At 44.9% G+C, this 144,179-nt stretch overlaps 1 protein-coding gene across 1 annotated transcript; it reads right to left on the bottom strand.

Moving 5' to 3' along the window:
* Positions 1–54,009: 54,009 nt before the first annotated feature.
* Positions 54,010–132,621, bottom strand: LOC124606009 (forkhead box protein L2-like). The gene is made up of 3 exons (XM_047137972.1): positions 132,571–132,621; positions 131,045–131,152; positions 54,010–54,576 (listed from the first exon to the last, which is right to left on the bottom strand). Exons 1-3 carry the CDS (start codon positions 132,619–132,621, stop codon positions 54,010–54,012), a joined length of 726 nt encoding a protein of 241 aa, XP_046993928.1.
* Between the last annotated feature and the right edge of the window lie 11,558 nt (positions 132,622–144,179).

The raw sequence follows: 144,179 nt of genomic DNA, 5'->3' as shown, positions 1-144,179 counted from the left end.
TGTACAAATAAAAAAAATGTAGTGCAGGATCCGGACGGGAATGTAGTTTGGCTGGAGGTTTGTGCAAGCGTAGGGTTTTAATCAATCTTTGTTTTATTAAACAGCAATTCACAATACAGCGCACGTACAAATACAGCAAACCACTGCACTCAACGTCTTACAATGAATAAGTTCAAATAACAAATGAGGTAGAAAGACAAAATAATTATGCGCCCCCACTTAACAAAATAATCTGATCTCCAAAGTGGACAACAATTAGACACACTAAAACTTATCCTAAGATGTATGTACACATTAAATAGATAAAACAATATTCCTCCTGCCCGTAAATAACGTTACAAGAGGGCACCAAAACAAAATAATAATTAAAAAAAGCATGCAAACTGGCTCACTACTATGATCTCCTTTCCACTGCTACCTGAACTCCACCATATTCCAGACAGACAACAGACACGACACTACAATATGCACGGATACAATCTAAATGTAATACAGAATCAACAACGAAAATATCTAAACAAGCAAAAGGTAAAGCGACTTATGGCTAAGACACAATGATCTGACAACGTCCTCGCAGTGATTTTAAATTCAAAATAATAATAGCACACTCAGATATCACTACCGCCACTCCATGCAAACACACTTCAATTTGGTTTTGCACAATGAAATTCATGACGCGTAGCCGTGCTCCGCCACAATAACAAACTATACCAGGCTGGTTTCACCGATCGTGACACACATCGCCGTAGCACTTACGCGTTGTTGGAACCTACCGGTAGCAAACCTATCATCGTGCCTTCCTTCAATCCGACCTGGCACGGATCCCAAACACTCGAGCAGTACTCAAGAATAGGTCGCACCAGCGTCCTTTATAGGTGAACCAACTTTTCCCTAAAATTCTCTCAATAAACCTTGTCGACCGTTCGTCTTCCCTAGATATTGGAATCTCACACGCTCGTTCCATCTCATATCGCTTTGCAACGTTCCGCCCAGATATTGAAACGACTTTACTGTGTCAAACAGGACACTAGTATTACTGTATCCAAACATTACAGGTTTGATGTTGCTACTCATACGCATTAAGTTACATTTTTCCACATTTAGGGCTAGCTGCCATTCGTCACAACAATTGGAAATTTTGTCTAAGTCGTCTTGTATCTTCCTACAGCCACTCAACTTCGACACCTTACTGTACACTGCAGCACCATCAGCAAAAAACTGCAGATTGCTGACCACCCTGTCCGTCATATCATTTATATAGGGAACAACTACGGTCCTATCACACTTATCTATGGCACATCTGACGATATCCTTGTCTCTGATGAACACTTGGCGTCGAGGACAATATACTTGGTTCTATTATTTAAATGGTTCAAATGGCTCTGAGCACTATGGGACTTAACATCTGTGGTCATCAGTCCCCTAGAACTTAGAACTACTTAAGCCTAACTAACCTAAGGACATCACACATATCCATGCCCGAGGCAGGATTCGAACCTGCGACCGTAGCGGCACGCGGTTCCAGACTGAAGCGCCTAGAACCGCACGGCCACACCGGCCGGCGGTTCTATTACTTAAGAAATCTTCGAACCTTACATATCTGCGAACGTATTCCGTATGCTCGTATCTTCGTTAACGACCTGCAATGCTTTCCGGAAATCTAGAAATATGGAATCTGCCCGTTGCCCTTCATCCATTGTTCGCAGTATATCTTGTGAGGAAAGGGCAAGCTGAGTTTCGCAAGAGCGATGCTTTCTAAAACCATGCTGATTCTTGGCCATAAGCTTCTCAGTCTCAAGAAAGTTATACGGTTATAAAATATTTTATCAGCATTTAAATCTTTCATTATACGTCATAAATCCAGAGCCTTCAAAAAAAGATAAAACTAAAAAGGACTCCTATCGAACTGTTGCATTATATTTGCCTTCGAAGCCCCCATTTACGATTCATGTCACCCACTTAGCAGCATAAATATACACAAAGGGATAATACGCTAAATGAATATAGGATTTTGTGTGTATATGGGACACAAGGGGCTTGAAACAATAAGTAGGTTCCGCACAAGATGTTTTCTACAGTCAGCTGGAGTGTTTTTTCTCCTTCAGGTCATCAGTCCATCGACTACTTTAATGTCGTCATCTTTCATCCCTACGTAACTACTACATTTAACATCCTCTGTAATGTATCCTGCTTACTCTAGTCATTCCCTACACTTACTATTACTTCCGTCAATTGCTCTTTCCATCGCCAACCTTTTCTTCTAGTACGATTCTACCTTGTTGTACCTTAGATTCTTTTTCTCGCGTATCCTTTTTAGTATTTCTTCGATTAATTCTCTCTCCATCCACTCACTTTTAATTTCGTTATTCATCGAAGCTAAAACCACGAGAGAGGATCGGAAAGTAACGCACAATAATTTCTTCCTGCCCTGATATTGCAGCTGGAAGGGCATAAACGGAGTGAAATTCAAAGGGACATGCGTGGCGTGTATGGGGACGACTATATGGACCGTAGCAATGTCTCCAAGCGGTGTGGACCCCCGCCAAGAGGGCCGTGTGATCCCCAGTAATTCGCCAACCTCCGGGCGGCCGGTAACAGCAGCAATCCCGCGGAATGCCGGAGCCGTCGATGTAGCCATTTTAAACTATCGGGCTGTACAAGTGCGAACCTTACCGTAGCAGTTCAACATTTCCTACGGTGCGGTGTACGATATTGTTCATATCGTACACGGTGCTCGTTGGGTGCCTAAGAACCTGACAAGACAGCCACATGGGCTAGCGAATGATGAAAAGCCCGGATCACTTAACGCGTGACGCCGCAGAAGGGCACGACTTCCTGAAAGGAATCGTCACTGGTGATGGAGCGTGGGCTTACCACTTGACGCCCGATACCAAGTGGGCCCCTATGCAGTGGAAACGTGCTGGTTCCCCAGTACGAAAAACATTCAGAATGACTCAGTCTCCTACGAAACTCCTTTTGACAGTGTTCTGGGGTATGCATTGTTTGTTATTGGTGAACTTTGCTGAAGACGGGACCACTGTGAATGGTGCAGCCTACACTAAAACTTTGGTTAAGTTGCGTCGTGCCCTTCGTGACAAACGCCACAACATTAGTGTTGACGGTGTCTACTTCATGACAGTGCTCGCCCCCATTTTGCTGCTCCCGTTCGTGAGAAAATCGCCAAATTTGAGTGGGAGCTATTTCAGCATCCACCCTAAAGCCCGGATTTTGCATCGTCGGACTTTCACTCCGTTTGGTCCCGTGAAGAAATTCCTGGCCGGACAACGCTTTGCGCCAGAGGCGCTAGCGAGATCATCAGTCCGTAGATGACTGTACACCACCCAAACGGACATTTACGATCTGGGCATATTAAAACAGGTACCACCATGGGAGAAATGTATTGAGAACGTTGGAGACTATGTAGAAAAGTAGGTAAAAGATCTAAGGTCATTTGCATTTTATATTACTTTTATTTACTTTTATTACTTTTTGGTAACAAAATTATTGTGCGTTACTTTCCGATCTTACTTGGTATTTCACGCCTACGCGTAGTTGTTACTGTTGACAAAGAAAGTAATATTTGATTTTCGTTTGATATAATGACACAAATGACACAGACAGTTTCATAATCTAAAAGGGTTGTATTTCATAATTAGGTGCAGCTTCGTCATGTTTCGCATCCAACGGCTGTATTTCCACCATTTCATGCACAGTATATGCCCCGCAGCTTGGAACAAATTGTGGCACAAATGTTGATTAAGTTCTCCGTGCCAAAGCAAAACAAATAAACAGAAACTATTCGAGATGCAATGTAACAAAAACCTGATGAAATGCATCCATTTATAAGAGCAGTTTTTCAGCAAGTAAATTAATTACAGCGGTCGTGCTATCTGGTTTCCCAAAAACACAGGATGCCACGCTCGGTATTTTCCACTACGTTCCTCTGTTATTTCCGCCAGCGCTCGCATATTTTCTCTGCATTATAAAATTATTCATAGTCGAATTTTATAATAATTTTGTTTTACATAAGAAAAAAATTGATGACTAACTAAACGAATGATGAAACATGAAAAAGCTTCTGCGTGAGAACGAGAGAAAATAGTGTTGGGGTTGCCAACAAGAATCCGAAAATTCGAACGATCCTGTCATAACTAAGGAAATGCACATAGTACAGAATATCGTTCAATTCATTTCTTCCTACTTTTTTAAATCCAGATTATAGATAATCACAAACACGGCAATAAACTGATTCAGTACATACACGGCAGTCTGAGAGGAACTGCGAATACGAGGTATACTGGTGTGGTTACAGATAACAAAGAAGATTTTGACATGAAGTGTAGCTTCTGAAAAGAAGAGGAAGACACCCCGAAGACTTGCTTCCTTCATTTAGTACTAAATCCAAGGGTTTATTCGCAACAGACTGATTGCGACCTGTCTCCAGCCCTCACGTCTTATTGACTTGTTCTTCATTTCTGTGTAGGAGTTACAGGCGATATCTTTTATAATTTGAACCATGTACTTCAGCTGTTTTCCCGTTATTGCTTTTAGATCAATAATCTGAACACTTTTATTTTTACAATATTGTTCCATAAACTCAGCTTTTCTCCCCTCCGATAATCTGAACACTTTTATATTTAAAATATTGTTCCATAAACTCGGCTTTTCTCCTCTCCTTTGAAGAACTTGCTCATTCGTGATCTTACGGGTCCCTTTCATTTTGAAGAGGCGTCTGTAACACCACATCTTCGGTCTCCAGAGTGCAGAACTCATAGTCATACAGTGCCACACTTTAGACGTAGGCTCTCAGAAAACTTTTTCTTATTTTTATACTTTTTGAGTTAATATCTGCTTCTTTTTATTGAGGCCACTTTATGTTTTATTAATTCTGCTTCTTACTACTTCTTTGTTGTAGACTGCACGGATATATTTAGGGACACGGACAGAACAAGGGTGCAGGAAGATAAACAGGTAAATGGAGTAGCTTTATACAACGTAACTGAAACATTTGTTAAGAAATTTTCAGATTAAGTTGCCTGAAATTTATCTGATTATCAATGGCTGTAACAATTTCTTTGTGTGTTCAAGTATTCACATTTAAATATACTGTGATCTCTCACAAGATGGTGGTAAAACAATGAAAGATTATAATAACTTATACTGAAGGAAATGAAGCGCTTGTGGTTAAAATTAGGTCAAAAAATTTCGTAATTAATCAATTTCCATACTTGCATATCAGTTTCATGTATGATGTGAGAACGGTGGAGAGAGGGTAAGTAGCTAATGACAGAACATAGGTACACATATCTTTATCCCCGATTTTTGTGAATCGATACCTATTTACAGCAAAAAGTGACTAATAGCTGTCAAGATGAAACCAGTTTCCGTGGTTTCCCTAAATCGCTTCAGGCAAATGGCTTCAAATGGCTCTGCGCACTATGGGACTTAACATCTGAGGTCATCAGTCCACTAGAACTCAGAACTACTTAAACCTAACTAACCTAAGGACATCACACACGTCCATGCCCGAGGCAGGATTCGAACCTGCGAACGTAGCGGTCACGTGGTTCCAGACTGAAGCGCCTAGAACCGCTCGGCCACACCGGCTGGCTCAGGCAAATGCCATGATGATTCCTTTGAATGGGTACGACTGATTTCCTTCCCCATCCTGGACACCATCCAAGCTTGTACTCAGTCTTTAAGGACTCCGATGTCGACGGAACGATGAACCCAACCTTCCTTTCTTATAATGGTGTGGGTGGCGGCTAAAACCAAGATTTTGTATGAGCTTGAAAACTTTAAAATGCAGAATGAAGTTGTCCGTTAGGGGACGTCAGTGCATGGCGTCTCAGCGTTCCAAAGGGGTTCTTCCAGAACTGAAGAAAAAGAATTAGTTAGGTTGGTAGCGCTACTTTGCTTTGTCTGTTGTTTTCTTTGAGAGCAGAGGTTTGACACAGCATACAAGACGAGCGTTATGTTTCACTATTTGGTCCATCTTAAAAAAGTCAACAGAAACTTCAACGATAGCTACTTTCAGCATCCGGACCATATGAACCAATAGCTTAGTCGCCTTGTTATAGCAGTGTTTCTGAGCGCTGAACCCATAGAAGTTTAAGCTATGCTGCCGAATTTCAGGATTCTGTTGCTTACTAGCCACGACAACCGGGATAAATATTCCAATGATAAGTTAAAAGCAAAAGAGCAACCGAACAATGAAGGCATCAAATGGTTCAAATGGCTCTGAGCACTATGGGACTTAGCATCTATGGTCATCGGTCCCCTAGAACTTAGAACTACTTAAACCTAACTAACCTAAGGACAGCACACAACACCCAGTCATCACGAGGCAGAGAAAATCCCTGACCCCGCCGGGAATCGAACCCGGGAACCCGGGCGCGGGAAGCGAGAACGCTACCGCACGACCACGAGCTGCGGACAATGAAGGCATCCATGCTGCTGCTCAGGTAACGTTAAATTTCTGCTGTTGTCGTGTAATAATTTCACGGAATCTCTCTCTTGCTCGCCTTTATTTTCTCGTGTATTCAAATAATTCTCGCGCCTAATTTTCTTCACTTGACCAACCAGCGACTGCTGGTCCAGTAATCTGTCCAAGTGGATCACTGAGAGAACACTTTGGCGCTAATTTCAATGCTGTCACATTAACTGATGAAGTGAGCTTCTTAGAGCAGAGGCTTTGCTCAGTATACCTGTTTATCTTAGTCTTTCTATGATTTAATTATGTAGCGTTGTAATCTCCCCAAGCGTCCTAAACTTGTACAAGTGAACATGGACCAGTATGTTTATTTGAACGTTCTCGCTGAACACATGTTGCTCTTTCTTCTACATCTTCGTTACGAGTAGCTTCCGAAACTCCCGTTTTCCAAGATGGAAATAGTCGTGTTCATGGAGTTGCACGCATCCTTTCCTAGTTCAGCTAAAACCCAGGTACACTATCGCAGCTCAATCGGGACGCCAAATCATCCAAACTTAACACAATCAACATGGTTGCCGTTTCATAGCTGTAAGGGATTTAATCATCAGGAAGTGGCTCTGCTGTATAGCGCAAACCTGAGGAAACTCGTGAAGAGACACTTCCTCGTCGAACTGCGGTCATTATCAAGGTTAGAGGTGGTGCTACATTGTATTAGCAAGATGTCTTCTCCAAGTGACTATATTTTTTTATCCAGTGTTTATATTTTACGTCAGCAGCTCGTGGTCTTGCGGTAGCGTTCTCTCAGGGGGTCCCGGGTTTTCACGGTGGGGGTCAGGGATTTTCTCTGCCTCGAGATGACTGGGTATTGTTGTGCCGTCTTCAAAAATAGTTCAAATGGCTCTGAGCACTGTGGACTTAACATCTGAGGTCATCAGTCCCCTAGAACTTAGAACTACTTAAACCTAACTAACCTAAGGACATCACACACATCTGTGCCCGAGGCAGGATTCGCGCGGTTCCAGACTGAAGCGCCTAGAACTGCTCGGCCACACCGGCCGGCTGTGTCGTCTTCGTCATCATCATTCATCCCCATTGCGGTCGGAGGAAGGCAATGGAAAACCACCTCCGCTACGACCTTGCCTAGTCGGCGGTGCGGCTCTCCCGCATCGTCCCCTACGCTCCTCGGAGTATGGGACCTTATCATCATCATCATCATATTTTACCCATTCTACCTATTTTAATCTAACCCCACTTAAATCGCAAGGCGAATTGAGATGAAACGTACCATAAAAGTTATATTCCCACCCACAACGCCTGTGCCAAATGAGAGGTGTTAAAGAACTGCTGCGATCTGGCCCTAGATGGGCCAATCGGACCCAACCGACCGTCATGTCATCCTCTGCCAATTACGTCGTTAGATGTGGTATGAAGATGCATATGGTCAGGAAACCGCTCTGCCAATCGTTGTTGGGTTTCTTGGTCTTGGTACCGCTACTAATCAGTCGGGTAGGTCCTCAGTTGGGCTCACGAGGCTGAGTGCACCCCGTACCAGTCATCTCACTAAGGAAAACCCATGGCAGGCACCGGGAATCGACCTCAGGCCCTCCACAAGGCAGTCAGTTACGCTGACCGCACAGCTACAAAGCTGGACCGAGAGGTATTATAAGCAGCGGCAATTCGGGTAGCTCTCAACAGACAGTAATGTTGGAGACTGATGGATGGTACCATAATATGGAAACAACGGCGCTGCTGCTGATAGTAGCAGAGCATGCACACACGCAAGCGCGCGCGCACACACACACACACACACACACACACACACACACGTATAGAGAATTCCATCAGGCCGCGCCTACCGTATAGGGCCTCGCCAAGCCTATACGGCCGCGGTTGCCTGTGTCTGCGCCTGTGTCTCGCCCATTTAGATGCAAACTAAAGGGAGTCTCACAGAGGAGGGTCCCGACCGCATGCGTGTTAGCGCTGCCAGAAGTGGGTCAATGCGGAGTACGGCCCATGTCAGATAGCCCGCTGCCAACTTGAAATTACTACACAGCTTCACAAACAAGTTACCTAACGGTGTTTCCGAGTTATCTCGTGTAATGCTATTCACCTGATGACTCTTCGTCGCACACATTTGACACATTGTAAATGAAACACTCAAAAACAATACAAAAGTGTGTGTATGTCCGTGTGTGTGTTTGTTTCAGACAAGGTTGAAGATTTCGTAACAAAATTTTCGGCAAGTAATATGGCACAAAGGTGAACACATTTTACTGTATCCTAAGGTTTTAAGGGTTCATTACATCGTCTATAACGGGTGGTCATAAACTTTCAGTTTTCATCTCATCTGCATCTACATGAGTGCTAAGCAATTCACATTTAAGTGTTTGGAAGAGGGTTCATGGAACCACTGTCACCCTGCTACTCTACAGTTCCACTCCCGAACAGCGCGCGAGAAAAGTCAAGATTTAAATCTTTCCGTGCTAGCTTCAATTTATCTTATATTATTACAACGATCATTTCTTCGTATGTAGGTGGGTATAAAAAAATTATTTTCGCATTCGGAGGAGAACGTCGTCGATCGAAATTTCGAGAAAAGATGTCGCTGCAATGAAAAACGCCTTTGTTTTAATGGCTGCCACCCCAAATCGCAGCCGTTCGGGGTAGACGCGCGGTCTAGGGCGCCTTGCACGGTCCGTGTGGCTCCCCACGTCGGAGGCTCGAGTCCTCCGTTGCGCATGAGTGTGTGTGTTGTCCATAGCGTAAGTTACTTTAAGATAGATTAAGCAGTGTGTAGGCTTAGAGACCGATGACCTCAGCAGTTTGGTCCCATAAGACCTTGCCACAAATTTCTAATTTTCCCCAAAACGCGCGTATCAAATCAGTGATACACTTTGCCCTATTCCGTGGTAATACGAAACGAGGTGCCCTTCTTTGAAATTTTTCGATGTTCTCCATCAGTCAAATCTAGTAAGGATCCCATGCCACACAGCTACGCTAGCAGAGAACGGGCAGTCTCTTTAATAGACATGTTGTATCTTTTATGTTTTCTGCCAATAAAACGAAGTCTTTGGTTCGTCTTCCCGCGTAACATTATACATGGGATTATTCCAGTTCAAGTTATTCATAACTGTAATTCTTAGGTAGTTAGTTGAATTAACAGTCTTTAGAGATGGGTGAGTTTTCGTGTGACCGAAACTGAACGGATTCCTTTTAGTACTCATGCGGATTACCTCACACTTTTCATTATTTGCAGCCAACTGCCACTGTTTGCAACGTACAGATATCTTGTCTAAATCATTTCGCCATTGACTTTGATCTTCTGGTGACTACTAGACAGTAAATGACAGCACCATCTCCAAACGAGCTAAGGCAGTTCCTCAGATTGCATCCTCCTTCATTTATACTGATTGATTAGGAACAGTCTGGAAAGCTTGTAAGAGTGCTGCAAAGGAGGCTGTGCTGAGAAATAATTTTTAATAAAAAATTAAATACGTAGCGCCGTTTCCGAGTTACTTAGCACTAAAGTTAGCCAGCAAGTCCGTTGAACGCGCAAATTCAAGCGGCCCGCCAGAGACAGTACCGCCGAGAGTGTTCTTCGTTTGGTATCCTAAAACCGACGAAGAGAGCGTTACGAAAATTGGACATGGGACGGTAGTAAGAGTCGAACCCGAGCCAAAGGCTGAGTGGTCCGAGTATTATCATCTACGCTATGACAACAGCTAACACTAATTGCATTTTGTAGGCTGCTTGAATTGGCGCGGGCGACGACCTGACGCCAACTTCAATGCTCATTGACTCGGTAACGGCAAAATGTACCTGACTTTTTTTCTTAACAATTATTTCTCAGCACAGCCTAGTTTACAACACTCTTCAGAGCTTTTCAGACTGTATAGATTAGAAACAGCAGAGCAGTGCAGCTTGAATTAATGTAATAGAATGTCTTATTGTAAAAATAAAGTAACCTGGAAAATATTGCTGCCTTCCCACTCTCAAAATGGAGAATGTGACCAATAATTACGAAAAACACTCTTTTCCAAAGGTTGTACACACACTGTTGTTCACAACTTGAGGACGAAAGTAATTTTCGCATGATGTGTCGCTGTCAAGCAACATAGCTCGATGAAACTTGGACCATACAAAGGACGAATTGCTGCAGTGTAGTGTAGAGCCGGCCGTTGTGGCCGAGCAGTTCTAGGCGCTACAGTCTGGAATCGCGTGACCGCTACGGTCGCAGGTTCGAATCCTGCCTCGGGCATGGATGTGTGTGATGTCCTTAGCTTAGTTTCAGCTTAGCCTGGCGCGAGTAATGAGTGAATGGGGAAATATCTATTAGGAAAACTACGAATGTAGGTTGTGGACAGTTGGGAATGTGGGTCTCACGGGAAGCGTGCAAGGTATAAATCCCTGCAGTCGCACTGTCCTCTGTGCCCTCGGTGTCTCAGATGGATAGAGCGTCTGCCATGTAAGCAGGAGATCCCGGGTTCGAGTCCCGATGGCGGCACAAATTTTCAGCTATCCCCATTGATGTATATCGATACTTCAATGATACTTCAGCAGTTTCAGGAAATAACATGTTAAGTTTGAAACAGATTGTGTACGGGAAAGTTTTACACCTTTCAAACAACATAACTGGTCCTAATTAAAATCGAGAGTAGACGTTTCAGATGCTTAATGAAATCAGGCTGGTTTTAGTCAGATTCCAGTACATCATACTATTCCCCACTCTTTTGGCTACAAAACTCTATTTTTCAACATAATCTCCGTTAATGCGACGGCTTTATGCTATCCTACTGGAAAGGTCTGTATGCTTGTATGGTACCGCTCTACCGGTCGACGTTGGAGGCACCGTTTTGGTGCGTCAGTAACCACTCCGTTATCCACGTACTGCTTCCCGCGAAGTGCATGCTTCATTGGGCCAAAAGGACGGAAGTAGGAGGGTGCTAGATCCGGGTTCTACGGTGGATGAGGAAGAACAGTCCAATGAAGTGTTGTGAGCTCCTCTAGATGCGCAGATTTGTGTGAGGCCTTGCATTGTCATGGAGAAAGAGAAGTTTGTTTGCAATTTTGTGGTGACAAAAACGCTGAAATCGTTTCTCCAATTTCCTGAGGGTAGCACAACAGACTTTGGAGCCGATCGTTGCAATATGAGGGAGAACATCAAATAGAATAACCTTTCAGAGGCCTAGAAGACCGTCGCAACGACTTTACCGCCTGAGGACGCAGCTTCGAAGTTTTTCTTCGGAAGAGAGGTGGTGTAGCGCCACTTCATGGACTGCCATTTTGTTTCCCGTTCGAAGGGATGAAACTACCCAGAGTGAAATTTTAACTCTGCACCGGAGTGTGCACCGGTGTGAAATTTCCTGGGAGATTAAAACTGTGTGCCGGACCGAGACTCGAACTCGGGACCTCTGCCTTTCGCGGGCAAGTGCTCTACCAACCGAACTACCCAAGCACGTCTCAAGACCCGTGCTCACAGTCTTACTTCAGCCAGTACCTCGTCTCCTAAACTACGCAGAAGCTCTCCTGCGAAAGTAGCAGGACTCGCACTCTTGGAAGAAAGGACGGGTCGAGAGTCATGCTTGGGTAGCTCAGTTGGTAGAGCGAAAGGCAAAGGTCCCGAGCCGGAGTTACGGTTCGGCACACAGTTTTAATCTGCCAGGAAGTTAGAAGAACCCCTGTTTTATCCCCTGTGACGATGTTCGACAAAAGATTGTCAGGATCAGACTATAACGGCATGCTCTTCCGCACAGATGGTCCTTCATTGCTGTTTCGATCTTCTGTTAGGTGGCGAAGAATCCAGTAGGCACACACCTTTGAGTGCGCCCCAACTGCTGTTAGAACCACCAACAACAACGTCCAGTCGTGCAGCGAGGTGTCTGATGGTGATCCGTCCATCATCTCGAATGAGAGTGTCCGCACGTTCCAGCACTACTGGAGTCACAGCTTCGTGCGGCCGGCCGGCACGCGGGAGACCGGACACGTTTCGCGACGTTGTTGAGATGGTGACAGATGCGCCGCCCAACGACTCACTGTGCTTTTGTTCACTCTCAGGCCTCTGTAGACATTCTGCGAACGCCTACGAGTATCTGCAATGCTCTGATTTTCCACCAAAAGAACCTCAATAACAGCTCTCTGCTTGGAACGCACCTTCGTTACAAACTCGTTTGAAGGCTACTTGTAGTGCCGCCACTTCTCGGAATTCATGAAATTGTAGGGGAGAAGTGGGAATAGACCACGATATTTCATAACAAATGCGCATTTTTTTTCAGCCAAAATTGGCCGAAAAGATAAAGTGTTGCATTACTTATTGAACGCCCCCACTGTAGCGGTTGCAGAGTAAGTAAAATTGGTGTTTTCATTTTAGCACTCGACGCCATGATAGCTTGCAGTCTGTGTGTGCACCACTGATGCGTGTTTTGTGTCGCGTGTAACAACACGGCAATTTCTCCGTTCACTTTAGCGCGCGCTTTGTTGCGCGGTTTAAAGAGTGTGTAAATGGGCACTAGAGGTGACACACAGACCTTCCGGTCACAGGACTCACAGCGAGCCAGCGCTGGAAGAGCGACGAGACAAGAAGAGGCGACAGCGGCAGGTGACACCTGCGTTCGCCAGCAGCGGGCCCCCCACGGCGCCGCGCGCCGCATCCAATATCGGCGCCGCCTCCGCCTCCGCCTGCAGTCCGTGTGGCACGCAATTTGCGGGGCGTCCGGTGCGCATGCAGAGGTGCCGAGGTGGGCCTGCGCGCGACGCGCGTCCAGATTGGGCCATCACTCACACTCTCTCTCCTCCGGCTGCCCTCCCCCCACCTTCTCCACACGGCGCGACACGGCCACTTGTTTCAACCTTCCTGGCGCTGCTAAATCGCCCTAATTCTGACCACTTTCTGACTGATGTGCGACGTCTGCGGCGCCGGAGAGGTTTGCGGTGCAGGAGGCGGAGCGAGCTGAGCTGGCAGGAGAACTGCGCGAGTGGAAGAGGAATGTGAGGGATGGAAGCAAGGAGAACAGGGTCAGATAAGTGACGTGAGGGATGTCACTTTGCTGATACTCGAAATCGAGGTTGTTGTCAGAAGGGTAGACGTAGGAAGGATTGCAGTTGCGGTCTCCGTACTGCAACGCGTCTCCGCTTAGAGAGCATGGAGCCTGAACGCAGCCAAAATAACCACCATATGTTGTTGTCGTTTATTATTATTATTATTATTATTATTATTTGATGCTGTTGATGATTATCTGGCCATGACAACGATGACAGGTGTGATGATCAAGATGTATGATAACGATGATGGCGGTGATAAGAATAACAATGGTAACATCTATAATGACGAAGGTGATGATTATGATGATGATGATGATGATGATGATGATGACGACGACGACGACGACGGTGGTGGTGGTGGTGGTGGTGGTGGTGGTGTTGGTGATGGTGTTTACCGTGATGAGGTATGATGATGACACTTTCATGGTGGTGATGATGATGATGATGATGATGATGACGACGATGATGATGGTGGTGGTGGTGGTGGTGGTGGTGCTTACAGTGATAAGGTATGATGACACTTTCATGGTGATGATCATGATAATGGTGACTATGATTATGATAATGGTCTTGATTACTACGATCACCACTACTATCATCAATGCACACGTAGGCACCACGTGATTTAAGGAGTTGGCGCAGGCTTCAAGTCCTCGACTGGCCATGCATGTTTAGATTTTCCATGGTGCCTCTAAACCATTTAAGACGAGCGCCAGATGCCACCTTTATAACGATGCAGTTTGCAGCATGACATTCTACAATCTGAATGCGTGCCCCATCTCTAATGGTGTCATTGCAGACTGGACGTTAAAGCCCGATCTTACTTCCTCTCCAGTCAGGATTCAGTCTCTCTCGCCTGTTCTTGCCCGCCTGTTCAGTGTTTCCTAACACCTCCCACGACTCTTCTTTCCTCTCATTCGTATACTCGATGATTAAGATCATGATGACGACGACGATTTTAAGTCCACGGCTAGGTCGTGAGCGCCTTTACTAAAAGGACTACTATTGTTCAAAGCTCGTAAAAAGCATTTGAAAATTTAAATAACTGCCTAAATTCTCCATACACAAAACGGGCATTCCCATGAGCCATTCTTACTCTTATATTTACCGGAAGACAATTGCTGCTGCAATTCACAATCATTTTCAGATCAGTTCACTAAACATTTGTGTAGTGTGGACGATGCGGCCTATTCTACACCTTATTTTAGATCTATATGACGATGCTACGCTGATCATATTGATATGTTTTGACGAAGCCATTATGGCCTTATAGCTTTAGGACATGGTGAAAAAAGATCTGAGGATGGTCATTACGGACTGAAACCGGTCATCGTCTAAAGAACTCGTATTGTGATCAAAGACTGGAATAAAAAACATTTGACAGTATTGGATCACTGTTTGTGTGTCGCAGTTGGTGAAAGAATAATTTATTTACTGGAGTCTCGTTCCTCGCCTTATCACGAGAAGCATACGGCCTTACTATGCTTCTTTTTAACAGCATTGTAATTACACATTGCAAATATTTTATTTATTCGCATTAAATTTTGTTTTCTACTTTAGTCGTAACAGTTCATTATTGTCGTAAATCGTAGTCATTTATTACATAAGCAGATGATACGTTGTCCTATTAACGAATAATAAAATAATGGGTACGTCAGTGGAGCACTGGAAACTGCAATGATTTTTTATTCCAGGATGAACTTCACGTTTTATTCACAAAACTATCGGCAGTGGCCTGAAATTACGTTATATGTGCAAATATTTTAATTTCAGTTAAATGATAGTATGTCTGTTTATAAATCTGAATCTGATCTGACGCAAGAATAAATCACAGTTTTCATCTGCGCTATTGACAATGAATTATTTTAAACACTCAATCGAGCACCGAACAAATCATAACCATCCAAACAATAAAAAGTGTGGTCTAAGTAAGGATATGAACTTTTTCTTCGTTTTAGTCAATTTATTATGTACAAATTCACAAATGTATTCGCTTAAAACGTGACGGTTGTTTTTAATTTGTTTTTGGTACAGTAAATAGATGGTGCACGAAGTGTCAAATAAGGGAATATCCTATCGAAAATTCTGCTGGAAAGCTTCCACGTAGAAAGCAGCCTTGAGAAAATCAAGTACGTTACAGAACAGACACTGATTTGTATTCAAAGACACACTTCTTATTACGAGGTCGGTTTCCAAAATTGCATAACAGAAGAAGAAATTTACATTAAACTGTCCGCCAGCTTATCTGGGTCGTTATGTGCTTGCCTCCCATGCAGCGGGCCCGGGTTCGATTCCCGGCCGGATTGGGGATTTTCTCCTCTTGTGGACTCGGTGTTGTGTTGTCCTCCTCATTATTTCACCCTCATCATCGGCACTCAAGTCGCCGAATGCGGCGTCGACTGAAATTAGACTTGCACTCGGCGGCCGAACTTCCCCAAATGGGGTCTTCCGGCCAACAATGCCACACGCTCATTTCAATTATTATTATTTATTTTTTTTTTACATTAAGACCTCACAAAACATCCTCAATAAAGACGTCGGAACGGAACAGAGTATACCGTGGGACCTGGTCATCGTCGGATTAAAATTAGTGCGTCGGCTACACGACGTAAATGTTGCCTTATGTAGCATGAATTGAGCATTGGTGACGTCACAGCCGGCAGGACAAAATTCTCTATGGCACGCCATTCCTCGTGGGTTTGCGCCAGACATTATGGTGGAGCTGAGCAACAGGGCTGCACGGTCAAGTAGCTATGTGTAATCTCGATAACCACTAAAATTCCACACCAACGTAACGAATAAGTGAAGATCATAGTGATGCGAAGAGTCTGCCAGCACTACTCGCTGCTAAACACAATGTCCACACTCCCGCATGTATTTGGAGTTGTTCCGTACGAGATGCTGCGTCCAGTTTTGGAGTATGTGGCAGTAGTTTAGGGACACCAGCTCATTATATACATTGATTGCCTATACAGCATGCAAAATAGAGCTGCCAGACTTCTATTCCACTCGTGTATTGAGGGATGGGAAAATGATAGGATGTATTTCTATGACGTGACCTTCTCTCTCTTACCTAGTTCTGATGGCTCCTACGCAAGATACACGGTGATGATAGCATGCTGGCCGCACAGTTTTGCAATACAGGTTCTTTAAGTTTAACCAGCAGTTTCGCGAGATTCGTCGATCCCTTCTGTCACACTTCTGTATGTGCCATACTGACCTTTCTCGATCATAGTAGAAGTCTTTCATTCGCGGTCCGTAATACCGATATTACATGAGCATCCCATTTCATGTCGCGTGTTAGTATTACCTCAAAGTACTTATTTGAGCCGTCCGCTGTGGCCGAGCTGTTCTAGGTGCTCCGCCCGGAACCGCGCTGCTGCTGCAGTCGCAGGTTCGAATCCTGCCTGGGGCATGGATGTGTGTGATGTCCTTCGGTTAGTCAGGTTTAAGTTGTTCTAAGTCTAGGGGACTGATGACCTCAGATGTTAAGTCCCACAGTGCTCAGAGCCATTTGAACCATTTTTTAAAAGCAAAACCCTTACACAACCGTAAAGGATACGCCAGCTGACAGACCAGTAGTCACTCGATCATAAGGATCGGTGGCGTTCACCTTGTTCGCACTCGATCCTCTGTTTACTGTTACGTAACAGTTTGTGCAAGGTTGTTCTAGATCTCTGGTACATCTTCACTACACCGTCAGCTGAGGATGACTCCGTCTTTATAGCCTGCCAGGAGCCATCTACGACACCAGAATGACAACTGCTGCTGATGAGCCACTCAGGACCCTATCATCTAGACACCGATTTGGGGCACGAGCTGCTCTAACGTTCCAGCCTCTGATCCACCACGAGCTTGCTGAAGGGCGGATCAGGTTTGGTCAACAGCATGACATGAAGACAACGCAGTCACCTAATGGACGGTAGCGTCAGTCATCACGACAACCGATAAAACGGCAACATGCAGTGCCTGGTAGGACAGTAGCATCGGGCATCAAGGCATCTGACACCTCCACAAGGTGGTGTGAGGAGGCGAAAGGAGCCACAGGAGGGACCGAGCACTCCTGCATCCTCTCAGCGGCACAGCAGCTGATGAATGTGAGTCAGCCGCTAGGATCTAGCAGAGAACACGAGACGCCGTCTGAATTGTAAAACTACTGAATAAACCTGTCTTACAATTGATTCTTCTGTTAATGCGTATACCGACACTTCCAGAAACCTACCACTACCATCCTGAAGACAGTAGGGGCACCAGCCGGGCCTGTTGGCCCTTATGTCTGCGATGCCTCTTGAAACACCAAACATTTCATAGTGATTAAGATTCTTCTGGGTATTACGCCGCGTCATTGTTAAAAACTAACAATAATAACACACTAAAACTGACGTTTCGGCCGAATTGCAACGGCCTTCCTCAGGGTACGACTGGTTCTGCGTGGGGATAGGTGCTTCAATTTATTACAGACTATCGATGTCTGACGTCACTGTTGTAAAACTTTCAATTGGCCCTCTAATATGATTTGCTCGTCATGACGTAAGGGAAAATGGAAGGAAAGAGGCTATTCGTGTATGTCCATGTCGTCAACGATTGGTAGCTGTCCGCCAATCAGCGTTCGGCTTCTGGTCGGCACGTTTTCCTCCTGGTGTGCGCGGAAGTGGACTGACAGTTGCTCTACAGCTGTTTGTGCAGCTTCTGCCCCGCGACCGCTAGCGGCCCGTTGGACTGGGATGGGCGGCAGCCAGGACGCCGGGGGTTTGTAGCCATCTTCTCTGTTGACGTTGTCAGGCTGCTTAATAATTTCGATCGCCTCCCGATAGTCTGTAATAAATAGAAGCACCTATCCCCATGCAAAACCAGTCGTGTCCTGAGGAAGGCCGTTGCAGTTCGACCAAAACGTCGGTTTTAGTTTATTATTGTTGTTAGTTTTTTAGCAATGACGCGGCATAATACTTACAAGAATCTTAATCACTATGACACCGGCTGCGGAAGCCTACGTTCTTATACCAAACATTTCAGTTATCTTGGTTACGGAAGCACCTACTAGATGAGCGCCAACAACTTGCCTACGTTCCAATTCACTTAGCATCGACATAATTGTCTCAGAGCTACACAGAACGTTCTTCTCACCACAACTTTCATTTGCAAAGCATTGAGGACATTGCACAAGTGCCGTTCGTGGTCCGATACAACAGCGCGACCTACAAGCTTGGTATTTTTGCACAACCCTGCACGCTAGTTCAGCTGCCGTAGCTTGATTTTATTCTCGGTAGTAATACACTGAAGAGCCAAAGAAACTGGTACACCTGCTAATATCGTGTAGAGCCCTCGGCAGCACGCAGAAGTGCCGAAACACGACGTGGCATGTACTCGGACTAATATCTGAAGTAGTGCTGGAGGGAATTGACACCATGAATCCTGCAAGGCTATCCATAAATTCGTAAGAGTACGAACGGGTGGAGATCTCTTCCGAACACCATATTGCCAGGCATCCCAGATATGTTCAATAATGTTCATGTCTGGAGAGTTGGGTGTTTAAACTCACAACAGTGTTCCCGGAGCCACTCTGTAGCTATTCTGGACGTGTGGGTGTAGCGTTGTCCTGATGGAATTGCCCAAGTCCGTTGGAATGCACAATGGACATGAATGGATGCAAGTGATCAGACAGGATACTTACGTACGTATCTAGAAGTATCAGGAGTCCCATATCACTCCAACTGCACACACCCCACACCATTACAGAGCCTCCACCAGCTTAAACAGCTCCCTGCTGACATGCAGGGTCAATGGATTCATGAGGTTGTCTCCGTAACCGCACACGTCCATCCACTCGATACAATTCGAAACGAGACTCGTCTGACAAGGCAACATGTTTCTAGTCATCTACTGTCCAATGTCGGTGGTGAAGGGCCCATGCGAGGCGTATAGCTTTGTGTCGTGCAGTCATCAAGGGTACACAAGTGGACCTTCGGCTCCGAAAGCCCATATCGAAGATGTTTCGATCGCAACGCCGTATCCTGCCTGTTTCCATATCTCTGTATTTGAATACGCATGCCTATACCAGTTTCTTTGGCGCTGCAGTGTAAATACATTACGCCTAGCCCTGGTACGCGGCCTGTAACAAAGGCGGTACCCGCTGCGACAGTACCGCAGCGCCTGCTGGCAGCGGTCTCCTTGCCGTCCAGACGGTGGCCTGGGCTGGCGCAGCTGACGACGCCGGCTGCATTATGGATGGGCGCACTTTGGGCGGCGCGGGTCTGTCACGGCACGCCACACTCCATCAAGTGATTCCTATCGCTCCCCCGGGAGCTCCCGGCGCCCGCCCGTTTCCATTTCTGTTGCGCATACCCTTATAAATTCCCGGATACACCCTCGTCAGAGCGCATCCATCACCTCCGCGAGATACCGCCAGGCATCTCCGCCACGTCTTCCCGGACCCAGCCAGCGCTCGTCATGGGCGGCCTTTGCCGTGGGCAATAGGGCTCTTATATGTCAATAGTTTATCCTACTCCTTCCTGACTTGGTCGCAAGTCATGATGTCTTGTCGCACTTCACGAAATCACAAGCTTTGTTACATAGAGCCCAGAGCACGCCTTCGTCGCATGCCCTCTGCTATTGCGGAAGAACCAACAATATTTTACTGCTTTACCATGGACTCAGTAGTTATTCCAGGATGTTTAGAAAATATTGAACTACTGAGTCGGTGTTGCATTGACATTAGATCAGACATTATATTCTACCGGGCGTTAGCTTGTTGGCCGGCCGGAGTGGCCAAGCGGTTCTAGGCGCTACAGTCTGGAACCGCGCCACCGCTAAAGTCGCAGGTTCGAATCCTGCCTCGGGCATGGATATGTATGATGTCTTCAGGTTAGTTACGTTTAAGTAGTTCTAAGTTCTAGGGGACTGATGACCCCAGACGTTGTCCCATAGCGCTCAGAGCCATTTGAGCCTTTTTTGTTAGCTTGTTGATGAAGACTGATAATTTCTCCAGTAAGCGGAACAGCCCCTCATCGTCCCCAGTAAGACTTTTATCGTATACAACAATAAACAGTGTTTCAAAAAGATTCATCCGATTTCACAAGATTATATTTTCTACGTCAATCAAGATAGAAGCTTAGGGTGATTTTTAATTTACGTGTACGATTACAAACACTTTATTTTCAACAGAGCGATCTGAATTTACAAGAGTATATACTTTAGGTTAATGCACATTTTGATGTAATCAAGCCTAATACATATTAGAAAGCCTGCGATACATGGGGCTACCGATCACTTCATTTAGAAAAATAATAAATTTGTTAGAATCAGTTTCCATGTATGCGATATACTTTGTGAAGTGCTACATTCATTTGATACGATATTAACAATTTTGTGGTTATTCGACAAAAGAAATATAAAAAAGGTTCATTTTCTAATTTTTTTCAGTATTTTTCACTGAATTCGGTGATATTTACGTAAAACCTTTTGTACAATAAATTTAAATATTTTCGTTGCCAGTCATGTAAACGCACTGACTCTTTGCTTGCAGATGTAGTATCTTTCCTATTCTACCTGACACTTGGCTGGAAGTGATCATGTATTAGTGACTCATGAGGATTCGGTTTAATAAAGAGATATGTTTGTGCAGTCACTGGCAGTTGTACTTCTATGAAAATCGATTTGTCATTGTGACAAAGTTTGCTTGTTTACAACGGAAAACAAGAACTCAGCCATTCAGGAGAAGATCTCCTCCAAGTTTCAAAGCTGCACATATAATAGGTTTGGGAGATTCAGAAAATTACCTAAAACCCATCAAACCGACATTCAGGATGAAAAATTCAGTTAGGAACGATTACAGTTTGTCTGTTGTTACCATTTGAAATCATTCACAGAGTTCTCAATGTATCAAATCAATTAGTTTGGATTTTTATTTTCAAAACTTTAATTATTCTTCATTTCGTAGTATAAAAATTCAGAAAAAGTTAGTATGTGTTTATTACGTTGTTGTGTGAATAAATGAGAATGAGTGAGAGTGTGTATGTGAGGCATACGAAAAAATTGAATATTATATTACGTTCAACATTACGTAGTTGGAACGTGGGAAAGATGTAATTTACCCACATTGCTGATGACGTATGTCTAGGGGTGATTGCTTTTGTAAGAAGGCAGCCAGAATATTAATTTGAAGTGCAATCGTTTCCTAAGTTATTTTCAAGATTAGTTTTATTTCGTTTTGATTTATTAAACATTGTGTTAGTATTTTCATTTTGGGATGACATAAATCACTTTCTGAACAGTGATTGGCTTAGGCGAGTTTCGCTGCAAGAATGATCTCCAAGGATCATTTGATTGGTCCGTCAGCCTTATCAACCAATCAGAATTAAGTAGCTCCAGTGCACAGCTAGTTAGATATGCTGTGAGTGAGACAGTATCAACAGGGTCGCTCGCCAGCTTCGGACGCGGAAGGACATGTTAAATGTGATGCCTCTCATTAGACTATGTGTAAAATGAAGGAATATTGAGTTCCTCGAGTTTAATACATGTCGTGACTAAGGCTGATGTAATTACAAACAATTTGATGGAAGTTTGAAGTTTCGGGAGTGTTTTGTTGGAAAGTTACTCGCGTGTGAACTTTCGGACCTTATGAAAATTCCGTGTGGCGTATTCTGTATTCAGTTATGTAGTACTTGGCGACCAGTTTCTTTTAAAGAAACCCACAGAACAGGACCGAATGTGAAACTCATTTATAATAGCGGATGTGTGACTGTGAGATCGCGTCATCAACTGGGTCGGACTTGAGTAAATTTCTGGCTGCTTTGAGTGTGAAATTGGTTGTATGAACTGTGAACGGAGAACTATAGATACTCTTAATTAGGTAAATGGGGACCTGACAGCCCATTTACATGTGTGCTATAAGCAATAAAAAGGCTTATCTACAAAATCTTGCTATATGTGAGATTGGAGGAACTGAAAGACTACTAGAGTTTACGAGGACTTTGCAGGATAGATATTAGGCGGCGTTTTCTTCAACGCTGCTTTTGTGCCGTCTAGTATCTACACTTGCAGAGTGAAGGGACGTCGAGCGGAAGCCGTACTGAGGTAGGTGGAAGATTATTTTGAACAGTACAACGATTTTTTTTTACCCGAACCACCGCAAAGGGTATCGTCCGGAGCGTCCCAGAGAAGTGTGATGGCACCGCTATTATTCTCAACATACATCTGGCGGACAGCGGGAGCAGCAGTCTGCGGTTGTTTGCTGATGATGCTTTGGTGTACGGGAAGGTGTCCGACATTAGTGACTGTAAGATGATACAAGATGACTTACACAAAATTTATAGTTGGTGCGATGAACGGCATCTGGCACTAAATGTGGAAAAATGTAAGTTAATATGGATGAGTAGGAAAAACAAATCCTTAATCTTCGGACGCAGCATTAGTAGTGTCCTGCTTGATACAGTGACGTCATTAAATATCTGGCTGTAACGCAGCAAAGCGATACAGAATGGAACGAGAGTGTGAGGATTGTGGTACGGAGGGCGAATGGTCGACTTCGGTTTACTGGGAGAATTTTAGGAAAGTGTGGTGCATCTGTGAAGGAAACCGCGTATAGGATCCTCGTGCGACCTATTCTTGAGTGCCGGCCGTTGTGGCCGAGCGGTTCTAGGCACTTCAGTTTGGAACCGCGAGACCGCTACGGTCCCAGGTTCGAATCCTGCCTCGGGCATGGATGTGTGTGATGTCCTTAGGTTAGTTAGGTTGAAGTAGTTCTAAGTTCTAAGGGACTGATGACCTCAGATGTTATGTCCCATAGTGCTCAGAGCCATTTGAACCATTTTTTATTCTTGAGTACCGCTCGAGGGTTTGGAATCAGCACCAGGTCGGATTAAAGGAAGACATGGAAGCAATTCAGAGGCGGGCTGCTAGATTTGCTACCTGTAGGTTCGAACCACGAAAGTGTTACGGAGATAGTTCAGGAACTCGAACGGGAATCGCTTTAGGGAAGGTGACGTGGTTTTTCGACGAACGCTATTGAGAAAATTGAGAGAATCTGTAATTGAAGCTGACTGCAGAACGATCCTACTGCTGCCAGCGTAGACTTCGCGTAAGGAGCACAAAGACAAGATACAAGAAATTTGGCCTCATACGAGGTGCGACGATAAAATAATAAGACTGAATTTCTTTGCAAGATGTGGCAACCCTGAAGGCTTGCTTAGGCACAATATCTTTGACCTTGGTCTATAAGCTGCTTCTAGACAAGCAGCACATCGATGTAACTGCTCAGTCGAGAGTTGTGCTGTAGTAAGTTAACACGTGTTTGTGTCTCTCGTCATCGCAAAATATTGCGCAACAGTATGCCATTTCTTTTTGTGTTAAATTGGGTAAAAACGTGACGACAACTTACGGAAAGCTTCAGAAAGCTTTTGGAGAGGAGGTTATGTCAAGAGCTCAAGTTTTTCGTTGGCAGAACGAATGTTGAAGATGAAGACCGCAGTGAACTACCATCAACCTCACGGACGGATGTCAACTTGGCCAGGGTGCGTGAACTCGTACGATCTGATCGAAGATTATCCGTGAAAATGATTGCAGAAGAACTGAACATCAATCGAGAAAAGGTTCGTCCAGTAATATCTGCAGATCTTGGTATGTGAAATCGTCCCCAAAAATCTCACACCGCAACAGTGCGAAACGCGGAAAAATGTGGCAGCCGATCTGTTAGAGCAAACGGAAATCAATCCAGAATTGTTGAGCCGTGTTATCACTGGTGATGAAAGTTCGCTTTTTCATTACGACCCAGAGCCAAAATGCCAAAGTTCGCAATGATGCTCAAAGGGATCACCCAGACCAAAAAACCTCACATGTCAAAGTCAAAAGTGAAATGAATGCTTGTGTGCTTCTTTGATTCCAAGGGAATTGTTCATAAAGAGTGGGTGTCTCCTGGACAAACAGTTAACCAATATAACTACAAAGAAATTTTAGAAAGACTTCGTAGAAGAGTTCTTCGTGTCCGTGCCAACATTGCTGATAATTGGGTTCTGCATCACGATATTGCACCATCCCATACTGCTCTGTCAGTACAGCAATTTTTAACCTCAAAACAAATTTCAGTACTACCACAGCCACCTTATTCACCAGATATCGCTCCGTGCGACTTTTTTTCTATTTACAACAGTCAAAACGGCGGTTTAGGGACACCATTCTCAAACACAAGATGTCCAAAAAGCTGTTATGAGAGGAAAGAAAACCATTAATAGTGGAACATAGTACCCTCCGTCACGCACCGTACGGTAGTTTGCCGAGTATGTATGTACACTACTGGCCATCAAAATTGCTACACCAAGAAGAAATGCAAATGATAATCGGGTATTCATTGGACAAATATATTATACTAGAACTGAGATGTGATTACATTTTCACGCAATATGGCTGCATAGATCCTGAGAAATCAGTACCCAGAACAACCAACTCTGGCCGTAATAACGGCCTTGATACGCCTGGGCATTGAGTCAAACAGAGCTTGGATGGCGTGTACAGGTACAGCTGCCCATGCAGCTTCAACACGATACCACAGTTCATCAAGAGTAGTGACAGGCGTATTGTGACGAGCCAGTTGTTCGGCCACCAGTGACCAGACGTTTTCAATTGGTGAGAGATCTGGAGAACGTGCTGGCCAGGGCAGCAGTCGAACATTTACTGAATCCAGAAAGGCCCCTACAAGACCAGCAGCATGCGGTCGTGCAATATCCTGCTGAACTGTAGGGTTTCACAGGGATCGAATGAAGGGCAGTGCCACTGGTCGTAACACATCTGAAATGTAACGTCCACTATAGAAAGTGCCGTCAATGCGAACAAGAGGTGGCCGAGACGTGTAACCAATGGCACCCCATACCATCGCGCCGGGTGATACGTCAGTATGGTGATGACGACTACACGCTTACAATGTACGTTCACCGCGATGTCGCCAAACACGGATCCGATCATCATGATGCTGTAAACAGAACCTGGATTCATCCGAAAAAATGACGTTTTGCCATTCGTGCACCCAGGTTCGTGGTTGAGTACACCATCATAGGCGCTCCTGTCTGTGATGCGGCGTCGTGGGTAACCGCAGCCATGGTCTCCGAGCTGATAGTTCATGCTGCTGCCAACGTCGTGGAACTGTTCGTGCAGATGGTTGTTGCCTTGCAAAGGTCCCCATCTGTTGACTCAGAGATCGAGACGTGGCTGCACGATACGATACAGCCACACGGATAAGATGCCTGTCATCTCGACTGCTGGTGCTACGAGGCCGTTGGGATCCGGCACGGCGTTCTGTATTACCATCCTGAACCCACCGATTCCATATTCTGCTAACAGTCATTGGATCTCGACCAACGCGAGCAGCTATGTCGCGATACGATAAACCACAATCGCGATAGGCTACAATCCGACCTTCATCAAAGTCGGAAACGTGATGATACGCATTTCTCCTCCTTACACGAGGCATCACAACAACGTTTTACCAGGCAACACCGGTCAACTGCTGTATGTGTATGAGCAATCGGTTGGAAACTTTCCTCATGTCAGCACGTTGTAGGTGTCGCCACCGGCACCAGCCTTGTGTGAATGCTCTGAAAAGCTAATTATTTGCATATCACAGCATCTTCTTCCTGTCGGTTAAATTTCGCGTCTGTCGCACGTCATCTTCGTGGTGTAGCAATTTTAATGGCCACTAGTGTAGATATAGAAGCTGTGGAGTGATTCCTCTGTATTGCAGCAACTGTTTTTCGCACTGTATATACTGCACATATGAGCTTCAAAAGAAGCCATAATGAATATAGTGTGAGGCGTGTAATTGGAAAACATCGTCATCACGCGTTGTGTCTGTATAGTACGCTGCGCCGTTCCAGATTTTCTACAGCGGTTCGAAACGTCCCTTCGTGGCCTTCGACAGTCGTTTTTACAAAGATTCTAGATTATTAAACCACTATCGTTCCCATTTTCCACTAATTTAGTTCTCGTATCAGCTTTTCAAAGTGACCAAAAATTGCAAAATATGCAACAACAGAAGTTTCGATTGCTCCCTCCCTTTAATTGGAATGCCGTCATATCCGCTGCGCTATACTTGAATCTGGAATACATTCTGGCAGAAATTAACGAGCTGCTTCCTACTTCGCCCCGTTCGAAAGTGTTGGCTTGTTAGCACTGGCGACGCAGTATTGGGAGGCCCTGCTGCGAGTCGCAAAGAAAGTTACGGGACAGACGTCAAAAGTCTATTCATTCTCAGCGGGCGTAACTTCAGCTTCAAAAATATTTGGCTCCTGTGCAGAACCAGTGATTGAGAATGTTCGTCGCAGCGATGTAACTGAATGAACAAGAAATCGTTTGCATCGTAGTCGCCGCGTACTTCCTAATAAAGCACCTTAGTCCCCGAAAATTGCAGCTGTAGTCAGTCGACAGAGCGTCATTCGCTTCGGATCTACGTACCTTCATCTTACTGTACCAAATATTAAAGGAATCATATATGTAACAAACAGTAAACCACGTACCGTACGGCCGGCCGAAGTGGCCGTGCGGTTAAAGGCGCTGCAGTCTGGAACCGCAAGACCGCTACGGTCGCAGGTTCGAATCCTGCCTCGGGCATGGATGTTTGTGATGTCCTTAGGTTAGTTAGGTTTAACTAGTTCTAAGTTCTAGGGGACTAATGACCTCAGCAGTTGAGTCCCATAGTGCTCAGAGCCATTTGAACGTACCGTAGTGTATCATATATTAAAGTTCTATCCTCCGTAGGCGAGATTACTGACACAGAATACTTGTCTATAGTAACTGGTGGGGATCCCAGAGGTGGACAATTTTTTGGCAGTGCACTGCCTGCAAAAAGGGAAGATTCGGGTTACGTCCCGCACAGGCAAAAAATTTCTTTTCGTGGCTGTTAATCGCAGTTTATTCTCCATTAAATTGTAGCAAACGGCGTTAATGTTACGTTTGTGGGGCAGGGGCTTTGAACTGTGCGAACTCTTTGGTGCTATTCTAAGGGAGTAGACTGTGTGTATACTTCGTGTTTAATGGTTTCCATTCTCCCATCACTATTACAAACGCAGCTTATTTTGCCCTCCCCAATGACAGACATTCATAGTAAATAGACACATATAAGACATAGCACACGTAGCGAAGGAAATGTATGTGTGATGGATATTCCTTCTGTTCAGACGAGCAGCATCGCACGGTATTGCAGCGACCCTTGTCTCACTGTACGAATTATTCTTTAACATACTAGCGTGAAAAAACGTAGACTTTGCAACTTGGCAGGTCTACTGTATTTGTCATGCTCCAAAACTGAAGTCACTGCCTCCAAAAAATGTCTTTTGTGGTATTTTCAGTTGAATGTAATGAACACTCAATGCGTGGTGCGTTATTATCTATCATCTGACCATCCCGCACGTGTTATGTTACTACTGAATGCTCGACAGCATTAACCCAGAACTCCTGATACACTGCGGTAAATACACAAAACTCTGGCTGGCGAGATTCTTCACCGACATCATCCAAACCGGTAATGTGCCTAGTGACCTCAAAAGATCGAAAATAATAGCCATCTTAAAAACAGGGAAACCAACAAACTCACCGAAGAGCTACAGGCCCATAGCACTACTGTCAGTAATATATAAATTGTTAGAAAGGCTCATCTACAATAGAATCTGCCAGAAAATACTCAATGCTATACCAATCGAACAAGCAGGTTTCAGACCGAACCGCAGCTGTGTCGATCAAGTTCTCTCACTCACGACGTACATTGAAGCTGGGTTCCAAAGAAAGCTTAAAACCTCTGCAGCATTCATAGACCTGTCAGCTGCCTACGACACAGTCTGGAGAGAAGGCATGATTTATAAGTTCCTCCGCATAATCCCATGTAAACTAACAGCTCGCCTACTAAACAACATGCTGAATGACAGAACGATCCAAGTCACCATGGGTTCAGATATTAGTTCACCGAGGAAATTAAAAAATGGCCTACCTCAAGGATCGGTGCTTGCACCACTCCTCTTCAATCTCTACATTGCAGACATACCGGAAACAAGATCAAAGAAGTTTGGCTACGTCGATGACTGGGTCCTTGCAACGAGAAGTCAGTCATTTGAAGGGGCAGAGGAGACCCTAACAGCTGACTTGGAGAAGATGGGAGAATATTTCCGAAAATGGCACCTGCAACCTAACGCCAACAAAACAGAAGTATCATGTTTTCACCTAAACAATAAAGTGGCTAAGAGGGAGCTCAGAATAAAATTCGAGACCACATGGCTTACCCACAATAAAACCCCAAAGTACCTAGGTGTGACCCTCGATAGAACACTCTCTTTCAAAGGTCACCTAATGAAAACAGCAGAGAAACTAAAAACAAGGAATAACATTATACAGAAGCTCTGTGGAACGACATGGGGAGCGGCAGCTACTACGTTACGGACATCAGCCTTAAGTCTCGTCTTCTCAGCTGCCGAATATTGTGCGCCGGTATGGCTAAACAGCCCCCACACCCCATAGAATCGATGCACAGCTCCATAACACAATGAGAATGATCGCTGGTGTAATAAAGACTACACCCGTGGAATGGCTCCCAGTACTAAGCCACATACCACCCCCTAACCTACGCCGCACAAACGCTCTTATAAGAGAGTACAAAAAGATAATGAGCAATCGGAATCTACCCATCCATGAGAATTTTGAAGATGCCACCCAAAGCCGCCTCCGCTCCAGAAGGTCACCCATCAGAACCGCAATAGCCACATCTGCAACAGAGGAAGAATTCAACATAACCAGCGCCTGGCACCAAGAATGGTCCTTAAAGAACATCAGCAAACTTCCATGTATCTCCAAGAAGCCTCCAGGTTTTGACTTATCACGCAAAACCTGGGCAACTTTAAACAGAATTAGAACTAAACATGGCAGATGCGCCTATTCCCTCTACCAGTGGGGCATGACAGAATCGCCGCTATGTCAATGTGGAGAAAATCAAACTATCCAGCACATAATAGAAGACTGCCCCAGGACAGCCTATGATGGGACTCCAGAAGATTTCCTGATGGCGACTCCAGAATCAATTGCATATATTTACTCATTAGATGTTTGTTTGTAATTACTTCCAAACTACTATAACTTTGTATAACTACTGTAACATGTGTATTATGTGCAATTTTGTATAATTTTGTATAATTCTGTATAACTATTGTAATAACTGTAAGAATATCTAATGCCAAATTATTACAATTTTGCATATTGATTGTAATAACAATTGTGTCTAAATGCCATACGCTAAATAAATAAACTACTGAATGATATACATAGCTGGACGTTTTGCGGGAGACGCCTCTAGAATCGCAAAATGTGCCCCTACCAGTTTCCTGCGTAATATAAAGAATGATTCTCACTAACGTTTAAAAATACCCAAAGCGATGCAGATGACGCCGAGACAGGTAATTTAACGTAAGACAAATGGGGCTCCAAATGTCGAGAAATACCCCAGAAGTGGAGAACAAAATGTTGAAAATGTGAAGGTCACCGGATGACGCACCTCGCTGCACGTGCAGGGGTAGAGCTTATTGGTCTGTCACACCTGACCATCCCAACGTCCCATCATTCACGTCGGTGTGGCTCCAGTCCTACGTTCGCGACATTAGCGCTTGGAGTGCAGGGTTCGAGTCTTGTGGCTGACAGCTAACTTTTATTTTCACAGTATTAGCGCGTTGTGTCTTCAGTTTGAGCAAGATTTATTATCTTGAATGAGATTTTCACTCTACAGCGGAGTGTGCGCTGATATGAAACTTCCTGGCAGATTAAAACTGTGTGCCCGACCGAGACTCTAACAGGAGAGCTTCTGTAAAGTTTGGAAGGTAGGAGACGAGATACTGGCAGAAGTAAAGCTGTGAGTACCGGTCGTGAGTCGTGCTTCGGTAGCTCAGATGGTAGAGCACTTGCCCGCTAAAGGCAAAGATCCCGAGTTCGAGTCTCGTTCGGGCACACAGTTTTAATCTGCCAGGAAGTTTCATTTATTATCTTATTTGCCGGTCTCGTGGTCTCCGCTGGTTGACTGCAAAATACAGTATAGCAAAAACCTTCCGAATTGCACCACAAGCAAGCCAGTATAATCTTCCGAATTGCACCGCTACCAATAAATGGCCCATGCGTTCGTCACTAAATAAAGTCTGTAACCAAAAAAGAAGGGACAAAAGGAAAGAAACAGAAAATAATAACAGTTTTTTTTTCGTTACAGCGAGGACAATAATTTTGTAACTTCTACGTTTAAACAGATCACATTTGCAAAAGGTGCGGAGCGATGTGCAGCACTACCCTCTAACAGGGAGGATAGGATTGACAAGCCCAATTGCTGCACGTGTCGTGCTCAACATTTCTCACCACTTCTGAATTGTTACCCGACATATGCGCCCCCGTATGTCTTATATTAAAGTACTTGTCTCAGCGCCATCTACGTCGCTTCAGGGGTTTCTCAAAGTTGATAAGAATCACCCTGTAGATCGTGCATGGCAGGAGCTGCCGTGCATTTAAGCTTAGAATCTGGTGTCAGGACGCGACCTTCCCAAGACGGTGGATCGCGTACCGAGGACAGCGTTTCATCCTGCTCAATCTCCGTACCTTAATCCAGTACAGTGTTGGTGATGCACACACATGAAGCGATACGTGTACAGAACTCCAGTTAACGCCATCAACGGCCATGAACACCGGACCTGCAACACTAATGCAGCTGTTTGACTGCATCCGTACCCGTGTGTATTGAAGTGGCTTCGCTAGCGCTTCTGAGGCACTGTCAGCCATGTATCGCGGATACATTGAGCCCGTACCGAGCTACTGAGCGTCTCTCTTGCAGAGTCCTCCACTGGAGTTTATCTATCATATCCGTAACGCTTTCGCGATTACTAAATGATCCTGTAACGAAGCGCGCTGCTCTCCGTTGGATATTCTCTCTCTCTTCTATCAATCTTATCTGGTACGGATCCCACACCGGTGAGCAGTATTCAAGCAGTGGGCAAACAAGTGTACTGTAACGTACTTCCTTCGTTTTCGGACTGCATTTCCTTAGGATTCTTCCAATGAATCTCAGTCTAGCACCTGCTTTACCGACGATTAATTTTATGTGGTCATTCCATTTTAAATCACTCATAATGCCTACTCCCAGATAATTTACGGAATTAACTGCTTCCATTTGCTGACCTGCTATATTGTAGCTAAATGATAAAGAATCTTTCTTTCTTTCTATGTATTAGCAGCACATTACACTTGTCTACATAGAAATTCAATTGCCATTCCCTGCACCATGAATCAATTCGTTGCAGATCCTCCTGCATTCCAGTACAATTTTCCATTGTTACAACCTCTCGATATACTACAGCATCATCCGCAAAAAGCCTCAGTGAACTTCCGATGTTATCCACAAGGTCGCTTATATATATTGTGAATAGCAACGGTCCTACGACACTCCCCTGCGGCACACCTGAAATCACTCTTACTTCGGAAGACTTCTCTCCATCCCAGAAATCATCACCCAAACGACAGATAGAATCGTTCGTAAATTCCCTGCGTAACCTGCTAGCCATTAATATCGCAATACAAATGGAATGCAACAAACGTGTAGTGTGCTAAATGCTTGTGTATGCAAATTATTAGCATTTAAGTTTATTCACACAAATTAGGTAGGAGTAACACAATCAATACTTTGTATACAGGGTGGTCCATGGATCGTCACCGGGCCAAATATCTCACGAAATAAGTTTCAATCAAAAAAAGTGCAAAGAACGAAACTTGTCTAGCTTGAAGGGGGAAACCAGATGGCGCTATAGTTGGCCCGCTAGATGCCGCTGCCATAGGTCAAAAGGATATCAACTGCGTTTTTTTAAATAGGAACCCCCATTTTTTAATATATATTTGTGTAGTACGTAAAGAAATATGAATGTTTTAGTTGGACCACTTTTTTCGCTTTGTGATAGATGGCGCTGTAATAGTCACGAACGTATAAGTACTTGGTATCACGTAACATTCCGCCAGTGCGGACGGTATTTGCTTTGTGATACATTACCCGTGTTAAAATGGTCCGTTTACCAATTGTGGAAAAGGTCGATATCGTGTTGATGTGTGGCTATTGTGATCAAAATGCCCAAAGGGCGTGTGCTATGTATGCTCCTCGGTATCGTGGACGATATCATCCAAGTGTCCGGACCATTCGCCGGATAGTTACGTTATTTAAGGAAACAGGAAGTGTTCAGCCACATGTGAAACGTCAACCACGACCTGCAACAAATGATGATGATGCGCAGGTCGCCAAATGTGGCGTCGAATGGAATAATACCTGCACTAAGGCGGCCAGACCTGACCCGTAAGGCCTCCCTGCCAATGACAGCAAACGCTCATTTCCATTTCCACTTCGTGGTGCGTCGGTCTCTCTCTCTCTCTCTCTCTCTCTCTCTCTCTCTCTTGTCATAGAGTGTATCTGGGAACCGTTGATGGTAAGATTAAGAAGCTGAACGACTGTACCGCGTGTGTACTCTGCGACAGGCGCCAGAGGGCCGACCGTAGTCTCGGGGGAGCGTGCACCAGACGGGCGGAAAGCGGAGCGCTGTCTGCGTTTTACCTGTCGCTGTCACTCAGGCAGTCAGGCGACGCTTGTCACCTGCAGCTCCCCAACCGCACACACGAGCGAGTGCTTCTTCTCGCCTAAAACGCTTCTCAGCAAAAAAGGCAACAGCCTAGTGAGTAACGGAGGGTGCCACCCATTCCAATCGCCCGAAGTGACAGAAATGTCTGGCTGGTGCCGTCACGGTGAATGCGCAGCTCGAGGCAGGCCTGCATCAGCTGTAAGCAGGGTGGTTAAAAATGTCTACCATATTCTTACGGGAATTAGTACTGGTAACAAGTAGGAAAAATAAGTCTCATCAGCAAAAACCGTAAAGGAATAAGTCTTGAGCTATAAGACATTTCATATGAGTCGAAAATATTCAGTATTCTGTTTTGAAGGCTGGTCTTCCTGTTGAAGGTCGTTGTTCATTTCTTGTTGGTGACTTTTGCTTCTGTACTCAGTTCAACATAAATAAATGTCGTGTGACTGGGGCCTCCCGTCGGGTAGACCGTTCGCCGCGTGCAAGTCTTTCGATTTGACGCCACTTTGGTGACTTGCGCGTCGATGGGCATGAAATGATGATGATTAGGACAACACAACACCCAGTCACTGAGCGAAGAAAATCCCCGACCCAGCCTGGAATCACCCCGGGCCCTTAGGATTGACAGTCTGTCACGCTGACAACTTTTTATTTTTTTATTTTTATTTTGTTCGTCACTGATCGTTGTGTTTGGTCGTAGCGGACGTCGCAAGACATCCTGTTCAAGTTCGGTGGTTGATCCTTCCACTCAGTTTTTTTATTACAGAGGCCAACCGGCCCTCTGACCGAACACGCTGAGCTACCGTGCCGGCTACCCTTTTCACTCGAGGGAAGACTTGAACCAAGGACCTCTCGTTCCGCAGCTGCTCTCGCTAACGACGGGACCACGGCGCTCCTGCCACTCAGCTACCGGGGGCGGACAATCAGTTCACTGACTACGGTCATTGTATCACTTATAGCAGTCAAACATTAGGTAGGGAAAATAAAAGTGGCCGGGAAAAGTGGATACGATTGGACGTGAATGTATGCGGTAAGTCTGGAAGGCTTACAGTGGCTATTGTTCGTTGTGGAGACAGTGTGTGTTGGTGGCCTTGAAGTTTTAATAACCGTGACCTCATTACCTATCGTACGTTTAGTGTTGGTGAGGTCTTCAATAACGATATTGGCACACCATATTCCTACTCTTCAATTACTTTGTCCTAAGGACTCATGGACGTCGTTAGGTGGATCAAGATGAAGCTATTTACGTGTAGCGCAAAGAATCTAGTGTTTGTGAAGCTGTAAAAGTTGTCGGTGATTTGACTGTATATTATCATCAGTAAAGAACCCTGATTCTCAAAAAAGGACACATTGATCCTGCCAAAAGCTGAGAAGCGATTCTTGGTGTTGTAGCTCTCAGGGGCATTCTGGGATGGTCTCTGTGTGAGGCACTCCTCTGCAGTTCGAGGAGTCGCAGTTCGATTGCGCCAGTTGTAACACGAAGCGCGGTTGTGCGGGTTGCCTATGCGATTCTCCGGGCAACTTTTACTTGCCTCATGCTGTATGTACTTTAACCCCTTTATGCCGAGTGTTGCGAATTCGCATCATACCTGTGCTGCGCTAATAACTGGAAGGTTAGCTGTCTCTGAATTCCGGTGACGGTAGATGCTGATTTTTTATGGAGGTACTACCAACGCTTCTGAGAAGTGTTGCATCCTCCTCGGTGTTTCGGACATCTCTAAAGCACCACGACTTTTGATGTTTATCTTTCATCTAGAAATTTATTGAGGCATTATGGACTTAATATCAAGATAAATGACAACATTTCGAATGTTAACTGTGCGGAAAAATACTCGATCCTTCACCTTGCGTACAAATCTTATCATCTAATGAAACAGGCGTTTCGAAATCTGCAGCGGTACGGGAGTATCGCCGTCAGGTTCTAAGCTAACACCTTGAGCTTTCTATTAATTCACGAAGAACTTTGAGTTTTCTGTGTTCTACACACACCTAAAGTAGTAGCCCCAACATGTCACATGAGAGGTCTAGCAGAAAATACATTAAACTGAATACGCTTTAGCGACAGTCAAATGCTATAAAAGCGGTTGATGGTTTGGCAATGTGTTACTCGGGCTTCCATCATTAGTTTGATCGGTAGTAAAATGTCTTCAAATACTTAATAAAACGTTTTGGTCAACAGAATGCAACTCATTTATCAAAGCGACAACGTAAACCACACCTATTATTGGCCGGATGAATCAGAGCTTTGATTGTATGTTAGATTAATTCGACCAAGAACTGCGCAACAGTAACTCGTTATGATTCATGTAGAATAGAAACGAAACAACTCCCGCCCTAGAGAATATCGGAACTAGAGCTACATTACAAATAATTAAAAGCCATAATGTTACGACAGTCCTAATGATAACAGTAGTTTTGCGGGGCACTGGGCACCATTTTTAATCTCATGTCATCGTGATATGTTATCGATATAAAGCTGCAAGCACGTAAGAACAACAACAAAATACACATGGTATGAAAATGTCAGTGTACGTGATCTACTCCTCTCTGAAACACACATGAACAAATACGCACACGCGCATTAGGCTCTCAGATGTCAGGGATGTATTGACCCAGAATTAAATTAAAAACAGCTCCCATCCCGGGGCTATGACCAAGGTTTTCTGCATGTTTTTCTTGCTCCTTGGTTACAAAACAAGTGCTGGAACTAGAAATTACTAAATGGCTCTGAGCACTATGGGACTTAACATCTGAGGTCATCAGTCCCCTAGAACTAGAACTAGAACTACTTAAACCCTTCCAACCTAAGGACGTTACACACATCCACGCCCGAGAGAGGATTCGAACCTGTGACCGTAGCGGTCGCGCGGTTCCCGACTGAAGCGCCTAGAACCGCTCGGCCACTCCGACAGGCGAAATTACTAAACATTGCCAACAGGGCTCACCTAGTATTTGGCTGAAAGGAACTGCGATTTACAGTTGTTCAGAACTCAACAGCCTGCATTAAAAGAATTACAGATAATAAATTAAAACAAAGTACAGTGTAAATCCGAACATGACTGACAAAGTTTCGGAGCTTGTTCAGGAATATTTTCTGAATATTTTGGTATTTCGAACGCGTGTTTTCCTTTGGCTCACTACAGGTTCATTGCAGTTAATTTGATTTCTTACCTTGCTTTATCTTTTAATTTGTGTTGCACTGGAAATATCAACACGACACAGCAAATATCCACGGTATCCGCTGTGTGTGTTGTTTGCGAAAAAACTTGTCCCAGTCGCTCACAGTAATCGCTGTAGACAACGGAAAAGCTCACAAGCTCGCGCTCAGTACTACTCTGTTCTGTTTAGGGTTTGTTTCTCCGGCAATATTAGTTGTACGTCAACACTGACACACAGCAGTATGGATAAATTTACTGATGAAGAGTTGACCGATAGCTACCTCGTGTACAGGTTCAGCGCACAATGGCAGCCACGCCACAATATTTTATTTCATCTGAGGATTACTGCATTGCCAACGGCCTTGTCGCAGTGGTAGCACTTCCCGCCAGATCACCAAAGTTAAGCGCTGTTGCGCATGGCTTGCACTTGGGTGGATCACCGTCTGGGACTGCCGAGTGTTGTTGGCAAGCAGGGTGCACTCAGCCCTTGTAATGTCAGTTGAGGAACTACTTGATCGAGAAGTAGCGACACCGATCCCAAAAACTGACAACGACCGGCAGAACGGTGTGTTGACCACATGCCGCTCCTTATCCACATCCGGTGACACCTAAAGGCTGAGGATCGCACGGCGACCGGTCGGTACCGTTGGGCCTTCAAGGCCTGTTCGGACGGTGTTAACTGGATTAATAAACCGAATAAATTATAATCACACAATTATTCTGCAATGGGCAAATGGAGACGACTGCTCGTTTATATCAAAATACTAAAAAAACATCCATCGTCAACCTCCAACAGGATTTTTGTTCACTTTGTGTAATAAAATGGAGGAGCCAACGAGCCCTATTTGAGCCTGAAGAAAAAAAGAAATGTAGAAACACTGAATAATAATGAAACTTCCTGGCAGATTAAAACTGTGTACCGGACCGAGACTCGAACTCGGGACCTTTGCCTTTCGCGGGCAAGTGCTCTACCATCTGAGCTACCCAAGCACGACTCACGCCCCGTCCTCACAGCTTTACTTCTGCCAGTATCTCGTCTCCTACCTTCCGGCTAGGCCTTGTCTCCGCAGTAACCTTTCTTTCAGGAGTGCTAGTTCTGCAAGGTTCGCAGGAGAGCTTCTGTAAAGTTCGGAAGGTAGGAGACGAGATACTGGCAGAAGTAAAGCTGTGAGGACGGGGCGTGAGTCGTGCTTGGGTAGCTCAGATGCTAGAGCACTTGCCCGAGATAGGCAAAGGTCCCGACTTCGAGTCTCGGTCCGGCACACAGTATTAATCTGCCAGGAAGTTTCATATCATCGCACACTCCGCTGCAGAGTGAAAATCTCATTCTGGACTGAATAATAATGCTAGGTGAAATGTAATGACATTGTCCGGCGTACATACCGTTGACGAATACTGTCTGATTACTGCTGGAAATATTCAGCATATCAAAATTTATCAGTCTTTTTCCAAACTGGTCTTCCGGTAAATGTTTCAGTATTCCGATAAATGGAAAAGCAGCCTTAGAAAGACTGCCAAACTGAAAGCGTACTGTTCCAGCCAAAGCTGGCACCGTGGGCTGGAAGCGACGGGCAGCTATTGCACCGCACTGCGTCATCGAAGCTCTAGACGAGATGCACACTGGTTATTTCCCCAGGGAAGCGGCGTGACCGGGCCCGCTGAATTACGGAGGGCACTGATTTTCCTAACTCTGCAACTGGGTCGCCGTCTCGTCCCGTACGCAGTGGACTTGGCTGTGCCCTCGGAACACGCTCGGCGACACTCTGACGATACTCGAGTTATGCTGCTGTGCCGGGGACCGCGGAATGAAATAAACAGCGCGGGCGCCCAGCCTCTCCCTGTTCTCATTGTCGCTGCGGGCGTAGGAATGTATTTACCCGCCAGACTGAGTCAGCAGCACTCGCCTCAGAATGCGAGAGGGAAGGAGAAGACAGTCTTAAACAACGCCAAGTTTGCCCTGCAAGAGAGAGAGAGAGAGGGCAGAGAGGCAGCCATCCGGTCACCTCTTTTGTGAGAACGCGATTTATTCTTCTCTCGCTGCAACAATATTCCGAATATTCTCCTCTGGCGAGACCACACCTTGTACCGCCGACTGCAGAATCCACTTCCACTTCCTGGTAAGAACTTCGGTTACCTACTTTTACAGAAAGTTACGGCGACGGAATTCCTGCCCTTTATAAACGCACAGTAGCTTATCAACTTAAGATATTATTGCCGTTTCAGTCAACCAAATTAACATTGTAAGGCAATTTCCTCCACTTCAATCTACTCCTGCAACTACTACTATATCTATTCTCTGCGAATCACTGTGAAGTGAGTGGATGTGGGTACTTCGTACTTTTCCATACATTAAGAGAAGAATGACAGCATGTTCCCTCTACGGGATAGACTTGTAGGAGGCTGTAGGATATTAACAGTTTCGGATTTTAAAGAATAATCTTGACATTTTACACCCATATTCTCGCGGGGTGTATGGCGCCTTTTATCCAGTCTCTGCCGTTTAAGATATTTCAACAATTCAATTTCACTCTCCCACCAAGTAGAGAAGCGTGTGACCATTCACACTACACTACACTATGTGATCAAAAGTATGTGATCAAAAGTACGTGATCAAAAGTACGTGATCAAAAGTACGTGATCAAAAGTACGTGATCAAAAGTATGTGATCAAAAGAATGTGATCAAAAGAATGTGATCAAAAGTATCCGGACGCTCAAAAAACATACGTATTTCATATTATGTATATTGTGCTGCTACCTACTGTCAGGTATTCCGTATCAGCGATCTCAGTAGTCATTAGACTTCGTGAGAGAGCAGGATGTGGTGCTCCGGGGAAATCATGGACTTCGGACGTGGTCTGGTGATAGGGTGACACTTGTGTCATGCGTCTGTACGCGAGATTTCCACACTCCTTAACATTTCTAGGTCCACTGTTTCCGATATGACAGTGAAGTGGTAACTTGAAGGGACGCGTACACCACAAAATCGTATAGGCCGACGTCGTCTGTTGACTGACAGAGACCGTCGACAATTGAAGAGGGTCGTTATGTGTAATAGACAGACATCTATCCAGACCATCGCACAGGAATTGAAAACTGCATCAGGATCCACTACACGTACTATGACAGTTAGACGGGAGGTGAGAAAACTTGGATTTCGTGGTCGAGCAGTTGCTCATAAGCCACACATCAAGCCGGTAAATGCCAAATGAGGCTTCAGTTGGTGTAAGGAGCGTAAACATTGAACGATTGAACAGTGGAAAAACGTTGTGTGGAGTGACGAATCGCGGTACACAATGTGGCGATCCGATAGCAGGGTGTGGGTATGGTGAATGCCTGGTGAACGTCATCTGCAAGCGTATCTAGTGCTAACAGTAAAATTCGGAGGCCGTGGTGTTGTGGTGTGATCGTGTTTTCCATGGAGGGGCTTGCTCCCCTTCTTGTTTTGCGTGGTACTATCACAGCACAGGCCTACAATGATGTTTTAAGCACCTTCTCGCTTCCCACTGTTGAAGAGCAATTCGGAGGTGGCTATTGTATCTTTCAACACGATCGAGCACCTATTGATAAAGCACGGCCTGTGGCGGAGTGGTTACACGACAATAACATCCCTGACCTGAATCCAAACCTCACCGAGCGACATCGATACCTCTCCTCAGTGCAGCACTCCGTGAAGAATGGGCTGCCATTCCTCAAGAAACGTTCCAGCACGTGATTTAACGTATTCCTGCGAGAGTGGAAGCTGTCATCAAGGCTAAGGGTGGGCCAACACCATATTGAATTCCAGCATTACCGATGGAGGGAGCCACGAACTTGGAAGTCGTTTTCAGCCATGTTTCTGAATACTTTTGATCACATAGTGTATATGCAAACCATAAAAAGAATCCGGACGCCGCCGGCCGCGGTGGTCTCGCGGTTCTGGGCGCGCAGTCCGGAACCGCACGACTGCTACGGTCGCAGGTTCGAATCCTGCCTCGGGCATGGATGTGTGTGATGTCTTTAGGTTAGTTAGGTTTAAGTAGTTCTAAGTTCTAGGGGACTGATGACCACAGCTGTTAAGTCCCATAGTGCTCAGAGCCATTTGAACCATTTGAACAACCACAGCTCAACCAAGACTAGGCAGAATCCCATGTACTGACGGACAGTAAACGTCGATCATTCCGGAGGGTGGTTGTAAACAATCACACGAAATCATCGGAAGGAATGACTCTTGAGTTTAAAAGTGCTACCAGCCGTCCAGCTACCACAGTGACTGAGCGTAGGGAGCTAAGAAGAATGCAGTACAATGTTAGAGCAGGTCCTCATAAAATACACATTTCTGTAGTCTGTGCAAAGTGATGAAACTGGACTGCGGATGGCCGGAAAAGACTAAGTTGGAGCAAAGGCTGATGCTACACCGGTGGAAAACCGATGCATGGATTTGGGTTTGGTGAGTGCCTGAAGGAAGTTACCTGCCATTATGTGTTGTGCTAACAATGAAGTACAGAGGACGTGATGTTGTGGTATACGGATTTTTTGTAGTTGGGGTATGTATGTATGTATGTATGTTGGGACCTAGAAACGACGGAGAGCCTCCGTCCCACCGCAGCCCTCAGTGGTTCACAACCTCACAACATGCCACAGCAGTCCTCCCATCTCACTGCCGCCCCACAACGAATCCAGGGTTATTGTGAAGTTCGGTCCCCAGTGCCTCCCCCCCCCCCCCCCCCCCCCCTCCGGGAACGTCTCATACCAGATGAGTGTCACCGCAAATTTTGTGTTGTAGAATAATTATGGTGTACGCGTACGTGGAAATGGTGTTTGAGCAGCTGTCGCCGACACAGCGTAATTGAGGCGGAATAATGGGAATTAGATCGCATTCGCCGAGGTAGATATAAAACCGTCTTAAAAACCATCCACAGGCTGGCCAGCACACCGGACCTCGACACTAATCCGCTGGGCGGATTCATGCCGGGGACCGGCAAGCCTTCCCGCTCGGGAAGCTCCGCGGTAGACCGCGCGTCTAGCTGGAGAGCTGTGGTTAGGGTGTTATCCCCTCATTGCGCTTAAGAAAACGCGAAAAGCAGAAGGATATGAACACATTTTACAGCACTTTCTGTGTACAGAAGAGGAACAGTTCGGAGACGATGATTGATTGAATCAGCATGACAATGCAACCTGTCGTACTGCACCATCTGTGAGGCAAAAGCTTGTGGACAATAACATTCCTGAAATGGACTAGCCTGCCAGAGACACGACCTGAAACGAATGGCGCACTTATGGGATGTGTTACAATGTCGACTAAGCTTCAGACCCCAGCTTCCAATACCTTCCCTGGTATTGGCTCTTGAGCAAGAAGTCAGTTCTGTTTCTCTACAACCATTCAAACACTTCATTGAAACGGTCCCCAGTGGAGTTCGGGCCACCATACACGGAAGGGTGGACTCAAACCATATTAATGACCACTAAGAAACACACACACACACACACACACACACACACACACACACACACACACATACACACACACACAATTCTTGCACTTGTAATGATCGTGTCGATCACTTTTCCATATCCTCATAGCTCAACCCATCTTACTTCGCTCCCTTCCTATACACCATAACAGGTAGGCAGACGAAAAACTACACACTTCGAAAAAAGTTTAGCATCGCCCGGTTCCTAGAACTCCTGAAGATAGACGTTGACTGCGGACATTGTATCACAGACACAGTCCCTTTGACTGTTCGGAGACGTCACTAAACCCGCCCAAAGATGTAAACAACCATGAATGAGCAGCGCCTATTAGACGGAGGGGGTCCGACAGCCGATCAGTTCCAGTCATTCCACCAGGAAGAAGTTACACGGCTCATGTTGTCTGTAGTTCAAACCCTGCCTAGACGGCCAATACCGCGGTTCGATCGCATCCGCATTGTTACTTTGTGCCAGGAAGGGCTCCCAACTAGGAAAGTGTCCAGGCGTCTCGGAGTGAACCAAAGCGATGTTGTTCGTACACGAAGGAGATACAGAGAGACAGGAACTGTCGATGACATGCCTCGCGCAGGCCGCCCAAGGGCTACTACTGCAGTGGATGACCGCTACCTATAGATTACGGCTCGTAGGAACCCTGATAGCAACGCCACCATGTTGAATAATGCTTTTCGTGCAGCCACAGGACGTGGTGTTGCGACTCAAACTGTGCGCAGTAGGCTGCATGATGCGCAACTTCACTCCTGACGTCCATGGCGAGGTCGATCTTTGAACCACGACGCCATGCAGCACGGTACATATGGGCCCAACAACATGCCCAATGGACCGCTCAGGATTGGCATCACGTTCTCTTCACCGATGAGTGTCGCAAATACCTTCAACCAGACAATCGTCGGAGACGTGTTTGGAGGCAACATGGCCAGGCTGAACGCCTTAGACGCACTGTCCAGCGAGTGCAGGAGGTTCCCTGCTGTTTCGGTGTGGCATTATGTGGGGCCGACGTACGCCGCTGATGGTCGTCAGGGAAGGCGCCGTAACTGCTGTACGATATGTAAATGCCATCCGACCGAAAGGGCAACCACATCGACAGAATATTGGCGAGGCATTCGTATTCATGGACGATAGTTGACACCCCCATCGTACACATCTTGTGACTTCCTTCAGGATAACGACATCGCTCGATTAGGGTAGCCAGCATATTCTCCGGACATGAAACCTATCGAACATGCTCGGGGTAGATTGAAAAGGGCTGTTTATGGAAGACGTGACCCTCCAATCACTCTGAGGGATCTACGTCAAATCGCCGTTGAGGAGTAAGACGATCTGGACCAATAGTGCCTTGATGAACTTTTGGATAGTATGCTATGACGAATACAGATATGCATCATTGCTAGAGGACGTGCTACTGGGTATTAGAGGTACCAGTGTGTACAGCAATCTGGACTACCACCTCTGAAGGGCTCACTGTATGCCGGTACGACATAGAATGTGTGGTTTTCTTGAGCAATAAAAAGGGCGGAAATGATGTTCATGTTGATCTCCATTCCAATATTCTGTACAGGTTCCGCAACTCTCGGAACCGATGTGATGCATAACTTTTTTTGATGTGTGTATAAAAACATCAGCCTGCCGCTTATATTTGTCTATGTCCGTGTTACACCGCCCATGAAAATGGCACCTCATCGTAAATACAGTAATATGCTATGGGTCAAGTGACTGTCCATTTCTTGTAACAGGATAACTGATAAAATGCATGCGCAAATGTGGGAAATTCAGGAAAATCTTGAGTACAATCGCAAGTTTCTAACAAACAACGAGACCAATATTTCATGTTGGTATAATTTAGGCCACCAAAGGTACTTTTGAGCATATAAAGCAAGAATCATCGGTAATAAATAGCTATCATAATGAGAGATTCATTGTGCAGAAATTCCCTTCTTTTTTTACATCATTCGCCAAAAATAGGAATCGCATAGGTGGTTGTATCCCGATGCTACAAGAGTGCCCCTGTAAAGCCTTGGTCAGTATTCTCAGTCACAGTTTTCACACAGAAGTCATCTATTGATGCTTTCAGGCTAAATATTAGATCATCTTTCACGCTTACATGACACCTGTAAACGATTAACCTACAAGAAACTGTACCACACCGCATCTTCATTTAAAGTATTGTGGATGTCTTTTGGGATTTTTACCACACAAAGTACCGATCATGGATGAGAAACAGCATTCGTTTTTTCGTTACCCTATGTTATTTCCACTGTTTCCTATAGCACTCAGTTCCTAAGTCTTGGTAATCGGTGCATTATTCATGAAATGACAATCTTAAAATTACTGCCTCTGTTTGTTAAAAGAGGGAAAGATGTGGCTCACAATATGGTGAAGCAAACAAGTGGGGAACGCAACATTACGTGTTTGCAATGCACTCCCAGCTTATATAGTTCAATGCTATTCTTTCTTTTCATATACAAAGCAAGTGATATACGTAGGACCTACTAGCAAGTACTCTTTGTTCTAATTGGTAACACCTGATAGGACGATCTGCACAAACGGGTTTGGAGAGGTTGTGTACCCGATACTTTGGATGAAGAAGAATAAGAATATAGCCAGAGGAAAAAGAACCTGCCACAAAAGCAGATCGACGCAATAATAATAGTGGTGGTATAAAAGAGGAACGAGGAGCTTTTATCGGCAGCCATGTTGTCTGATAATGCTGAAAGATGTTTATCTGCCCCAAAGAAAATCCTCTTTTGGTTCGTTAGTACTACCCCAGTAATACTTCTTCCTTGGAAGTCGTTAAGCGGATAAAATGTGCGACTGTAGAAGAACTTCTTTTTTCGTGATTACAATGCATTCGACGCTCTTTAAGTCCGGGCCAAGCAAGGTAACTAGTTCCAGTGCTGTTACTTTTTTTTCCTCCATCTGTGACAAACGTTTTCTTTCACAAAAAGTGAAGAAGTATGCTCATGCAGATAAAGTTCTCTGTCGAAGGGGGGAGAAAAGATCTTTATGACTGAACTAAGGGACTGGTTGACAGGAGACTTTCCGAAGCACCAAGGAATAGGTCGTTTGGTAACGCAGACCAATGCTTTACTGTTGCAAGTAGGTTCAAATGGATGTAGGTCGCAGAATTTAAGCAGAAACGAATAGGCTTACACAGAATAGACTAGCGTGGAAAACTACATTGAAGTAGTCTTCGGACTGAAGAACACAACAACAGCACACGTTCATGCTGAATAACTCATGAAGTCTTCATCGGCTTGTGAGAAGATTACCTGTGAACACTTACCAGATGAAACTCCCACAGTTATCGAAGTTCTTAAGCTAGATTCAGAACTCACAACTGTAACTCTTGATGTTGGTTTCTCTCTGCTACATTATTTCCTACTGGCCCGTTCTATTCTTTAACCCAGCAACTCTGTCGATGCTCATGTGTATTACTAGTATTTTTTAGGACTCATATAGGTACGTCGCAAATGTTTCACTGGTTCATAATAATGTGTTACCATTTTACATTATGTTACAAACAAACTGGAAGGCCCGCGGCACTGCTCAGGTACACAACTAGAGAAAATAGAAACTGCCGGAAAAAAATTGCAACACCAAAAAATTTACTTACGTACAGTACTGAAATTTCAGGAATACATTTTTCCGGGTAACATATTTAATTGATTAACATTGCTTCCAAGATGCTACTCCAGGCGGGTGTAAAATGAATGTGCGCAACGGAAAATAATAAACGCTGAAATGAAGATTTGGCCCTGTCTGACTACCCCCTGAAGCAGATCTTAGGATCTCTTAATGGACTTTAACATATAAATTACAACCAAAACATAAATGAATGATTAAGGCAACTAATAGTACTAAATGATAAACGTTGTTCCTACTTATATATTTATTGTAGACTAAAAAAAACTTTATATTACAAAATTTACATTTCCTAAGTAAAATTACTAATCAATTGCTCAACTCTCCCCCTTATTATGACTGTGCGATCTAATATCAATAACGCGAAACGACTGATATCATCTACGTACCAAACACTAGAAGACACTACTTTCAAAGATGATCTACGGTAGTGTGGAACCTCAGTGGAAATGAACTAACGTGATCACAAATGATTAGCTTTTATAGCCCTTATAAGCCGAAGCAATTTGTGACATCACCGTATGTACTGCGTCCGGTGCGTCGAAGTGATGGTTCTCGTTCTCGTCTGCGGCGATGGAAGAACTCCAGTCACAAATAAACTCTTTCAAACACTAGGACGGCAGAAGGCGGTCCTCTGACTAATACACTGTAATACTGTCTTCTCCTCTTGTGTTCTACAGACGAGAAACGCGAACTCCCAGCCACGAGGACGGAATCAGATAACGTCTCAACGTAAGTAGAGGCAGAGGGAGTGCTCTCAATTACTGAACGCTGCGTACTCAACGACGACTTCCAACCCGGAGGTGAAGTCCAGAATCGTACAGGTTCGCAACAGTACAGTGCCTAACTGTTCTAACTATAAACTCTCCTGAGAGCAAAGACAGCAAGTCCGTCTGTAACAACAAAGCTGATATCGAGCGACCGTCACACACGGGCACTCACAACGAAAGACCTCCTCTCTCCACCGCTGGCCTCCCAGCAAGGCTCGGCTCCCCACCCTCGTAATTCCTAAAACGAATCATATTCCCGAAACCACGGAATATTCTCCCTCTCTACGGATTCTTCCGAAAGCCGACCAACCATATTTTAGTCTTTTGTCGTCCAGCGCGTAAAGTTTGCGAGGAAAAACCTATACTAGCACAATGGTACGCTTCTGAGTAAAAATACTTGGCAATAACCCAGCCTGCATGGTTTCCGAGATGACGCTCCCTAGTTCCTCTCAGCTGCGTCCAATATTTTCGTAGTTAAAAGTATAATCCTTCCCGTGTGGCTACAGCCAGCCGGTTGCTACAATGTTGTGCCCCAGCGCTCAGGTGTCCCAACGTCCGTCTTGCTACTTCCTGTGTTTAAGCAGGATCAACACACCTGTGTGGGCCTTCCACCCACGGCTGGAGTGTCGCCTGCCGTTTCATAGCTTCGATAGCTGCTGGCACATCTTGTACGAGGCCACAAGGGAGACATACCAAGTGGACACTGTACTTCTTCCCAGTCATGGACGCTATTTCTGTAAGCAGTTAGATAATGCGCCTAACATTGGATCCCCCGATAACTAGCGAACTCCTCTTCATGTGTGCCTGCTCCAACCTCGCTGAAGGAGCGGCCACTTGTCCACTCGTATGGTGGACGGGCGAAGCCTGACGGCCAGTCCCCACGCTCGGTCTGCATCTCGGGCGACGCGAACAGGTTGCAACAGGGCACTCGTCCGGAAGTGCGAGCAATCCTCCCACAACCTCGAAGGTACCTCGGCAGCTGAGTCATTAGGCGAAACAAGAGATACCTGCGGTATGGTATGCGACTCGCCACTTTCCCGCTACACCCATCCTGAGACAGCAGTTGCAGACGGCTGACCATGGCCAGACAATCTTCAGCTGTTCTTGTACTGTGGCCATCTCACAGCACACAGTAAGCACACTATCTGTCCATCTTAATGCAAAATTAGCATGAAAACAATAAGCAAAAAATAAATACATAATTGGAGCTCTGTTGCCTTTCAGACTAGGATTTGCATTACCAAACTTAACAATTCGAACAGAAGCTACCAGAAAGCACTGAACCTGTCGCTGACATTAGTTCACTGCACTCTGGCAGACAATCAGTGTATGTGAGGCTGCTCAGCTGTTTCCTCACAAAAGATAGGCAAGTCATCCGACTTCTGCTGCTATTTACAGTCGCGTTACTGAGTCAGGGTCCGTAGCGTCACAAACGGTAGAGAAAATTAGATCAACATTAAATCAAACGAGTGAAGAATGATAACATATTCTGCAGGCTGGCGTAAAAGATCAAATTGTCAGCACAAAATCAGTCGGCCTAGTACGTAATACAGAACGTGGCGGCGCATGGATGGTACTTCACAGACACTTCACATTTCCATATAACGTTCAATATGTGCAAGGTCTTTCACCAGACGCTCATCTGCAAGCCAGGACGTTTTTCCCGTGGTTTGTTGCAGAAAGTACAAGGAATGTCCTGAAATTTTTTTTAGAAACTAACTGGTCACTGACGACTTTTAAAGAAGAAACTAGCAGTGAAAAATCTCTTTTGCCATACCATTACATTATGAGAATTTGAAGTAAGCAATCGTCAGGGCAACGATGGTTAACGACCTAGACCGTTATAAAAAAATTATGTAAGTTTTTTTGTCGTTTGAACCAAAAGGAAACAATATTTAAGGCCATAAAAATGTTGCAACGAATTGCAGCGGTAGCTGCTATTCCTCGACGGATGTTCCGTAATTTTACAATAAAAAAGAACTCTTATACGAGTATTATATGATTACTTGTACTTTTGCACGTGCTAATGCTCCAAACCACGGGAACTTCCAGATTCCTAGAATCAACCTTCAAGATAGAGCAAAGTGATATTGACATTCATAGTTTAACGGAGGTGATACAGACAGGCCGATATCACCTACTTTCTTCTTTCGGCCCGTTATTCCTTACCTTTTACGGCAAAAGTACCGAAGATGCTCAAGACAGAAGCTTCATTTTAAAATTGTCTCCCAATGTCCTTATTAAAGGAACTGATCGCTCAGATGAAAAAGACTCGTCTGTGTGATAATTAAAGACCTGCCGTCTCTTCTAATTAGTGTTAGACGAATTCATTACGTGAAGATAATTTCGACGCACAAACAACGCTCGTACTGTAGCCGTTTTGGCTATGAAAGATGTCTCTTCCTCTTTGTGTTTCCAAAGTGACAGATATACAGGACATAAAATCCCGTCTGAGGCCTGCGATCATTTTTACATTAATAATTGGCAACCCAAGCCGTACAATCGTAATAAAGTCATGAGGTGTTCAATTGACTCTTTTATTAGAACATGATACGTGTTCCGGGATAACATCCATCTTCAGACATCTGTTACAAAAAAGTACAAAACATAAATGTACAGCACACTCAACACGTCTCAACGTTACAGAAAATGAGATAGCGTCATACGAGTTTGTGGTATGTAGCTCATATGACCAGATCTCATTTTCTGTAACGTTGAGACGTGTTGAGTATGCTGTACACTTATGTTTGTAACAGATGTCTGAAGATGGGTGTTATCCCGAAACGCGTAACATGTTCTAATAAAAGAGTCAATTGAACATCTCATGACTTTATTGCGATTGTACAGCATTGGTTGCCAATTATTTCCAAAGTGACAGTTTCTCTCAGTACGAGGCAGTTCCATGTTCTCACCTTTCGCCAAGTTTCTCTCACCGTATGATCCACATCACTGTGCCGTAAAACAGCTTCAACATTTGTGCCTTCATTCACACTATGCAACGCATTAATCTGGCTGACAGGTAAACGCATTACTTTCAATGTTATCTGCAAGTAGCCAACACTTGCTTTGGGACCCTCGGTCTGTAACACAGGAATTAAATAAAGACAATATTCTAATATGAACACGATTTTGTAGCCTTGTTAATATTGTTGTCAGTATGTGATACGAGGGTTAGAACTGTAATAGTGGAAACTGTTTATTTACAACCTATAAAAGATATATGCAAGTTCTACTGTCCTTCAAAGGTGTCACCAGCATTGTGCATAACCCATTGCCAGCGATGCAGAAGTCGTAGAATACCCCTAGCAGCGGCAGTTACGCTGAAAGTTGGAGTGGAGCGGCCTCAGCTCATTGTATCTTCAGTTGGTACATTCACTGCAATTTTGGAAGCTCTTGCTGCCTTTCCTTTATTTGGAAGTAAGCAACCGCCAACAGAATACTCACTATTTACGTATGTATTACAGATAGTGCTTAGCAATACGCTCCCTCTGTGGTACAAGTGTGCAATTTGTATGACGTAAGATCTGAATCTATGGGAAAAATTACAATTCACTGGGAGAAAATTAGACTTCTTCCTTTGCACTTGAAGATAACAAATCACGAGAAGAAACAGCAGCAGGAACATTCCTGTCCCAGTACCAGAATACATTTCTTCTACGTAGGTGCTATAATTGAAGATGTCCTTGTTTGGAAAATAAGTCTCCTCAAAATAATTAGCTTGTAAATTTTCTCTTGTGCTTTATAGACGCCTGAGACTAAGTCTCCTTTCAATTAGTTTTCAAATGTATTAATCTTTTGTTTTACCATACCATCAAAGAATTTTGAATATTTACCAGTACTTTTTTCATGCTTAATTCGTAAATAATGACAACGACAAACCGCTCCTGTTAGAGAGTGCTCGTATATGTACATAAAATCGAATAACACAGAACATACATTCATTACATTAATAACGAAGTCTCAGAATCCTTAAGAAAACCAAGGTTAAAAAAATATTGGAAGCAGCAGATTGCAAACCAGTTACTTCTGATGGCGTTACTTTACGCCTTTGACCACTACACCACGATGAATACATATGACTTATAACTGTGTCCTTTGACCTGACCGCCAATATGTCATTACCATACATTTAATTATAATAAACTGTACCATTACCGTCACGGTTTTGAGTTATCCTTAATATGCTGGTGTTCTGAGGCAGTGTATAATTATAGGACAAAAGTTATAACGTGAAACCTTTCAAATGCGCTCTTCAACTAAAGCGATTTAATATTTTTTGTGGGATCTGAAATTTAAAAACCTCTCTCACACCGGCCTGATTTAGCTTCACTGATCAGGATAGTAAAAAACATTCGTATATTAAGGGAATTTTCATTCACAAAGCAGGCTTATCACATTCACACAGTTCAGTACTGTTCTATCCTGATTAAATTGAGTTTAACTTAAATTCCATAATGCAGTGAAGCAATTCCGAAGTCTCGGTGCGGCGAAAATTGTCAGTCGATCTCCTGAAAACATTTGTAATAATTATTAACTTTCGGTGATCACATGGGAAGACCGGAGATCTGCTGGTAAGACCGTGTTAGCCTATTTAATGGAAGTAATAAGCTGGATATCTTGAGCATACAAAACGGCAGGTTCGTCCAGTGTGAATCAGACGTTCCCCACTGATCCTGTGCAACACAGCGTAGTAAGGAGACACTGTCAATAATAATCAGTTAAATAATACGCGAACACACTTACTTTAGTTTAGTTCATGTATTAAATTCCTTCTCATACAGAATTTCATCAAGATGGCGACTAGCTCAACAATACATACATATACATCTTCGTTCTTTTACGGCTAATCGGCAAGCACTCCTTCATTCTTTTCATAAGAGAAAACATAGATAGCAGAGAAGCTATTCCATGGATTAAATCGACGCTCCAAGGAATAATAGGGCTTGAAACTACTTTGCATTGATAATCATCGTATATTAAAGTTTAGGAATCGGTAAGATAAGAAGAGATATTTCGAGTTACGTACTGAGTTATATAATTTATAAAATTACTGAAAATATCGCGGAGAGACGGCTGCAAGAGACATTACAGCGACAAAACCAATACGGCGTCTCCCACTTTTCGGTACTCGATAAAACCACAAAAGTCGATGGACATCCCAACCATTTGAAAGTAGACACGTACGCGTCACAGTGACGTCACGGAGAAGTATGGCTGTGGTGAGCCTCAGGTCTCCCGTTATACTAGGGTTTGGATTAAAAGAAGTGGCAACACTGCCATAACATGATGTACATCCAGTTTCACGTGTGCTGCCTGTAGCTGATAGCAGAAGGTTAGTTGAAGTATAGCAGTGAGTGGCAACAGCTGTCTTTGTGGCAGTTGCAGTGTTTACTGTCTGAAAGGGCAGGAGGCCAGTTCAAGCGCCCAAACAGTATGCTTAGGAAACACGAACAACATGCACGGATCAAGACTGAAGCGGCACGTTGTCGGAGCTCGCAATAATGTTTTCAGGGATTGCATGAGCCGTGTGATAATGTAGCATTGCCATTTCGTACAGTGGCAAGGTGGGTGCAAGTGTTTCGCGATCGCAGGTACGTCATTCAAGACCGGCCTCGGTTGGGACGTCCTCTCTTGAACAACATGACAATTGAGCTTCTTGCCTCCCTGCCGTATGTGGATCGCCGATGTACTGCATCCCATCATGTTTCATGACAATGCACAATGCCACCCAGCAAACGCCGTGCAGAAGCTCCTGCGTGTGTGAAGGTGAGAGATACTAGGTCATCCACCGTATTCATCCGATAAGAGTCCGCGCCGTTACAGCCTATTCACCAATTTTAGTGAAACCCTTCGTGGCATGCGCTACAACACAATAGGCGAAATCGCCTGCGACCCAGGGCAGTCCTTGAGAGATATCGATAGAGATGGACGCGCTGACGGTGTACGAGACCTTCCACCTGTTTGCGGGAAGGTGACCGAGTTATGGGGCGATCGTGCTGAGGGCATGTAGTATGGTTGTAAGCTTATTTGTCCGTCACTGGCATAGAAGACTGCAAACCTTCTTTCCGTCCAGTCTGGGTAAGCTGTGCAGTGGTTAGAGTACATGTAAAGCTTACTGGGACAGGGTAAATGCTAGCTACAATGAAGTCGATAATTCGATTGTAAAACTGGCATTTTAACTTGATATCCCCCACAACTGACAAAATTTACAAAAAAAAATGTGAATTTCTTTGTACACCCACACACTCCTCAAAATGGCACATTAATTTGCAATTACGCGCCCCTATTACCGGCAGCTATGATGATAAATACTCGGCACCTCGCAAGGATAACTACCAGATCAAGAATATTAGGTAAGTTGTTGGAAGTGGTTAAGCGTGGGTGGAAATCTCGCTTCTGAGCACACAAAGAGCTCTAACACTGCACGGAACACGCGTTGGTGCAATGCTGCGATACAGACCGTATATCGAAGACGATGGCCAAGACGCCGTCTCCAAGTTCGTACCGCTCGATGGCTGAAGGCGAAGTCCTTCCACAATACTCTCGTCTCCCTCGCGTACGAAAACGCTGCGGAAGAATACTCAGTTTCGCCCAATGTCGAACGCTCTATCATCGCCGAAATCCCTGCACTGAGATCTATCCAGTGATCGAGTAGGTCATAACGCCCCTAAGCAAACGAAATTCCCGTCTTCGCCACGTGTTGCCCAGCACAGGTGGCTCCGGATGCCGGGCTATCCCCAAAAGCGCTGTATTGTCCCATTTCCGGTGACCGCTACCTGCCGCCCACGGCGGCCCGGCGAGCTGCAGCCATCTGCAGACTTTATATTCCACAATTCTCAACTTCCAACCCTTTTCACCAACGCTTCAATTTAGTGGCTCAATCATGCAGACATGCAGGGAATACTGCTCGAGAGTGCGTCATATTTATCATAATTCAATAGAGTCATGATCTGATGTCCTTACCAGTCCCTTTATTATTAATACTAATGGTTCCAGAATGAGATATTCACTCTGCAGCGGAGTATGCGCTGATATGAAACTTCCTGGCAGATTAAAACTGTGTGCCCGACCGAGACCCGAACTCGGGACCTTTGCCTTTCGCGGGCAAGTGCTCTACCATCTGAGCTACTGAAGCACGGCTCACGGCCGGTCCTCACAGCTTTACTTCTGCCATTTTCTCGTCTCCTACCTTCCAAACTTTACAGAAGCTCTCCTGCGAACCTTGCAGAACTAGCACTCCTGAAAGAAAGGACACTGTGGAGACATGGCTTAGCCACAGCCTGGGGGATGTTTCCAGAATGAGATTTTCACTCTGCAGCGGAGTGTGCGCTGATATGAAACTTCCTGGCTGATTAAAACTGGAAACATCCCCCACGCTGTGGCTAAGCCATGTCTCCACAGTATCCTTTCTTTCAGGAGTGCTAGTTCTGCAAGGTCCGCAGGAGAGCTTCTGTAAAGTTTGGAAGGTAGGAGACGAGATACTGGCAGAAGTGAAGCTGTGAGGACCGGCCGTGAGGTGTGCTTCGGTAGCTCAGATGGTAGAGGACTTGCCCGCGAAAGGCAAAGGTCCCGAGTTCGAGTCTCGGTCGGCCAGGAAGTTTCAATACTAATGTTGATAAGCTAACGTGTAAGTGCCCATGGCCTTGGCACCTTACACGGTGAACGCCTGTCAATAAAATCCGGTATGGAATATAACAGTGTTGCCACTACTTTTTATCCAACCCACGGAAATGGCTTCAGCTGGATATGAAGTACTGTATCTGAAAAAAACTTGTGGACTCACTCCCTCGCTGAACGTAGGCTGTTATCAAGTCTAGGGGTAGCTTTAAGCGATATTAAGACAATGTCTTCTAGTAGGACTAATTTTTGGGTCCAGTATTCTTATCTGATGCTATGAGAAGACGGAGAGCATTTCATTGGCGCTTTTGGATAGCTTCCGATTGTCAGTTTCTGTGCTGGGCGCGTGCAGAATACAATCTTTCTCGGCGAGAAGCGGACTTCCGCGGGTGTGGTCGGCGTCGGTTCTACTCCGTTTTGGGAAACAGTGCGGGAGGTTGGCAGCAGTGTCGGCGCGCCGGGCTCCCGGAAGGCCGGCCTCCACTTGTGGCGAAGCTGGCGGCTCGCAGCTCGCGGGCCGCTTTGACGGCGGCAGAGTGGCTGCGGCGGGGACTCCCCGGCCCCAGGCCGCCGGCCCGCTAGAGTGGCGAGCTGGCCCTGCCGGCCGGCGGGGGTGGGCGGTGCGCCTTTCAAAGCGGCACACGGGGTGTGGCGGAGGCGGGGGCGGAGGCGAGGCTGGCGGCGCCTGGCGGCTGGCGCACGGCGCTGAGCCGGGATGAGCTCCGGGTCCCTCGCTTTCGACCGCGGGCGTCCGTTTTATAGCGGGCCCGGCAAATCCTGGCTGACTGCCTCTGTGCTCCGCGCGGACTCCTGTAAGGCGCTCGGAATTTAGGCCGCGCGCCTATTCATCCGCGCGTTTTCCTCCGTATTTGAGCGCGAACCTCTGCCAGACGAGTATTGTCTCCTTGCGAAGCGCTCAATTCCCGTTTCGAATACCAGGCCTCTTTCCATCTCCATCCCCAGTACGTTACAGCGCCCTATCTCCCTGTCTGAAGTATTCAGCACTATAAATTCAGGCGCGGTTTCTACAGAACGGATACCACGACCGGTGCGACATGGAAACGACGCTCCTATTTGAATCGATAAACATGGGAAATGTAGCAACATGTCACTGAGCATTATCGCTGTCGCATCGCCTGCACTACCAGTGAGTATCAGTACCAAATTTTAGATGTGGCGAAAAACGGATTGATTTATAACGTCACCAGAGGTTTGCGTTAGGTTGAATGTTAAAAATACGATTATTTTATCCATATTCTGTTGTTACTCAGTCGCAACATCAAACATTGCTACCTTGTTACGATATAAATTCCGTCTCCGCGACGAAACGAACACCGCACGGACTGTTCTCTGAGCACTTGTCGTGTTAACTGATTATGAGAACTGGAGCTATCGATAATAAATACCGCGGTTTCGCCAGGAAAGCAATTGATAATAGTGATCGTTGTCAGAAGTTCGAACTTTTGTGGTCAGTTAATGTGACAAATGCATTGAGAACAGTTTATACTACAAATGCATAGAGGAAGACATCGTGTTTATAAACAAAAAGCTGTTTCTTAGGTCACCAGACATGTCTCATTTCTCTTATTTTCGAACCATCTTCAGTAGGAACTTAGTGTGATCCTTCTCACCTGTTGTAGTTTTGGATGTTCTAGGCAGGGTGATTCAGCTGTCCCCAGCGATTGGTTTTATGCAACCTGCAACGCCTTCAAAAACCACACATGACATTTTCATATTCTCCTGGTCGCTACACACCAGTTATTAGTCCTACAGAAAAGATGACCAGCACCTTTTAGTAGGAATTTTAATTTGTTTACCTTTATACTGGAATATATTTTCGCTGGAGGCCATGGTTTCGAGTTATTCAAGGAAAACGTACAAAAGTGTCTTTCAAACGTATCTCCCCCCTCCCCCCATATTCATCCCTCACCAGTTAGGATTTCTAGTATTTTGCTAGTGGAACTATCTCGTATCACAGTACAAAATTTCCGACTACATGAATTATTCCCGATATTCGAGCTTTTTGGTCTCTCTTGGTTGGGCTATTACGCCTCCATAACATCTGCCTATTCGTAAATATTATCAATTTAAACGTGCTCATGAGAGGAATCAAAGAGAAACGACTTTTGTAAACATTACGCTAAAACCAATTACGTTGACAATTCGACCCATAGTTAACCCACACAATCACAGTAGTTACGTAATCCGAAAGCGAGACGAATACAGTGAAGTAATTGTTTACTTTATGCTGTTAAAAGTCATAAAATTGTTGTGTAAAATTTACATAAGCGTCTGTTTTACAATTTGTAACTGCTCGACTAAGCCAGTGGTGTAATACGGCCAGTAAATGGAGACTCAAAAATTTCGAATGTCGGAAATAATCCGTGCAGTCGCACATTTTTGTACAGTAGTAGGAAGGAGAGCCGTGAAAAACATACTAGAAGTCCTGGCTGGTGAGTGTTGAGTGTAGGAGTGAGGGGTGGCATTGAAGGTCACTTTTCTACGTTTCTTTAATGAATGGAAAACTGTGGCCTCTAGTGAAAACGTATCCCAGCATAAAATTTAACTAAATTAAATTTCCTACAAAAAGGTTCGTTTAATTTTTTCTCTAAGACTAACAGTCTTCCCGTAGAGAGCAAGAAAATATAAAATATAACCTATGGTATTTGAATACACTGAGCGTTGTATAAAACCCAACTGAATCACCCTGTGTAGTTCAGGATATCCTTTTCTCGACCTTTCGGTGCGTATTTGACTGTTATACTTCGTGATTTTCACCAGTATGATTTTTTATAACGCTTGCTTGTTGAGTGTGTTCGATAACAGGCTATCTTCTCAAATGTATGTGCTAGAACTCGGAACAAAGATTTGCTTTTTGCTGAAGACTCGCAGATCTAGACAAAATGTCAGCTTGTCGAAGATGCCTCACCATTCATAATAATTAAATATAGCTGCGACACATGCCCTCATTACGCCATTTCCTATGAAACATATGATAGGACTAACAGCTTTGTAATTTGCTCTTCTCCTCTGTGCATTTTTGTAAACATTCTAGATGGTAGGTTCTCGTTAGGGTGCAATTTATCGTTCTAGGATCTTCTACATTCCACAGCCCACAGCGGCTCTCAAACACTCCAGAAGACCAACAGCTTCTGCAGAATCAGTGTTGCATTATCGTAATTTTACTGGGAACCAGTGTGAAGGAACGATTTTTTACCATCAGCTCCGAAGCTTTAGCGATTACCAGTAATTCATCTGCCGACCACCTGAGTATCTGACGAAGGCAGTATTGGCGTAGAACAGAGAGATTCCTGATTTCCTCACTCATGTTTTCCATATTTCCCACTTCAACGTCAAGCATTATTTGAAACACAACGTGCACCAGCGCCGTTCGATAAAATGATCATAACTTACAACCAGGTTCTTAGTATTTTAGACTGTGCACGCACACACACATGCGCACAGAGATTATATATGAGCGAATTCATTTTAAGATGGTCCCCACTGCGCGTTGCAAATTACAAACATCTCTAACATTTTACACTGAGGAGATGATGTTGAGTTGTTGGGAAAAGGCAACTACTGCCACATGCACAGAACTAAAAAAGATACAGTAAATTAACTGTGATTTCTTCATGGTGATTATGTAATACACTCACGTTTTGCCAACCATGATGAAATGCAGCAGCATCTTACCTGCAAGGAAAAAAAGGAAACAGGATTTACTATGAGAGGAAATAGATCTAAATCACTTCAGCATTTTGCGAAACTAATTTTTTTTCTAGTAAGCCATTTAGTATTGATGTAGTAGTAACAAGCGACTCATATATGAATCAGAAAGTAAGTTTAAAATATAATTAACACATTTAATCTACATGTGTCCAAAGCCAATAATAAATTATGTTATTACAATCCAGTCCAATGTGCGGAATAATTAGTTAAACTGTCAGAGACACTGCGTGAATATGAGCTTCAGCAACTACTGATAGGCTTCATACCAAAAGCTCTGTGTAATAGCACTGTCCATCATATTCGTAATTATTGTTATTATACGAACAATGATGGACGATGTCATTACATAGCCCTTACATGTATAGTGTGGTACTTCTGAACTAATGTTATTTCCTACTAACTGTCTAATTTTGGACAAACGATAAAATATGGTAGAGTATTATTCAGACACATTACATATTTGGCTTACACACCGGTGCGTCAGCCACAGGCAATAGCATATGCAAGGAGTTTTCGATGCATCATGTCACCCTCTGTCTATTGAAAACTGTTGCTTAATTTCACATCACCACTTCCAATTTACAAACTGGTTGTGCAGCATAGTAATTTTATTCTACATGTTTAAATGTTTTAAAAGTTCTACCAACTCAGAGAAGAGAAGGTTAGTGCTGGTCCAAAGTGCCATTTGGAATGTCAACAAGCCGGACCGCCAATGTAACAAATGCCAGGGCACGAGTTGAGTGTTGCCACAGAACCTGAGAGCGAGGCAGACAGAGATTGCAAACATTGCTGTGCCACTTAACAGGCCACTTTGAGGAAACACTACGTAACTTCGCCACCCGATCGCCACTGCAAACATAGGCAGAAAAAAATCGAGATCGGTGAACCAGAATAATTACTGTATTACCACAGTGAGGTAAGAAGCATTGACCGGTGTGATAAAACAGTGCAAATGCGCTCGTACACCCAAAGTCATCACGTAAAAAGGTGGGCACTCGGCCTTTTAAATAATGAGGCTTTCAGAGCTCGAAGACATTCAGTTGTGTTGCTATTATGTCCGTCTCGCTGCAAACTGCCATATCCACGCGGACCAGGCGTGGCCAATCGTGCAGCCTCGTGGCCGACTCATTAGGATCTGCTGTAGTCTTGGTCGATCCAGGCCCTTAGTCTTTACGACAACTGACATCCTGGACCGTAGTCGGCAGTATCCACTTGAGCACGCGGGGCACTGAGGTGGAAGGCGCACTTGGTTGTGGAGTGTCTAAGCAGGTGACACCTTTCTCGCACATCCGTCGCCACCACAGCTCAAAGCGTTGGTACTGACCTACGGCAGTGACGTCATGACTGGCTCACAAGGCAAAAGCAATTCTTCGTAGCACGCACGTTTACGCTTGGCTGCCGATAACAGTTCTGAAGACACTTACTACTATGTGGAGGCCGCGCAAGATACGGTGCTTGACGCGCAGTGACAAATTTTCATCCGTAAAAGGTGGGCGAGTTCATTCGTTTGTTCGGAAGGGGAGGCCGACAGTATTTACTAGCCTTTGCCCGGTCAGCGATAACAGAATCGAGGCGCACGCTCTGCAAACTTTCTCAAACGATTTTACACAAACTATTCGGTAAAAAAAAATCATTTTTGATTCACTTATAGCTTTACATGCCAGATTGGCGAAGATGTGCCCACCTTTCGTTAATGGTCATATTTATTGTGATATTTACGTGGAAGTAGACACTGAGCGAAATTCGAAACAGTCTGCAATGAAGAATAGAGGTGCTTTATTTTGCGTTTGGTCCATGTTACATAATATGTTGGTATGTATGGAATTTAGCTGACATTGAATTTTTCTTCTGACTTGGGTTGAGGTCTCTATTTGTCACCAATCTAGAGAAAATTGATCTGACGTAGCACACTCATTTGCGATCGCGCTGCGCCAGCGATAAAGCCACAGTGAAATACCCACAGCATTCCTCATATTTCACAAATTGTTTCAGATATCGAAATGAAATTCAGGCTAATGATAGCATCGAAGGAGGAGAGCACTTTGCCACATAGTTGTTATGCAAAACATCATTATCTACCATGTTATTCTACTAACTACTGACTTTTATAATACAATAATGTAATTTTTAAGGGCAATTAATAGCTGCTGAAACGAGAAATGCTATGGGATTTGGAACAACAGAAGTGAAGACATTACACGCTTATTTTGTAAAGAAGATGTGCTTTTTCATAAGCTACTGACATTACTCTTCTTCAGTTCCTGATTTGGTAAACTTAATAGCCTACTGTTTCAGAATTCTCCCACAGTTGCGTCTCCACAACATGTTAGTGAGGTAAGGCTGTGTAAGCCGACCGGTGTGGCCGAGCGGTTCTAGGCGCTTCAGTCTGGAACCGTGCGACCGCCACGGTCGCAGGTTCAAATCCTGCCTCGGGCATGGATGTGTGTGATGTCCTTAGGACAGTTAGGTTTAAGTAGTTCTAAGTTCTAGGGGACTTATGACCTCAGCTGTTGAGTTCCATAGTGCGCAGAGCTATTTTCTAGCCGAGAGGAACGAACAAAAAAATGTGTGTGAAATCTTATGGGACTAAACTGCTTAGGTCATCAGTCCCTAAGCTTACACACTACTTAACCTAAATCATCCTAAGGACAAACACACACACCCATGCCCAAGGGAGGACTCGAACCTTCGCCGGGACCAGCCGCACAGTCCATGACTGCAGCGCCCTAAGCCGCTCGGCTAATTCCGAGGTACGTACAGGCAAGCTTTGTAAGTTCTTGTTAGAGCACAAAATTAATTGAGTCTGACTGCTCACTTACATAGTATATGCTGTAGGCTCATTCATCCGACGCTGAAGTCGTTCGCTGGAACTTTCGAACTCTGCCGAACTCTAACTCGCTTGGCGTTTGAGTGGCTCTGTATACGACTTTTTGGGCTGTCTGCTTATAGGTGACACGTGACTGCGTCAATTTTTACCTCTAATTCGCAATCAGTGAACGTGAAACCGGCAACTTTCCAATGCACGTGAGGCCGAGCGGTTCTAGGCGCTACAGTCTGGAACCGTGCGACCGCTACGGTCGCAGGTTCGAATCCTGCCTCGGGCATGGATGTGTGTGATGTCCTTGGGTTAGTTAGGTTTAAGTAGTTCTCAGTTCTAGGGGACTGCTGACCTCAGAAGTTAAGTCCCATAGTGCTCAGAGCGATTTGAACCATTTGAACCAATGCATCTGACCTTTTAATGAGCTACCTCATACCAAGCTTATAGTTAATATTCATACTTCGATGATCTTCCTATTTCTTTCTGGCAACCTATCATGATAAAGTTATTACATGGCCAAATATAAAAATGTTGCAATAAGATATTAAAAGCGTCTAACAATCCTTGTAGAAAAGGTACGAAGCACATCGAAGTATGACAGTTGACAAATTGCAAGACTTTTCCTCAATCTCATGTTTTTTTTCTATCCGATATAATAATTTAGGCACAATTTTCCTGTGCCATTGTCAAGATACAATTGTTTTGCTTTTGGCACTTATTACAAATAGGTGACAAATGGCTCGACGGAGAATATACAAAATCAGATTCAAAGGTAAGTCACATAAGGCATAAATAAAAATGTTTTAAATTCGACAATTTCTACCGTTATATGTTCAGAGGAAGTAAACGCACTCTGACGATGCTACAGCCGTAGAGAAACATAACTGAATAAACGCCAACACATACCCATGTTTTGCTACGATCCAGGCCCTATTATTAATGTTCAGTATCTTTATACTACAGTTAAGTAATGTACATCTACATCTACATCTCCGTAAGCCACCCAACGGTGTGTGGCGGAGGGCACTTTACGTACCACTGTCATTACCTCCCTTTCCTGTTCCAGTCGCGTATGGTTCGCGGGAAGAACGACTGTCTGAAAGCCTCCATGCGCGCTCTAATCTCTCTAATTTTACATTCGTGATCTCCTCGGGAGGTATAAGTAGGGGGAAGCAATATATTCGATACCTCATCCAGAAACGCACCCTCTCGAAACCTGGACAGCAAGTTACACCGTGATGCAGAGCGCCTCTCTTTCAGAGTCTATCACCCTTACCAAACAACCCTGTGACGAAACGCGCTGCTCTTCTTTGGATATTCTCTATCTCCTCTGTCAACCCGACCTGGTACAGATCCCACACTGATGAGCAATACTCAAGTATAGGTCGAACGAGTGTTTTGCAAGCCACCTCCATTGTTGATGGACTACATTTTCTAAGGACTCTCCCAATGAATCTCAACCTGGCACCCGCCTTACCAACAATTAATTTTATATGATCATTCCACTTCAAATCGTTCCGTACACATACTCCTAGATATTTTACAGAAGTAACTGCCACCAGTGTTTGTTCCACTATCATACGAGGGCTATCCACAAAGAACATTACGTTTTCGTTTGTGTCCGTTAGGGGCGGGGCTAGCGCGGCCATCTTGGTGTCATGGCATTCCGCCGCTCAGTCGGCATCCTGCCGTGCTAGTGAGAGGTTCGTGCTGTACTCCGTTGAGTTACTGTGACAGTTTGAAATGTCAGTGTTAATTGAAAATGCCGCGAAGTGTGAAGTGCGTGCTGTAATAAGGTTTCTGACTGCAAAAAACTGTACATCGATAGAAATCTATCGGCAGCTTTGTGAAGTGTATGGGGACAACATAACCACTGAAGGTGGAGTGCGTCAATGGGTCATAAAATTTAAAAATGGCCGAACTAACGTTCACGACGAAGAGCGAAGTGAAAGACCCAACATAGTGACTGTCGAACTTGTCGAAAAAGTCGATGCCGCAGTCCGTGAAAACCGTAATTTCACAATAACGGAACTCCCTATGAGTTTTCCATAAATTTCACGAAGTTTGTTGCACGAAATCATTACCGAAAAGCTCGGTTACCACAAGTTTTGTGCAAGATTGATACCAAAAATCTTGACAGAGATTCACAAAAATCAGCGTTAACGTTTTTGGACGCTTACGAGAAAGATGGCGACTCATTACTCGATCGCATCGTTATTGGTGACGAAACATGGGTTAAGCATGTGAACTGCGAGACAAAATTGCAGTCAATGCAGTGGGGGCACACAAATTCCCCCCAAAAACCCAAGAAATGCATGCAGACAATGTCGGCAAGGAAGGTGATGGCGACTGTCTTTTGGGACAGAAAATGTGTGATTTTTGTGGATTTCCTGGAAAGAGGCACTACAATAAACTCTCAAAGGTATTGCCAAACTCTGCACAACCTCAGAAGAGCAATACAAAACAAGCGCAGGGGAAAGTTGGGCTCAAAGATCTTGCTGATTCACGACAACGCCCGGGCCCACACGGCAAATGCCACTCGTGAAGTTCTCGAATCTTTTAAGTGGGAGTTGTTTCCTCATCCGCCGTACAGTCCCGACCTGACACCGAGCGACTTCCACTTATTCCCAGCAATGAAGAAGTGGTTGGCTATGCAGCGTTTTGATGACGACGCACAGCTTCAAGAAGAGGTAACCATGTGGTTGAAGCCGCAGGCGGCCGAATTTTACGACGAAGGAATTTCCAAGCTCGTCCATCGCTACGATAAGTGCCTTAATTTAAATGGCAACTATGTAGAAAAGTGGTATTTAAGTGTGGCTTTCATCTGTATACAATAAAAAAAAATTCCAATACTTTATTTATTTTTAATACCAAAACGTAAAGTACTTTGTGGATAGCCCTAGTATAATCATACAATAAAGGAGCCTTCATTCTATGTATTCGCAATACATTACATTTGTCTATGTTAAAGGTTAGTTGCCACTCCATGCACCAACTGCCTATCCGCTGCAGATCTTCCTGCATTTCGCTGCAATTTTCTAATGCTGCAACTTATCTGTATAGTACAGCATCATCGGCGAAAAGCCGCATGGAACTTCCGACACTATCTACTAGGTCATTTATATATATTGTGAAAAGCAATGGTCCCATAACACTGCCCTGTGGCACGCCAGAGGTTACTTTAACGTCTGTAGACGTCTCTCCATTGAGAACAGCATGCTGTGTTCTGTTTGCTAAAAACTCTTCAATCCAGCCACACAGCTGGTCTGATATTCCGTAGGCTCTTACTTTGTGTATCAGGCGACAGTGCGGAACTGTATCGAACGCCCTCCGGAAGTCAAGGAAAATAGCATCCACCTGGGAGCCTGTATCTAATATATTCTGGGTCCCATGAACAAATAAAGCGAGTTGGGTCTCACACGATCGCTGTTTCCGGAATCCATGTTGATTCCTGCAGAGTAGATTTTGGGTTTCCAGAAATGACATGATACGCGAGCAAAAAACATGTTCTAAAGTTCTACAACAAATCGATGTCAGAGATATAGGCCTATAGTTTTGCGCGTCTGCTCGACGACCCTTCTTGAAAACTGGAACTACCTGTGCTCTTTTCCAAAAGGTTAAAGGGTAAAGTACGTAAGTTGCTGCTAATCTCTGTCGCCACGTAATTCAGCCATAGCTGTCGCGTAACCCTATTTAGCCCTTCAACGACGTTCTATAGTTGCTGCGTGCAACAAGGCACCTGGTAACAGCAACTACTTTCGGTGGGAAGGTGTTCCCTTCCCGTAACATTTTATATCTTTGACGCAAAGTGTACTTGGAAAATACGATAGTCTCCATGTATAAAAATACTCAGTATAAGCTCTTCTACAGTCAGTATAATGTTCACCCTAAAGGCTTGGGAAACTGCAGTGAGAGAATGTGATACAGTCTGGCAGCAATGTTTTGATGTCTGGGTAATCCTGACATTTCTCATTTCTCGTACAGTGCTATGATAAGCGTATGAGGGGGCAAGTCACAGGACACACAGCACTGTTTTTCCGCAGACGAGAGCCGCTTCCAGATAGTCGCTCTTCCACGTCCGCTCAAGCCGAATTTCCCTCTCTTTGTCTTTCTCTCTATCGCTCTCTCACTCGACGTTACTTGCCCAAATTTTATTGCCGCTCTTCACTTTATGGAGAGATGAAAGCGGAAGGATTGTGTCTGCGCCCCGCTCTTTCTTTTGCCTGTTAAATACGGCCGGAATGGATGAAGGCGGGCTGCCCGCGGCGGGGCACTTAACCGCGCCACTGTCGGACGAATTGCTCTTACATTTTTATCGGCCAGAGCCGCGCTGCCTGTGTAATACGCCAGATTTCAACCTCGACCTAAAAGCCGACCCGCGTTCCTCGCAAACTACAACGGGAGAGAAATGTTGAACTGGTCAGGCCGAGAAAGGTGGGTGCATTACAGCGCTCGTATACCGTAGCGGGTCCCGGGGCAGCGCCGGGAGAACAAGGACTTGATACGGCGGAACGATTCGGCTCCAGTGCCTCATTACGCTGCCGGAAGAAACGGCTTGCAGCGTTTTCTGAATAACTCTGCCGATATCCGACGAGCTGATGGCACAACTGTCAAACAATCAGCAGTGCTTATGTATTCTTCAGACTTCCGGTTACGATGGGGCATTTGACAGACGATAACGGATGTTGCGGATTAGTCAGTTATCAGAAACACGCATTTCTTTCTGTGAAAGAGATTTCTTTTTTTTTTATGTTTGGGAAGACATTATCACACATACAGAGACGCAACGCCTTGAGATTTGTGATCACAGATAAGTTTACCGGTACTGAAATAATTCCACCAAAATCACTATTGCTTTTTATTTCATATACAGTTTCAACCTGACACGCAGAAGTTCATCAGAAAAAAGTCTGAATACTACTTTTCTTTCGACATGCAGCACAGCCGTACAAAATTTCGTAAATGACAACATTTCCTTCCACTGTCGTTATTATTTATTTACACAATTGGCTACTTTCTACCATTACGACATTTTAAAGCGGTAGCTACGAAGATCGAAATGTATTTGCACATAGCAGTGAGAAAGGAAGAAAAAATGACAAAACTACAAGAACTGACTTTTACGTCAAACACTGAATCATTAAAAACACACCTGACGATCAGGGACACAAGACACCATGCTGTCCAGCCTCCAGCATATGGTGGACAAGCATTAAATTTACAAACAGACGTGAGCAGAGTTAGTGTAAGCGTAGCTGAAATACAAACCGCAATTCGCGTCCAATTCGCGCGAAAATATCAAACTCAAATGATCGAGCTTTCGAACTGCTGGCGATTGTTTAATACTTGTAAGGAGTGTGTCAGAACTCTTCATCACATTAAGCACTCAGATATCGATACACTAGACTCTTGCTAAACCGGCCATTCCTCGCATATATAGCAGAACTGCCGGATTGTTGAGAGTGTCTAAAATTTAGTACACATAGGGATTGTACTTTATCACATCAAAAGATACATTCATTTTTATAGAAAACTTAGTCCTTGACAGTGTACATGCATATTAGTATCACTCGTCATTCACTATGAAACATGTCCCAAAGATTTCGAGGTCACCATGATTATATGCGACGGTAGTACTCGTATGCTTTATCACACAACGGCTTTACAAGCATTTCATATGTCCTGCCATGTTTCAGACTGTTGCATAATATACTCTAGGAAGATGCCTCTAGTTTCAGCCCCAGCAGTTTGAGAATCCTCATCCTCATCCTCCTATGTCTTCTTATCAGTTTCATAGTAACTTTCCTGTGAGCTTATGGCCCGTTTCACGCTGGGGCAACTGGTGACGGTCACCGGTAATTGTGGTGAACACTCCTTGGTGACCGGTGTCCGACACCGCAGGTATTGCCAACTGATTTGTTAGTGAAATGGACTCGAGCGAGGAGGAATTTTTGTTAGTTCTTCTAAGAAAGAGGAGGAGGATGAGAAGCTGAAGACAAAACGTTCATTACACTTACATCCACTGTTACGAGGTTGGCTGGAGAAAATACTGTTTTATACTCTTTATGTCGACCTGAGACAAGATGAGAAGCCATTTTTTCAGTATTTTCGAATGTCGAAAATATCATTTGATGAACTGCTAGGAGAAGTGAAAGAAGAAATTACAGGAATGGAGCGCCTAAGACGACGATACGACGCACACTTAATTTTTTTTTATGAAAATTTTGAAATATATGTATTTTTTTAGATTTCTTCTTCATTCGCCCTGTAGGGATGAGTTCATGGTTTCCACGCTCATCCGTTTTGTCCCTTCTCATCGCATTAAGACGGCTTGAAGATACACTTATTACTGGTAAATGCAAAAGGAAAGGAGTGAGGGATGCAAATGTGCTTGAAGGTTACTCAAATGGCTCTGAGAACTAAATAATTACAAAAAAAAAAAAAAACTATAACACTACATTGAAAGAAACCGAAATCTGTAAACAGATATCTGCGGCCGAAATTTTCGGAGAAATTTGTTCAGAATGGCGCCGGCTGTTAAAAAGATTCAAGTTTAAACGGAGCGTCTTCTTGCTCTTGAAGGCACGTACGAACACAGGACATCCCGCCATCCAACGGCCGAGGCTGCGCCAGGTTAGGAAACTTCTGCGGCAAAAAGACAGCGCCGAGTTCTCTTGCCCAGCAGGCGACATCTAGCCGCCTAACTACCCAGCAAGTTGGCACCGGAATTACTTTTTCCAGCCGTAGAGACACTCGTGTGAGATGCCGACCACATCACAAAAGCCGTGAGCACTGCCGCTCCGGCTCGTTCAGGAACGTCTTCTTGGTAGGTCCGCCAGCTGCCGTCTCGCTTGCGACAGCCTCTTGTCGATAGTTACGTACTGCCATGCGACGGCAAAGCTAAAGGTTTCGTGACCTCGGGTGCAGTCTAATAAAGGTGTTCGGAATTGATCGCCGTTTGACGATTGCGAGTGTTTCGCGATACTGCGGGAGAGCAGCAGTCCCCGCCATGCGATAAGCTTCACCGCATTTCGCCCCCCCTCCCCCCCCCCCCACCCCTTTTGTTGCCATGACCTAGTTCTCATGGTTCAGGACTCCCATTGCGGAGTGTCCTCAGTTCGGCTTACGTAACTATAGGTCAATGCTATCTCTATAAGTCGTTCTGTGGATGTGTCTATGTCAGTGGAGGCTGCCCTCAGTTAAGAAAATGCTGTTCTGCGCTGATCTCTAAAAATGTCACTTTGTAATACACTACTGGCCATTAAAATTGCTACACCACGAAGATGACGTGCAACAGACGCGAAATTTAACCGACAGGAAGAAAATGCTATTATATGCAAAAGATTAGCTTTTCAGAGCATTCACACTAGGTTGGCGCCGGTGGCGACACCTACAACGTGCTGACATGAGGAAAGTTTCCAACCGATTTCTCATACACAAAAAGCAGTGAAACGTTGTTGTGATGCCTCGTGTAAGGAGAAGAAATGTGTACCATCACGTTTCCGACTTTGATAGAGGTCGGATTGTAGCCTATCGCGATTGCGGTTTATCGTATGGCGACATGGCTGCTCGCGTTGGTCGAGACCCAATGACTGTTAGCAGAACATGGAATCGATGGGTTCAGGACGGAAATACGGAACACCGTGGTGGATCCAACGGCCTCGTATCACTAGCAGTCGAAATGACAGGCATCTTATCCGCATGGCTGTAACGGATCGTGCAATCACGTCTCGATCCCTGAGTCAACAGATGGGGACGTTTGCCAGACAACAACCATCTGCAGGAACAGTTCGACGACGTTTGCAGCAGCATGGACTATCAGCCCGGAGACCATAGCTGCAGTTACCCTTGACGCTGCATCACAGACACGAGCGCCTGCGATGGTGTACTCAACGACAAACCTGGGTGCACGAATGGCACAACGTCATTTTTAGGATGAATCCAAGTTCTGTTCAGAGCATCATAATGGCCGCATCCGTGTTTGGCGACATCGCAGTGGACGCACATTGGAAGCGTGTATTCGTCATCGCCATACTGGCGTATCACCCAGTGTGATGGTATGGGGTGCCATTGATTACACGTCACTGTCACCTCTTATTCGCATTGACGGCACTTTGAACAGTGGACGTTACATTTCAGATGAGTTACGACCCGTGGCTCTGCCCTTCATTCGATCCCTGCGAAACCCTACATTTCAACAGGGTAATGCACGACCGCATGTTGCAGGTCCTGTACGGGCCTTTCTGGATAGAGAAAATGTTCGACTGCTGCCCTGGCCAGCACATTCTCCAGATCTATCACCAACTGAAAACGTTTGGTCAATGGTGGCCGAGCAACTGGCTCGTCACAATACGCCAGTCACTACTCTTGATGAACTGTGGTATCATGTTGAAGCTGCATGGGCATCTGTACCTGTACACGCCATCCAAGCTCTGTTTGACTCAATGCCCGGGCGTATCAAGGCCGTTATTACGGCCAGAGGTGGTTGTTCTGGGTACCGATTTCTCAGGATCTATGCACCCAAATTGCGTGAAAATGTAATCACATGTCAGTTCTAGTATAATATATTTGTCCAATGAATACCCGTTTATCATCTGCATTTCTTCTTTTTGTAGCAATTTTAATGGCTAGTAGGGTAGATTCGTAGTCCATGCCTTCCCGTGGTCTGATACTGGGTATAGTAGTAACGTGAGACTTTGATGGCGTAGCAATATTTGTCTCACCCGGTAACTGGGGCAAGCCCTTCTCATTCGGGCCGCGTGGGATACGTAAACAGTGGCAGTCAGTCTAGATGTGGCAGAGTAATGTGTATCGACAAATGAAGTTTTTGGACAGACAGCAGGAACAGTGCTGGTTAACATCCGACCGCTGCGTGAGATGTGAGGACTTCTGAGACATGGCAGAAGGAATTGAACGACAGAAGAAGTCGCGGGCGGGTCTTTACACAGTTCGGCGGAGAGGCGCCGGTTGGATAGGCCTATTCATCAAGACGCGACACTTGTCAGCGAGTGAAGCTGATTTCGCTGGCAATAGATCATTTCCGAAAGCACTTTCCACTTGCTCTCTGCGTCTGGCTGTCTCCTCGGCGTGATCCACGTCGGGCCGCCTGACCCGGCTCCTCCCCCCTCCCCCCGCCCCCCACCCAACACTGCCTTCCCCTTCCGTCCCCCCCCAACCCTCCCCTCCCCGCCGCCAGCCTCCTCCTTGCCTACCCGTCCCACGCTCCACGGCTTTCCAATTTCTCATTATTCCTTGTGGCAGCAACATCCGTTACAAAAGGAGAGGGTTGCGGGCGCCGGATAGAGAGGCCGCTGATTTCGCCCGCATTTCCAGGGGGGGAGCGAACAATGGCCGATGGTTTATTACTGCGGCCCGCCGCCAGCCAGCTCCATCCCACGGCGCCTGGCGCCTCCGCTGCTGGCGAGATGTGTGCAGCGCGACACCGCGCCTCGCACACCGTCATGATGATCCTGCATTAACGCTCTGTGCCGTCCTCGGGGAGGGGCACAATCCCAAATCTCTCAGTTAATTGTAGGCAGCACCGTCATTATCGTTGTTGTTGTTGTGGTCTTTCAGTCCTGAGACTGGTTTCATGCAGCTCTCCATGCTACTCTATCCTCTGCAAGCTTCTTCATCTCCCAGTACCTACTGCAGCCTACATCCTTCTGAATCTTCTTAGTGTATTCATCTCTTGGCCTCCCTCTACGATTTTTACCCTCCACGCTGTCCTCCAATACTAAATTGCTGATCCCTCGATGTCTCAGAACATGTCCTACCAACCGATCCCTTCTTCTAGTCAAGTTGTGCCACAAGCTCCTCTTCTCCCCAATTCTATTCAATTCCTCCTCATTAGTTATGTGATCTACCCATCTAATCTTCAGCATTCTTCTGTAGCACCACATTTCGAAAGCTTCTATTCTCTTCTTGTCTTCACTATTTATCGTCACGTTTCACTTCCATACATGGCCACACTCCATACAAATACTTTCAGAAACAACTTCCTGACATTTAAATCTATACTCGATGTTAATAAATGTTTCTTCCTCAGAAACGCTTTCCTTGCCATTGCCATTCTGCATTTTATATCCTCTCTGCTTCGACCATCATCAGTTATTTTGCTCCCCAAATAGCAAAACTCCTTTACTACTTTAAGTGTCTCATTTCCTAATCTAATTCCCTCAGCATCACCCGACTTAATTCGACTACATTCCATTATCCTCGTTTTGCTTTTGTTGATGTTCATCTTATACCCTCCTTTCAAGACACTGTCCATTCCGTTCATCTACATCTACATTTACACTCCGCAAGCCACCCAACGGTGTGTGGCGGAGTGCACTTTACGTGCCACTGTCATTACCTCCCTTTCCTGTTCCAGTCGCGTATGGTTCGCGGGAAGAACAACTGTCTGAAAGCCTCCGTGCGCGCTCTAATCTCTCTAATTTTACATTCGTGATCTCCTCGGGAGGTATAAGTAGGGGGAAGCAATATATTCGATACCTCATCCAGAAACGCACCCTCTCGAAACCTGGCGAGCAAGCTACACCGCGATGCAGAGCGCCTCTGTTGCCGAGTCTGCCACTTGAGTTTATTAAACATCTCCGTAACGCTATCACGGTTACCAAATAACCCTGTGACGAAACGCGCCGCTGTTCTTTGGATCTTCTCTATCTCCTCCGTCAGACCGATCTGGTACGGATCCCACACTGATGAGCAATACTCAAGTATAGGTCGAACGAGCGTTTTGTAAGCCACCTCCTTTGTTGATGTACTACATTTTCTAAGCACTCTCCCAATGAATCTCAACCTGGTACCCGCCTTACCAACAATTAATTTAATATGATCATTCCACTTCAAATCGTTCCGCACGCATACTCCCAGATATTTTACAGAAGTAACTGCTCTTCCAAGTCTGTCTCTGACAGAATTACAATGTCATCGGCGAACCTCAAAGTTTTTATTTCTTCTCCATGGATTTTAACACCTACTCCGAACTTTTCTTTTGTTTCCTTTATTGCTTGCTCAATATAAAGATTGAATAACATCGGGGAGAGGCTACAACCCTGTATCACTCCCTTCCCAACCATTGCTTCCCTTTCATGCCCCACGACTCTTATAAGTGCCATCTGCTTTCTGTACAAATTGTAAATAGCCTTTCGCTCCCTGTATTTTACCACTGCCACTTTCAGAATTTGAAAGAGAGTATACATCAGTTTATAATACTACAAACAGGCAGCCGCATGAGTTATTAAATGATTAATTATGCTAATTATTTTTTGTCCTGATTCGGTTCATCGGTTGGCCATCGATCGCATCATCTGCAATTGGCGCTATCTTGGGGTACACATAGATAAAAATTGAATTTCCACGAACGCACAAGGCTAACAACAGACAAAGCAGAAAAAAATACTACAGAAACTGGTGAGGCTAAATTCAGAACAGTACAGACCACCTCTACCAGTCATACGTACATACCACTGTGCGCTCTTCGAATCAGTACTCAGCTTCGCAGCTAGCACGTGGGCACATAGACTGAACGTGGTCACCAACAAAGCATCCGTCAGACGAGGGCACAGAAGTGTCCAACTCACGCTATCTGGAGCCTTCAGTACCACCTCAGCGGATGCACTGTGTGTGGTGGTCGGAATATGCCCCATAGATATCACGATCAAATACAGAGCTGCAAGGTACTGCTTAAGGGTGGGGAGACTAGATAAGGTACAAACAATAGGTGGTGTGCTGATAGAGACGATACGTCACCATAGAAGTTGGCGTTTGGATACATGGCAAGGCGAGTGGGATGTTAGTGATAAGGGACGTAGACTGCACGACTTCCTCCCTGACATAAGGCAGCGGTTGAGAATGAGACATATCGATCCCAGCACAAGATGTGCATGATGGGGGCGCGTATTGTCGTCCATGAAGACGAATGCCTCACCAATATACTGCCGATATGGTTGCACTTTCGGTCGGAGGTTGGCATTCACCCCTCTTGTAGTTGTTATGGCGCGTTCCATGACCACCAGCGGCGTACGACGGCCCCACACAATGCCACCCCAAAACAACAGGGAACCTCCACCGCCGGCTGGAGTGGCCGAGCGGTTCTAGGCGCTGCAGTCTGAAACCGCGCGACTGCTACTGTCGCAGGTGCGAATCCTGCCTCGGGCATGGATGTGTGTGATGTCCTTAGGTTGGTTAGCTTTAACTGGTTCTAAGTTCTAGGGGACTGATGACCTGAGAAGTTAAGTCCCATAGTGCTCAGAGCCATTTGAACCATTTTTTGCAACCTCCACCATGCTGTACTCGCTGCACAGCCTGACCAGGTTGCCTCCAAACACGTCTCCGACGATTGTCTGGTTGAAGGCATGTGCGACACTCATGGGTGAAGAGAACGTGATGCCAATCCTGAGCGGTCCATTCGACATGTTGTTGGGCCTACCTGTACCGCGCTGCATGGTGTAGTGGTTACAAAGATGGACCTCGCCATGGAATCGGCAGTGAAGTTGCACCTCATGCAGCCTGTTGCGTACAGTTTGAGTCGTAACACGAAGTCCTGCAGCTGCACGAAAAGCAATATTCAACATGGTGGCATTGCTGTCAGGGTTCCTCCGAGCCACAATCCGTAGGTAGCGGTCATCCACTGCAGTAGTAGCCTTTCGGCGGCCTGAGCGAGGCATGTCATCGACAGTTCCTGTCCTCTGTATCTCCCCCATCTCCGAACAACATCGCTTTGGCTCACTCCGAGACGCCTGGACATTTCCCTTGTTGAGAGCTCTTTCTGGCACAAAGCAACAATGCGGACGCGATCAAACCGCGTTATTGACCATATAGGCATGGTTGAACTACAGACAACACGAGCCGTGTACCTCCTTCGTGGTGGACTGCCTGGAACTGATCGGCTGTCCGACCCCCTTCGCCTAATAGGCGCTGCTCATGCATGGTTGTTTACATCTTTGGGCGGATTTCAAATGGTTCAGATGGCTCTGAGCACTATCAGACTTAACATCTGAGGTCATTAGTCCCCTTGACTTAGAACTACTTAAACCTAACTAACCTAAGGACATCACACACGTCCTTGCCCGAGGCAGGATTCGAACCTACGACCGTAGCAGCAGCGCGGTTCCGGACAGAAGCACCTAGAACCGCTCGGCCACAGCGGCCGACTGCGCAGATTTAGTGACATCTCTGAACAGTCATAGGGACTGTGTCCGTGATACAATATCCACAGTCAACGTCTGTCATCAGGACTTCTGGGAACCGGGGTGATGCAAAACTTTTTTTGATGTGTGTAGAATTGTTGCAGACGACTATACTGGATACCGCCATTGTTACCAAGCCCTATAGCGAGGAACTGCAAAAGTCCCTTTACTTTTTGACTTCCCCTCGTACATTGTACATGTATACCCGTAGTCCAGAACACTTTTGTTTATGAAATTGAATATTTCTGGGAATCTAACTACATTCTTAAGGTTTGTAATATGACGGAAATTTGCTTCTTGAGCGACTTAGGGGTACGCAAATTTATTTAAATTCTATTGAAGAATTTTTCTCGTGCGTTGTTTACCTTTCATGTTCGCGAGCCAGGATCAGAGGTGCACGGCCGAGAGTACTTCGCTGGAGACTGGCCACGGCCGCGCCAGTCAGTGCGACAAATTTAGCCGACGGCCAACGACCAATACATCATGCAGCCGTTTTGTCTTCCATTCCTGCACTAATTATTTTTTCTTGAAAAAAAAAATAAAACAAAGAGAACCCTGTAAAAAATGTGTGACCCTGTCCTATTCTGTTCAGTTGATGTCCAGCCACGTTTGACTATACTTGAAAGAGATTCGTTATCGGGGATACTGTCTCTTGTAATGTACGCTGTAGTGCAATAAACGAGCGAGAGCTTGTTATGTGACGAAAAGTATTTACAGTGTTGAATTTTCTGAAAATAAGTAACAGTCCGCAATAGTAATCTGCACATTTAATTTCCATTTGAAAAATTCTAAAGAGTGAAACCTATGTTAGTGAAGTTTAAAGAAAAAAGTATTTGCAACTTTAACTTATATGGAAAAGATAAAGCTATTACTAATTGGTGAACGCTTTGACGAACTAAGTCATGATTGACGTAATTAAGATTTATGAAAGGAGGACAGCAAAAGTAATATTGCACGGAGGAACGTTAACAACTACGAATACTGAAGGCGCTAATAGGGAAAGCAGCTCGTACAACATTAATTCGGACTTTCTTGAGAATTATCAGTCTGACGAAGACTAACGCTAGTGGGCGAGCGTCGGTGTTGAGTATCACTGGCTGCTACTTAGCACGACCGCTACGGTCGCAGGTTCGAATCCCGCCTCGGGCACGGATGTGTATGATGTCCTTAGGTTAGTTAGGTTTAAGTGGTTCTACGCTCTAGGGGACTGATGACCTCAGAAGTTAAGTCCCATAGTGCTCAGATCCATTTGAACCATTTGAAGATAATTTACGTACTCCAAGTATAGCCCTAGCGAACTTACTCTTCAAGTGGAATCGTTATTATAAACAGCCATCCGACAGCGGGTATCTATACACGTACAAATAAGTCCGTGGTGCGCTAGTACAGCGTATCGCGCAGGGCTTGCGCTCGCAGTCAAAAGGTTCAAATGGCTCTGAGCACTATGGGACTTAACATCCGAGGTCATCAGTCCCCTTCTACTTAGAACTACTTAAACCTAACTAACCTAGGGACATCACACACATCCATGCTCGAGGCAGGATTCGAACCTGCGACCGTAGTGGTCACACGGTTCCAGCCCGTAGCGCCTATAACCGCATGGCCACACCGGCCGGCTGCGCTTGCAGTCGCTGTATTTAGTATGCAAATGCCGCACTCAAATCGAAATTAACATATTGTAATGAAATAAACGCCATATCGACTATTACGTACAATGCCTTTCAAATTGAAGGTAACGCATCCCGCTCCTCTTAAATCTCTTCACTAGTCTACGTCTCGATACCTCTTCTGAGATAGTTTTAAGCTCCCTCCTAGTGTGCCCTGTTGACTGAACACTCGTTTCAAGTTGCTTCTCTGGGTTGTCCTCACCTGTCATACACATCTCTCCAGCAGCCATATTCTTCTCTACACAATCGTCAGCATCTGTATTTTTCCTGCGCCTCGCCTGTGATCTACTAGTGCCACTTGCTGTGGCTCAGACTGTAAGTAGAATTATGAAGTGTCGTACAAAGTACACACAGGACTGTGGGAGAAATCAGCGCCGACCTTTTGCCTGCACTTGGGCCGCCGAGTCCCGCCCCCGGCCTACACTGGGCGTGGTCCATTACTCTCGTACTGACGCCGTCGGCAGCGCCAGTAAATTCTTATCTTGGCCCGGCACGAGCGAGAGGTCTCTGGCTTTTATTAGAGACCCCTCAACTTAGTTTTACGAGACGCCTGTTATTACAGAAGATCCAGCGCGGTGCTACAGATAAGCTACTCACGATTAAGCACAGTTCCCTGCCTAAGTCCCCCCAGCTGTTGCGCTGCTCCGTTTTGCACACCGCTTGCTTAATCATTTCCTCTTAATGAAATTATAGCTACACTACTGGCCATTAAAATTGCTACACCAAGAAGAAATGCAGATAATAAACGGGTATTCATTGGACAAATATACTATACTAGAACTGACATTTTCACGCAATTTGCGTGCAAACATCCCGAGAAATCAGTACGCAGAACAACCACCTCTGGCCGTAACAACGGCCTTGATGCGCCCGGGCATTGAATCAAACAGAGCTTGGATGGCGTGTACAGGTACAGTTGCCCATGCAGCTTCAACACGATACCACAGTTCATAAAGAGTAGTGACTGGCGTATTGTGACGAGCCGGTTGCTTGGCCACCATTGACCAGACGTTATCAATTGATGAGAGATCTGGAGAATGTGCTGGCCAGGGCAGCAGTCGAACATTTTCTGTATCCAGAAAGGCCCGTACAGGACCTGCAACATGCGTTCGTGCACTATCTTGCTGAAATGTAGGGTTTCGCAGGGATCGAATGAAGGGCAGAACGACCGGTCTTAACACATCTAACGTCCACTGTTCAAAGTGCCGTCAATGCGAACAAGAGGTGACCGAGACGTTTAACTAATGTCACCCCATACCATCACGCCGGGTGATACGCCAGTATGGCGATGACGAGTACACGCTTCCAGTGTGCGTTCACAGCGATTTCGCCAAACGAGGATGCGACCATCGTGATGCTGTAAACAAAATTTGGATTCATCCGAAAAAATGACGTTTTGCCACTCGTGAACCCAGGTTCGTCGTTGAGTACACCATTGCTGCCGCTCCTGTCTGTGGTGCAGCGTCAAGGGTAACCGCAGCCATGGTCTCCGAACTGATAGTCCATGCTGCTGCAAACGTCGTCGAACTGTTAGTGTAGGTGGTTGTTGTCTTGCAAACGCGCCCATCTGTTGACTCAGGGATCGAGACGTGGCTGCACGACCCGTTACAGCCACGCGGATAAGATGCCTGTCATCTCGACTGCTAGTGATACGAGGTCGTTGGGATCCAGGACGGCGTTCCGTACTAACCTCCTGAACCCACCGATTCCATATTCTGCTTACAGTCATTGGATCTCGACCAACGCGAGCAGCAATGTCGCGATACGATAAACCGATAGGCTACAATCCGACCTTTATCGAAGTCGGAAACGTGATGGTACGCATTTCTCCTCCTTATACGAGGCATCAAAACAACGTTTCACCCGGCAACGCCGGTCAACTGCTGTTTGTGTATGAGAAATCGGTTGGAAACTTTCCTCATGTCAGCACGTTGTAGGTGTCGCCACCGGCGCCAACCTTGTGTGAATGCTCTGAAAAGCTAATCATTTGCATACCACAGCATCTTCTTCCTGTCTGTTAAATTTCGCGTCTGTAGCACGTCATGTTCGTGGTGTAGTAATTTTAATGGCCAGTAGTGTATAAAGTGCAAAAATAGTACTTACTGTAGTACTCTGAAAAGTCTTTCACTCTGGCTCTTCTATCTGGGACTATGGGCGACAAGTTTTTTTCGTATAGGAGACCACTTCGTACCATTAACCACATTACCAGTGTTAACTGGTATGTCTGGAATTCCGAAGGGAACAATCGGCGGTAAGTGGAAACGGGTGGAACGGATATTTTCTTCAGGTCTGCTGGACTGACTCAAGGAACTCGCATATCGTCTAGATCAGAGGCACTGCCGATGTTCCAGCCTGCACTGCCTAACATCTTAACGAATCCGTCGTGATGAAAATCCTTGAGAGGTAGCTTTGGCAGTACGCCATTGGCAGTAGGCGAATTTCGCACCACTGAGGGCACATGTACTCGAGAGAGAGTAAAAACAAGATGATTGCCACAGACGTGGGACAATGCTGGTGACTCCAAAAATTAATTTGCAGCCGAACATCTATACTCATCGTACACTACAGTTAACAGTTCCAAGGCATCCCATCGGGAGAGTTAACTACAAGGAATGGGAAGCACATGCTTGTCCATAGTTGGAGGATTTGGAAGCGGTGTTTGAGAAATTGAGCAACCAGGGTAAGGACAGGAAGGTCATACTTTCATGATGTGACTATCAGGTACTTTCCTTGCCCTCGTTCCCATTGCTTCAGTTATGTTTTTCGTCCCGAGCCGCGCGGGGCAGCCGCGCAGTCTAAAGCGTCTTACCACGGTCCGCGCGGCTCCCCCTGTCAGAGATTCGAGTCCTCCCTCGGGCATGGGTGTGTGTGTTGTCCATAGCGTAAGTTACTTTAAGTTAGATTAAGTAGTGTGTAAGCTTAGGGACCGATGACCTAAGCAGTTTGGACCTATAAGATCTTACCACAAATTTCGTACCGAACACTACCTGTAAGTGCACCCGTTTTAAAAGTTCTATACGAAGTGGTTACGAAAAGCTCTCTTTACATCAACAGCAGGAGACGTGATCATCTCCTAAGCCGATCACCTCTTAGCAACCTGTCTCCACAACGGCGTCAACCAATCACTGTCAACAATGGCTTACGTACTCACTGCAAAAAACACTATATAGATGCTTGATACCTATAAAAATATAACAGTATACTTACAGTGTGTGTGTGTGTGTGTGTGTGTGTGTGTGTGTGTGTGAGAGAGAGAGAGAGAGAGAGAGAGAGAGAGAGAGAGAGAGAGAGAGAGAGAGAACGTACGATACTATCTGGAGCAAGATCATAAGGGTTGTCAACAAGAGTGAAACAGTAAAAATTCCAGATATCAAATAATTTTTTTTCTCTCTGTTTCATCTCGCTGCCCCAGTCATGTTACATGTAAACATAAAACTTATCACACTCTTCATAGAAAATCCGCGAAAAAGAGGTAACTCAGATTTGACAGTTAATTATTTCAGTCCAGTAAACTTAACAGGTCCGAGAAGCGAACTTTGTAAACGTACTGTAGAAAAAACAATGCCCTGTCTTTAGGTTAGCAACAACTTTAAACAAAAAAGAAAAAAGTTAGAATTACATGAATCACAAATGGCTTCTCAAAGGCTGTGAATCGAAAAAGTTTAGGTAGTGTTGCCATATACAGATCAGACTGACTCGTACAAGTGCTGAGCTGTTAAGTTGTAGAATAGCACAACAAAGCTAAATACTCGGGAGAAATAAGTTAATAGTACTTGTCTGTAATGTCAATTTAACAAACATTCTAGCAAGTATTGCAATAAAAGTACAAAAATCTTTGGAAAAGATGCGACCATTTTAGATACCGGATAATATGTATCTATGTAATCAATAAATCAGCACAGAGGTCAGTTCGTGACAAACTGAGCCGCCAAAAGTTATGGGAAGGGTTGTCACTTTAGATGTATAACGCTTGAAAGCTGCAGCAAGACGCAGCCTATGAGGTGAATGCAGACATCATATCGAAGCAGACTGTCACAGACAGATGTGTACTGGACATGGCAGCACGTCGCGAGTTAACCGACATTGCATGCGAGATGATAATCGGTGCAGGATACTTGGATCATAACATGTCGAAGATCACACAAGAATTAGGGTTTCCGAGGTCAACAGACTCTACGGTGGACCTTCAATACCGCAGAGAAAATGCTTTCACAGCGTAAATCTCCGCACAGAACGAACACAGTTATTTACAAACGGACGACACATCGCTTCCGCAGAGCCATACTTGGCGATGGACTGTCAGCTGAGAGTCCGCAACCGGTTTAAATGTAAGGCGACAGGAGTCTATTTCTACCAGGGGTGTACCGCGACGAATGCACCGCAAATGCTCCAACGGCTTCCTCTTTCTGCACCGGCTGCTTAATACGATGAAATAACACGCTATGATACTTCACCTGTCTTACAGGCTTTAGTTGAGGCACCAAACTTAAACACAATGCCATTGTGAGCAAAACCAGCGAAACACACAGGTGCCTTTTTCCTAGCAGATTTCGCTAATACACTACCTCTGCATTGAGCGCGGAGTGGAGAAACAAAAGCCCTACGCGGAAGCGTGGCACGTCGTCACACGGCCACGCTCTGTTATAATCGTGAAGCGTCGCGCGAGGATTCAGCTCTTAAGCCAGTTTTATCCCCCGCAGCCTCAACAAATAGCAGGTGCAAAGAGGAGCTACTAACCAGCCAGCGAGAGCGAAGAAGCGGAGGGGAAAGGCGGGGGGCGTAGATGAGGGGAGGGTATGAGGAGGAGAGGAAGGGCACCATCCTTAGTTAAATTACCGTTCGTTATGTGGGAGGGGGGGGGGGGGCAGCAGGCGCCGAAACGTGGAAGAGAGCCCGGGAATTACACCGCAGAGGTCGCCTAGGCTGCCTGCCCGCGACAGTAAAATATTTGTGCCCGGATGCGGGAGTACGGAGTGGGGATGTTTGTTTGCAGCAGTTGGCAGCATTACTGCTGGCGCAGGAGCTTTTGTTAAGCCGCGGAAGAATGGGCCAGCAGTGTGCAAGGCATGGGGCCGAGGGAGACGGGGCAGCGGGTACGGAAGACTAGCGAGGGCCGTAAGGATGCGCCGTGCTAGTCACGGGATGAGGAGGTTGCACAACCTGGCGAAAGTAACAGCGGAGACGGTCGCTGGCAAAGTTTCCATGGGCACACATGGCGGTAGGGAGCAAGAACCAAATCTCTTATATTTCACGGTCAACTGCGACTAAAAATGGCAGGGTTCATTTATCATGTAGGCAAGACTGCATCTCTATTACTAATTCTTCCGCTTTTCACCACATTCTCCCGGAAATACAGACTTGCAGGATGGCACTCTCTCCATAACCGTGTTCTGTTTACTCCTCTCACACCGCTGAACATTTATGAATTCATTTATTCTAGCGAGATCAGAGCTATTACGCCGTCTCTTACATCAAAACAGACATCACTACATACTCGCCGTGTTTTTCTGTCTGCGTATGCAGCCTCTAACAATACCACCACTTGCAAAGTAGGTTAGAAATCAGATTAATGATGTTGCTCACGCAGCATATGTTTGCTTTGTCGGGCAACAAAAAGTTATTGACTGTGGGTGGTATCGTCAGAATGGAAATAATGAAGTCACTGTAAAAAAATCATTAATTTTGGCACTTATCTTGAATGGATTCCCACGTAGATTTCGTCGAAGTTGTTATGGCCCATCTTGTTGATTCCAGGGTGATTACACTTTAACTGCTAGAAGGTCCAGATCTGTATTTTAGCAATATTTGAAGACCTAACAAATGCGTTTTTCAGGAAATTCTTAATGATCAAACAATCCCAGATCAGAACTACGGTATGGTAGAAATAATTTTTGACTTGGTGTTCACGATCCACATTTTTGTTAAACTTCCTGTAAATTCACTTATACTTCTTCTTAATTGTTACATCATCAAGAAAACAGTTTTGTATCAATTTTCATATATTTAATTTCCACTTTAATCAAACACAAGATTTGACTGTTCTTTTACAAAGCGAAATAACAACTTAACTTCTGCAAAGTGAAACAAAGGCTGCTCTCTGTGCGCACTCGCGCCAAAGCGGTTACAAGTAAGTCAAAGATTATGACAGTCTCACAGAAATGAATACACACAAGAACCATATCACTGTCATACATCGATACATCGGAGTACCTATACATTAATAAAACCAAATGTGAACACTGTCACAAAAATATGTCTGTTACTTCGCAGGAAAGTAGTACGATATTACCGGTATCGAGAGCTGGGTTAGAGTGCCTCACCTCGGGAGCTACTGTAGAGATTTAGATATGGATTTCACTTGTAGACAGAACGATTCACGGCGTAGGTTTGAGTATATCATTTACTAGCGAAACCGAAAATACTTCGTAACTGTTAAATATGTATATGAATAGGACTCCAATGATAAGCCAATGAGCCATAAATACAACTTCCCTGTTTTCAGTAAAATCGACAGCGATGAAGAAAACAAACTAGTACGTTGTTGCGTAGAGAGAGAGAGAGAGAGAGAGAGAGAGAGAGAGAGAAATAAATAGTATATGTGTGACAGATGGCACCACTGGCGCGTATCGAGGTCATGATTAGTTAGTAGCATCTTTGGAAAGACCGCAAACCAAGTTTCAGCCATATTGGTCTATTTCTTTGTGTTTGGCATTCGTGTGAATCAAGGAAGTCGTGTGATTGTCAAAAAATGGAAGAAAAACAATTTCGTGTGGTGATTAAACATTACTTTATGAGAGGCAAAACGTCTCAGGGGACTAAAGAGAAGCATGATAAACATTTGATCATTACGAAGAAGAAACATAACATTTTAATTAGCTTCTCGAAAAATAAAAACTACGTAATTATTATTTTCTTTGTTTGTTTGTAGGTGGCAGGCACATAATCCTGGTACATATTGAAACTTTTGCGCCAAAGTAGCGCAGGACGCCGCTAGAGACGCCAAAATTTAGTGGCGAAACATACTGAACAAGTGTAGCATCACTGAGGATGAGAAATTTGGAAACATCGAATATAGACTTAAGTGTTGAAGTGTAGCCACGTGTGGAACTGAAACATGGACGATAACTAGATTAGACAAGAAAAGACTTTAAGCTCTTGAAATGTGGTACTATAGAAGAATTAGATGTGTAGATCATGTAATTAATGAGGAGGCACTGGATAGAATTAGGAAGACAAGAAATTTGTGGCACAACTTGACGAAAGGAAGGGATCGGACACATTCGAAGACATCAAGGGGTCACCAGTTTGGTATTGAAGAGAAGTGTAGGGGGTAAAAATTGTAGAGGTAGACCAAGAGATGAAAACAGTACGCAGGTTTAGAAGCATGTAGGTTGCGGTAGTTATTCGGAGATGAAGAGGCTTGCACATGTTCGAGTTACACGGAGAGCTGCATCAAACCAGTCTTCGGACGGAAGACCAGAACAACAAGAGTATCTTGGGGTAATTGGGTTTTTCTGCCTTTGAAGGGGACAGCGTAACAACATTTCGTGCTTCAGATACTCAAACTGTAGTCAGATATGTCTGAGTGACGACGAACGAAGTGACCGACCATCTCCCTGTGAAGAACCGGAAACTGCAAAAGATGTGCAGGTCCTGGTGCTCTAAGACCGGCGTATTACAGTCGAGGCGATAGTGGCAAAAGTGCAAATCAGTGATGGACCAGTTCTAAGTATCTTTCATGTCTTTTTGATTATGTGAAAGGTCGCCGACCCCTGGATTCTACGTCTTCTCACATCCACTTAAAAAGTCCCCCGAAGAGAGAACATGTTGCAGATGTGTCATTCAAGCCTGATGACTTAAAAAGGGTGTTCTAGGAGGAATGGTGAATATTCAGGGATATGAGAGGAGCCATCATTCGAAGCAAACGAGTCCAGTAAACATGGGCTCTAAAATGTGTGCCTTAAGAGCTATAACCACTTCTTCATCTTCGATACTGTGAAACAAATATCATTTACTGCAAACTCTTTGCTTTCCATATTTTAGGCGGAGATAGTATGGACCAAAACAACAACAAAATGTCACGGAAACATGGACTCCAAAATGGTACTTATTCAGTAGAAGAGAAAATGAACACGTGCTCATAGGTAGTAAGGTACGTACAATCATAGCCCATGCTTACTGGGCATTTTTTTCTCCTTGTTTTAGTCCATACGACCACCTCTTAAAATACGGAAAGCAAAGAGCCTGCAGTGGAACAGGCACTGGCGGAAGTAAAGCTGTGAGGACGAGACGTGAGTCGTGCTTGGGTAGCTCAGATGGTAGAGCACTTGCCCGCGAATGGCAAAGGTCCCGAGTTCGAGTCTCGGTCCGGCACACAGTTTTAATCTGCTAGGAAGTTTCACATCAGCGCACACTCCGCTGCAGAGTGAAAATCTCATTTAGTGGAACAGATTACTTTCACAGCATCGAGGACGAAAACGTGCTCACAGACCTTAAGGTGTGCATTTTAGAGCACAGCTTTAGTGGAAATTTTTGCTTCGACTTATCATTCTTGTTCTATCCCTCAATACTGACCTCCCTCCTGGGACACACTGTGTAGCAGCCTAATCACCACGGACGAGTGCTGGGTACATCATTATGATCCCGAGACAAAGTAGAAAAACAAGCTGCAGGAGCACATGGGTTCATCACCGCTGAAAAAGGCTAAGACCCAGCAATCATCGAACAACGTAATACCCACGTTTGGTATTTTTTTCTCGGGGAGGGGGGGAGGGATTGCCACGGTGTGATGCTAAATACTACATTCCTAATACGTAAACTCTTATGGCAGCGTACTACGGAAATCTCCTGACACGGTTACAGGAGGCTGTTAAGATAAAGCGTGGCAATAAGGTGTCCATGGGATATTTTTGGCCCACAATAACGAGCAGCTCCTTCTGCACAGAACAGTCACACAAGATTCTTCTTTGGGCTTTCAAATTTTGCCTCACCACACACATTCTCCTGAAATGGTACCAGGCCAGCCCCTCCTCTTTCCTTAGCTGAAGAAATCATTGCGTGGCAGGCATTTCCAGACTGAGAACGGGTTTATCTCCGAGGAGAAACCTTTCGTGAACTGCAAAAACGCACAAACCTAGCGACAGAGTCTTCGTAAATTCGTCTGTTATAGGGAAAAAAATGTCGCAATTGAAGCTGAATATGTACAGAAGGACTAATGCCATCACCAAGACTTCTGTTCATAGCTTGGTATTTTAGAAAGGCTAATTACAGCTACATGACTACACTCGCACACTTAAATTCAAAATACACTACCGGCGATTAAAATTGCTACACCACGAAGATAACGTGCTACAGACGCGAAATTGAACCGACAGGAAGAAGATGCTGCGATATGCAAATGATTAGCTTTTCAGAGCATTCACACAAGGTTGGCGCCGGTGGCGACACCTACAAAGTGCTGACTGACATGAGGAAATTTTCCAACCGATTTCTCATACACAAACAGCAGTTGACCGGCGTTGCCTGGTGAAACGATGTTGTGATGCCTCCTGTAAGGAGGAGAAATGCGTACCATCACGTTTCCAACTTTGATAAAGGTCGTATTGTAGGCTATCGCTATTGCGGTTTATCGTATCGCGACATTGCTGCTCGAGTTGGTCGAGATCCAATGACTGTTAGCAGAATATGGAATCGGTGGGTTCAGGAGGGTAATACGGAACTCCGTGCTGGATCCCAACGGCCTCGTATCACTAGCAGTCGACATGACAGGCATCTTATCCGCATGGCTGTAACGGATCGTGCAGCCACGTCTCGACCCCTGAGTCAACAGATCGTGACGTTTACAAGACAACAACCATCTGCACGAACAGTTCGACGACGTTTGCAGCAGCATGGACTATCAGGTCGGAGACCATGGCTGCGGTTACGCTTGACGCCGCATCACAGACAGGAGCGCCTGCGATGGTGTACTCAACGACGAACCTGGGTGCACGAATTGCTAAACGTCATTTTTTCGGATGAATCCAGGTTCAGTTTACAGCATCATGATGGTCGCATCCGTGTTTGGCGACATGGCGGTGAACCCACATTGGAAGCGTGTATTCGTCATCGCCATCCTGGTGTAACCCCCTGCGTGATGGTATGGGGTGCCATTGGTTACACGTCTCAGTCACCTCTTGTTCGCATTGACCGGACTTTGAACAGTGGATGTTACATTTCAGATGTTTTACGGCCCATGGCTCCACCCTTCATTCGATCGCTGCGAAACCCTATATTTCAGCAGGATAATGCACGACCACATGTTGCAGGTCCCGTACGGGCCTTTCTGGATAGAGAAAATGTTCGACTGCTGCCCTGGCCAGCACATTCTCCGGATACCTCACCAATTAAAAACGTCTGGTCAATGGTGGCCGAGCAACTGGCTCGTCACAATACGCGTCACTACTCTTGATGAACTGTGGTATCGTGTTGAAGTTGCATGGGCAGCTGTACCTGTACACGCCATCCAAGCTCTGTTTGACTCAATGCCCTGGTGTATCAAGGCCGTTATTACGGCCAGAGGTGGTTGTTCTGGGTACTGATTTCTCAGGATCTATGCACCCAAATTGCGTGAAAATGTAGTCACATGTCAGTTCTAGTATAATATACTTGTCCAATGAATACCCGTTTATCATCTGCATTTCTTCTTGATGTAGCAATTAACAATTTTAATGGCCAGTAGTGTATTATATAAAATTATGAAAACAAAGCGAATCCTGGCGATTGCAACAGCTAAGAGCAAGGAGATCATGGCATTAGGGGCGTCTTCGCCGTTTCGGCTGCGCGTGCGCAACTGATCATCTGTAGCCTGTTCTGCAGGGGGCAGGCGGCCCGCCCGGCTGCGCAGACTCCGTCCTGGGGGACCGGCGCCTAGCGGCGGGCACGGAGCTGCCTGGCGCGCCAGTTTTCCGGAAATCAGCATGTGAATGGCGCCGCCTCGAACGGTGAAAAATTGCTGCCATTGTACATCTCCAAGGCCGCCGGCTGGCGGCTGGCGGCGAGGAAACGACTTTCCGAGAGGAAATCCAGCGCCGGGCGCTGCGACCGAGGGCTCGACTCGGGGATACCCGCGAATCGGTCTGCGGAATTTGCTCCATTGTACGGGGAAATTTCTTACTTCTTAGCATCCGTCGTAGCAAAGTCGTACGAAATACCGCATCTCCAGAGATTCTAGTAATCTCCCACGATGGGCTATCTAATTCTCGACGAAGAATCGACAGTTGCCGTCGGTGTCAGGTGCATCTGAGGAAGTATCAGGATAGGAAGCGATCTAGAGGGTGGGGCAAATAAAAGTGGCCAGAACGAGTGGATACGATTTGACTTGAATGTATGCGTATAACCACACCAAATTACTTACTGTTCTTACAGCCGCCCGAACTTTGGAGCACATATACACAATCTTCACGCCTGACAGAGTTGTCAGCAGAGGGTAGTCTAGTCGCGGCCATAGCTGGCCATCCTGGTCACCTAATCTGTCAGTGGTGATTACTTTGTGTGGGGAGCCCCCAAATCTAAGGTGTATCGGAACAACCCTCATAGTCTTCAAGAACTGTAGCAGAACATTTCGGACGATATTCCAAGAGTCCAGTTTCATTCCGCCTCCAGCAACTTGCTGACCAAAGCCCGATAGTACCAACAGATGAATTGTGATTACTTTCAACATCTGCTGTAGTCAGGTTTGATGGCTCTCGATCTTCCACCATAACCGAGTCCATGAACATGAGGTAGCAAATTTGAGGTAGCCAAGGAGGTGGAAACGTGGGTTCTACTATGCCAAAACTGCTTGGTAGCTACAACAGGAAAACACGATTAATTAGCAGGAGCACAAAATAAGAAAGTATTTATTACTTAACTTTGTTGTAGTCCGTGATCTGTTGGTTGACAATTACAGAAGACGCGACTAGACTAAGCGTCTGTAGAATGCCATAATTTACAAGTTACAAATCTTGCAGTGACGAATTAATCTCTCGTAATCTTGAATGTCGAATCCGGTGAATTTGAAGACCAACTTGGCTGTCGACATGACAGAACGTAGAATTGTTTGTAACTGCCAACTTGGTACTGTTGACTTTAATGTAGTACTATTACGGAACTTTACAAGTGAGCTACAAAGACTTGATGGCAGCAATGACTGAGCTGCAGACGATGACTGACTAACATCGGCACTGACTGACCACTGAGCGCGGCTACGAACTGTAGACAGGCACAACTGCACTACACTCCTGCTGCACATGAAGTGGCCTAGCGGCGCCTCGCGGCGAGCTAAGTACTGCGACTGGCTATGTACTCTTTGGCTAGCACAGCCGTTCTTCTGTTCCGTTTATCGAGAGCATCCAGAAGTTCGATCTCTCAGGCGGCGGTATGGTCGTGTGACTGACGACATCACAAAGCTAGTACTGTATTTCCTTCCTCTGTCATGTTTACTTGTACCCTAGAAATCGATTCACTGGGCCATTTTTATTTGCCCCACCCTGCAAGCAGTGAACGAAGGTCAATCACCTAATCCCTCGAGGGAGGGCAAGTTATTAAGCCCAGTATACTGTCCTCGACGGTGAGTGTTCACCAGAGACAAGGGAATCATCTGAAGTTCCCTAGTGAAATGTGATAGGGCCACTGTTGTTCTCCATATGCATAAATGATTTGGCGGGCAGGGTGACCAGCAATCAGTGGTTGTTTGCTGATGATGCTGTGGCATACGGTAAGATGTCGAATTTGAATGACTGCAGGAAGATACAAGGTGACTTAGACAAAATTTGAAGTTACTGTGATGAATGGTAGCTAGAAAATTTGAAAATGAACAAAATCTACAAAACTGCAACTAAATGCGGACCAGTAGGAAAAAGAAACCCATGATGTTCGGATACAGCTTTAGTAGTCCCCTGCTTGACATAGTCACGTCGTTTAAATATCTGGGCGAAACTTTGCGAAATGAAATGGAACGTGTATGTGAGCATCGTGGCAGGAAAGGCGAATAGTTGACTTTGGTTTACTGGGAGAATTCTAGAAAGTGTGGTTCATCTGTAAAGCACACCGCATATAGGACTCTAGTGCGACCTATTCTTGATTACTGATAGAGTCTTTGGGATCTGCACCAGGTCCGTTTACAGGACAACGAAGTAATTCAGAGGCGAGCTGCAATATTTGTTACTGGTAGATTCGAGCAACACGCAATTACTACAGAGATGTTTCGGTAACTCATACGGGAATCCCTGGAGGGGAGGCGACATTTTTTTCAAAAAACGCTATTGAGAAAATTTAGAGAACCTGCATTCGAAGGTGACTGCAGAACGATTCTATTGCCTCCAACATATTGCACGTAAATACCACGAATATACGAGAAATTAGGGCTCATACAGAGGTATATAGACAATCGTTTTTCTCTCGTTCTATTTGTGAGTGGAACAGGAAAGAAAATGACTCGTAGTGGTATGAGGCACCCTCCACCAAGCGCCGTACGGTGGATCGCGGAGTATCAACGTAGATGAAGATGCTGTTGGTCTACTGATCCTATCCAGCCTACACCGAGCGAGATATTTCAATGGTAAGGAACTGGACTCGCAATCGAGAGGACGCAGCTTAAACCCTGCCAGGCCATCCAGATCAAGGCAAATTCTGAAATAAATTACAGTGAAATGAATACCCCTAGCTGCATACGGGCGTTGATAGAAGTCAACCGGGAGAGTTGAAAATGTGTGCCCCGACCGGGACTCGAACCCGGGAACTCCTCCTTACATGGCAGACGCTCTATCCATATGAGCGGCCGAGGACACAGGATAGTGCGACTGCAGGGACTCATCTCTGGCACGCCTCCCGTGAGACCCACATTCTCAGCTTAATGTCCTGCAGTATGTTCATAGTATCCCTGCCCATTATACTCATTACTCGCGGTTTTATGCCGGTGTGTGTGTGTGTGTGTGTGTGTGTGTGTGTGTGTGTGTGTGTGAAGATGGTATCGTTCCTAGGAAAAGGATACGCCATATTTCCTTTCCTGTTTTTTCCAGCTGAAAACCATAACCCATCTCAAATGATAGGACGTTACCCTAAGCTTCCTTTCTCCCTTCTTCATCCAGATTGTGTCAAGATCCGCTTATAATGGCGACTGTCCCGATTTTTTCGTTTGTGAATTAACCACTAACATCTCAATTTGTTACGAATGTAAATAACTGCCGAGGGAACAACGACTGGATAGTGTGGAGGCAGGGGAGGGGAGAGGGAATTCCATGCGCTAATCACTGTGAACAAATGTTACACAAAAGCTGTTTTAACGGAATGAGACGATGTACTGGGGTTCCTGGTGACGTGAGTAATCGGCCACTAACAGCGGGCAGCTGGTGACGCAGCTTTAATCAGTCGGGCTGTAAAGAATACCCCGTTGGTACTGGCTACAGCTTGAATACTGAAATATATTACTGAATGTTCAATTTTCATGTAAAATTCTGATCTGTTCGTCATGTTGTAAAGATGCATGCTCCATGATTATTGTGAATTACATTGACGTTAATGGGTTGTTCTCAACTCTAGTCAGAGAATTCAAACGGCGCATCGCTGTAAGGAATTATGAGACTATACATGGTGTTTCAAAAAGGACTTTACAACTTTAAAAATTCGTATAAATTTATTGAAAGGAGATATAGAGCTAGGTTTAGTGTTATTTTGTAGACTAAAGATGTTGTATATGGCTTCCGTTGGTTATCCGGCACTCATACAGTCGGAAGTAAATGTCTTCCCAAACTCGCTGTAGCATTGCAGTCGGCCTTGGTGGCCGAGAGGTTCTAGGCGCTACAGTCTGGAACCGCGCGACCGCTACGGTCGCAGGTTCGAATCCTGCCTCTGGTATGGATGTGTGTGATGTCTTTAGGTTAGTTAGGTTTAAGTACTTCTAAGTTCTAGGGGACTGATGACCTCAGATGTTAAGTTCCATAATGCTCAGAGCCATTTTAACTTTTTTTTTTTTTTTTTTTGTAGCATGGTCCTCAAAATATATTCCACGAATGGTAGTCTTTAATGGCCCAAACAAGTGGAAGTCAGAGAGGGCTAGGTCAGGTGTGACAGCCGTGGATGGTCTCCCCGACCGCTTCAAATCGTGGAGCTCCGCCAAACCGCCTTCTGATGACCTCACCCTCCGTGACCAGCTACTTCTGTCGACAATAAATGCTCCACAGACTTTGCACAAGCGTTTGTGAACACACAGTTTCTTTCTCTGCAGTGAGAAACTCAATGACGGCACGTTGCTTGTTTCGTACATCACCTACAGACGCCATTTTGAAACTGTCCTGCAGCTACGCTAACTGTCGTGAGTAACGGAAACTTGTCGCGCTTGCTCAGGAGACTTCAAATAGTACGTACATACGTAATGTTTCGCATTTGTAGCCTTGTTTTTTGCTGAGAAAAAAAAATGGTGAATTACTTCCTTGGCAACCCTAGTATCTGTATGAGCTGACTCCCGTTGTGACTCACTGATATTGTAGCCATGGGATACTAAGCTTTTGCGTTTTCTCGCGCAAAATTTTTAAACGAATAATGTTGTATAGTGATATGTTTACAGTAAATGATGTGTGTTGTATGTGAGATGTTTTGTAAAATATATGAATGTGCAGCACGTTAGAAAGCGCAGGTTTAAAAGCAATTGGAAGTTTTGAGAAGTAATTAAAATACATGTCAGATATTTTTAAATTTTAGTACGTGTTGAAGAAATAAATGTTCTCTGTGATTCACTTAAAAATTACTACAGATCGAAAGTGAAATTTCCGATTTCATAAATATATAACTTCAGTAGTTAAAAGCGACGATGACTACGTCTAAAAGTTTTTAATAGGACTGTCAGACTCGTCTAAAAAAGTTTTTAGAAATGTAGTTAAAATAGGTCTTTGATTTCTCTCATTTTATTTCGGGCCATCTGACTCTTCCGCGGAACGCATGGAATTTACATTTTGCTCGTTTTGAATCTTGAGTTCTTACTCGTTTTAGACAGGATTAGGACAAAGAGCAAGAGTAGGGGTTCAAGGTGCCGTCGACGACGAGGTCATTAGTGACGGAGCTCAAGCTCAGATTGGGAAAGAAACCGACTGTGCTCTTTCAATGAAACCATCCCGGCATTTTCCTTGAGCGATTTAGAAAAATCGAGAAAAACCGAAGTCTGGATGTCTGGATCGAGCTGTGGACCATCGCCTTCGCAAATACGATACAGTGTCTTAGAACTGCTCCTCCCCACTCCGTCACTGATTCTACCAAATTTAAACTGATATTACACGCTTCAGTTTCATTTGGTACACAGTTCGAAATTTAAGGCTAAGCTTTCATTAAATTTCCTGAAATTAGAGACAATGAGAATACAAACAACTGTTCGGTATTATACATCAGAGAAGTGCACTTCTGCAGTGCTTTGTAGTGGTCAAAATAAGGAAAGCGATATGGGAATATCTTCATACGATCGCCTATCCTGATCCTGGAGGGTGCGTGACATGTCAGATAAATAAGTATTCACCGACTGGGGAACAAGTGAAACTTTTATAGTGGCAAAATTGTTCAAATGGCTCTGAGCACTATGGGACTTAACATCTGAGGTCATCAGTCCCCTAGAACTTAGAACTATTTAAACCTAACTAACGGAAGGACATCACACACCTCCATGCACGAGGCAGGATTCGAACCTGCGACCGTAGTAGTCGCGCGGTTCCAGACTGAAGCGCCTAGAGCCGCTCGGCCACCAGCGGCCGGCTTTTTATAGTGGCACCCGGAGTCAGAATTCGAGTAGGTCGCTCTATCGATTATCGCAGAGGACTCGGGGCCCGACGAAGCCTGCCTGGAGGAAAACTGCATCTCAAAGGCATCTCGTTTTATAACCAGCCAGTCTTCTTCTGGACCAGTTTACTCGAGCAGTGTCGGAACGTGCTCCCAACTTAGAAACGCCGTAACCGTCCGCACATTCTGGAATAGGATAATACAGCCTCACGAAACTGACTTGCAGTAAAACCGACATATGATCGAACTTCTTTACTTCTCCTAGCAAACGGCTCAGGTAATGGAGATCGTGACATCTCATACTGACTTCCTCGCCAACAGCTCTTTGCCTCAACTGACTGATTAGCTGAAGACTGCGCTGGGAAACTAGCACACAATACGGAATCTGTGCAAGGTGGTGTTCCGTTTCTTGACATCGAGCGAAGAGCACATGTTTTGTGCTGAAAACTGAATCACACAGTACTGATGTTCTGCAATAATACTATTTTGCAGTTCGTTGTGAACCGGCTTTCGGCTTCCTAGCCCATCCTGAGACAACTCAATACTAAATACATTGTCGACACATCAGTGACAGTTTATGGCTGCACAGCGATTGTTTTTCCAAAGATACGTCACAACTTACGACATTATGTCTATACGGAAAACAGAAGCATAATTAATGTTTTGCGTTAATTCGACCGTGTGCATAACACTACTGTCCAGAGTTTTCTGAATGGTTTATACCACTTACGGCAGAGGAGTCACACAAGATGATGTGTATTAACATTGAGCGCCATTTTCGAGGCAGTGAATTAAATCAAGAGTGCCGTTCATTGCGGAAATATTTATTAAATACAACATGAAATTAGGTGCGCCAAACGCATGAAATAGAAAAATACAGACACAAGTATCGTTTCTCATTATTTGTCTTATTCTTGGCGTTACCTACTTTTTGATACAAGTAGTGCCACCTACATCTACGTCTACACTCATCAAGCCGTCTTAGATGTGTGGTGAAGGTTACTTTGTGTCCCACTGTCACATCCCGCCATTCCTGTTCGAGTCGCGTAGGGTCCGCGGTAAGACTGATTGATGATAAGCCTCTGCCTGGGAGCGAATCTCTCTTATTTTATCTTAACGGTATTTTCGTGAGGTATACACACGAGAAAACAATATACTGATTGACCTTTCTAGGGTCGTGTACTGTCAGGATTTTAACAGTACACCATACCGTGTTGCGCAATACCTCACTTGCAGCATCTATCACTGGAGCTTGTAAGGTACCCATCATTTGCAGATAAGAGCGCATTTTAGTTTAATTTCAGTTTTGCTATTTCACATACGTGAAAAGTGAATGTATCAGCGCGGTAGTAAGTAGGAAGTAAGGAGCGAGCGGCCGGTTCCCAAATGGCTCTGAGCACTATGGGACTCAACTTCTGAGGTCATTAGTCCCCTAGAACTTAGAACTAGTTAAACCTAACTAACCTAAGGACATCACAAACATCCATGCCCGAGGCAGGATTCGAACCTGCGACCGTAGCGGTCTTGCGGTTCCAGACTGCAGCGCCTGTAACCGCACGGCCACTTCGGCCGGCAGTGGGGAGATTGTTGCAAGCTGGCTGAGCATCTCCGTGACTCCTTCGCGCTTACTAAATGAACCTGTGACGAAACGCGTTTTTCTGCTTTAGATCTTGTCTACTTCCTCTATCAATCCAATTACTAACTCACATAGGACTATACATTGATTAGTTGGCAACTAGATTTTATTATTTTTCTTTAAATTTTGTGTTAAAAAATGGTTCAAATGGCTCTGAGCACTATGGGACTTAACATCTATGGTCATCAGTCCCCTGGAACTTAGAAATACTTAAACCTAACTAACCTAAGGACATCACACACATCCATGCCCGAGGCAGGATTCGAACCTGCGACCGTAGCAGTCGCGCGGTTCCGGACTGAGCGCCTAGAACCGCTAGACCACCGCGGCCGGCTTTTGTGTTAAAATTTTTGATGTAGCTTACATGTCAGTTATTTTCTTTTCGGTCGCGCCCACAGCGTGGAATACGCCATAGTATGAAAATTTTTAATGAATAGTTCCAGGTAGTTACAAGTAGTTAAATTAGCGTTTTTTCTTATTTACTGCAAGCATGTTTCGTCCATGGCGCTATACTCAAGTAAACCTGTAGATGTTACACCTGGTGAGTCTACTTACGTTTATAAAAATTGAGTTTACATACATGTATAAACTTACTTCTAATTGGAATAGACACCCATTTTGCATGAGTGTGTAAACTGTTGACTGTCTATGTGTTCCTAGAGTGTTGTAAGTCACGTAAGCTCTATTTGTACAGTATTTTTCGTGAAGTACTTTTGATAGGTGTTTATTCTCGTTGATGCCTTATGCTTACAGTTTATCCTCTGCTAGTCAATTAAACACAACTAACATCAGTGGATAACAAAGACTACGATGTAAATATCAAGAATCAACGAGAATAAACTCTCATTCTAGTTGTTAAAAGTATTTCACGATAAAATTCTATATAAATAGAACTTCCGTGACTTATAACAACCAAGCTACATATAGACAGTCAACAGTTTACTCACTGAAGCAATATGGGTGTCTATTCCAAATATATGCGAGTATGTAAACTGACCTCTATATAGAATTTTATAACTTGAGTAGACTCACTAATTGTAACATCTACAGGTCTACTTGAGATCGGCGCTGTAGCCTACGCCGCTTACGTGGAATTATTAACTAAAAAACATGCTAATTAATTTGTTTTGTATTTTGATGTATTTGGTGCTGGGCAACATTTCATATTTGTATAATCAATTCAACGAACTGTTACTGTATACCAGACAGGAGGTCATTTTAATGTAGAAAATAAGTAAATAAACATGAGACTAGTCTAGTGTGGTTCCCAGACTGACAAACAGTACTCATATATTGGTCGACCGAGAAGATTTTGCGTGCTACCTCCTTCGTGAGTCGACTATATTTTCTGAGGATTCTTACAATCAATGTCAGTCTGGCAGCTGCCTTACCTGCGATTAGTTTTATGTGGTCTTTCCACTTTAAATCACTCTGTGCACTTACACTCAGACTTTTAATGGCTGTGACTGTTTCCAGTGTTCATTCAGCAATTTACATGGCCCAGTCACAAATGTAACCATCGCCTACGTCGATACAATCGTGCAATAACCACTTGTAAACGGCAGGTGGCAGCATATGAAGGGTGTAGGGGGAACGCGGAAAACAGTCCGGACTTGTCGTAATGTAGAAATGGAGCGATTTATCTGGCGTCCAAAAGGGCGTGATCATTGGCTTTCAGGGTAATGGCTGGAAGTATTTGCGGAATGGCTAAGTTTCTAAACTATTCGCGTGCCGCCACGGTTGGAGTATACCGTGAATGGCAAAATAGTGCTATCCAAAACCGGCGCCGGGGTTGCTGTGGAGCACCGCGATCCACAGATGACAGGTGTGAACGAAGGCTCCGTAAATGTGTATGGACGACGATGATGATGATGAGCTGGGTTGAGGGGGCGCTCGACACCACGGTCATCAGCGCCCTGACGAAAATTCAACATGAAATCTCATGGGAAGGGTCGAAGACTGTCCCCACAGGCAGAGCAGTTTATAACCTACTAAAGTCTGCCGCCATTGCCCACCAGTTTAGGGATGAGGCCTGATAGTTCACAAAATTTCACCACTCTGTTAAAACTGGTGTCGGTATCTGTGATGACGGTGGGCAGATCTCTAGCGAGACCAAGGTCTGCCCTAATACCAGTATAGAGGACACACGTAGCCACAATATCCTGAACTGAAAGCGGCACACCACAAACTGCACAGAAAGGTGGATACTCCCCCTGGAGGAGGAAGTCATGTGTGAAAGGGCTATGCCCGATGCGCAGTCTAGTAAGCAAAACCTCCTTCCAGCGGCGAGGATGACGCGAAGGTGTATGGACGAGCAGAGTGTAATAGTTGAGCATCTGATTGCCCAGATGAACCAAGGGGCTACCAACACTGTCGCTGGCCAGTAAACGTTGGTGTGTATGGGCCACCGCAGCGGGCGTCTTGTTCATCCACAAACACACTGGCTGCTGTTCAATGGCGTGTACAGCGTGAAACGTCTGAAAGCAAACATCCTGCAACAATGCAATGGGTCGCACCGTTGGCACTGCACGTGCGTAGTACATCCTGCAACAATCGTGGAACGGTCCAGGCCAGAGGGTATTCCCTGGATAATCTCGTCATTATGGAAGGCACAATGAACCAACAAGTTATGCATGTATCTTTCGGGACCATGTCCACCCCTAAATGCAACTTGTTTTTCCTCGGCACGATGGCATCTTCCATCAGGACAATGCAATGGGTCGCACTGTTGGCAGTCCAAGTGCGCGGTACGAAGAGCACCAGGGTCAGTTTGAGAGGTAGCATGCCTTGCCCCCTCTCGTATTTATATCTTACTCTGAGTAATTCGATTTGGGGAAGTATGACCGAGCATTGTCATTACAAGGCTAGTATTGAGAACTCAGAAGATATGAATGTTTTCCTCTCTAATCGCATGTGGTGAAAAGTTGTTATTGCTTCACATGCGGACCTCCCACGCAGCGTCTCTCGTCATCCGGGTGGTCCGGTCACAGGCGGGTTCTGCTGATCTTGAAAGGATTATGCCGACGGTTGTGAGAGAGTCGAGTGGATGCTGTCCAGACGCCGACATTGTCATAAGAGCGGGGGTGACACGCCCACAGGAGCCTGAAGGAGCAGCTGGGGTAGAGATTCCGTTACTTTGCAGAAACTTAGTGAATACACTTTCTGATGGGCTACCAGCGAGGGGCGGGAATGACTTGCGTTCCCAGGCAGCATTGGTAGGCAAATTCCCGCGTTTTCTGCAAAATAATAACTGTGATTGGCTTGCTCAGGGGATAGCTCCGTGACGTAGCAAAATCGGCACAGAAATTGGCGCCAAATATCTCCATTGGTGGGATGGTAGTGCTTCGGCAATAGAGCGGAATTTTCCGCCAGTTTTCGAGTTGCTGATTGGCACGTTTTAACCACGGCCACTGTCGTGGGGGTGGAAATGTTCTTTGTTCACCTTGTACGGGTGCTCTTGAGAGAGTCGGCTCTCGCCTTTTGGTCGGAGTAGGTTACAAGACTGAGCTCTCGCTGCTCTGGACAGCCGGCCTTCCATTGAGTGTCTAATATACTTTCATTTAATTGTAACTGTTTGACGAAGTTGCTGAAGTTTCGACTTCAACGTAACTTTCCGAGTACAGCTAGCAACTGAGCGTTCTGCGTACAAGCGGCCTATGTCGTCCGTCATGAGCAGTTTTGGCTTAAGTTGACTGTATCGGAGGTACTGTGTGACTTCGCTTGTTAAAATCAATCACTGTACCGTCAGTGATTGTGTAGCGAGCTCTCTTCGTCTCTCTCAGAGGCGCATTTGTGTTGCTAGGAAGTTTTTAGTCTGGTACAACCAGACCAGGATAATTTGTTTCGGTCTATACTCGCGACATTATCGTCACCACGTCGGGACGTCGAAGAAACCAGCCATCGCCTCCGGTATGCCAGATCGTGTCCTTGCAGTTCAGAAGACAGCTTGGTAATGTATGTCTGCAGCACCGGCAGATTGGGAAATTTTGCTATGTGGCAATCAGAGCTCAGCAGAGCGCGCCTGTTCCCGTCTTTTCTAACATGGTTCTGTCGTGGGTGTTCATTGTCTGAGTTTTCATTACTGTAGCAGCAATTAATGTTGGGTTGGCTGGGTGTTTCTCTTAAGATCTGATTTGCAAGGAATTGGCTCCACATACCACTTGGTCATAAATGTCACAATCTAGTTTATGGACAACTTCACCCTCACAGCGTTTATTTGAGTATCCAATTTGACGTATTGTAAATGTTTCATGTGTTTTGTTTAGTATTTTGAGTTTAGTCATAATAAATCAAATTGTTATTTTGGACAGAACTTTCATTCTGTTGATCGGTAGAGCAACCCTTTCATTTCTCACGACGTTAATGAAACTTTCCTTTATCAAATTAATTTCTACCAAATCATTGCAGGTGCCAAACTCTTTTCTACTCTACTTGCAGTGTCGATTACAGTCAGCTCGCGTTTCTTCTTAATACACGTGCAACAGTAAAAGTCAGAGTTAGAAAAGGGGGGGGGGGGCTTAGAGCATCATTTCCATATGAAAATTCTAGAAGAATTTAGTGTTAAGTACACTGCTAGCCCCGGCACCTCGCAAGTTTACCGTATTCCTCTGGCCACCGAGCTCCACGTATTCAAACCCAATTGACAATATGTTGAACCTCCTCGATCGAGCTGTTTCCGCCATGGATCCTCAACCAAGAAACCTAGACGCAACTGGTCACGCTTTTGGAGTCGGTATGACTCCATACCCCTGTCGGACCCTTCTGAAACCTCATCAACTCTCTTCCTGCACTTCTCTCTGCGGTCCGCATTGCAAAAAGTGGTTATTCATACTTTTGACAGGTGGTCACAGTAATTTGACCGGTCAGTGTATAACCACACAACGTCTGCCTAATTTTGCGCGATACGTTACATTAGCTTATTTCAAGAGTCGACTGTCAATCCTGGTGCCATGTCTCGAACATCTGCAGATCTTCCTGCATTTCGCTTCAGTTTTCTAACGTTGTGGCTTTTCTGCATATAACAGCATCACCCGCGAAAGGTCTCATAGACCTTCCCGAGGATTTCCTCTAGGACATTTATATACTGTGAACAGTAATGGTCGTGTAACATTTCATTAGAGAAGGGCAGAAGTTATTTTTAAGTGTGAAGATTCCTCTCCGTCTAGAATGACACGCTGTGCTCTGCTCGTGACGACCTAAACTACTCTCCAGCTTACTCTTCATTTCAAAACTGCTCGCCCACGAGCCTCCAACAGTCCATATACTTAAAAGGCCGATTCCTTTCTTTTCGTTCTAAATGGGGCTGACAAGTTTCACACACTTTTATAATGTAGTGCGTTCCTAAGCTTAAAAGTCGCGTTTTCGTTTATTAAAAAATCTTACTGTTTCCGAATGTGGAAGAAATGGGGCAGTATGGATTGAAAATGAATGGAAATAATCGTGAAGTGATGGCGCCAACGAAGAAGAAGATGAGAGTAGCAAAAATGGTTCAAATGGCTCTGAGCACTATAGGACTTAACAGCTGTGGTCATTAGTCGCCTAGAACTTAGAACTACTTAAACCTAACTAACCTAAGGACATCACACACATCCATGCCCGAGGCAGGATTCGAACCTGCGACCGTAGCAGTCGCGCGGTTCCGGACTGCGCGCCTAGAACCGCGAGACCACCGCGGCCGGCAGAGTAGCAACAAATATAAACATCAGAGGGCAGCTGCCAAAGAAACTGGAAGGTTTTAAGCAATTGCAGTGCGTAATAGAATATTGTCGGAGGAATGATAAGGAGATTAGTGTTAGTTACATAGTTGTTCATTCATCAACGGATCACTCACAAAATGGTATCAGACATCTGAACTGACAAGGAAAAAAATTTAAAAATTCTGATGCATACAGTAACATTTTCTCCTCAAAAATTCCTTTAATAGTGTACCTTGGGCACTGCCGACACCACAATACTGACACAAACAAACAAGTTGAGCTAAATGGAAAAAGTTAAAACTGTCCATCACAGAACCTTGACACCGGATTTCAGAGTAGGAGTCACTAAACTATCAAAGTTTCTGTAAGTGTGAGCTTTTTATTATTAAATAATGTTAATTCTTTATCGTTCTCTACTCTGTCTTACCTAAATAATTCTTTCCTTTATTTAAGAAGTATGCTTTAAGTTTTTAAATATTTGGATTTTAGTTTCCTCAATCTTCTAGGGAAATTTCTTGTTCTATTTTATTCCTTTGCGGAATATGGTCTTTCGTGTTTTTTGTATGTTTACTCTTGGAAAATGCAAGTTTAGTTTGGTGGCCATTTTCTGCTCTTTGAAAACCGTGTCTGTGTTTTGTGTATGGGATCCCACAGAAAATGATTGTATAGCTAAAGATGGAAATCATACAGGAATAGTATGTAACTACAAGGCAGTGTCTGTTACACGCTCATGAAAGAACTCTAAGGCCGCTGCGTGCTGATGACATTTTATATACTAGTGTTTTTGTGTTTTCATCCCATTTCAGGTGACAGTCAATATTGATCCATATGACCTATACACTTTTCATCCACATTTAATTTTACAGAATTATTTTCTTCCTTTAAGCAGAAATTCATGCAAATTGTTTCCTTTATGTTTAGTGTAAGTTTTTGCATAATGGCATCCTTTAAGGTTTCACCTGTAACTACAATGTTATTGTCAACAGCAAAAACGTTTCTTCTTGGCGTTTAACATTTTCTGGAAAGTCACTGATGTATATCAAATGGTTCATATGGCTCTGAGCACTATGGGACTTAAGATCTGAAGTCATCAGTCCCCTAGAACCGTAGCGGTCGCGCGGTTCCAGACTGAAGCGCCTAGAACCGCTCTGCCACAGCGGCCGGCGATGTATATCAAAAACAATATTGTTCCTAAGAAACTAAAGAGAGGGTACTGTGTTAATATAACTGGGATCAAGTTGAGCAGGGTACACGCTTGCGTGATGAAATTTCAAAGAAACAGGCAGCACTATCTACAGGAGATAGTCAAATGGGAACGAAACAGATAGGATAAATGCAAGTAAACTGCTCATTATTTAAAAAGTAATCACCGTAACTATTAATAAATTTATCCCACTGCGAGTCGAGACGGTTAATGCCTTCAAGGAACAATGTTTGCGGTTTCTATGGAATTATGCTGAACACCTCTTTGTCCAAATCAAATCGACGACCACGAAGGTCTTTCTTCAGGGCTCCAAAAATTTGGAAATCATATGGGGACAGATCGGGACAGTATGGATGGTGTGTAGGGGCTTCCCAGCGAAACTTCTGCATCTTAGTCAAAACACCCTTGGCAACATGTGGGGCGGGGGGAGGGGGGATCACAAACGGTTTTCCATAAGATCAACAACCGTCTTGTCTGAAAGTATTATCTCTGACTCATAGATGTTTACTTTACAGTGTGTCAAGTGATTTAAAAACTTGTGACCCATCCTGAGAATGACTGAAAGGTTGTCATCCGAAATATCGGAACAAGAAGTGGGCTGTTTGGCTTTTATGTTGGTAACGCCACGTAGCGCTCTATGAAAATCACTGACTGTGCTGTGTGCAGTCTGTGGCTGGTTGGCATTATTGGAATATTCGCTATTGTAGTGTTGGGTAGCTGGATGTGAAAAGCGTTGCGCAGTTGGAGGTGAGACGCCAGCAGTGGTGGATGTGGGAAGAGATGGCAGAATTTTTAGTGCCTTCAGTAGTTAGAATCCTTTATTTAGCTGGCAGTATTGGCGCTCGCTGTTTTGCAGTAGTTCGACTAACGAAGATTTTTGTGAGGTAAGTGATTCATGAAAGGTATAGGTTATTGTTAGTCAGGCCCATTCTTTTGTAGGTATTATTAAAATTCAGATTGCGTTGCGCTAAACATATTGTGTCAGTTTAGAGTTGATCAGAATAAGTAAAGAGAGAAATGTCCGAGTACGTTCAGTTCTGCTCAGATGTTTGAAAATCAAATAACGTAAGAGGTTTTCCAGCACTTCCATTTTTAAATTTTTCTGAGGAGACGTTTCAGAAGTAAAAATATCCTGGATGCACTCCCGAAAAAATGGTGGAATAAACTTACACGCAGTTTCGGTTACAGCGATATTTTGCGTTCGAATGTCGCACCCGAAAGTACCAAAATGTGAACTAGTTGATGAAACCAGTACATACGATATCAGAATACTGTGGAACAATCTCTCACATTCTGCAAAACTTGGCAGCTCTGCTATCATGACAGCAGTGCATTAGAGCCGTCATAGAGGCAGAAAAGGAATACTGACGCGTTACATATGAAATAACACGCGGAATGAATAGCTCGCCTTGCTGTGACAACAAAAAATGATTTGTTTGAAGGGGCTCCTTTCATAAGGATCAATTAACCACAAACATTTCTCCGTTGAGAATTATGGAGGAGTTACACCCCAGGAAGTAATTTTTCTCACAGCGCAAGCAAGTCTTAAACGCTGAAGCACCGGTAACGTGTTGTTTGAGCCTCACAAACATTCACGACTGCCATCTCGCGCTACAGCACGTTCTCGTCTATCGACGCCGAGGAAGAGAGCGAATGTACTCCTGCTGACAGGTACATTACATCAACAAGGCTATCGACTTCCGCTGTCACACCTAACAAGAGAGACAAAGCGGCTGCGACACTCACTAATAAAACGTCCACGACAGAATCTAACGGCTACAGCAGACACATTTCGAAGCCGGAAACTGATATCTCTGTAACGACAAACGAATACATCTTTCATTCATCCAGATATGGCTTTTTGTGAATGTACCTCAACGTACATTTTCATCCACGTCCTCAACACTTCACTGTGCGCAACACCTTTACTAAGTTGTTATTCGTGTTACTGAGAACCAGAATTCTGGTGCCAGCTCGATAAATGAGGGTAAAGCACAACAGAAAAATGTGAACAGGTTAATTATGAAATTCTCCAGAATATTCGAAACCGTTTCAGCTGTGAAGAGATAAGGAGCCGTACCTTGAGATACGTACAATGCAAAGGGGACCACTCCGTGGTTCAGGTCGAAAAAAATCGATGTTCGGTTTTCATAATTTTTCGCTAGATTAAGGTTTTATTTAAGTACCCTGAAAAAGATTTTGCTGAAAAAAATTTTTTTCGAGCATTTAAAGAGCATTTTCCTACCACGAGTGTTTATGTGCCACGCCCACTTTTCTGTCACCCACTTTTCTGCGTATATTTTAGATCTTTATATCCCCTATATTGCACGTTAGGGATTTTTTTTTACTCCCGAGTGTGTTGGATATCCTTGGAATGCAACGGTCGGTATTGTTTTGTTTCTGCCGTTTGTAAACAACATGCTTTCAAAAACGTGGTTAGTTTTGTTCAAGTGAGAGTAGTTGTTATACTTACGCTTGCAGTGCTTGTTTACGTGTGTTTTGTTGTGTTTATTGAAGATGACGAAACGCAAAGGCATTTTCAAGAAACGACAATTTAGAAGAAACAAGTTTAAAAAGCTTTCTGTACAAGAGGTTATGTCGCCTGGAAACGATGTTTCTCATTGTAATTCTTCAACAAGTGCATCATCAAAGAAGCTCTCACCATTTCAAGAGAGTTACAACGAATTTACTGTAAGTGACAAGGGGTACAGTAACATTATTATAAATCTGAGAATATTATGAAATGTAATTTCTAAATTTGTAGAATGTAGACAGTGTGATGAGTCACAGAGTGTGAAAATTTGTGAGAGTGCCAGTGGGAGATAAGGCCTGGCAATTGCTTTGGATTTAATTTGCACTAAATGCTAAGCTGTGATTTCATTTATGAGTTCTTCAAAACCAGATGCAAGTGGCCCTTACGAAATCAATACTAGATTAGTTTATGCCTTACGATCCATTGGCAAGGGCATGGCTGCAGGGAGAACATTTTGTTCAGTGATGAATTTACATCAACCACCATATAAATCTGAAAAACTAAGTCCAATATTAGAGAAAGCTGTATGTGAGATCAGTGAGGAAAGCATGAAACTGGCTGCTAGGGAAGCAGTGGAAGAAAATGATGGATGTTCGGATATTGCAGGTGCACTTGATGGACGTTGGCAGAAAAAGAGGACATACTTCTCTGAATGGAGTAGTAACTGCCACGAGTGTAAACACCGGTAAAGTGTTAGATGTGGAGATAATGTCTAAATATTGCAAATGTTGCAAAGTCAATGAACATAAAGAACACAACTGTGCGTCTAATTTTAGAGGAACAAGTGGTGGTATGGAAGTTCATGGAGTACAACAAATATTTCATCGCTCCGTTGAAACAAGAGGTGTATAGTACACCAGGTATTTGGGCGATGGTGACTGTAAGGCATACAACAATGTGGTGAACTCTAAGCCCTATGGAGATGCCATTATTAGCAAAATATAATGTGTAGGCCATGTTCAAAAACTTTTAGGAAAAAGGCTGAGAAAACTAACTGTTGATATGAGACGAAAAAAATTAGAAGATGGAAAATTGTTGACTGGACAGGGTCGGTTAACTAAAAGTGAAACAGAAAACTTGCAGGTATACTATGGGCAGGTATTTAGGAGAAATAAAGAAAATCTGGAGGCAATGAAGAGAGATGTTTGGACCATTTTCTTCCGTAAGTCCTCTACTGATGTTAAGCCATGTCATGGATTGTGTCCATCAGTAGAAAATTCGTGGTGCAAATACAACAGGGCTCAGGCAACTGGAGAATCTTAAACTCATCAGCATTCTCTTTCTGCTGCTTTTATTACAGCAATTAAACCCATTTTCATTTTTAGAGACTTTGCTCATCCTGACCTTCTAAGGAAATGTCTGCATGGGCAGACACAGAACGCAAATGAATGTTTCAACAGCATAATTTGGAACCGTCTTACTAAAACTGTATTTGTAGGCATGCATACAATGAAACTAAGCGTTCATGACGCTGTTATTAGATTCAGTTGTGGTAATGCTGGAAAGTGTTGAGTACTGAAAAAGCTGGGAATTAATCCTATGAAAATATGACCACCGGGCTACAACATTGCGATAAAATGAGGATAACCGATGCAGACAGGTCTGCATCTAATATGGACAAGAAAGCAAGCCAAACATCCAGGAAGGTGAAAAAGAAGCTGGAAGACCTGCTAGAGGCCAAAGAAGAGCCATCATATGTAGCAGAACAGTTTTAATTAACTGCAACTAACAAATTTCAAAAGTTTTTTTTTTTAAGTCAATTTCTCGCAAACTAAAATTTTCAGTACGTATGCCCCATTATATCAGAAACTATCATAGACAAATGAATAAAATTTTCAGAGATTCTGCATAACATAAAAAGTCGCCTCTGGTACACATTCATTAATATTCCCCCAGTAGGAAGTTCACAAAAAAAATTTCTGCCGAGAAAACTAAATAATTTTTGTTAATATATTTAAAAAAGTACTTCTTAAAAACTATAAAATGAATAAAAAAGATTTTAGTACAGTTGACTCTATTAGCATCATGTAACATACAGTAAAAATATTAAGGTCCTGCATCAAATAGTTTTTTCCAGAAATGGGTCAAATACTTGCCTAAATTAACATGGGTTAGGTATGCAGGGTGTGGTCTCTGAAATGAACTTGCTACCTACTTTCTGCCTTCATGATGGTTTCCGAGCGACTTTCCGATTTCGCAAGGTCAAAGTAAATCCTGAAATTTGTAAAACATTTAAGGTCGAATACGTTTAGGCCTCTGACTCATTCAGCGCTGGGGTTGCTTAATGGTTCAGTAGCTTTCGTCAAAATAACTCCTTTTGGTTTAGCTTAGTTTAAAAGTCTACTTCCTTTTCGGTGCTACCGCGTAGCAGAGCCACACCAGTAACCAAGTATCGTAAACTAACGAGCAAACTGTTGTCATGAGATCACGGGAAAAGCCTTGCAGTGGAATGTGCAGTGAATGCTTCCCGTGTGCCACAATATGCTAGAATATGATGTAAATTACTCCATCCTCCTAAGACCCCTGTAAACGCTGAACCGTTACAGGCTGTACTACCTCGAGTGCATCTACATACGAAAGGTCAGCAACTTCCTGAAACAATTAACCAGCTCTAAAAAAAATCACGAATTCTTTACGGAACCCAATAAGAGGAATCGTATCGAAAAGAACTGATCACTCTTGAAGTGGAATAACAGATGCAGAAACGTTCACAATCCAAATTTACCAGCGTCTGTAAGATCACAGTGGGACCTCAGGCAAAATCCCGACAAACTAAAAACTGAACAAACTTCTTCTTTTTTGCGACCATATTGTCCGTACACCGATCAGGCAAAACATTATGACCACAGCTCACTGCGACGTCTGGTGGCTTTTGGGGCAAGTGACGGGATTAAAAAAGTATATAAGAGGAGCAGATACAGACAGGGGATCACCCTAGCGAGATATGGGCTGCAAATGGGGAATCCATTGAGATAAGCGACTCTGACAAAGGGCACATTATTGTTATGCAGAAACTGTGGACAAGTATCTCGAAAACGGCGAAGTGGGTCGAATGTGCACGTGCTACTGTCGTGAGCATCTACAGAAAGAGGTAAGAGGACAGTGAAGCTACCACTAGGCGCTAAATAGTTGTACGTCCACGATTCTTCACAGAACGTGGGGTTCGTAGGTTTATCTGCTCTGTACAGTAGGATAGACGGTGATTCATGACATCTCTACCGAAAGACCACAATGCTGGTAAACGCACAGGTGTTTCAGAGCATGCCGTTCATCGCACATTGTTGAACGTGGAGCTCCGTAGCAGACCACCCTCACGTGATCACATGTTGAACCACAGACATCGTTCACTACGACTGCTGTGGACACAGAATCATCTGGACTTGACCGTCGCTCAATGGAAACCAGCGGGCGTAGCTACTGGCATCAGGTGACGGAATAACTACACGTAGTGGTAAGAACGGACAACGTACAAAATGCTCGTCAGCCATTAGTAAGAGCAGTAGGATTTACAAGCACAGTTAGTAAGCTCCCTGGAACATACGAAACAAATATAAGCACTTGCTCAGAACAAATGAACACACACAGTTAAAAGGAACCCGTTAGGGTTTAACAGGAATGCATTAAATTTAACTACTTGGACTTTAGCAACTATCATGCCGATCAAGGAAGCGGCTAAAATTAACGATTTAAATTTATCAACGGCTCCGACCAGTGCGTTACGCATTAGGTAATTATACAACAACTGTGACAATCTCAGTCACCAAACTTGCACTCGTTCAGCACTCTTTAATTGCTTCACAAGTATCAGGGCAAATTTTATCCGAGATCGGATAACTACATTCAGTTCGTTCTCGGACTCTTTTCCTTTTCTAAAAACAAATAACCTCATGATGAAAGACAACAAGAGTGTCATAAGGCTGGTAGGTCTCCCGATAAGTATTATTTCGCAAGTAAATTTATAAGAGGTAACCATTAAACAATGGAAGTCTCCGCAACAGGCGGCCAAGTCAAACCGGATCCATAGGATGTTCGCGATCCATGTGGGAAGACATCATCGCACTGCCATATCACAACAGCCCTGGCTTCTCCCAGGGCGTGCAGTAAAAGTTTCCGTCCGCTATGTTCCTGGTCAGTGAACCATCTCGCCGCGGCGCGCTTCAGAAAACTATGGCAATACAGGCGTGCTCCAACCACTCGCCATTCAAGCCCGTAGCAAGTCCTGCTTAGATGGGTGGTAACGTGCTCGCCTCCCATGTAAACGGGCCCGGGTTCGATTCCCGGCCGGGTTGGAGATTTTCTCCGCTCTGGGACTGGGTGTTGTGTTGTCCTCATCACTGGCGCGCAAGTCGCCCAATGTGGCGTCGACTGAAATAAGACTTACACTTGATGGCCGAACTTCCCGTAATTGGGCCTCCTGGCCAACGATGCCATACGGTCATTTCCATTTTCCGTAGCAAGTGCGCAGCTACCACTAGGAGAGCAGCAGAGCTCACACTCTCCACGAAGAATATCCAGTCCTGTTTTTCTCTGGCGGTCGCTCATCAATCGAGCCTCCAGAGCATCCGCTCTCCTCCGTCATACCCAATAGCACTCCGTCTTCAGGCCGCAAGTGGCCCATCGGGACCATCCGACTGCCGTGTCATCCTCAGCTGAGGATGCTGATAGGAGGGGCGTGTGGTCAGCACACTGCTCTCCCGGTCGTTAAAATGGTTTTCTTTGACCGGAGCCGCTGCTATTCGACCGAGTAGCTCCTCAATTGGCATCACGAGGCTGAATGCATCCCGAAAAATGGCAACAGCGCATGGCGGCGTGGATGGTCACCCATCCAAGTTTCGGCCACACCCGACAATGCTTAACTTCGGTGATCTCACGGGAACCGGTGTATCCACTGCGGCAAGGCCGTTGCCGTCGCACCCTATGGTCGGAACCAAAGAGTTGACCACTATCGATGGAGAGGCAAAGATATTTGCGCAGAGGTAATTCGAACTGCAGCGACAAGGCTCACAATTCTTTAATAATCATCGATAAATACGCCGTTTCAAAATTCCTGGCTGATTGGCACTGTGCACCGGACTGGGACTGGAATTCAGAGCCTTACCTTCCGTGGGAGATGCACATACTGACTGGGCAATCCAGGCATGGATCAGGACCCGCATTCATGGCTTTTCTTTCACCATTACCCTCCTGCTACCTTGTTAACTCACGGAAGTTGCCCGCCGCATTTGGTGGGGTTAGCACTACTGGAAGATAGAATACTGTCGAGAAATCGCTTAGCCACACCCCAGAGTACTTTCTTCAGTATTTATCTGTACTCAGCACAGGTGCGATTACAACTGTGTCCCGGAGGACGACTTGAACGTGGAGTGTTGCCTTTTGTCGACAATGCCCGTACCTTCTGAGCCATCCAGGCACAAGTCACGAACCGCCATCACATCTTCACTTGTTTACAAGCACTTCATTTCTTTGTAGGCGAGGCCTCAGTTTGAATATGCCTGGAAGTTACATAAACGGGAGTGGCCGTCGGGTATTTGAAGCCCGCTCCTCTCTAATACGAATCCAGACTCGTTACCACCGCGCAGAGTCAAAAGTGTCGGAGAAAGCTGGAGATGAGCGAAACTGTAATCGTCTGCACCGTCAGTCATTTGGACAGACCACCGAGTTGCCCCAGTAGCGATGCTCTGTGTTTCGCTACTAGGCGCTGAGCGTCGTCCTGGCGAGCCGCCAGATAGCCCCCCCCCCCTTCCTCCCCGCGCCTAACCCCTACCCCTACCGCTGGTCCAGTACCGGGGGAATCCCCTTTCCCTCCCCTTTCCCCGGCGGCCCCCCGCGTGAGCCCGTTTTAATGGAGGCGCGCTCGCTGCCTGCTAGTGCTTTAAAATTCGATTTAAGCAGCGCTGCTGGTGTGCAGGGGGCGCTGCCCGCTTCCCTCCCTCCCTCCCCCGCCCCACACCACCACCACCACCACCATCAACCCTCTCACCTCACGTCACCTCTCCTCATCCCGTGCTCTTTCACCATCCACCAGCGGCGACCCGGCCGGGCAGCTGCTCGCGTATTGAAGGGAAAAAAAAGTACGGTAGGTGCGGGTGTGAGTGCGCGTGGCCCGACTACGGCCAGGGCGGGCTAACGTCTCCGTTATTTAAGCCGAGCTGCCGCCGCGGCATCGTGACTCGCGCCCCCCTGCGGCCTTTCGTCGCCCCTCCACTCTATTCTATACACCGCTACGCCCCAGGATTACCGGCGGCACACATTTCAGGATCACTGCACGCGCCAAGCGGCCTTCGTTTTTGCGGTTACGAGTTTATCCACGGCGCGCCGGCGGTGCAAGCGCAGGGGAACGCGTCGATGCCCCCATCCTGTCTTTCGTGGTGCTTCTCCCCCCCCCCCCCCTCTCTACACAACGCGGATTATTTTAGCGACCAAATAATTCAGTATTATGACGTTCCGGGTACGCGAACGCCACCCGTTCTCGGGGCCGATAAAAGCCATCACCGTGCTCTGTACTAAAAACGAAAGTGATCTCTCTGCAGTGCTGCACACCTATCATAGGCAAGGCAAAGGGGGGCGCGCTTAACACTTTCCTATTTTTTCCCTCTCTGCTTTTCTGGTTACATGACAATGAAAATTGTACACAATTTACCTGGTATCATACTTTCTACGATAAGTTCAAGATTTCTTGCGTGATGTATTAAAGATACTTTTAAAAAAATTTTACAAATGAGGAAAACGTATCTTTTCCCCAGGCCTGTGTTAAACATCCTATTATCAAGGGGCAAAAATCCACACAAAAATAAATTAAATGATAATTAAATGGACACCCTAGCTGCAAACAGGCGTCGATATACTTCACTGGGGAAATGTTGAAAATGTGTGCCCCGACCGGGACTCGAACCCGGGATCTCTTGCTTACATGGCAAACGCCCCATCCATCTGAGCCACCGAGGGCACAGAGGACAGTGCGCCTGCAGGGGCTTGTCCCTTGCACGCCCCCCCGTGAGATCCACATTCCCAACACGTCCACACTACTACATTCGTAGTGCGCCCACTACATGTTTGCCCATCATACTCATTACTCGTGGCAGACATCTAGTAGGCGTACTACGAATGTAGTGGTTTGGACATGTTGGGAATGAGGATCTCACGGGGTGTGTGCAAGGGATAAGTCCCTGCAGGCGCACTATCCTCTGTGCCCTCGGTGGCTCAGATGGATGGGGCGTCTGCCATGTAAGCAAGAGATCCCGGGTTCGAGTCCCGGTCGGGGCACACATTTTCAACATGTCCCCAATGAAGTATATCAACGCATGTTTGCAGCTAGAGTGCCCATTTATTTATCATTTCATTTCTAGCAAAGCTGCATGGGCATCAACGGTAACAGTTCTTTCGTGAACAGATACTACCGTCATATATAGATAAAAATAAATTAATTTAACATACTGAAGAAGAAGTAGAGTAATTGTCAGGTAGTGTTATTATTAGCTTGTATAACGTTTTACTGAATCGAAATCCTCATCTTCATCGTCATCTTCATCATCATCCTCTCCATCACCATGATCGCATTAAACATCAAAACATGACAATAACAAATGACTAACTTAAATATAAAACTTTTTAACACAAGGAAACACATAACACTATTATTATTTGGCTCTTTCTTGCCACACTTTTCTTCAGTTTCCCCGGTACAGTCTGTATTCCTGTTTCGTCTTCATTATAAGCTCCATGGGGCGGAAAATTATATAGATTTTAAAGTTTTAAAGTTGCTCAAAAAAGTTCCATTTGTGCTTTGTTGAACCCAATTGTCCTCTCGATACGGAATTTCTCCGGTTTACAAACTAAAATAATGACGACGACTGCAGTTCGGTGGAGAGACTGTGACCATCGTACGTTGGCTGGGGCGAGGCAGCACACACAGGGTTGAGATAAGTAATATTATTGACTTGGTACATATGCACCGTGTATTTGTAAAAAAAAAAAAATTTATGGGGCCTTGCCGCTGTAGGTGTCGATTTTAGCCTTCGACTATGCCAATTTAGGCAAGCTGTTTTGTATTTGTTCTGAAGAAGGCGTGGTTACCCACACTGAAACCTAGGTAAACACCAGGTAGTTTGTGCAATCGAGACGGATTTTTCATAACTATTCTTATTCAGTCACTTCTCTTGCAGTCTGTTGTCCGAATAGAAGACAACAAAAGCAAAGCTAAAGTTTTAAATTTTGTGTTTTAAAATCGTTTAAGCAGGAGAATCGTACAGACATGCCATCGTTTGACCATCACACAGAATACCATGTGGAGGACATAAAACACGCACCCTGGCGTTGAGAAACAACTGAAAGAGTTGAAAACAAATAAGTCGGAAAGTGTAAAAGGAATCCTAGTTCGGTTTTACAGAGACTACTCTTCTGCATTGGCTCCATGCTTAGTTTGCATTTATCGCGAATCTCTCGCCCAGCAAAAAGTCCCAAGCGACTGACAAAAAGCGCCGGCGATTCCTGTCTGTAAGAAAGGCAAAAGAATGGACCTGAAAAATTACTGGCCACATTCCTTAAAATAAGTTTGCCGCAGAATTCTTGAGTATTTTCTAAGTTCGTATTTAATAAATTTCCTCGTAACAGAAAACCTACCGTCCACAAATCAGCATGGATAGGACACTAACGTGGTTGCGAAACTCGGCTTGCCTTCTTTTTTTTTTGCATGATATCCTGCTAACGATGGACGATGGGTAACCGGCAATTCCATATTCCCAACTTTCCGGAAAGCGTTGACACAGGGCCCCAATGCGGACTGTTAACGAAGGTCCGAATATGCTGCAGATACTAAATATGTTCAGTTAGCGGTAGTGCGCTACAACAAAGAGTCTATGTGAGTCCACGGAAGTCTACAATTGGTCCTTCCACTCCTTAGAATATTTCTGACGTCATTTTCTGTGAAACTACACAAGAGCTCAACCGTTTTTGCTTATCGGTGGTGCGCAAGGAAAGACTACGATTTTTGTGCATAAAATTAAATTGAAAAAGTTTCGAATACACAATATTTTTGGTCTTTCCATACACTGCAAAAACAAATAAATTTAATATATGGCAGAAACGACTTTTGTTGTAAGAAAACTTCGCGGATGCGCACACAACAACTAACCAAAATTCAGTCGTAATCGGAGGGATGACATACGGACGCACTCAAGACCAACGTGCAAATATTCACTTTCTATATTTGATTTCGTCTGAAGTAGCTGATGTCTCAGAAGTAGTAAGAATTTTTTGTCAGACGAAAGACTCACCTTCCAAACTGAAGACACACAGCCGCTCCACGGAAGTCGTCAACACGATAACCCCATGCCACCGTTGGTGCTGCTGCTTGATAGAATTCCGTGCACCTAATCAGTGTCGCTCCTCTTAACCGCCACTTTAAACTGCTCAAAATGCTCTAAAGTCACCGAGAAGCAGTGTCGTCAGCGGAGCTGTAACGCCAGTTGTTTATGTTGTAATCGTCTCTTCTCTTCTGTTGCCGGGGAAACGCCTTACGATTTGCAATGACAATAAACTTCCCTCAAATTTCATTGTTTCCTAAACGACAGCGAATTGATGAACATTAACTGTGACTGTTCCATCTCTGAAACTGTGTGTCCGGCACGCGTTGCAATGGCTTTCTTTTATTTCTACGTAGGTACACAGTATACAAAGCAGACACGTTTACACGTACGAGGCATGCTGAAAAGTAACGCCTCAGAATTTTTATGTGAAAACTGTCAAAGCTTTCTAAATATAACAAACGTTATTAAACTTCTACATTTTTATTCTTCATATCTATATATCCGCAGCCCTGTGTTGCTTGTTGGCTCCATATTGTAGCGTGTAATATGGTGGTTTCTAACGTAACGCGTGAGAAACAAAATGCTGCAATTGAATTTCCAATTCGAAGATGCGATGTCTTGGGTTCACCGTCTTCGAGCATCAAATGGCTCTAAGCACTATGGGACTTAACATCTGAGGTCATCAGTCCCCTAGACTTTGAACTACTTAAACCTAACTAACTTAAGGACATCACACACATCCATGCTCGAGGCAGGATTCGAACCTGCGACCGTAGCAGCAGGGTGCTTCCAGACTGAAGCGCCTAGAACCGCTCGGCCACAACGGCCGGCTCTTCGAGCATCCTTCAAACGCTCCTGTCTTGGTCCCAATCCATTTTCTTCTGTTTCCAAAACTTAAGGAAACCAGTCAAGACTTCACTTTGGCGGTGATGAAGGGGTGCAAGCAGAGGCGAGATTTTGGCCCCATCAACAAAATCAAACATTCTACAGTGACAGTATCAACAAACTTGTCCCTCATTGGGAGAAATTTGTTCGTTGTCAGAATAATTAATCCCCTAGGCTTGTCTAAACCATGTCTCAGCAATAATCTTTCTACAAAGGGAGCTAGTTCCGCATGATATACAGCGAAGCGTATGTGAAGCTTGCAAAGGAGGGACGAGAAACTGGCAGAAGTGAAGCTGTGAGGGCGGTTCGCGAGTCCTGCCTGGATAGTTCAGTAAGAGCACTGCCTGCGAAAGGCAAGTTCCCACGTTAGACTTCCAATCGCAACACAATGTTAATCTGCAAGGAAGTTTCATGTCTAAACTGCTCGTCCACTGCCACTGAGCGGTCGATTTTGTTCAAACTTTTCAAAGCGTAAGACCAAAGTGTTACGGTAGTAAAAGAGCCACTCACTAATACGCCAAGATAAATACACTGCCTGAGAAAAAAGGTGAAGGGCCCAGGAGAGGAGGAGAAAACGAAATGTAACTTCACATGTTGAGAGAGTATTTGATGCTATTTCGGTGATTACAAAATCGAGTCAGATTCACAAACAACTTAACGGAGCCTACTGATCAGTATAACGTTGCACCCCCCTCTGGCCTGGATGCCTGTACTGGTTAGTTTGGCAAGGTTCTCATAAAGCCATTGTATCCTCTCCAAAAGCAAACTGGTCCACAGCTGTTGTAACTGGTCGTCGATCTCATGGATACTGACACTCGGACGGAATTAACGTCCGAGCAGGTCGCACGTAAGTTCTATTGGGAAAGATATGGGATCTTGCTACTTACTGGAGTACCTCAATATCACGCAAATAGTTCAAAAGGCACAGGGCACGTATGGACGAGTACTGTCATGTTATCAACATATTGTCGCGTAAGAGGTAACACATGAGGACGCAGTATGTCCGGTCTAACGCACTGCTTCCCGAGCGGGAAGGCGTGCAGGTCCCCGGCACGAATCCGCCCGACGGCTTAGTCTCGAGGTCCGGTGTGCCAGCCAGCCTGTGGATACTTTTTAAGGCGGTTCTCCATCTACCTCGGCGAATGTGGGCTGGTCCCCTTATTCCGCCTCAGTTACACCATGTCGGTGATTGCTGCACCGCGTACACTGTCTCCACGTACACGTACACAATAATTATTCTATCAAGCAAACATTTGCGTACGCTCGTCTGGTATTAGACGTTCCTGGGGGGGGGGGGGGTGTCAACTGATGCCCGAACCGCGCAATAACTGTGGGTTCGGTGTGGGGCGGCGGTGGGGTGGGTGGACTGCTGTGGCCTGTGCGGTTGTGAACCACTGACGGAGCTTCTCCGTCGTTACTAGATCCCTGGTTTAAATACACAATATACAATACACACACACCTTAAGTCATACCCAATGGCTGCCCACATCATGACCCCACAGGTAATACCGCTCTACCTCTCAAGAATTGGAGTAACAGGACATCTACAGACGCCGACGATGGTCATTTGGGGCAGGGCAGAATAGCGATCTTCAGTCCGGAACCGCGCGACTGCTACGGTCGCAGGTTCGAATCCTGCCTCGGGCATGGATGTATGTGATGTCCTTATGTTAGTTAGGTTTAAGTAGTTCTAAGTTCTAGGGGACTGATGACCTCAGATGTTAAGTACAGGGTTATTACAAATGATTGAAGCGATTTCACAGCTCTACAATAACTTTATTATTTGAGATATTTTCACAATGCTTTGCACACACATACAAAAACTCAAAAAAGTTTTTTTAGGCATTCACAAATGTTCGATATGTGCCCCTTTAGTGATTCGGCAGATATCAAGCCGATAATCAAGTTCCTCTCACACTCGGCGCAGCATGTCCCCATCAATGAGTTCGAAAGCATCGTTGATGCGAGCTCGCAATTCTCGCACGTTTCTTGGTAGAAGAGATTTAAACACTGAATCTTTCACATAACCCCACAGAAAGAAATCGCATGGGGTTAAGTCGGGAGAGCGTGGAGGCCATGACATGAATTGCTGATCATGATCTCCACCACGACCGATCCATCGGTTTTCCAATCTCCTGTTTAAGAAATGTCGAACATCATGATGGAAGTGCGGTGGAGTACCATCCTGTTGAAAGATGAAGTCGGCGCTGTCGGTCTCCAGTTGTGGCATGAGTCAATTTTCCGGCATGTCCAGATACACGTGTACTGTAACGTTTTTTTTTTTTTTTTTCGCAGAAGAAAAAGGGGCCGTAAACTTCAAACCGTGAGATTGCACAAAACACGTTAACTTCTGGTGAATTGCGAATTTGCTGCACGAAAGCGTGAGGATTCTCTACCGCCCAGATTCGCACATTGTGTCTGTTCACTTCACCATTAAGAGAAAATGTTGCTTCATCACTGAAAACAAGTTTCGCACTGAACGCATTCTCTTCCATGAGCTGTTGCAACCGCGCCGAAAATTCAAAGCGTTTGACTTTGTCATCGGGTGTCAGGGCTTGTAGCAATTGTAAACGGTAAGGCTTCTGCTTTAGCCTTTTCCGTAAGATTTTCCAAACTGTCGGCTGTGGTACGTTTAGCTCCCTGCTTGCTTTATTCGTCGACTTCCGCGGGCTACGCGTGAAACTTGCCCGCACGCGTTCAACCGTTTCTTCGCTCACTGCAGTCCGACCCGTTGATTTCCCCTTACAGAGGCATCCAGAAGCACATCGCCGAATGGAGTTATCAGTTGGTGGATCTTTGTTGAACTTCGTCCTGAAGTGTCGTTGCACTGTTATGAGTGACTGATGTGAGTGCATTTCAAGCACGACATACGCTTTCTCGGCTCCTGTCACCATTTTGTCTCACTGCGCTCTCGAGCGCTCTGGCGGCAGAAACCTGAAGTGCGGCTTCAGCCGAACACAACTTTATGAGTTTTTCTACGTATCTGTAGTGTGTCGTGACCATATGTCAATGAATGGAGCTACAGTGAATTTATGAAATCGCTTCAATCATTTGTAATAGCCCTGTACTATTGTGCTCAGAGACATTTGAACCAAGCGATTCATCGCCGAACATAATGGCGTCGCTATTTATCTGTAGCCCATGCTTTCCGCTCAAGGAATCATTACAAACGCAGCCGTTTGTGCTGCGATGTTATAAGCAGCCTACGGGTGTGACGGTAATTCCGCAGGCCGACTGTTGCTGGTGTCCAACCACTGGCGCGGGATGACGCAGCATTTTGGAGGGAATCCATTACTTGTTCTCGAATGGCAGACGAAAGCTTTTACGGCCTACGATGTGTTTGGACATCAATACGGTGAGCCTCCACAGCTGTGGTCAGACGTGGTCGTCCGGAACCTTGACGAGCATGCCTGCCATCATGTTCCCGTGGCATCCAATATCTGGACAATGTCACATCCGAATGCCAGTCTGAAAATTGCGCGATTCGACCAAATATAGATCAACAGTGAAGCCCCGTTCAAACTCAGTCAGGTGCTAATCATGCTGTCTAACACGAGTACCCGGTATCTCCGAGTCCTTCACAGTAACCACTGAACAAGTGACGCTGTTCAAGCCCCATATAACCCTACGAGGCTTCGTAACAACATTAAATACGAACAGCAGTAATGCACTCTGGTGGCTGTCCTTCCTGTCTCAGAGAATTGCAACTCTCATCATTTACATAGCCGCCGATGGTGCGTTTTGTACGGAGTTACATTGACATGCGACCATGTCTTCTGGGCGCTTCACATTTTTTTTTTTTATGGGGCACTGCAACTCCTTCAAATGCGAAAAGTGTCGTTTCTTTCTGTCGCAGTGTACATAATCTGGGCACCAGTCTACAATAGACTCCTGCTCCGCATCGAACGGCAGAAGTTCTTTTTATTTGGTGCTGTTATTAAGACTGTATTTCTTTCACCTAATCTCTTATTTTCATATTCTCCCCAAATATTTCATCTAGAAGCTCCTACATCGAGTATAATGTTACAAAATCCTTTTATGTTCGTGATACTCAGACGAATCTTCACCTGCAATCTCCCGGGGACCCAACTTACGTGGGACGATCCGACTTGCGTCACAAGGCTTTTCATGCACCCGCCAAGGGTTTCTTTAGTATCAAGCAGCAGATCTGACTGCGCAGTCGACGTTCAACGTGATACTTATCGCCCCAGAATACACTTGCGCTTATGCTCCCGCCGTTCTGTTCCCGGCCCGCTTGCAGACAATGGCATTCTCGTGATAAACCGATTTTCTGGTTAACGTGAACCTCCGTCGTGAAACAATCAGCGAGAGCTGAGATACCGTCCCCTCTGCATCCACAGAGGCGCTCCACACTGTCTACTGCCATTCACCGGCACACCCCCATCCGGGCTTCTTTACGAAATAAACTTCGCCGCTCCATGCCTCGGAAGGTAAAATAAATGTCACTCCTACGTTATGTCAGTGATCGTAGTACAAAACAATTTGTTATTTCTGTCACTTTTGCCTGCTTCTTAGGTGCTAAAATCAGTTTTCGTCCTTCACATGAGGTATGTCCGAACAACCGGCTTTTAAATACTAACCATGCAGCCACTCTATTTCGGAACACCATAAGGGGATTATAGCAGACATTTACATCATACTCCATAAGCCACCTAATTCTGTATGGCGGAGGGTACTTTTTTACGACTAACTGAGCCGTCCAATCCTATTTCACTAGCGAATAGCACATTGAAAGAATGATTGTCGGTATGCCTCTTTGGCTCTAATTTCTCGAATTTTCTCCTCGTGGTCATTATGCGAAAAGTATGTGGTGGGAAGTAATATGTTGTCCGATTTTTCCCGGATAGTGCTATCTCAAAATTTCAATAATAAATCTCTCCGTGATCAAAAACGCCTCTCTTGTAACGTCTGACAGTGAAGTTTGTTTAGCACCTCCGTAACGCTCTCTCGCCAACTAAACGATCTCGAGACGAAACGCGCCGCTCTTCGTTGTATCTTCTCTACCTCTTCTATCAGTCCCACCTAGCAGGGATCCCAGATAGACGAACAGTACTCAAGAATCTGTCGAACATGCGCCTTACACGCTACTTCCTTCGTGAATGAGTTACATTTCCTTAGGCGTCTTCCTATGAATCTGAGTCTGGAATCTGCTTTTCAAACTATTTGTTTTATGTGGTCATTCCACTCGAGATCGCTCTGGATAGTTATTGCCAGATATTTTACGATAGATAACGTTTCCAGCGGTTTGTTATCAATAGTGTAGCTAGTACAGTAGCGGATTTCTTCTCCTATGTGTGTGGAATATGTAACATTTATTTACTTTCAGGATCAACTGCCAGAGCTTGCAGCATTCATCAATTCTCTGGAGGTCACCATCCAAATCGTTACAATTTTCTGGCGTTCAAACTTTGTCATAGAAAACTTGTTTCAAGGGCTGTTGGTATAAAACCAGAAAAACCCTGATTCTTTAAAGAATCGAACGCTCACATACGAAACAACTTCAATCGTCTGATTACTTTACGAATGAGTTAGTGTGTTACATACGTGACTTTAAGTAAGTAAGAGAGACAAAGTTTAGGAAACCTTTGAAAGTCTGCTTAACATTTGTTGGTAGTCGCTAAGTGCTCTCATTATGAAACCTTAGAAGAATGTAGTCTGGTTGATTTGCGTTCCATATCAAGCAAAATCAACTTTTTCACGCATCTCAATGTGTATGACATTATATCGTCTGAACTACGTGTCGTACAATGATATAATTTTGGAGGAACATTCAGTGATATATGTAAATACCGTGTGTTGCGAATAGATTTAGTAGCAAAGAAGTAATAAATTAAAAATTCATGCCTGATGCCGAAGTATTACTGTGAGCCATTTTAAGTAAAAAACTGAACTCTGCCCGAAGAGTTCATTTAGGCCAAACAGTACGGACCGGCCGCCGTGTCTTCCTCAGCCCATAGGCGTCTCTGGATGCGGATACGGAGGGGCATATGGTCAGCACACCGCGCTGCCGGCCGTATGTCAGTTAACGAGAATTTTAAGTAGACGCTAGTTATTCTGGCATATAACCATCCTGAACTTTGTCTTACAATGCTATAATTTTGCATGCAAGTTTGGTACACAATGTGATCAAAAGTATCCGGAGACATGGCTGAAAATTACTTACAAGTTCGTGGCGCTCTCCATCGGTAATGCTGGAATTCAATATGGTGTTGGCCCACCCTTGATGTCAGCTTCCATTCTCGCAGGCATACGTTCAATCAGGTGCTGGCAGGTTTCCTGGGGAATGGCATCCCTTTATTCACGGAATGTTGCACTGGGGGAAAGGGGGGGGGGGGGGGGGTTTCGATGTTGGCACGAAGTCGGGGTTCCAAAACATCCCAAAGGTGTTCTATAGGATTCAGGCCAGTCTGTTACAGGGATGTTATTGTCGTGTAACCACTCCCCCACAGGCCGTGGATTATGAACAGGTGCTCGATCGTGTTGAAAGATGCAATCGCCATCCCCCAATTGCTCTTCAACAGTGGAACCCAAGAAGGTGCTTAAAACATCAATCTAGGCCTGTGCTGTGATGACGCCACGCTAAACAGCAAGAGGTGAAAGCCCCCTCCATGAAAAACACCACCACGCCATAACACCACCGCCTCCGAATTTTACTGTTGGCCGGCCGCTGTGACCGAGCTGATCTAGTCGCTTCAGTCCGGAACAGCGCTGCTCCCACGGTCGCAGGTTCGAATCCTGCCTCGGGCATGGATGTGTGTGATGGCCTTAGGTTAGATAGGTTTAAGCAGTTGTAAGTCTAGGGGACTGATGGCTTCAGATGCTAAGTCCCATAGAGCTTAGAGCCATTTGAACCATTTTACTGTTGGCACTAAACACGCTGGCAAATGATGTTTACCAGGCATTCGACATACCCACACCCTGCCATCTGATCGCCACGTTTTTGCCGTGGTTCTTCATTCCACACAACGTTTTTCCACTGTCCAATCGTACAATTTTTACGCTCCTTATACCAAGCGAGGCGTCGTTTGGCATTTATCGGTGTGATGTGCTTATGAGCAGCCGCTCAACCATAAAATCCAAGTTTTCTCATTCTCGCCTAACTGTTATAGTACTTGCAGTGGATCCTGACGCAGTTTGGAATTTCTGTGTGATGGGGTTGGATAGATGTCTGCCTATTACACATTAAGACCCTCTTCAACTCAACTGTTGGCGGTCTCTGTCAGTCAACAAACGAAGTCGGCCTGTACGCTTTTGTGCTGTACATGTCCCTTTACGTTTCCAGTTCACTATCACATCGGAAACAGTGGACCTAGGGATGTTTAGGAGTGAGGAAATCTCGCGTACAGACGTATGACAAAAGCGATACCCAATCATCTGACCAAGTTCGAAGTCCGTGAGTTCCGCGGAGCACCCCATTCTGCTTTCTCACGTACGTCTAATGACTGCTGAGTCAGTACATGTAGCACCTGGCAGTAGGTGGCAGCAAAATGCACCTAATATGAAAAACGTATGTTTTTAGGAGTGTCCGGATACTTTTCATCACACAATGTATATGTTGATGCTGTCTGCAAACTGTGTTGTGAATATAGTCGGTCGTAAAGAAGCGATAAATTAAGAGGTCATGTCTGATACTGAAGTTTCATGGCGTAAACAGCGAAAACGTGGTAATCGACAAACTTTTTTCCTTTCATCATTTTGTGAGGGGTATCGCAGAGAAAAAGCTCATATTTATGTGCAAAGTTTGTTGGAAGTCTCTCAGTACTCTCATTCTTAAATACTGGATGATTATAGACCGGGTATTTGCTCGCCGTCAGTTGCTGTGTCTCAAGACAAACACGCAGCTTCTAACGGTAAACTTACCTTATTTTGGTAAACTTTATACCTCTTAATGAGTAAATTATGACAGCACCTTAAACTTTTAAGTTCAGTCAATAACTACGCGACATAATTTTGTTGCCCTTGGAAGCCGACCAATAGGCAACCTACAAGTGGTACTGCGTTCCAGGTTCCGGGATAGTCAATTAGTAACACAGAATTCTTAAAAGTGAATTAAAGTGTGTCTAAAAATATTGTGAATGATAGGCAGAACTGTAATTCTCAGTTATTACTAGATTCTATAATTTCGTTCATTGTACTATATCCATTTCTAGAGCAAACTTGTTCATTTTCCTAAGTGAAATTAAACAGATTTTTTACATTAAATTGGTCACAATATTTTGGAAAATCTTGTTCATTAAGGAGAGGAATCCAATATGCCTACAGTTGTTTGAACCTCGTCTCATTTCTTAATGGACACAGAAGGAATATGAAAAAGTAATTTCATTTAGTTTTTGCGTTTGGCTCTGCTTTTGGATTTACGTACGTTTTGAGGGACAGGTCATCTGCTACCGAAAATCTTAGCATTTCCCTTTACGAGTTTCACACTCATCTGCCATATCTGTAATGGAGATACGGTTTCTGAGTCAGAGATACGATCCTATATGCCCTTCCATCTCTACCCACCCAGCATTCCCCCTCCCTTAATACCTCTCCCCCAATTTCCCGCCTTTCCGATTCCATTCCATCTCCCATCACAAACACACGTATGTACATCTGCATTTCGCCACCACAAACAAAGGAGGAGAGAGCGCCACGTTTTCATGCAAAAATGAAAACAAAGAGAGGTAGAATGGCTTACTGAGACTGTTCAGTACATTGATGGCATCCGAACTGGCAGGAAACAAACGCCCACGTATAGATTAGTGACACCTGAAAAATAGTACCAGTGAAACGTTGATGCAGATGCCACAAAAAAACACGGGCGCAAACCAGCAATCCAGAACCAAGTCTTACACAGATCTCACTGGCGACCGCGAAAAACAGTTGTGAAATTAATATCAGAAAACAAACATGTAGACGAATATTTATTCCTAAGCTAAAAACCTAAGCCACTCAAAATAAAAAATAAAAATTACGGTTTCATGCAACTCTTGTAGCGCGTATCAGTTCCAGTCCTGTACTATAGATATAAATAATTATCCAAAACTAAGAAACTAAACGCGCATGTTTAATATTTAACTGTCTTTTATTTCTCCGCCAAGACGAATCTTATATAAAATAAAACCATCAAAAGAAGCCCACACCGCAACATTCTGCATCTCACCTGCTTTCTCGTGCGCTGTGACGGCTGGTTATTCATTCAAGTTTTAGTAAACCTTAAAAAAGGGAAACGAGTAACCACACGCCAGTCACTGTGGTTTTTCTTCTTTTTCAAGATAAATAAGTATAGGTAATGTAGTGGTGCACATACATTTGTCATTCCGCTCCAAGATAGCAGCAGCTTACCTGCAACAAAGAGAAGAAAAAAGTATTAAAATCCAGATAAATATAAGAGAGTTTTCATGTCTAATCTGGAAGACAGCATTAATCATGTATGATGATAAAATAACATGTATTCCACTGCACAGTTAAAAACTAAATAGCATCTCAGAAGCAGGCGACATATCAATAACGTCACAAAATTTAGACTTTGAGAGTATACTGTCGTCTGAAGATGGGAATAAGTTCCATAAATCTGTCAATTTTTTAATAAAATAATATATTTCTAAAATAGTTACTGTTGCCATCTTTTTAATCGTCAAGCATACCCTATTCTCTGCAACAATTAGTTAAATGTCTCTTTAAATTGTTAAGTTTTTCAATACTATTTTAAAAACACACAGTCACAAGTGATAAAGAGGATGTTGTTGGATACATTGATTTAGTTTCAGTTCAAACAGCAAAGAAATATTTATAATGTGGTCACCGATATCGACAGCCTTTGGCATTCATCATCGGAGAATCTTGTCGACATTAAGATCATTGGGAACAAGAAATGTCAACGTTCATTTCATTTTATGGTTACGTTGTTTTAGTTCGGGCTGTGAAAAAATCATAGCGCTCCGAAGCATACTCTGAAACACAATTAAAAAAGAATTACAGTGCAGCTGGCGGTGTTTTGAGTGAGATGTGTTTTTAAAAACGCTGTTTAATAGGTGTGGAATTACTTTTTTTTTACGTTCCGTGCTGTGCGCGGCATATGTGTGGCTATTACAGCTGTGTGTCTGTTATGTGTGAAAGCAGGTGTGTGTTCTAACTACCTGGCGCAAAAATCCAGGCCTATCTGTGCCAGGCGGAATACAGAACCTCACTGGCATGTTATTTTATAGATTCCAATGCCTGCAATGCAGTAATGAACATAGTTTATACCATGTATAATCTTTTGCTAGTTCTTGAATAAGATAATTCTATTTTTCTCTTGTGCGTTTTAAATAGATTTAAAATCTTTAGTGATAGTATGTTAATCTTTGTCATGTTAGTAATACGTTTTTTTATATTTTTCTTAAACATATTTTCTGCCTTTGTACAAGGTGTCCTAAACCTTTAGTGTCAAAATCTACATCCACATCTTTACTCTGCAAGGCGTCTTATGGTGTGTGCTGGAGAACATATTTCAGGTACCACTATCTTCTACCGCGTCACTCCCTGATCCCAACCGCAAGTTATATATGCGGTAGAACATCCTGAATTAAGGATTTTCAAATAACTTACTTTTATTCGGCAATGAATATTTTAGACGTTACGATGTCTTCAATATGCTATGAGTGCGGTGCAAGTTTTTCTAAACTGCTTATTTTTCATAACAAACAACCCCTATCGAGTCTACTTTTCTGCCGCTATCCTGAAAACAATACATAATTGTCTGTGATGAGCTCACGAATGACTTTGTGGCAGGTCGCCGTTTTTGGCTGGTTACCGAAAATGGAGCCTTATTCGCTTCAAGAACTCACCGAGGTACTTTTGATGCACGGTGCATCAAGATATAATGTACAGAAACCCGAAAGAATGTACTGAGATAAGTTTCACAACAGGGTTTATTCCCCTGCGAGGAGTTTATCTCCGTAAATAGGAACTTAAGAGTAGTTCAGGCCAAAGAAAGCTGGAAGAGGATGTTGATAACGGACTCTTGGCACTGCAAAGCTTAAGGTGGTGGACTCGTATGGGAAAAGAAGTACTTCCGGTAGACAGTTAGTTACCTCGAGGAGACATCACGCTAACATCACTTATCACTACCTTTAGCATTGATGTTGGCAATCAATTTGATAAGGAAGAGATTCGCCAAGTTTCTTCAGGTATGGGGTATGTAACTGTCACCATTCATTGATGATTATAGCTAGTGAAGTTAAACAATTGCAGGGTGCTGACAGCTACATTTCACTCACTGTTCGAAGTTTTTCCAACCATTTTCGATGGGCTTAAAATCGGGCAACACAGCAGCAGTCGAATGCGAGGGGTACCTCAGAGTTCCTCAGATCAGGAACGTCGTTTGCCAGCTCTCTGAACGAGGCTGTTGTCATCCTGGAAGAAGGCCGTGTTCATGGCATACCCCTCACGAAGATGTTCAAGAAAGGCCGCACTTGATCGTCAAGAATGTTGGAATAAAAAAGCTAGTTCATATTCACGGTAATTTCAATAAGTGGACTCAAGTTATGATAAGAAAAACAAGTCAAAGTCACCGAGCGAGGTGGCGCAGTGGTTAGCACACTGGACTCGCATTCGGGAGGACGACGGTTCAATCCCGTCTCCAGCCATTCTGATTTAGATTTTCCGTGATTTCCCTAAATCGTTTCAGGCAACTGCCGGGATGGTTCCTCTGAAAGGGCACGGCCGATTTCCTTCCCCATCCTTCCCTAACCCGAGCTTGTGCTCCGTCTCTAATGACCTCGTTGTCGACGGGACGTTAAAAAAACACTAACCTAACAAGTCAAAGTCATCACAGAATCACCTACAGCCTGACTCACGATCTCCACAAACTGCTAGTTAAACGTCCTATTGGTACATCGGAGCTTTTGACAGCTTACATCACTTGAAAAGAAGCAAAAGCGTAACAGGTCGGACCACGCTGCACGCCTCCAGTCCGCTACTGTCCAATTTCTGTGTTGCTTGGCCAATTTATGATTTATAGCTTCATGTGCTGCAGTCACAAAGGTCTTTTGCAAGGTATCATATGTTGCGGCCACATGTAGTAAGCGTTGCTTCACGAAGTGGAGAATGGCAAAACAAAGGCACGCTGGCGACCGAGGCGTTGCGAAGTAAGCACGCACAGATAGCCCCGCTGACAGCATCAGTCAACCAACCGGCTGACGCAAGGACGCACACAGACCGAACGCCGAGCGAAGCCTGGAGAGTGCTAAGTAAGGAAAAGTGAGGCCAGCACGCTAAGTTACGCTGCAATATACTGCGGTAGTAATAACAAAAAGCTATTACCGAGGGTAAAAAACGTCCTCCTGCCAGATATAAATAGTGGAGCGTAGGCAGCAACAGACAGAAGCCATTAGGAAGCAGTTCGGATCTGAGGACGGACGTGGTCCGTGTCCGAATGTTCAATCTTCGTAGGTGACGATTCCGGAAGTCTGTTCCAGCTCGCAGAAGTCATCCGTTTGCCGCCAGATGTCAACTTCAGCTCTGGAGGTCGACCAGAGTTCGGTCGACACCATGGCTGACTAACTACAGCGAGAACTTCCAGCAGGACCGGCTGCAGCGTGGTCTTGGTCACAGGCGCCGCCGGGGCTGACGCCCGGACTTCACGGCAACCCGGCCCCACGGCGCGTTGTCCGTCCATGACGGGACCTCGCGGACATCGCGACTGACGGCTTCCCAGCCGCCGGTGCAGCAGGCGTCGGCAGCTGACCCTACGGCGACGAGTTCATCTCAACCACAGGGCATCCTGGCTTCAGCAGAGCACTGGAGGCCTGAGGCTCCCGAGTGCGATCAGCGGCGCGCGTTGCGCGTATTGTCGGAGAATCTACACAGCAGCAGCCAGGCGGAGGGATCCGCAGGGCTGGGCAGCGACGACGAGGGAGAAATTGTAAAGAAAGTTCAACAAATAATTGCAAAACTCCACGCCGTCTCAGTCTCTGGCGCAGCCACTGTGTCTGCTGCTAACAAGTGGTGCAGAAGTCGTAACACATACTATAATTTTCATCGTAAGCATTTCCCCTCGCAATGTGCGCTCACAAACTAGTTCAGATCGACCAGTATTCGCTCATAGCGGCGTTTGTCGTCGGCTTTGAGGCAGATTGTAACTGACAAGGACTGTTCACTGTAAGTCATAATCTACATCTACATAGATACACCGCAAGCCACCGTACGGTGCATGGCGGAGGGTACCCTGTATCACTACTTGTCATTTCCCCTCCTGTCCACTCACAAATAGGGCGAGAGCAAAACGACTACCTATACGCGTAAATATGAGCCCTAATTTCTTGCATCTTATTTTCGTGGTCCTTACGGGCGATGTACGTTGGCGGCAGTAGAATCGTTTGGCAGTCAGCTTCAAATGCCGGTTCTCCAAATTTTCTCAAAAAAAAAAAAAAATAGTTCAAATGGCTCTGAGCACTATGGGACTTAACATCTATGATCATCAATCCCCTAGAACTTAGAACTACTTAAACCTAACTAACCTAAGGACATCACACAACTCCCAGTCATCACGAGGCAGAGAAAATCCCTGACCCCGCCGGGATTCGAACCCGGGAACCCGGGCGCGGGAAGCGAGAACGCTACCGCACGACCACGAGCTGCGGACTCTAAATTTTCTCAATAGTGTTTCTCGAAAAGAATGTCGCCTTCCACCCAGTGACTCCCATTCGAATTCCCGAAGCATCTCCGTAATACTTGCGTGTTTTTCGAACCTGGCGGTAACAAATCTAGCCACTCGCCTCTAAACTTCTTCGATGTCTTCCTTCAATCCGACCTGGTACGGATCAAAACACTCGAGCAGTGCTCAAGAATAGGTCACACCAACGTCCTTTATGCGGTCTCCTTTACAAGTGAACGACTCTTTCCTAAAATTTTCCCAATAAACCGAAGTCCCCTACCACATTTTTCACATGCTCTTTCATCTCATATTGCTTTGCAACGTTACGCCCAGATATTTAAACAACATGACCGTGTCAAGCAGTACAGCAGTAATACTGTATCCGGACAATCTTTTTACGATCACTGTTCTTAACTGGTGTTACATGGTTGCGAATGGTACACCATTCCATGTAGACACGGCAGACATTCCGCATTGATACATCATGTAATCGGGCAACTTTATCAGGATTTCGTTGCGGATACCGTGAACCATGATAACTTCTTTCTGTCACTCTGTCACGCCTGTGCTGACTCTATACAACTGACTGGTTCTGACACACCACTTCAACGCCATGACTTAACGTCAGCAGTTTAGGGTCACATGACCACCTTGTGCCAGTTCTATATTATGTACAGTGTTCCAAAGTTTCAACTGTGCCTTTTTTTAAATGGGTGGCTACTATTATCCCTAGTACGTGGATTTGTAAATAAATGCCTGTGATCTTGTTAGTGAAATGTACATTTCGAATAATACGGAGTGTAGAGTGTGGGACAGCAGATTACAACCCTATCATAAACTACGTGCGCAGTCAACTAGGCTAAATCAGTTTGAACTCAGAATTCAGTTCTACCGCTGGATTATGTTGTAATGCATGCTTTGATGCTGGCATCACCACTTCGAACAGGTGCTGTGAGTTCAATTATTCCTACAAGCGACCGCTACGGTCGCAGGTTCGAATCCTGCTTCGGGCATGGATGTGTGTGATGTCCTTAGGTTAGTTGGGTTCAAGTAGTTTTAAGTTCTAGGGGACTGATGACCTCAGATGTTAAGTCCCATAGTGCTCAGAGCCATTCCTACAAGTCGTAAGTTATTTATCTCAATAATCAAATGTTCATCTTCTGTCATTAGTTGCTTATCTCAAAGTGTTCAGTACAAGATGCTCACTAAGCTGTACAGAGTGCCCCACATTAAACCGCTACACCTCACGTACCGGTAAATCATCTCCAGTTGAATTCTGTGTGAAGTGGCAAAACTGTCTCAAAAGTTGGCTAAACTGCATTTTATCGAAAAATTGAATGCAACTGTATGTTCGTGCGTCAGTTGTTCTGAGAAACTCGTCTTGTTGTTACAGAAATGGAACAGTTTGCATCAGAACGGTGAATTGGTATTGTGGAGCATTAAATGAAGATAAGCACCGTCAAGGAATGTAAGGAAATGTTTCAAGTGAGGTATCCTGGTAGGAAACTCATCACGACAAACACCCTTAAAAATCTGTAGAAGAAATTGAGGGCTGTAGGATCCGTTCAGAATTTGGAGGGGAATAGTCGACCTACAGTGAGGAGCCTTGAAACTGCAGACAGAATTTGCAAGCTCATTACGAAACTCTCCCGAAAGTGGGTAAGAAACTATTGCAACAGGTTGCTGTATCTCATACATTGTGTCGTCGTGTGCTAAAAGATATGAAATCAAAAGCCTTGCGTGTGATTGTGCTCCAAGACTTGAAATCCGAGGGTCAGGAAAAAGGAGTTCATTGTTGTAACTGACCGTTAACATCAATTGCAAACGGTTACTTGGACCGCTTGCTTTGCTTCATGTCGGATGAGGCCTGGTTTAATTTGTTATGTTATGTAAACTCCCAGAATTGCAGATACTGGTTGCAGGACAAACCACATATTTTGCATGAAGAACCTCTCCACGCCGACCGCTGTGCGCTTCAGTCTGGAACCGTGCGACCGCTACGGTCGCAGTTTCGAATCCTGCCTCGAGCATGGATGCGTGTAATGTCCTTAGGTTAGTTAGGTTTAAGTAGTTCTAAGTGTAGGGGACTGATGACCTCAGACGTTAAGTCCCATAGTGCTCTGAACCATCTGAACCTCTCCACTCAGAGAAGATAGGTGTTTGATATGTGTTGCCCAGCACGCGCATTATAGGCCCCAAGTTTTTAAGTTACATCTTAAACAGTGCGAAATATCTAGAGGTCTCCGACTCTTTCTATACACAGTTAACAGATGCGGAGAAGCTGCATGCAGTATTCCAACAAGATGGAGCAACCACTCACACATGCAACCAAAGTGTGGTCCACATCGACAACGCGCTCACTGAAGACAGACTGGTCAGTAGGGACCTCGGCCCCCCAACGTCCCCGGACTTAACATCGTGCGATTTTTACTTATGGGGCACACTAAAACGCAATGTGTATGCTCACAATCGACGCATAGTAGACGATCTTAAACAAAACATTACCGGAGAAATTAACATCACGCCTGCAGAATTACACTGTGTTGCTCGTAACGTCATCACACGAAGTCAGCGATGCACAGATGCCCATGGCCACCACTTCCTGCATCTCTTACAAACAGATAACTACATCGACATAAAAGTTTTCTGGGTATGGTACCGCGTCATAATGTAAAAACTACTGCTGATGGAGACCCAGAAGAAGGCCTCTGCAACCGTGGCCGAAACGTTGGTTTTTCTCCAGCAGCAGTAGCTTTTACATTATGACGCGGCACCATACCCAGAAAACTTTTATGTCGATTGACTCTGGCTGCGGAAGCCTACGTAATTATATAGGTTGAAAGGTCTCTGTTGGATTCCTTTCATGTTAATTTCTTAAATCTGTTGTCATTTACGGCATACATTCCACTTCTAAATCTACTGTGGTGTTTCTGACTATCTGGGAGGAGACTGAGCAGTGGAACGTGTTACTTTTACACATAATCAAGAACGATCTGTCACACTACTACACTTTAAAACACAGTGTATATGTAATTCATGTCACACAGTCTCATACGGAACCTACATCCGCTTTATTTTATACACTGTATATGATAAGATACTGTCATCCCCCTTCCCTTCTGTGTGAAAGGATGAATGAGTAAATGTCCCTTGTGTTGTTAGGCTGAACTTAAGAAATCCATTGTCCTACGGACTTAGCAGAGACACGCTTAGCTGGAGATCTTACTACTTCAGACGCTCGCCGCGGACCTACTGCCGTGGGCCCCTCCTGAGGGTGCTTCACAGATACAAACGGAAGTGACCAGAGAGGCAGCTTCCTATACCAACATGACAAGGGACGGAGAGGACCATACCAAGAATAGAAACCTCTTTGCTTTTAGAAAGCGTAGCTACCTGTTCCGACGTTGGTCCTACTGTTCTCTAGCAGACAGGCTTGTCTGCTACCATCAAGTATGCAACTAGAAATACATTTACTCATTCATCCTTTCACACAGAAGGGAAGGGGGATGACAGTATCTTATCATATACAGTGTATAAAAGAAAGCGGATGTAGATTCCGTATGAAACTGTGTGACATGAATTACATATAAACTGTGTTTTGAAGTGTAGTAGTGTGACAGATCGTTCTTGATTATGTGTAAAAGTAACACGTTTCACTGCTCAGTCTCCTCCCAGATAGTCAGAAACACCACAGTAAATTTAGAAGTGGAATGCATGCCGTATATAACAACAGGTTTAAGAAATTAACATGAAAGGAATCCAACAGAGACCTTTCGTAAGGTAACTACATGATTTTTAACATTACTGTTACCCATTCTTTTTAGTAAGTTCACTGTTACTCGAATCTCGGACGTGAGGCGTACCGGTTTTATACGGTACAACCTCTACAAGAACAAAGGTTTGGGAAGGTCTGTACGTCTTTTGTAAATGACAGTCAGTGGAAAACGTTTTAGAATAGATATTTAGCGTTATTCTGTGGAAGTTTGTCGAATGGCTGTGTAGCCCAGGTCAAGTGGCAATAAAAGAAAACAGAAGTTGTAGCGCTTGTGAGAGCTGAGAGGGACAGATTCCGCGCTTTTGCGTTCTGCGCCGCTCTACGATGTGGCGTGCCCCTGCGGGTTAGGCTGTCCAGTCAAACAGCAGCCACCCCTGGCCGGGCCAGGATAATATAGCGGAGGCAGCCTCGGCCTGCAGTGTTTGCGCTGCCAGCCGTAATTACACATGTGGCGGCGGCGGCGGCGGCGGCGGCGGCGGCGGCTGTTGGCTGCCCACCAAGTTCCCTGCTCTCTCGCGCTGCTTGTCGCTCTGGAGCTAGACTCTTTACAAACTGCGAAGAGTACCGCAGACGCCAAGCACATGTGTGCTCCCACGCTTGTCTCATTTACAACTCCGTTACACGTCATTGCTGGCAGCAGTGTGATCCCCACCATGTGCAACACTGTGACAGAGTCTATTCCATTACGTATGGGCAAGTTATTTTTAGTGTAGACCCGTGTGTGTTTGGGGAGCGGAGGGAGGGGGGGGGGGAGGACTACAGTCTCCTGCTTTTTCTCCCTCGCATTCCATTGCACAATACTGCACTGATAGTAGTGCTGGTGAAATGCTACATAGCAAACAACATCGAACAGAACAGATGTTCAGAACGGAATTAACTTGGAACGGAACGAGGTGGCGCAGTGGTTAGAGCACTGGATGCGCATTCACGAGGACGACGGTTCAAATCCGCGTCCGGCCATCGTGATTTAGGTTTTCCGTGATTTCCCTAAATTGCTTCAGGCAAATGACGCGATGGTTCCTTCGAAAGTGCACGGGCGACTTACTTCTCCATCTTTCCGTAATCCGATGGGACCGATGACCTTACTGTTTGGTTTCCTCCCCCAATCAACTAACCAATTAACTTGGGGAAAAATTCACGCGCACCACCCTAGGGGTAGAAATTTTGCTGAGTTGTGCTCCCATTCAACATCTGCAGTTTACTACTTAATAAACGTGGAACGCACACTCTACCCACAGACACCAATCGCTGGCAAAAAGTGCGTCTCCGGCCCACACTATTATAACTACACCAATGAATATGTCAAGTTTGGCCGACCGGAGTGGCCGAGTGTTTATAGGCGCTACAGTCTGGAACCGCGTGACCGCTACGGTCACAGTTTCGAATCCTGCCTCGGGCATGGACGTGTGTGATGTGCTTAGGTTATTTAGGTTTAAGTAGTTCTAAGTTCTAGGGGACTGATGACCTCAGCAGTTAAGTCCCATAGTGCTCAGAGCCATTTTGAACGACAAGTTTTGTTAATATCATTTTCTTAACTCCTTCTGCACTTCACAACCAGATACGAAAAGCCTAATGATCTATTGTCACGACAATCTATCTAATAGAATGATTTTATAGGTGCTATGATCTTAAGCGGATTGGTAAGAAATAAGAAGGTTCTCCGCAGAAAACGAGAGTAAAGAATACATGGAAAACAATGCTTAGAAGAGGGGCGAGTAAAAGAGGACACGTATTAAGACATAAGGGACTAGCTTCAGTTGTAGCAGGAGAAGCCATCGAGGGCAAAACTGTAGGGGAAGACACAGAATGGAATACACGGAACAAGTAATCAAGGACATAAGGTGTAAATGCAACTTTGAAATGTAGAACGGACTCGTAGCGAGCTGCGTCAAACCAATCAGAAGACAGTCGTAGGAGGAAAAGCATACTGAATGTAGTATAATGATTCCTGTGATCACTTTGGACAGTACCTCAATGACGTCACTCTCCTTCGGGAGAGCTGTCTGAAACTCCACAGGCATGATCTTTTGACGTGCTCCATGAACCCGTTTTCTTCATCGACACAGACGATAGCGTTTGTTATGTTCGGCCTGTGAAAGTCTCAGGCCGCGTAGGTATGAAAAAAGGAGCCAAAAAAGCTGGAAAGCAGTAACGATTTTAATTAATATAAGTATTGTTAAAATGCTACAAACACAATGAATCATGCACTGATAAGAAACTAACGATGCTGTAAAATATATGAAAGCGATATCGTATGGCACAAAGAACCGTATTATTCATTCACTTTCACCCAAGACGGACCAATTTAATATGATGATGTTTCCTGGAATTGACGGATAAACATGAAGCCTGTAGTAGAAAAATCATGTATTATCTACTCCGCGTAACACTCATTAAAATATTCTCTGCCTTCAGCCGATTGTAGGTGATTAGGGAAAGGAAGGAAGATCAAGATTTAAAATTTCGTTGATGAAGAGGGCAACAGAGAGAGAGCTCAATTTCGGGTTCAGTAAGGATTGGAAAGTAATTCGGCTGCGTCCGTTTCAAGAAGTTAATTCATATGTGTTCCTATATGTTGCGAGAACGTAGACAGAGCCTAATGAATTCCCTAAGCAGTGAACTAACTGCAAGCTATTTTTCCGATTTTGTAACTTATATAGCTACTGGAATATTATAATAGGTTCAAATGTAGGGTTCAGTAGTTATGAAGATCTCGAACGACTTGCACAAAACAGACTAGCATGGAGAGGTACATCAGGCCAGTCTTTGGACTGAATACGATGACAACAACAAATTCCTACGACTTTGGGAAGATGCTTCGTTTGCGGGAGATGGGCATGAGAAGGTGTGCACATGCTTCTACATCTAGCACTCAGTTTTACCCCTGACCACAGTGAGATAGACCCTGTCCCTGATTCTTGGAGACAGTGAACAATATTCGACTGACGAAGTGAAAAGTGTGGAACATCTGGGACAGAGCAAGAGGTCTCCTCTTCACACAGCACTCCGTTTCATGACCAGTTCGTCCCAAAATACCTTCCAAGAGGCCAAGGTCTAGGCTTATCAAGCTCACACAACTGCTGGCAGGCAGCCTGTAGCCCATAGGCACAGGTGGGCAGGGGTGGACAAAAGGCTGACGTATGAGCAGTTAGTCAGAGCGTCCGGCCAGAGCACACAAAACAGTTCGGCACCAGCCGAGCGCACGAGACCAGAGTTGGCCATATGATTACTGTACGTGCAGCACGTTTTTTGTAATAGAGTTGCCTAGCAGATGGCCACCACTACAGTTCGATTAAAATTACTAAACAGCTGACGTCTGTCCCTTGCCGCTATTGTGCTGCCGGCAACCGCTCGGTTACAGCCGACACCAAAAAAAGGCCGGTCACTTCACAAATGGTGTCAACGTGTAACAGGAAGCAATGTTACAAGCGGCTGCCACGAGCTATCATGCTATGTCGATAGCGGATAGTGATCAGTGACTGAACTGCGGCAGACGAGGCATTTTATAGCCCTGGATTTAAACTCATGTCTTGAGCTAGCCCACAACCTCGTGACATGCAATGTATGCGAGAAAAGAGCGGTCAACAATCTAAGGCAGAATCAAAATCACTATCTAATAATTTTTTTTTTCATAACGTGGCACCACAGTCACTGAGTATACTCAGTGATAAAACAAAGCAGTAGGCTTTTACCAGAAATATTGACCCTTAGAAAATGTGTCTAATAGTATATTTTAAATACGACAGTACGCCATCTTAGACACTGTATAACATTAAAAAAATTGATAATGGCATTGTGAAGCCGAAATCATGATCGTGCAAATGTAACACTGCAAATAAAAAAGAGTCAAATGGCGGTACTGACTTTAAAAAAAATCACTATCGCTTTGTTCACCGCGATTGAAGCTAACATCTACGAGCAAACTCACGACAGAAATGTTTCAGTTTCAGCGCTAAATGCGACTATAATTTCTCGCTATCATAGGTTACCTGAAACTGTCTTCAAAAAATGTTCAAATGGCTGCAAACACTATGGGACTTAACGTCTGTGGTCATCAGTACCCTAGACTTAGAACTACTTAAACCTAACTAAGCTAAGGACATCACACACATCCATGCCCGAGGCAGGATTCGAACCTGCGACCGTAGCAGCAGCGTAGTTCCAAACTGAAGCGCCTAGAACCGCTCGGGCAGAGAGGCCGGCCAAATTATCCTCACTCTGGCTATACGAACTGAGGCGTTACCAACCGATGAGCAGTCCTGGTTGGCACTTGGCTACACATTATAGCCCACAAAGGCAATTCCAAAAGCAAAAAGAATGATAGGGTAAAAAAGAGCAAATAAAAGTCAATACGGTGATGGCAAAGACGCGGCAAAGTATTAGAAATAAGACATTAAGTAGAAACCAATCAAGAGAGTAAAAATAAAAATCTTTTGATTAGATTTAGAATTTAAAAAAGTCATGTGTTTGACGAGACTCGAACCTGTGACATTCTCCACGGCAGGTTTTTGCGCTAGCCAATGTACTTTGCCACCAGAGTCTACTGCGTTGTTGCTTTTATGATTCTGGTGTCCCAGTCACAACGATGAATTGCAGCTTTCAAACATCCTGCTTCACGCAAGGCCATGTAAAACTTATCTAACGTAAGCCGATATCTGCGATTTTAGCAAGTGTATATGTAGCGCTGAATCGCGTCTTGTGGGGAAGTTACCGGTAGCGTTTGGCTAGTGCTGTGTACGAAACGTGTGTATTCAGTTATCGTTGTAGTGTGTGTGTGTGTGTGTGTGTGTGTGTGTGTGTGTGTATGTGTGTGTATGTGTGTGTGCGTGTGTGTGTGTGTGTGTGTGTGTGTGAAGGAAGAAAGCCGGACAAGGAATTGGAAGTGAATTGACCATGTGTTGTGGCAGTTCGGCGACGGCGAACGTTTCGGGCGCGACGTGCATCGGCCTGATTAGAGGAAGACAGCTCCAATGTGTGAAGTGTCAATTGTCAAGTAATTTTAATCTGTGCCTGCCTGGAGCTGAGGATCACCTGACAGTGTCTGCGTCCTGCTGGGCAGCGTTGGAACAGCCTAGAGCCTGGACTCTAGGGCAATCAAGGAAAACCTATACACGGATGGCCAGACAGGGATATCACACTCGAACCACCCAAATGGGTGTCCAATGTCTCCACGACTGCGCCAACTCACTGGTTGCCACTCATTAGGGACGAACTGCTGACACTATGGCAGTCTCCGTTCCGTTGGTCCAATAAAAAAGATCAGATGCTGCACTTTGAAAGCGTCTGCATATTCGCTCTGGCTGTAGGGAGTAAACAATTACACTGCCCTGCCCTGAATATTAGCTCCTACCCAGAGAGCATTCAGTGCATTCTGCAAAATTGATAACCGTCTATTGTTTGCTGCCCAAATAAATACTACCGGGCGCGCAGTTTTCCGCTAACCTGCTGATCGTGCGCTGCTGCAGGAACAGCACCATTACAGCCGGCCAGCCGCGTCTATAACGAACGACTGCTCTGTTAATCGCGATGCACAAAACATTCGGACTTCCCTGTTCATTGGAACAATCATTTATCACTTTTAGTTTATAATTCTCGTTTAATTACGGCAACCTATAAACACAGAGCGGGCGCGCGCCAGTCGCGAAGCACTGAATAAAACCGGCCCTCATCAATCATCGGTAACAGATTCTAAATCTCCGGTGGCGTGAGCAAATCGACTCTTAAAACCGCGCGTCGCTACGAATGTCAGATTAGACAGCTCAAATGAACACCGAAATTATTTTATCTGTATTAAATGCGGTGCTACACAATCGCACAGCGAAAGAAATTTAATTCCAGGACAATTCTAATCGTTATCCGCGACCACGAATATCCGCACGAATATCGTTCCTTCGTTGCAGACACGTCACTGGTATTCATGCATGTGAAGCAGGTAATAGCACCACGCAAGCATAAACACATCGACCCTGTTTATTTAACGTACTGACGAAGTCTTTCGTTTTACTCTTGATCAGTAAATTAGAAGGAAGTTATATGAGCTTCCCAGTGATCTCTTTGCTACCGGTATGGAGAACTTTGATCGTGGAGCATAGAACATCTTCCTGTCTGCAGATTCCAGTAGTCTGTTCCTTCTACAATAATGTACACGACTGGCCATTACAATTGCTACAACACGAAGATGACGTGCTACAGACGCGAAATTTAACCGACAGGAAGAAGATGCTGTGATACGCAAATGATCAGCTTTTCAGAGCATTCACACAAGGCTGGCGCCGGTGGCGACACCTACAACGTGCTGACATGAGGAAAGTTTCCAACCGATTTCTCATACACAAACAGCAGTTGACCGGCGTTGCCTGGTGAAACGTTGTTGTGATGCCTCGTGTAACGAGGATAAATGCGTGCCATCACGTTTCCGACTTTGATAAAGGTCGGATTGTAGCCTATTGTGATTGCGGTTTGTCGTACCGCGACATTGCTGCTCGTGTTGGGCGAGATCCAATGACTGATAGTAGAATATGGAATCGGTAAGTTCAGGAGGGTAAAACGGAACGCCGTGCTGGATTCTAACGGCCTCGTATCAATAGCAGTCGAGACGACAGGCATCTTATCCGCATGGCTATAACTGATCGTGCAGCCACATCTCGATCCCTGAGTCAACAGATGGGGACGTTTGCAAGACAACAACCATCTGCACGAACAGTTCGACGACGTTTGCAGCAGCATGGACTATCAGTTCGGAGATCATGGCTGCGGTTACCCTTCACGCTGCATCACAGACAGGAGCGCCTGCAATGGTGTACTCAACGACGAACCTGGGAGCACGAATGCCAAAACGTAATTTTTTCGGATGAATCCAGGTTCTGTTTACAGCATCATGATGGTCGCATCCGTGTTTGGCAACATCGCCGTCGACGCACATTGGAAGCGTGTATTCGTCATCGCCATACTGGTGTATCACCCGGTGTGATGGTATGGGGTGCCATTGGTTACACTTCTCGGTCACCTATTGTTTGCATTGACGGCACATTGAACATTGGACGTTACATTTCAGATGTGTTACGAGCCGTGGCACTATCCGTCATTCGATCCCTGCGAAACCCTACATTTCAACAGGATAATGCACGACAGCATGTTGCAGGTCCTGTACGGGCCTTTCTGGATACAGAAAATGTTCGACTGCTGCCCTGGCCAGCACATTCTCCAGACCTCTCACCAATCGAGAACGTCTGGTCTATGGTGGCCGAGCAACTGGCTCGTCACAATACGCCAGTCACTATTTCTTGATTAACTGTGGTATCGTGTTGAAGCTGCATGGGCAGCTTTACCTGCACACGCCATCCAAGCTCTGTTTGACTCAATGCCCAGGCGGCCGGCCGCGGTGGTCTCGCGATTCTAGGCGCGCAGTCCGGAACCGCGCGACTGCTACGGTCGCAGGTTCGAATCCTGCCTCGGGCATGGATGTGTGTGATGTCCTTAGGTTAGTTAGGTTTAAGTAGTTCTATGTTCTAGGGGACTGATGATCACAGCTGTTAAGTCCCATAGTGCTCAGAGCCATTTTCAGCCAATGCCCAGTCCTATCAAGGCCGTTATTACGGCCAGAGGTGGTGGTTCTGGGTACTGATTTCTCAGGATCTCTGCACCCAAATTGCGTGAAAATGTAATCACATGTCAGTTCTAGTATAACATATTTGTCCGTTGATCATCTGCATTTCTTCTTGGTGTAGCAATTTTAATGGCTAGTAGTTAGGCAAAAAGGTACCATTGCTTTGTACGTGACTAAGGATTGTTTACTTAATACTGGTTGCGCATCCTATTATCATTTGCTGTAATGTTATCTGTCACAAATAAGGGCAGGTTGCAGTTGTTTTTGGTTTTTTTTTCTCGACTATAGTCTACTGTGGACCTCCGGACACAACTGGATTGCCGGTTAATCTTTTCTTTTCCTCCCAGAATCTCTTCATTATTTTGCTCTTGTCCCTCCTCCTTTCGTCTATCCAGGTGATTTTGGTCCTTGTCAGTCTCTGACTGTCAACATCCGCGACACAGGAGAAATGATCGAGAAGTAACACATCGTCAAAACCCTTGGTCCGCCTGGCGCCGTATGATAATACCCGGAAAGGGCTCCTTACTCTGATTAGGGTAACACCTCACGGACAGTGGAGACAAAAGTTGAGGGTGACCAGTACGGCGAAAATGGAATAAGGGACATGAGGAAGAAGAGGGATTCGGGAAGTTTTAGGGATGTACCCAGAGAAACAAAGGCCTTGGAGCTTATAACTTCAGTTGCACCCTGCACTATTCAGTGTTCTCTGTATATACACACGAAGACTGTGGTTCCACACACCATGGCAACTACAGATGGTCTGCCTGATACAGCTCAATATGTTGCTGGTCTTATGCTGCACGCCGCACTCGTGAATGAGCTCGAGTGAAACCACATCAGAACGTGCTCTAATCACTGAACGTAAGCTCGTCTCAGACATTTCTCTTGTTGCGTCTTTCACCGCAACACATGAGTGGGAATGCACGATCCTAATGCGTGTGAGAACGCTTAGTGGAAGGTACCGTTGCTCGTGCATCACTTCCTAGGTAGCAGTTCCTGATACTGACGGAGTGCACCATTGATTTAAATTGCGCTGCAGACATCTTGAGATCAGCTGCAGCTGTTCTCTTGATACTGTGGTTCCTACGCAAATCTGGATGCTAATGCCGTCCGGAGTCTGACCGCCGAACGAGTGTATCCTGTTTGTACGATACGAATCAGTACCGATACGAAGCTGACATCTCACGTCTAGCGTGTTGTGTAACATTGAGAAGGGACAGGCAGCCTTCCAGAATGCAGTCTCGATGAAATTCAGATTCCCTGAATTTTGTTCGTTTACATCATTCTGGCAATCTACATACAGGGTGGTCAGAAACACCTTGAAAAGCTTGGTAGGTTATGCTGAGAAATAACTATTAAGGAAAAAGTTCGATACATTGGGCCGCTTCCGAGTTAATTAGTATTGAAGTTCGCCAATCATGCCGCTACGAGCGCGAATTCAAGTGGCCCGCCACATACAGTTAGTGCCAGTTGTTCTCACAGTGTAGATGATAGCGCACGAGACTACTCGGACTTCGGCTTAGGTTCTATTCTTACTACCGTCCCCTGTCCAATTTTTGTATCGCACTATCGTTCGGTCTTAGGAAACCAAACGAAGAACACGTTTGGCGACACTGTCATTGGCGAGCCGCTTGAATTTCCACGCGCAACAGCCTAAATGGCTGAATTCAAAGCTAGCTGACTCGTAGACGACGCAACGCATCGAATTTTTTTTAACAATTATTTCTCAGCACAACGTACCCTGCAACACCCTTACTGTAGTACTGCACCCCATCGATACTGCCCGACCCGGTACCTCGGAGATACATACAGGCACCGCGAACGGAGCTTTGAACACCTCCGCGAATGAAGGACCTCCAGGCCGTCGACCATTGAAGACCTCCAGGACGGTGTTATAAGCGGCGGGCACCTGAGCACTAGTCTTCTAATGCAAGATTACTTCTAGTTGCTAGTTGTGCCGAACGTTACATCTAGCTGTTGACAGTTATCTCTACAGTCATACATTTTTTGTATCTTTGTGTCGGACTTCTGTTTATAGCTAGCCACGGCTACCACAAGTTGTCAACAGTGTAACCTTTCTTCGCTCAAAAATTCAGTACAACCACTTACACTACCTTCCACTCATTTACATTAGCAGCGAGGACATACACGACTGGCCATTACAATTGCTACACCACGAAGATGACGTGCTACAGACGCGAAATTTAACCGACAAGAAGAAGATGCTGTAATATGCAAATGATGAGCTTTTCAGAGCATTCACACAAGGTTGCCCCGGTGGCAACACCTACAACGTGCTGACATGAGGAAAATTTCCAACCGATTTCTCATACACAAATAGCAGTTGATCGGCGTTGCCTGGTGAAACGTTGTTGTGGTGCCTCGTGTAAGGAGGAGAAATGCGTACCATCACGTTTCCGACTTTGATAAAGGTCGGATTGTAACCTATCGCTATTGCGGTTTATCGTATCGCGATATTGCTGCTCGCGTTGGTCGAGATCCAGTGACTGTTAGCAGAATACGGAGTCGGTGGGTTCAAGAGGGTAATACGGAACGCCGTACTGAATCCCAACGGCCTCGTATCACTAGCAGTCAAGATGACAAGCATCTTATCCGCATGGCTGTAACGGATCGTGCAGCCACGTCTCGATCCCTGAGTCAACAGATGGGGACGTTTGCAAGACAACAACCATCTGCACGAACAGTTCGACGACGTTTGCAGCGAGATGGACTATCAGCTCGGAGACCATGGCTGCGGTGACCCTTGACGCTGCATCACAGACAGGAGCGCCTGCGATGGTGTACTCATCGACGAACCTGAGTGCTCGAATGGCATTTTTTCGGATAAATCCAGGTTCTGTGTACAGCATCATGATGGTCGCATCCGTGTTTGGCTAAATGGCGGTGAACGCACATTGGATGCGTGTATTCGTTATCGCCATACTGGCGCATCACCCGGCGTGATGGTATGGGGTGCCATTGGTTACACGTCGGTCGCCTCTTGTTTGCATTGACGGCACTTTGAACAGTGGACGTTACATTTCAGATGTGTTACGACCCGTGGCTCTACCCTTCATTCGATCCCTGTGAAACCCTACGTTTCAGCAGGATAATGCACGACCGCATGTCGCAGGTCCTGTACGAGCCTTTCTGGATACAGAAAATGTTCGACTGCTGCCCTGGACAGCACATTCTCCAGATCTCTCACCAATCGAAAACGTATGGTCAATGGTGGCCGAGCAACTGGCTCGTCACAATACGCCAATCACTACTCTTGATGAACTGTGGTAACGTGTTGAAGCTGCATGGGCAGCTGTACCTGTACACGCCATCCAAGCTCTTTTTGACTGAATGCCCAGGCGTATCAAGGCCGTTATTACGGCCAGAGGTGGTTGTTCTGGGTACTGATTTCTCAGGATCTATGCATCCAAATTGCGTGAAAAGGTAATCACATGTCAGTTCTAGTATATTATATTTGTCCAATGAATACCCGTTTATCATCTGCATTTCTTCTTGGTGTAGCAATTTTAATGGCCAGTAGTGTAAGATTTGGCGCCTCGGAACAAAGCAGCTGCCGACTCGCATCGTAACACTTGCAAGCTTTTCAGGTTTTTATTACCACACCTTATAATAACCGAGGAATGTTTGTATATTTAACTATCGCTACAGCACACAAGTCGTCCGACTGTAGATTCTTAGTGCTGCCCATACTAATTCCCACTTTAATCGGATGTTCCTTTCCCCTTTCATGTCAGGACTCCTTACTGTTCAAAAGCTTAGTTTGGGGTCCTCCTTCCTCTGTTTTACATTCCGCGTCCTTCCCAAAACACTCTCCCTCCGAAACTCTCCTTGCCAACTGCTCAGATACGAGAATGCTAATGTCTGTTAACGTGGACCATGAAGCACAGCTACGGTGACACGTAGCACTGGGTTAGCGAGCGATGGGATTCATTAACTGAACTCCGTGGTGAATAGCAGAAGTCGCCGAGAGTCATAAAAACACAAGTCCGAATGAATGTTCCTGAAACGTCCGTGATACAGCATGGTAGATACACCACTAATATTACGGCATACGACACCGGCTTCATAGGCTAGCAGCAACAGACTTTTGCGGCCACGGGATTATCTAGCGCTGTGAGACACTAACACGAAGGTCTCCCGTTTTTGTGGATTATTTTTTTCTGTTCGACAGCAGATTTGTCTCTAACCTGATGTTTCGGTCGATGTACCGCGATATTAAAGAAGTGTTCCATATTTATTAACACTACCGTCATTTTTTTGTATTTTGAATGCCACACTACTTTTACTAAACATATTGAATTGGAAACGTCCATCTGAAAATTTTAAAAAGATATGTGATATTATTGGATATAAGGTCCACCTGTTATGCGAAACACTGCTTTTCCATGTGACCAAAACATGTTTCAGGACCTTTGTTCTATTGTCAATGTCATTTCTTTCCTCAAGTGTGAATTATACTTTCTAGCAGTGATGGAAGACCCTCTGTACATTATCATATACTGGTAGCTTGTGATCGGGAGTTTTGCTTTGGCAAGTCTTTCACCATTTGCGTTTTCATGAGTTACTTAGAAACACACACAGGGACTACACACATTTTGCAAAATTTTGTTTGTAGATAACACTTTCAACTTTGTCAAAACGCAGTGTAAAAGTTGCATACAAAGTTGTTTTTTTGTGCACTATGGGACTTAACTTCTGAGGTCATCAGTCCCCTAGAACTTAGAACTACTTAAACCTAACTAACCTAAGGACATCACACACATCCATGCCCGAGGCAGGATTCGAAACTGCGACCGTAGCGGTCGCGCGGTTCCAGACTGAAGCGCCGGCAAAAGTTCTTTCGTAAACGTTTAAAAAACAGACTGTCAACTTGCAGACAACAAACTACCATTACATGATAATGTGCAGAGGATGCTCGTAAGCGTATAATGTAAGAATAAGATTTTAATAAAGAAAACCCTTTGACGATGACACAAAGACGCTGAAATGTGTTTAAGTCCTTAAAAAACATTATTTTGCATAACAGTCGGACTTTATACTCAATAATTTTATCTGCAAACACGAAAAATGCCAGAGCTGAATCCAAAGGATGAACATGTACAATATTTAAAATTTATGATACCGCTTGTCTACTTTCTAATAGGCCTCGGCTGAAAAGCGGAAATGTGCCACTGGCACACCTTAGAGAGAGAGACGGAATGGAATAACAAAAAAGAAAAAGAAAAAATGGTCCCATGAACACAATACTTTCAATCACTGCCTTTATGGCCCCTTTCAGTGTCCTATGCAAACACGGTACTTATGTTTGAAATCTATTTACTATCAGTGACGTAAAATGGTGTTCACGTTTCAAGTCTTTAGATTACACCATTTTCTGTTTCCATTAGAATACTTACGAGGGCTATTTGTAAAGTAAGGCCGGCCGGAGTGGCCGTGCGGTTCTAGGCGCTACAGTATGGAGCCGAGCGACCGCTACGGTCGCAGGTTCGAATCCTGCCTCGGGCATTAATTAGTTCTAAGTTCTAGGCGACTGATGACCTCAGAAGTTAAATCGCATAGTGCTCAGAGCCATTTGAACCATTTCTAAAGTAAAGTGCGATCTATCGCGAAATGGAAACCACCGTAAAAATCAAAAATATTTTATTTGCAACAGTTAGCTACACCTTACAGGTACTTCTCTACATATTCGCCGCTCCAACTTAAACATTTGTCGTAGCATTGTACGAACTTTCCAATACCCCCGCCATATAAGGCAGCCGCCTGTACTTTCCATCAATTCTCCTAGCTGGTCTACAGGTCGTTGTATGTGCCAAAATGTCTTCATAGCCAGTGCTTCATGTGATCAGAGATGAAACTCAGGGGGAGTCAATTGCGGACTGTACTGTGCGTGATAAAACATTTCACATCGAAAACGCTGGCTGCAGGGGCGTCTTCATTGCCCTTGCAAAGTGC

The sequence above is a fragment of the Schistocerca americana genome, chromosome 3 (genome assembly GCF_021461395.2).
Source record: "Schistocerca americana isolate TAMUIC-IGC-003095 chromosome 3, iqSchAmer2.1, whole genome shotgun sequence".
Lineage (NCBI taxonomy): Eukaryota > Metazoa > Arthropoda > Insecta > Orthoptera > Acrididae > Schistocerca > Schistocerca americana.
The sequence above is the reverse complement of the archived record's forward strand: the minus strand, read 5'-3'. Positions and strand labels throughout refer to the sequence as shown.

What these genes read in the sequence shown, in the direction of transcription:
- LOC124606009 (XM_047137972.1), bottom strand. Translation starts at nt 132,621, where the DNA reads ATGCCTGTGGAGTTTCAGACAGCTCTCCCGAAGGAGAGTGACGTCATT. An exon ending in AGGAGAGTGACGTCATTGAG is followed by an intron (nt 131,153 to 132,570) that starts GTACTGTCCAAA and finishes TACTCTTCGCAG; the next exon opens with TTTGTAAAGAGTCTAGCTCC. An exon ending in CCGCCGCCGCCGCCACATGT is followed by an intron (nt 54,577 to 131,044) that starts GTAATTACGGCT and finishes GCGGATGAATAG; the next exon opens with GCGCGCGGCCTAAATTCCGA.